We start from the raw sequence: 144,179 nt of genomic DNA, 5'->3' as shown, positions 1-144,179 counted from the left end.
ATAAGTTACTATGATTGCACATTGCACATTTAGACGGAGTCGTAACGAAAAACGTTTTACTCCTCATGTATGTGAAGGATGTAAGAAATAAAGTCAATTCAATTCAATTCAATAATGTCATTAAAGCAATCAAGGGTGGAGAGTAATTATTGTTATTAAAATCTTAATGTTATCCATATCACAATGTCAAATAGGGGAAGTGCAACTGACACACATAATTAGATTCTAGCATTAGGAAATTGTGCTGACCACAGTCTGGAATTGCAGAAAATGTTATAATTGTCCAAGTGTAGTTTTTGAAGATGTATTTTACAGTCTGCATTTTGTTGTTCCTTTGCAAACTTTTGAGATGCACTGAAAATGATAGTCATACTGTATAAAGAACATACTGTGAAATCCAAAGGCTTGATGCTTTATTTTTAACTCATTTCATTGATCTTGCTTTTGAGAGAGTGAATCTCTTAATGTCAACCTAAGATGCCTTAAGGTAGTACTCTTGCTCTGACCTCCTTCTGAAATGTGTGAGAAGTGGGTAATGATAGTGAAGACAACCCATCGCAATCTGTCACCTCTTCTCATATAATGTCCAATCGTAAATGACTCACAGACATGCACTGTATAGGTCGAATATGAAGAATAGATATTGGATGAGGAAGAGGTAATTCAAACTACAGGGAGTTCATTACACAACACAGAAGCTTGAATTATTTTATAAAACAAGAGAATTGTGAACGGTTCCCTTGGCCCAAGATTTTTTTATATGTTGCAGATGACATACTTGCTACATGTCAAATGTATATGTCAAAAATGTTCAGAGACTAAGTTATTCATCTGGGTACCTCTCACCTCTTCTCTTCTTCTCAGATGCCCATCACCTCCCTCTAGTCCCCATCCTCCTCCACTTCCTTCCATGGTGCACTCTCCTCTCCTATTGGATTCCTTCTTTACCTGTTTACCTCTTCCACCTATCTCTTTCAGTTTCTTACTTCATCTCCTCTCCACCAGTAACACACCTTTCCCCTCAACTGGTTTCACCAAGCACCAGTCAGTTTGTATTCCTTCTCTTCCCCCACCCCCCTCCCTTCTTATTCTGCCTTCTGCACCCTTCCTTTCTAGTCCTAATGAAGGTTCTCTATCGGAAACTTCATAGATGCTGGTTCTCTCACACAAGAACGATGAAGCTTGATCTTTTAGTCTACCTTCCCATGGCCCTTGCACTTGATTTGTCTACTTGTGATGCATTTACTCTGAACCACGATGCTCTATTCAGTATTCTGTCTTTTTTGTTGCACTACCTCTGTGCACTGATGTATGGAATGACCTATCTGGATGGCCCATAAACAAAAGTTTTTTTTAAATTTTATCTCAGTACTTGTAACAATGATAAACCAACTACCCCTTAACAATAACTAAGTATAATGGAGGAGGAATTCCGACATGCCTTCCTTGACCTCTCAAATCGCTCTGTCCATCAACTGAAAGAGATTATGGAGGAACCTTCTCAAATTTGGTAACCTCAAGTCACAATCTGATACAGGAGGAACAAACTATGTGTGGCGCTGTCTATTTATAAAGTCATGATAAACTATTGTACACGAACTCAGTTGTTAATTTCCCTAAGAACACAATGTTCTGTGTTTGAGCATCATTCAAAGAGGACCTCAGTCTTGCTGTAGGGTTTAGAACCTTGCATGCCTCAATGACCTGGAGAGCTATTTTGTCTAGAGTCAGTGCCTTTTCTTTCAGCTCTTGGTCGCGTCACCTATGCCAAACACATTAAAGGGTACATGCCAGACTGAGAGTGGTCCACTAGTCCTCCAGCTTTGGGGTTTCAGCTCAGGGCTAACAACCCTGACTATTAAAACAAAATTGTTACAGGAACAGTAATGAATAATCCTTCTATATCTGTGTGTGACTGTATAGACAGGCAGAGATGGAAGACCTTCATTACTGTCCTAAACGCCAGCGGTATAACGGGTAGTAGGTAAAGAATGACCATCTTTCTACAGGGCCTTTACTCATTTTTTTCCCCTGTGTTAGGCCAGATAAGCTTGCACAAATGGGCAACACAGTGTTGCAGCAATCGAAATAATGTCTCGCAGCTCTTTCGGCTCAGGGTCAGTCCTAACATTCGGAACTGTTCGTGCAGATCTTGCACTTTGTCCCTGTAATTGTATGAGTTTCCTCCAGGTGCTCTGATTTCCTCCTGCATCTCAAAAATGGCTGGGTTGATTGATTAATTGTAAATTGTCCCTAGGGTGTAGATGACAATGATAACATAGAAAGAGTTGGAAAGAATAAAATGGCATTAGCTCAGAGAGCTGCATGACTTTATAACTGTAAATGAACCTACCTTAACAAGAAGAAATCATGTCTCTTCATTTATACTCAAATCCATTTCTGAGCATTATTAACACACTTGTCCATTTTGCAGTGATCTCTTTATAGCAGTCTTCTACACTCACACAGACGATTTTAGTGCTCTCTAACCTGAGAATACTAAAGATAATTATCATGCTGTTGGGTTGACTGGAGTAGCAAGTCCAACACAGGTTTAAATCATCCTAGTCTATGCAATTCGGCTACTCAAAGACTTACTCAACCACTTAATTATCAAAGTGGTATCAATTCACACCCCATCCTAAAAATACTAGGTTTGATAGAGCAGTGGCACCTTCTGCAATGTCATGACAGTCTGGTGACAAAACAAAACACCATGCACTATGGTATATGGTTTCAAGCTACATCCTTCAAGTGTGCTTTCTGCCACTCTTAAGGGCATCAGTAATGAGGAGAAAAAGGACAACAGCCATGGAACCTCCTCAAGTGAAAGTGTGAAGGGAAATGAAGATTAATGAGGTTCCACGCAAACACAGCAAGTGGATATGAATGGAATCAAAGGCTTAGTGCAGGAAATGGCACAAAAATGTATCTTTCTGTGGAATAACTCTTCCCTGAATTCTTTTGTCCCGTGTCCTGAAGAAAGAGAAGTGATATTCACATCAGCTGGAACATTGACACCATGGAGGTCCTACCCCTAAAATGCTTCAGAGCATGAGTGAGCCGCTAGTGCGTTCTTACCTGTTGTAATAACGTATTTTCCTGCTCAGTGCTGACGGAAAATCACTGTAATCGTCATTCATGTTGCTCAGTGTAAAGCTACAAATATCATGTGCCTTGAACAGAAGAAAAATACCCGGCCCCACGAGCTTGACCTACCATTCCAGTTCCTCAGTTTCAATATCTCTAAGGATCTAACCTGGACCCAGCATATCGATGCAGCTACAAGGAATGCGCCACACTGGCTATATTTCATTTGGAGTCTGAGGAGATTTGGTATGTCACCAGAGACACTCACAAACTTCTACAGATGTATCGTGGAGAGCATTCTAACTGGCTGCATCACCGCCTGGTATGGGGGTCAGCGTGGAGGCTACCGCGAGGATCAAAATAAGCTGCAGAGAGTTGTAAACTTAGTCAGCTCCCCCATGGGTACTAGCCTCCATGCTATCCAGGACGTCTTCAAGGAGTGATGCCTCAGAAAGGTGGCACCCATCATCAAGGGCCGTCAGCACCCAGGTTATCACTTGTTCTCATCAGGGAGGAGGCAAAGAAACCTGAAGACACACACTCGGTGATTCAGAAGCAGCTTCTTCTCCTCGGCCATCCGATCTCCGAATGGACATCGAAACCATGAACGCTACCTCACTACTTCTTCATTTCTATTTTCACACTACGTATTTAACTATTTAATATACATATACTTACTGTAATTCACATTTTTTTCTATTACTATGTACTGCAATGTACTGCTGCCATAAAGACAACAGGTTTCATGACATATGCTGGTGATATTGAACCTGACTCTGATCCTGATCATGGTTAATCTATGTTGCCCTCAACTCCTCCTCTGTGCCAGTTCCCCATAGCCCTAAATTCCCTGATCTTTAAAAAATATTTTTATATTATATAAAGGCAGGAGGAGAAGATGGCAGCGTGACGCGTGGGCTCAGCTCTCCGGTGAAAATGATATTGTTTCTGTTAAATAGGGGCCGTGGACAATCCTGACTTGATGGAGACAGACATGAAAGCACAGAGGAACGTCTGGAGAAATTTCTGAAACACCGGTTCGCTACCGCTCTTACTGGGCGATCGAGAATCTTCCGGAGGGAAGGCCCCAAACTCCCCGGCTTTGCCTGCTGCTGGCGACCGAGGTTGAGGTTGAATCGTTCGGATAGAGATGGTGCTCTACATGACTTTACTGTGCCATGGACTGTTCTTCATCAAGTTATGGTATTGTTGCACTGTTGTAACTATATGTTAAAATTGTGTGGTTTTTGTTAGTTTTTTCAGTCTTGGTCTGTCCTGTGTTTTTGTGATATCACACCGGAGGAATATTGTATCATTTCTTAATGCATGCATTACTAAATGACAATAAAAGAGGACTGCATATCCTCATAATCTAATCTAAATATTTCTAATGATCCATTCCTCACAATCATCAGGAGTAGAGAATTCAAGAAATTCACCGCCATCTGCAAAAAGAGTATTCCGTGTACCTCAGAGTTTTAAATGATCAGCCCCTTATCTTGAAGCAATATCATATTATTTGAGCAGTTCTCACTAATGAAAACTTACTTTGCTCTCTCTCTCTCTTTCTGATTCACAGAACACATGCACTCAACTTCTTTGTGATAAGTGAGTGTGTTTTATTTTCTTTGTTATAACATTCTCACCTAGAATAATGGAGTATTCTGTACCTTAAACTGGTTTCTACTGATTATATACCAAAGCTAACACATCACAAACTTCTAATTGCCCACTCACTCACACGATGCTCCAAATGAAGTGTAGCTTCATGATAACAAAATGTCCTCACACTCATAATACTTTCATTGACAGGCATTTGGATGTCCATCTGTCTACTTTTTCCTTTTTATTTTTGCACTACTTATTTAATTCAGCACAACGAGTCTGCTCCGCTAGCTCATCATGGCTGATTGCGGATCATACACCAGCCCTGTCACCATATCCCTCGATGACCAATCAGGGATCTATCAACTTCAGCTTTAAATTTACCTGCAGACTTGGCCTCCACGACAGCCTGTGCAGGGCATTCCACAGATTCACCAGCCTTTGGCTAAAAAAATAAATTCTCCTTACTTCTGTTCTAGAAGGTCACCCCTCAAATTTGAGGCTGTACCCTCTAGTTCTGGATACCCCTACCAGAGGGAACATCCTCTCCACATCTACCTTATCCAGGCCTTCAACATTTGGTAGGTTTCAATGAGATACCCCTGCATTCTTCTAAGTTCCAGTGAGTACAGGCCTAAAGCTTCCAAACACTCTTCATATGTTAATCCTTTCATTCCTGAAATCATCCTTATGAGCCTCCTCTGGACTCTCTTCAATGACAATAAATCTTTTCTGAGATAAGGGACCCAAAGCTGTTGGCAATATTCCAAGTGCGGCTTGACTAGTGCTTCAACATTATCTCCTTGTTTTTATATTCTACAGTATTCCCCTTCAAATGAATGCCAACATGGCAGCTGTATTCTTTACCACAGACTTAACCTGCGAATTAACCTTCTGGGAGTCTTGCACAAGGACTTCTGAGTCCCTTTGCTACTCCGATGTTTGAATTTTCTCCCCATTTAGATAATAGTCTGCACTATTGTTCCTTTTACTAAAATGCATTATGTACATTTCCCAACCCTGTATTCCAGCTGTCACTCTTTGCCCATTCTTCCAATTTGTCTAAGTCCTGCTGCAATCACATTGCTTCCTCAGCACTATCTACCCAACCATCTATCTTTGTATCACACACAAACTTTGCCACAGAGTCATTAATTCCACTATCTAAACGATTGACAAACAATGTGTAAAGTAGTGGTCTCAACACTAAGCCCTGAGGAACACCACTAGTCACTGGCAGCCAACCAGAAAAGGCTCCTTTTATTTCCACTCACTGCCTCCTGCATAACAGACATTCCTCTGTCCATGCCAGTATATTTCCTGTAATACCATTGGATTTTATCATGTTAATGCCTTCAAAAATCTAAGTAAATTACATCCATTGCCTCTACTTCGTCCACCTTGCTTGTTACTTCCTTGAAGAATTCTAACAGATTTGTCAGGCAAGAATTCCCTGTACAGAAACCATGCTGACTTTGACTTACTTTATCATTAGTCTCCAAATACCTCAAAACCTCGTCCTTAAAAATTGACTCCAACACTTTCCCAACCACTGAGGTTAGGCTAACTGGCCTATAATTTCCTCCTTTTTTGTCTTCCTCCCTTTCATAAAGAACGGAGTGACGTTTGCAGTTTTCCAGTCCTTCGGGACCATGCCAAAATCAAGTGGTTCTTGAAAGATCATGACCAATGCATCTGTTATCTCTTCAGCAACCTGTTTCAGAACTCTGGGATGTAGGCCATCTGGTCCAGGTGACTTATTCAGCTTAAGACCTTTCAGTTTACCTACGCAAACAACAGGAATTCTGCAGATGCTGGAAATTCAAGCAACGCACATCAAAGTTGCTGGTGAACGCAGCAGGCCAGGCAGCATCTCTAGGAAGAGGTACAGTCGACATTTCAGGCCGAGACCTTTCGTCAGTTTACCTAGCACTTTTTCCTTTGTAATAGCAATGGCACTCACTCCTGCTCCCTGACACTCACGGGCATCTGGCATACAGCTAGTGTCTTTCACAGTAAAGACTGAAGCAAAGTACTTGTTAAGTTCATCTGCCATTTCTTTATCCCCCATTACTACCTCACCAGCATCATTTTCCAGTGGTCCAATATCAACTCTCACCTCCCTTTTAATCCTTATGTAACTGAAAAGAACTTTTAGTATCCTGCTTTATATTATCGGCTAGTTTGCCCTCATATTTCACCTTTTCCCTTCTTATAGCTTTTTTAGTTGCCCAATCAACCAAATTCCCACTCACTTTTGCTACCTTATATCCCCTTTCCTCGGCTTTTATGCAATCCTTAACTTCTCTTGTCAGCCACGGTTGCCTAACCTACTGTTTGAGAACTTCTTTTTCTGTGGGACATTACTATCCTGCGCTTTGTGAACTATTCCCACAAAACATCAGGAACCTGACGTCATCCCCGCCAGTATCTCCTTTCAATCCACCTGGGCAAGCTCCTCTCTCATGCACCTGTAATTCCCAATATTCTATAGTGATACTGATACATGTGACTTGGGCTTCTCCCTCTCAACTTGCAGTATGAATTCAGTCATATTATGATCACTGCTTCGTAAGGGTCGCTTTATGTTAAACTGACTAATAAGATCTGGGTTATTACACAACACCCAATTAAGATAGCCTTTCCCTGAGTAGGTTCAAGCACAAGCTGCTCTAAAAAGTCATCTCATAGGCATTCAACAAATTCTGTCTCTTGTGATCTGACATCAACCTGATTTTCCCAATCTCTTTGCATATTGAAGCCCCCCGCCCCATTACGATGGTGTCATTGCCCTTATTACATGCCCTTTCCATCTCCTTTTGCAAACTCAAATCCAAATCTTGGCTATTATTTGGAGGCCTATATATGATTCCCATAATGATTCTTTTCACCCTTGCGATTTCTTAACTCCACCCACAAAGATTCATCATTCTCTGACTCCATGTCACGTCTTTTTAAAGACGTAATTCCATCTCTTACCAATAGAGCCACCACTGCCTTAACCTTCCTGCCTGTACTTTTGGTAGAAAGTATATCCTTTGATGTTAAACTCCCAACTATGACCTTCTTTCAGCCATGACTCAGTGATGCCCGCAACGTCGTACCAACCAATCTCGAATTGCACCATGAGTTTGCCCACGTTATTCCCAATGCTACGTGCATTAAAATACAACACTGCAGGCCTGCATTCTTTGCCTTTATGAATTTTTCCTTTGTGGTAAAACTTAACTCTTTGCTCTGTCTGCGGTTGTACCCAGTCATTGGCTTGTCTTTCCTTATAGTCATGTTACATATTACATCATCTACTCGTAAACCTGTTGGCTCATCCTCAGCTTGATTCCCATACCCCTGGCATATTAGTTTAAATTTAAATTTAAGGAAAATAAATTCAAGGAAGGCATGGTAATGGACCTTGAATGAAGTGCAGAGTTAACTCATCATTTGGCATTCATCCTTCCACACCAGCCAAAGTATTAACTCATTTTACAGATTACGGTTCAAGATTGCATTACTGAAGATGCATGACTGCTTACTGATAAATCATAAGACAAGAGATTCGATAAGAAGTGTTACTAACACTGACATAAAAATTACGCCTAACACAGGCATGAGGTTGGATCATTCCAAGAACTGAGCCGATTTGGTGAGATTGAAAATGGCTTTGGTCTGGATGGCCTGGGTATGTCCTGCACCTGGATCCAGTTCCTGGAGTGTGGCACTACTAGGTACTGGGACAATTTAAACGTTGGCCCAGAGAGACTGGAAGCCCAAGGTTCAGGTACGGAGGCGAGGGTCGGGCGGATTTCGCTTGCTCTCCCATGAATATTTGTTCCATTCTCCACAATGCAGAGGATGTGAACCGATCCAGCTGCTGAGCATTTCTGTCCCGATGGTGTGTTGAATCAGGTCTGAGGCTAAGCTTGGGCCTACTCTGGCTGATCTGGGACCAATCTGGTTTGAGATGCTGTTGGCTTGCTTCTATTGTTTGCATGATGTTTTTTTTCCTCTCTGTTTCTCTGCGCATTGGTCTTTGGTCTTTTTTATTTCGTTATTTGGGTTTCTTGCTTTGTGGTTGCCTGTAAGCAGATAAATTTCAAGATTGATAATTTATACGTTCTTTGATAATATGAGGGGTGATTGATAAGTTCGTGACCTAAGGTAGAAGGAGTCCATATTAGAAAACCTAGCACATTCATTTTTCAACACAGTCCCCTCCTACATGTACGCACTTAGTCCAGCGGTCATGGAGCATACGGATCTTGGACCTCCAGAAAGTGTCCACAGATGGGTGATTGATAAGTTTGTGGCCTAAGGTAGAAGGAGATAAGTTATTAACTTCAAACTTTCTACATAATCACTTAAAGAGGTGACCTGCATGTGCATGTAACAAGAGCTGTATAACTCATCTCCTTCTACCTTAGGCCACAAATTTATCAATCACCCCTGCTGTGGGCACTTTCTGGAAGTCCAAGATCCGTATGCTCCATGACCGCTGGACTAAGTGTGTAAACGTAGGAGGGGACTGCGTTGAAAAATAAATGTGCTAGGGTTTCTTCTACCTAGGCCACGAACTTATCAATCACCCCTCGTAAATGTCCTTTGAATCTTGAAAGTTCTTTAATAATTGATCAAACATTTTTGAATGGAATGTGCATTCATGTATTAAATTGTTGACCCAGGATATTCCAAGAGGAATCATGATTTTCAAGTAAAACTTTTATAGCTGGTGCACCATGTATATCAGCAATTTCAGTGCAATGGTTCTTATAGAAGGAAGTGATTTCCCTGATGGATTACCATAGGTTGGATAGGCTAATCCCTCTCCTGAATGCCACTTGGCTGTATTTCATATGTTGGATAGGTTGATCCATCTTTAAGCTGTCCTTGTGTCTCTTGTTACCCACTATAAAATTACTTCCTAGTAGCAAGTTCTTCATGTCTTTGAAATTTGCTCATCAGACCACACTGAATATTATATAGCCTAGCTATCATATTGGTATATTCACCATCTATGCTTGGCATGCCAACTCTTAACAATTTTGGTATTATCTTCAATTTTCTTCTTAGTCCACTGAAGTGAAAAGGATGCAATTTCATCTGAAGTCCTTAATAAGTCCTGATGAAGGGTCTTGACTGAAACGTCAACTATCCAATCCATAGATGCTGCCTGACCTGCTGAGTTCCTCCAGCTTATTATCACATTAATAAGCAGCTCGGGTTTCATGGTTTCATTGGGCTCATCAAAACATTCATGTTCCAGAACACTAAAATGCCACTTCCAACCAAAATAAAAGAATGTTAACATTAATCACAGTGTTTTATTTTACTTTGTTTTCTGACCTAGATTAAAACAGAAGCTGTTAATTATATGATAATTACTAAGCAGATCGTCAAAGGAGAAGCTTGGCATCCATTCATCTCTTTGTTCATTTTGCCTTAGAGCCCACCAGCTCCGCTAACTTCCCTCCATTTCACTTTTCCTTTACCTTTTTCTTTCTCTCCCAGATCCTGCAACACAGAACCCCAGCCCCCCATTATTGTGAATAATACATAAGCAATTAAGCCGATATGCAAGGGGAGGACAGGATCTCCAGGCTTTGATCAGTACTCGCTACAAATAGTTAGAAATTCCACAAGCACTTCTCAACCACAAGTGTGTTGGGCATTCTTTTGTAGTGCAGTAAACCGGAAAGGAAAACAGAGGTCTGTAAAATTTACTAGCAAGAGGCATGTTTGAATTTACATTGCCTATAAAAGGTTTTCTACTGACATAATGAAGATCGGTGATGCAAACACATGTAAAACTGAATCACTAATCAAAGCACGAGCATTTCCATTTTGGCCTTAGGTTATAACTAATCTGCAGATGTGTTGTATGTTTTGATTGTATTCAGAATGTAACAAGTCCCTTCCATTCAATGAAAGACAAAGATTTTGTACACCAAACAGTAGCGATCTTTCAAGTTTGAAATACAGCCACTTAATTTAGCAGGCGTATGATTCCCCTGCCATTTAACAGTGGTAGTTAAAGTATAAAAAACACTGAATGCAGCTTATGAAAACTTAATTAAATCTTGCCTGATGTGATAATCCAAAAATTTAATAAGGAAGTATAAACATTGTGATGATCTTCCCACCAATGTGTGGCTTGTCTTTTCCCTCAGCACAAGTAACGGCTCTGGAGTTTCCGAATTTGAAATATAGTAACAGCAGGAAATTTGCTAAAACATTTTAAAATAGTCACAGAGTCATCTATGAAGAAGATTTTCATGACGAGCACCTATGCTTCATCCGCCAGGAAAAGCGTGATCTCCCGGTAGCCAGTCATTTCAATTCTACATTCCACGTCAGCCCATGGCCTCCTCTACTGCTATAATGAGGCCACACTCAGCTAGGAGGTGTAACATCTTATATCTCTTCTGGGTAGCCACCAATCTGATGGATGAACGTTGATTTCTCAAATTTCTGGTCATTGCACCCCCCCCCTCACCATTCCCCATTCTTGTTTCCTTCTCTCACCTTTTTCCTTACCTGCCCATCATTCCCCACCCACCCCCCACTCTTGGTGCTCCTCCTCCTTCCCTTTCCTCTATGGTCTTCTACCCTCTATCATATTCCCCCTCCTCCAGCCCTTTATCTCTTTCATCAATCAACTTGCCGGCTCTTTACTTCACATCCTCCCGCTCTCCTGGTTTTATTTATCACCCTCCACCTTGTACTTCTTCCTCCCCTTCCTCCATCTTCTTACTCTGAACTGTCATCTTTTTTCTCAGACCAGATGAAGGGTCTCAGCCTAAAACGTTGACTGTTTATTCCTTTCCAAGAAATTAAGGTCTATGGGGAACTAAGCTGGAAGAGGAGTTGAAGGCAGCATACTGTAGATCAGCCACAATCATACTAAATGACAGAGTACTCTACTCCTGCTCCACTGTTGTTGTTTCACAAGTAACTGAGAGGTAACAGATCTACATGAATCATTGGAGAGGTCAGAAAGAGAGAAAGCCTAAAATTAAACAGCAAAGAGAAGGGACACAGGAGACTACACATGCTGGATTCTGGAACAGTATCTACGGAGGGAAGAAAATTATTGGCACTTCCAGTCAAAACCCTGAATCCTGATGTTAGGGTGTTGACAATTTATATAACTCCCCCCTGCCCCACCCCACCTTCTCAGAGGCTGAATTCCTCTGGGAGATTGTTTGTTGCTTTGGATCAGAGAGCTACTCCAACTTTGAACACAAGAAAGCTTAGAGAGGGAGACAACTCAGTGGATAAACAAAATAGCAAACAGAAAATAAACTATCGTTTCAGAAGAAGGTCAGTGCAGTGTATTCCTCTAAAGTTCAGGATGTTCTATAATAATGTTCATATTTGTGGTTGGGTTATTACAATATACTGACTCTGAGAGAATGTTAAAACAGTGCACTGCACTTATCCTTCCTGTGGTAAGTTTCTTAGATCATCAGCAGTGTCTTCAGCCAAGTTCCGTCCAGCTAGTTCTGAGTGCAGTCAGCCACAGGATCATATTAGTAAGTAGCCCATTGATGGGGATGTATTGCCAGAATAAGGAGCCAAATGCTTGTTAGAAAACTGTCAACGTTACATTCTGACAACACAAAGATGATATTACTTCATGGGTAGACACTTGATTTTGTTATTTCAGTTTTATAAACCTACCATGAAGAAATGTCATGGTGTGTTACATATTGAGCATTCTATAGAGCAGCTCTAACTACGAACAAGGATTGGTTCTGAAGCAAATCAATCATTCACAAACAAAACGTGGCTACTTAATTAGTTTCAAAACAATAAATATGCTGTATAGATTAAGGTAATCTTCAGTATTTTTTAATCATAATCATACATTGAATTTGATCCTGGTACAAATTTTGAAACTGCTAAAAAATTAATAGCAGAATGTTGTATATCATGTGCAGAACAGGAAAGGGTGTTCTTAGCCCCACAGCTCCTTGCCAGTTTAAATGGTCCAAACATGTCACCCTCTACCCTATCTCAATATACTAACTACTGAGCTAACAACTACTTATCATAAGGAAATGAACCTATATTATTTATTTATTTTCAGGACATGTTAATTGCAGGCCCTGCCAGCAGTTATTGGCCTTCCTCAATTGTCCTTTATGATTAGTGTTCTCCATCTGGTGAAAGTTCTCACACAATCCTCTTGGGTAGGACATTCCATTTTCAATAAAGAAGAGCCAGTGTTATAACTCCAAATTGAATCAAACTGACTTTATTTCTTACGTCCTTCACATACATGAGGAGTAAAAATCTTTATGTTACATCGCCATCTGAATGTGCCATGTGCAATCATAGTAATTTATAATAAATAGAACAGTCAATGTAATATAGAGTACACTCAAATAAGTGTGAGTTCATCAGTCTGATGGCCTAGCGGAAGAAGCTGTCCCAGAGCCTATTCGTCCTGGCTTTTATCCTGCAGTACAGCTTCCCGGATGGTAGTAACTGGAATAGAATGTGGTGGGGATGACTTGCGTCCCCAGTGATCCTACAGGCCCTTTTTACACACCTGTCCTTGTAAATGTCCTGAATCATAGGAAGTTCACAACTACAGATGCGCTGGGCTGTCTGCAGCACTCTCTGTGGAGTCCTGCGATTAAGGGAGGTACAGTTCCCATACCAGGCAGTGATGCAGCCAGTCAGGATGCTCTCAATTGTGCCCCTGTAGAAAGTTCTTAGGAATTGGGGGGCCATACCAAACTTCTTCAACTGTCTGAGGTGAAAGAGACGCTGTTGTGCCATTTCCACCACACAGCCGGTGTGTACAGATCACGTGAGATCCTTGGTGATGTGTATGCCAAGGAACCTAAAGCTGTTCACCCTCTCAACCCCAGATCCATTGATGTCAATAGAGGTTAGCCTATCTCCATTCCTCCTGTAGTCCACAACTAGCTTCTTTGTTTTTGCGACATTGAGGGAGAGGTTGTTTTCTTGACACCATTGTGTCAGGGTGATGGCTTCTTCTCTGTAGGCTGCTGCATTATTATTTGAAATTAGAACAATCAGTGCAGTGTCATCAGCAAATTTAATTAGCCGATTGGAGCTGTGGGTAGCGACACAGTCATGAGTATACAGAGTGTAAAGAGGGCGGGGGGGGTAGGACACAGCCCTGAGGGGTACCTGTGTTGAGGGTCAGAGGGGCAGAGGTGAGGGAGCCCACTCTTACCACCTGCTGGTGATCTGACAGGAAGACCACGATCCAGCTACACAATGCAGGGTAAAGGCCGAGGTCTCTGAGCTTTTTGTTGAGCCTGGAGGGAATTATGGTGTTGAATGTTGAACTGTCGTCCAAGAACAGCATTCTCTCATAAGCATCCCTCTTCTCCAGGTGTGTAAGAACGGTGTGTAGAGCTGTGGCTACTGCATCATCTGTTGATCGGTTGTGTCGGTAGGTGAATTGTAGGGGGTCCAGTGTGGGTGGTAGCAAGCTGCAGATGTAGTCCTTGACCAGCCTCTCAAATCATTTGCTTGTTATTGAGGTGAGTGTGACAGGACGCCAATCGTTCAGACACATTACCTTCGTCTTTTTAGGTACAGGAACAATGATGGATATTTTGAAGCAGGAGGGCACTCTACACTGGGAGAGGGAGAGATTAAAAATGTCTGCAAAGACGTCTTGCCAGTTGTGCCGCACACATCCTGACTACCCGCCTGGGATGCCGTCCAGTCCCGAAGCCTTGCGACTGTCCACTCATTGGAAACACCTGCGTACGTCAGCCTCAGAGATGGCCAAGGTGCAGGAGGCATCTGCAGCTATCCTCAGGGGCTCGTCAGCGTTGGCAACATCGAATTGAGCGTAATCGACCTGCACCGGGACCATAGCGATTGTTAGAGATAGTTAGAGATTGTCTGAGGTTAGGTTACAGATCTGTGACAGGAATTTTACTTAATACATACCAGCCCGTGCTTGAGTACTGATTAGGTTTTGCTGAATGCAGGTATAGATTGCTGAAGAGTTGTGAATGAAAATGAACATCGTCAGTGAATATCCCTACTTCTGACAAACATATAGATGTAGTGGCTTTCCTCCTACTGCAGTTAATGAGGCACTCGTTCACCTTTTCTCCGTTTTGCTGAATCCTGATCATACTCCCCTCCCACCAGAGAGAGCAGCAATAAAATTCCTTGGCCCTCACCTTGCCTCCCATCAATTTCCACACCCAGCACACCATCCTTCATCACTTCCAGCAACTGCAATGAGTTCCCAACACATGCCGCACACTTCCCCTTTCCTCTCCCTTCTGCTTTCCGCAGGACCAGCCTAAGCTCCCGGATGTACGTCATTTCTATGTTCCTCCCCTTTCTCAAACGATTCCTTCTGCCCTCAGCCTGCTGCACTGTCAGGGAGAGGCTAGGCATAAACTAGATAAACTGAGACTTCATGTTCCACCTGTGTAGTCTACAACTTAATGGTATTTTCAAATTTCAGGTAAACACACCTTTATTCTCCTTCCTGTCTCCATTTGATCTTTCCTCCAACCACCTGCACCACCACCAGCCCCTGCCATCCAGTTTTGTTCCCTTCCCATACCTAATTAAATTTGCCCATCATCCCATCCTTACCTAATTTTACCTCTCAGATTCCAACTTTTGCATCCTCTCGTGTCTCTACTCATCAACTTCCAGTCTCTGATGGTTCCTCCCCACCTTAACCCCTCCTGGCATTGGGCTCTGTCTGCCTTCTTTTCTCTTTCTCATTATCTATCTCTCCCTATCCTCTACCAACTACTGTCTCCCAACTCCATTTCTCTCCCTCATGCACCTAGAGGGGGAATTGACAGGTTAAATCCTGGAAGCCTCCCAACATCAAAAAGAACCTTTAGTGGAAAGTGATCATAATATGAATGAGTTCACCCTGAAATTTGGGAAGGAGAAGTTAAGGTCAGATGTATCGGTATTACAGTGGAGAAAAGGAAATTCCAGAGGCATGAAAGAGGAATTGGCCAGAATTGATTGGAAAAGAACACTGGCAGTGATGATGATTGAGCAGCGATGGCTGGAATTTCTGGAAGCAATTTGGAAGGCACAGAATGTATACATCCCAAACAGGAAGAATTATTCTAAAGGCAAGATGGCACAACCATGGCTAATAAGAGAAGTCAAAGACAACATAGAAGTGAAAGAGAGGGCATTTAACAGAGCAAAAATTCATGTGAAGTTATAGGATACGGAAGCTCTTAAAAACAAACAAAACACAACTAAAAAGTCACTAAGAAGGAAAAGATAAAACACGAAAGTAAGCAAGCCAATAATATTAAAGAGGTTACCAAAAGCTTCTTCAGATACATAAAGTTTAAAAGAGAGACGAGAGTTGATCGTGGACAGCTGGGAAGCAATGCTGCAGAGGTAGTAATGAGGGACAAGGAAATGGTGGATGAACTGAATAAGTTTTTTGCATAGGTCTTCTTTGTGGAAGTGACTAGCAGTATGATGGAAGCTCGAGAGTGTCAGGGGTCAGAAGTGTGTGAAGTTGCTGTCACAAGGGAGAAAGTTCTTGGGAAACTGAAAGGTCTGAAGGTAAGTAATTCATCTGGACCAGATGGGGTACACCACAGGGTTCTGAAAGAAGTGGCTGAAGAGATCGTGGAAGCATTAGTAATAATCTTTCAAAAATCATCAGATTCTGAAATAGTTGCAGAAAACTGAAAAATTGCAACTGTCACTCTATAAGAAGGGAGGGAGAAAGAAGAAAGGAAATTTTAGGCCAGTTAGTCTGACCTCAGTGGTTGCGAAGATGTTGGAGTCGATTGTTAAGGATGTGGTTTCAGGGTACTTGGAGGCACATGATAAAATAGGCCGATGTCAACATGATTTCCTCAAGGGAAGATCCAGCCTAACAAATCTGTTGGAATTCTTTGAATAACTAACAAACAGGGTAGACAAAGGAGAATAAGTTGATGTTGTGTACTTGGATTTTCAGAAGGTGCCACAAATGAGGCTGCTTAACAAGTCAAGAGCCCCAGTATTACAGGAAAGATTCTAGCATGGATAAGGCAGTAGTTGATTGACAGGAGGCAAAGAGTGGGAATAAAGGGAGCCTTTTCTGGAGGGCTGCAGGTGACTGGTGGTGTTCCACAAGTCTGTGACGGGACCACTTCTTTTTACTTGTGTTAGTGACTTGGGTGATGAAATTGATGGCTTTGTTGCAAAGTTTATCGATGATATGGAGATAAGTGGAGGAGGAGGCAGGAGAGAAAATTCAAAAATATCAGGTGCAAAGAGACTTGGGAACCCCTGTGCAGGATCCTCTGAAGGTTAATTTGAAGACTTAGTCTGTGGTGAGGAAGGCAAATGTGATGTTAGCATTCATTTCAAGAGGACTGGAATATAAAATCAAGGATATAATATTGATGATTCATAAAGCACTTGTGAGTCGTCACTTGGAGTATTGTGATCAGTTTAGGGCCCCTTATCTTAGAAAGCATGTTCACAAAAATGATTTCAGCATTGAACAGCTTGTCCTTTAAAGGGTGTTTGATGGTTCTAGGCTTGTATTCACCAGAATTCAGAAGAATGAGAGACAACCTAATAGTGTTACGTACCCCACGGGTATCTTGCGACTGTCTTATGACCATGATGTAATGGTTTTGTGATGGTGGGGTGATGTAATTTTCCCACCAATGTGAGGTCACATGACAACATGTTCATAACAGGTATATAAAGGGAAAACCTGTTGTGACGCAGTTAGTTTCAGTCGAGTTGTTTGCTTCGTTAGTTACTCCATTATGCTGCGTATTCGTCTCATGACACAGATTCATTTTAAAGTGGAGTTTTATTTTCTATTGTGAGGTAAAATCGTTGTGCCGGCAGTTTCACCAATCGCTGCCAGCTTTGTTGGTGTATTTTTGATTTACCTTTACAGTAGTATTGGAGAGTGAAGACCTTACTAAAGGATGGGAACCTGAAGAATCGGAATAAAGTTGGAGTCGTTCGGCGGTTTAATGAAGGATCGACCTTATTGAGGATTTGTTCAGAAAAGTGACCTGTATCTGAGATAACTCCTGCAAGAGCAGGGAAGTTTGTCCAGTCTTCACTCTCTAGGAAAAGGTCAGTTCCTTTAAGCCTTTTTATTTCCTTCGTTGTGAATCCTTTGGAGAATCAGCAGTAACGTCATGTCTTCGAAGAAATCCGTTTCCAGAGAAGTCTCTCCGTATTGACTGTGTAAATCACTTGGACTTTCGAACTTATCATTTTAGGACTGTGTTCAAATTTACCACTTTAAGAACTGTTTTTGAATTTACCCTTTTAAGAACTGTTCCAGAGTTGCCGTAGAGCAGTTAACTTCCGGTTAAGTTAGTGATTTGAATACTTTTCGTTGTTGTTGAGCAGAGTTTAATAAATGTTTATGTTTGTTTTAAAACCCTGACTCATTTCTATATTCATTGTTGCTAATGCCGTAACAATAGAAACCTACTGAATGTTGAAAGGCCTTTATAGAGTGAATGTGAAGAGGATGGGAGAGTCTAGGATCAGAGGACATAGCCTCAGAATAGAGGGGCCTCCTTTTAGAATAGAGATGAGAAGGGATTTCTTTAGCCAGAGAGCAGTGAATCCATGGAATTCATTGCCACAGGCAGCTGTGGAGGCCAAACCTGTACAAATATTTAAGGCAGAGGTTTATAGATTCTTGAATGGTCAGGGCATGAAGGGATACAGGGAGAAGGCAGGAGATTGGGGCTGAGAGGAAAGAATGGATCAGCCATGATAAAATGGCGGAGCAGACTCGATGGGCCAAATGGCCTAATTCTGTTTCTGTACCTTATGGTCTTATAGTCTTATCAACCTTGCCAATCTGAAGTCAGGGTATTAGGACGTAAGGGACATCGTTTCATGAAAAAGGGGTCATCTGTTTATTAAAAAAATTCCTCTCTCAGGGCTTGTAATTCTTTGGAATTCTCAGTTCCATTGAAATATGCAAATGTAGTCATTAGATGTCCTCCAGACAAAAATGAACAAATGTTTGAAACACAATGGGGTTAAATGGGTGTTGGGGTACTGGGACCAAGATTGGATTGGCAACAATCCTATTGAATGGCAAAAGAGGGGCCAATTGGGCAATTCATTTTGCTGCTTCCTGCACTATAGTAATAGATGTGGATGACTGGTCTTTTCTGATGGGATTGGAGGTTAAGCAGTTAAGAAGTTGCAACTAGAAATTATCAGAACTAATTTTCCTCCAAGCTCCAACCTACTCTTTATCCCTTCTGTATTTCAAGTCACCAACAAAGTTGAAGTAGAAAAGTTTTTTTTTATAAAAGCTGATGATATTCAGTCACAGATGTGTTTACAGATAAACTGTAAATGACAAACAAACTGCTAAAAGGCAGCGATTGAAAACATTTCATTTTCCTCAAAGGAATTCCCTTAGATAGAACTAGCTGTTGTTTTATATGTAAGCTTATTTTCTTTAAGATTGGTTAGTGACATGTTTTCAAACTAAGCAATCCAGTTCTCAGTATGAATACATTAATTGGCATAATATTGAGAATTCCTTGAACTCGTATTGAATTGCTAGGATTTATAAATAAAAATAGGGAGTGGGTTGATGTGCTGATGATTCTCATACTTATGATTTTGCTACTTCAGAAAACCATTGTGATATATTATGCAGACAATTGGCTTCTCGTGGATGAATCACCAGTCCTAATTATGCGCTCTAACTCAAAAGTTGATGGCTAATGTTATTTGCTTACAATGGAAAGCCCACACCATCCATATTAGAATGGTCAACATCCACAGGAATACATAAAGAATGACATTAATAAGCAATTAGGATTTAATAGACTTGCAAATTCCGTACTGTAGGTAACCAGCCACATACACTTGCAAATGAAAAATCCAACTGTCACAGATGTTACTTTTGTAATAGGCGTCATTATATGATGATACACTATTGTTCATTTCAATGCAAGGGAGAAAATGTAAATGTTCAGTTATGAAATATATGCCTGGGAATTAGGTGGCATAATACCATGAATTTTTTGTGTGTCACAATTCAATTTCAATGAAAAATACTAGATGTATATTTGAAAGTCTGCGGATGTATCTCAGGTTTCATAATGTCAGTGATTTTTTTTCCTCTCTGGAGTCTCCATGACACATAAAGTGCCAAGTATGTATGCAGTAGTACAATATTGGCGCCTAATGGCGACTCCCTTGCTGGCATCTTCAGAAACAGTTCTATTTCTATCTTTAATATTTTTATTTTTCCCTTTCAGGGTTCTTTTGAAGACCCTGACCTGGAGTTACATGCTGACTTTGGTTCTTTGTGGGAATGGGGTCTCATGACTGACCGCTATTCGATATACCAAGGACGCAGACTAAAAGACTAGCGTGCCTTCAGGGTTATGGATTTCATGGCTCTGGAGGCGGGTGGACTCGAGGTCGGTGCCTCCGCAGGAATCGGTGTGTCGTGGGAGATGGAAGATCGAAAGCAGCCAGCTGGCTGCTGGCTATCTGCCCAGAGATCTGAGTTCTTTGGGCACAGAGCTCAGAAAAAACGATACTAAGAACTTTTAATTCAGCGAGCTGTTTGTTATGTCTCCCCTTTCACTGTGAAAAGGAGACAAATCTTTTGCCCTTATTAGGGAGAGAGAGAGAGAGAGCCTGTGGTGTGTCAAATTACCAGGTGAACGTGTTGGGGTACTGCAAGTCTGTGTCTTTATTGATGCTTTGTAGCATGCTTGAGTGCTCAGTGGGGGGTGCGCCAATGCTTGTTTGCTGGTGGGGGAGGGGTTCGTTGCTTTTCTGCTGCTTATGCATTGGTGGGAGGAACTGGGGGGGGCTTTGGGGTTCTAACATTTAACTGTCATCCATTCTTTGAGGGCACTCCTCTGTTTTTGTGGATGTTTACGAAGAAAAAGAATTTCAGGATGTATATTGTGCACATTTCTCAGACATTAAATGTACCTTTGAAACCTTTGAGTAGTGTCTCTTGTGTCAATTAGACTTGGGCTATTAGAATAATAGCATGCTTAGGTCAAACTATTCCTTCTCATCTACTCTTTCATTCAATAAGAACATAGCTGCTGATCCTTGGCTATTTTTCTGCCTGATCTTCTTCTCGTGACTACCTTTACTCCAAAAATATACTTCAGCCTCAAATATACTTCCAGACTCAGCATCCACAGATCTCCAGATTAAAACTCCAAAGGTTCCCAACGCTCTGGGAGAAGTTGCTCTGTTCCCCTGAATTCCCAATTGTGTTCACCTGGCCCTTGTGTGAGTTTCTTCAGAGGAAAGTTATAACTTAGTACTGTGAACCTGACTGAGGTATTCCTCATTTAAATTGATAAGCTGGCCCCCATTACGCTCTTAAAGACATTCCCTGAGTTTGCAAACTTTGTTGACATGAACCAAAACCTGCGTCACATGACCACCAACTCAATTGATCACTGAATAGGAACCTTGATTGCCAAATTTGTTGTTGTTGTTTCATATGGCAGGTGTTTATCTCGTTACACTTCTAATTGTTTTTTCTCAAGCCACCCCTCTAACCCTTGGCCGCATCGATGGACCGTGGCAAAGCCGCCTCAGATCTTGGTGAGAGGGCATGTTTGACCAGATGGAGGATGCCCTGGGTCGGGGCACCAGAGGGTTAAGCTGGGGTTTGTCAGGGGTCCCATCGGCGTAGTGTTTGCACTGTTTTGGCATGTTGACTTCTGAGTCTACTGGCGGCTGTCCAGTTTGTTTCTGGTAGCTGTAGTAAAGCCCAGGAGGAGCGAGGTGGGATCGTTGATCAGATCTCTGCCGGGAGGCATGTTGGTGTGCCAGTATTGGCGCCATTCAGTGTGCTCATCATAGAAGTCAAGGTTCTTCAAGTTGCAGTAAGATTTTCAGGATTTCAGTCAGAGAGCTGGAGGAACATTATCTATAAGTATACGAACTGGAATATTGTTGAGCATATTTTGGATACGCATTGTACAATGTTGCCGAAGCTGTTATGCTACTTCAGGGATGTTATTCCACTCATTGTTGGGAGCCATTGGACAGGGGTGGATTTTAGGCTCCTGAGATTATTCTTGTAGAAGTATGGAGCTGTGTATTGATGATGTTTGTGTGAGCACTTCTCTCCCAGGTGGGTGTGCAATATTTGGTGACTGAGAAACATAGTGCTAAGCTAGAACACATCTTTTCCTTCCACCCCCCCCCCCCAAGATTTCTGCTTTCCGCAGGGATCATTCCGTACATGACTCCCTTGTCCATTCGTCCCTCCCCACTGATTTCCCTCCTGGCACTTATCATTGCAAGCGAAACAAGTGCTACACCTACACCTTCGCTCTAACTACCATTCAGGGCTTTAAACAGTCCTTCCAGGTGAGGCGACACTTCACCTGTGAGTCCGTTGAGGTCATATACTGTGTTTGCTGCTCCCGGTGTGGCCTCTTGTGTATTGGTGAGACCTGATGTAGCTTGGGAGAACACTTCGCCGAGCATCTACGTTCCGTCCGCCAGAATAAGCAGGATCTCCCAGTACCCACCCATTTTAATTCTACTTCCCAGTCCCATTCCAATATGTCCATCCATGGCCTCCTCCACTGCCAGAATAAGGCCACACTTAGGTTGGAGAAACAATACCTTATATTCCATTTGGGTAGCCTCCAACCTGATGACGTGAAGTTTGCTTTCTCAAACTTCTAGTAATGTTCCCCACCCCTTTCACCAGTTCCCATCCCCTTTTCCCTCTCATGTTATCTCCTTGCCCACCCATCTCCTCCCTCTGGTGGTCTTCCTCCCACACCCCTTTTTTCTTTCTTCCATGGCCTTCTGTCTCTTTTCACCAATCAAGCTTCCTAGCACTTTGCTTCATCCCTCCCCCTCCAAGTTTCACTTATCACCTGGTGTATCTCTCTCCCCTCTCTCCACCTTTTTAATCTACTCCTCAGCTTTTTTCCTTCCAGTCCTGCTGAAGGATTTCGGCCTAAAATGTCGACTGTATCTTCTTTCCATAGCTGCTGTTTGGCCTGCTGAGATCCTCCAGCATTTTGTGTATGGTGCTAGGCTAGCTATTCATAGGACTGACTGGTTAGCACCCCATTTGGTTCCTGCTATCTTCCTGATCATGGCACTCATCTTAGTTTCTTTGCAACATTTTGAAGGTGGATTTTGTATGAGAGAGTTCGATCTAGTGTGACTCCTAAGTACCTTGGATCGCTGGGTGGCTGTGTGTCATTTAGTTTGGTGTGAAGTTTAAGTCTGGTTAGTTGGTTGTGCAGATGAAATATGGAAGTCACTGTTTTGTTGACATTCATAATTAGGTCCACTTTGAGAAGCAGTTGGACAGGGAGTTGGTAACTTGGATAAGATTTTTCCAATGGATTTGACATCGTTTGATTGGAAGGCTATGGCCCAGGTATCAGCGTGTCCAAGTTTAGCAGATTTGGTTTCAGGGAGATAACTGAGGTTCAGATTGAACAAGGTTGGAGTCAGAACTGACCCTTGGAGGATGCCATTGTAGAATTTCATAATGCGACTGGTGTCACTTCCTAGGAAGGTGAAGAAAGAATGGGCATCTGCCATTCTGTGGAGGAGACGTAGGATCTTTTTACATGGGATGATTCAGGCTAGTTTTAACATTAAACTTAAACCCCGAAAATGAAGCCAAGCCTTTGCCAATTCCCAGCAGCTGACTCCTATCCATGGATTATCCCATGATATCCTTTACAATCATTAAGTTTTCCATCAGCCTTCGGACTCTCTCCTTCATGACTCATGATTTGATGAATATGGAAGCTCGAAAGTCGATCAGAATTCTGGAAGTTGAGGTTGGCCTGAGACCTGTGTCAATGAGAGTGCAGTGGGGAAATTGAAGGCCCGGTGCCTGCAGTTCATGAGTCCACTGGAGGCTGGAGGCCAAACATAGTCTGTCCCAGAGGCTGGAGGACTGTCTGTATGCAGGCGTGGATCAGTGAACCCTTGGCAAGGCATGAGGTCCTGATGGTGTACCTGGTCAGGTATTGATAACCTATACCGACCAACTGGCTGGAGTATTCAAAGACATCTTCAACCTGTCATTCTGCAGTCTGATGTTCCTATCTATTTCAAAAAGGCAGCAATCAAACCAGTGCCCAAGAAGAGAAGGGTGAGTTGGCTCAATGATATTCACCTGGCAGCGCTCACCTGTACTGCAATGAAGTGATTTTTGAGGTTGCTTATAGTTAGAATTAACTGCTGCCTGAGCAAAGACCTGGATGTGCTGCTACTTGCTGCAACAGGTCTACAGCAGATACAGCTTCACTGGCTCTGCACTCTGCTTTGGAGTATCTGTTTATCGATTACAGCTGGACAATCAACACCATCATCCCTTCAGTATTAATGAACAAGGTTCACAACCTGGGCCTCTGTACCTCCCTCTGAAATGGGATTCTCGACTTCCTTATTGGGAGATCACAGACAGTGCAGATTGGTAATAACATCTCCTCCTCACTGACAATCAACACAGTCACGCCTCAGGGATGCATGCTTGGTATATTGCTCTACCCTCTCTACACTCATGATGGGGTTGTTAAGTGCAACTCAAACGGCATCTATAAATTTGCAGATAACACCACTGTGGTTGGTAAAATGGCGATGAGGAGAGTTTGCATAGTTGAGCACTGTCACCATAGTACCACACTCAAGGTTTGCAAGACAAAGAAAATGACTGCGGACTTCAAGAAGGGAAAGTCAGGGAATATGCACCAGTCCTCAGTGAGGGGTCAGCAGCGGAAAGAGAGAGAAGCGTCAAGTTCCTGGGTGTCAGCATCTCAGAGGATCTATCCTGGGCCCAACAGATTGATACAATCACGAAGAGGGCATGCTAGCAGTTCCACTTCATTAGAAGTCCAAGAAGATTTGGAACATCACAAAAGATTCTTGCAAACTCCTATAGATGCACAGTGGAGAACATTTTGAATGGTTGAATTTATGGTCTGGTGGGGAGGCTCCAATGTACAGGATTGCAGGAGGCTGAAGAGGGTTACTGTCTCTGCCAGCTCCATCAGGAGCACAACCACTCCCAGCCTCAAGGATAACTTCAAGAGTTGATGTCTGAAGAAGGCAACACCCATTGCTGAGAACCCTCACCATCTGGGCCAGGCCCTCTTCTCATGGTTACCATCAGAGAGCAAGTACAGGACCCTGAAGAGCCGCACTCAGTGACTTACAAATAGATTATTTCCTTCTGAAGTAAGATTTCTGAACTGTCCACAAAACCATTAATACTTCCTCATTATTCCTTAATTTTGCAATGTTTATTTATTTATTTCATAATTTATTGTAATTTTCATGTCTTTACAAATGTGCAAAGCAACAAATTTCATATCATCTAAGTCAGTGATAATAAATCAGATTCTGATTCTCAATAACAGAAAATTCTGGCAAAACTCAACAGATCACACAGGACCTATGGAAAGAGAGACTCGCTGAAACACTGACTGTTTCTCCTTCCGTAGGTGCTGCTTGACCTGCTGTGTTTTTCTGGCATTTTTCCTTTGTTATTTCAGATATTTGTCATTGGGCCTTTATTTAAAACCATTAGTTACTTGCAGGTGTATTCGGGATCTATTTAGAGTCATGCTTGGTGTAGATAACCATGGTGAACTTCAGAGCTACAGTTGTGCTGGAGAATTCAGACTATTTTGCAGATGAAGCCAATTTCCCTCGAACAGGACTGGTTCCACAGAGCCCCTACCCAAACAGCACTGAAGGAAAGCGATCAAAACTAAGGGCTTTCTTGCAGTAAAGTCCAAAGCAGAAGGGCTTAGACTGGAATATTCTTAATATCACAAACTTCCAGGCCCCATGTTCTCAACTCTACCTGTTTGAAAAGCAATGATTTCCAAAAGATGTGATTGTACACGTTTGTCACTGGATTATTGGTCTATGGTGTCCTGCACATACGCTCTGGACTATCCCCAATAATAGCAGTTAATACATACAAAATGCCACAGCTTGAAGACCATTGTTGTATGCAGGGTGTCACAAATGGGAATTCCTGCCTTCCTTGAGCAGAGAGCAGAGGGTAATCCAGCTGTGCGGATTGACCCAGTCTCTGAGCTTCCCAAAAGTTCAGCAGATGATAGATTCCTCAGCACCTTGAACAATTATTCTGTCAGCAGTGACCTCCCTTTAGGGCCTGAAATATCATAGGTTAGTCTCACACTAGACCGGATAAATCCGTAACAGAAGCTTTTTCTCTTCATTTTGACCATCCGTCCACACTGAAACGGTGTTTTCCTCCCCTGAAAACAGAGCTTTTCTAAAACACTGTCCAGTGTGTGTAAATCTGAAACTGCCGGTTGGGCGGTGTAGTGTGTACAGAGTAACTGGAGCTTTTTAAAAACGCTGTCATGACGTGCCGGAGCAGATGGTGGCGACAGCACGGCATTTCATTGTTTTCTTGAACGCAACCTCCAACACCACAACAACAATGGTGGACAGCTTCATGAGTGTGTTGTTTACTTTATTGTCTATGTTAATAGCTTGTTTGGAGTTAAACTTAGCTATCTACCATGTACAGGCAGCATATCTACGTACAAAAAGACGTCTTTTGTATTCACAGTCGTTGTGCAATGGATCGCTTGTTTTCTGTAGATGTGTCCTGCACTTGCCCAGTAGGAGGATATTCGCCCAAATACCTGTTTTAATGTGGATGGAGGTATTTTCAAAAGCGCCTAGTGTGGACGCCTATCGTTTTTACGAGAAACCAGCGTTTTCAAAACTACCTGGTCTAGTGTGGACGTAGCCCCAGACAATGTGCAGGGGTCTGGAAAACATTCTTTCTATTGTACACTGATGCAAAAAGTTTTGCAATTGGCTCCTTGCTGTGCACAATTCTTCTCATGAGGTGCACACATGAAAATTGTTCACTAGGATAAATGGACCAGGACCCCAGACATCAACAATTTTTATGTATGTTACCAGGGCAGTGTTCAATCCTGAACATATATTAGGATTTTGAAGGGCAACCCAATAGAGGGCCATGAAAGGCATAGACAGGGTGAAAACACATTGTCTTTTTCCCAGGTAGGGGTTGCTAAAACATGAGGGCATAGGTTTAAGATCAGAGGTGAGATATTTAAAAGAGACTTGAGGGCAGCCTCATCACTCAAAGGGCAGTATGTATTTGGAATGAGATTCCAAAAATGGTTGAGGCGGACACAGTAGCAACATTTAAAAACCTTGAAGGAGAGGTTTAGAAGTTTATGAGCCAAACACAGACAGATGTGATTTGCTTGATGGGCAATGCACTGAGCATGGACAAGATGAGCAAAAGGGCCTTTTCCCATTCTCTATGGCCCAATTTCAGTTCTTCCCATATAATTTTATATGTCATTTACAGTGCTTTATTACAGGAAATGTGTGAATAAATTTATTATTTTGTCAAGGAAAGGCACCAGTTTTATTTTCTACCTGTAAACTGAAACATCATATGCTTGGGAATAAATGTGGAAACAGTTAAGAAAGGCCTTGAAGCAGCTCCATCTATTACAACACTACACACATAGTGAGGAGGTATTTAGGGTGGTTAATAGACCAGACTGTGATCCTCTTCTGATGATTCCACAGAGAACCATGGGCTATTTGCAGTTTACTGATCATCAGAAACTTTACAAGCAGTTTAAAAGAAGGAGAAGATGGCGTCGCGACACAGCTTGCGTGGCCATTCCAGTGAATGATATCTGTAATCTGTCAAGTAGGGTGCCGTACACAATCCTGATTTGATGGAGACAGACGTGAGAGAACCGAGGAACAGCTGGAGATACTTCTAAAATGCCTTTTTCGCTGCCGCTGTTACTGTGTGATCCAGAATCTCCAGAGGGGAAGGCCCTGAGTCCTCGGCTTTGCTTGTTGCTCGGCGGCCGGGACGGGGTCGAAGCGCTCGACAGAGAAAGTGCTCAGTGCTCGGTGTCAAAGGGCAGGTCGGAGGCTCGAAGTTTTCGGACGGACTCAGAATCAGCTGCTTCCAATGCATCGACAGTTGTCGGTGCCTGGAGGTTTATGGCAGAAAGAGTTTCTCCCTTCTGCCGCCTGCTATAGGGGACTATTGGGAGTGAATCGGAACTTTGAGGCTTTTTTTACTGTTCCCATGGTCTGCTCTTTATCAGATTATGGTATTGCTTTGCACTGCTGTATCTATATGTTATAATTATGTGGTCTTGTCAGTGTTAGTCTTTGGTTTGTCTTGTTTTTTTTGTGATATCACTCTGGAGGAGCATTGTATCATTTCTTAATGCATGCACGCATTTCTAAACGACAATAAACGAGGACTGAGTGTCCTCATAATCTAATTTAATCGAAAAAAGTCTTTGACAGAAATGCACTGCCTAAAGGTTACCAGGACATTATCAGCTGGAACCTCAGGATCCTTTACCTAGGGTTTAGTTGCCATGCAGTCAACAATCTTCTTTGTGACAGAGCTGTGACCATGACCTCAAACCTGATTGGGGGCACTAAAACTAAGTGTGATTGTATGAAGAGTGAGGTCTTTGAACTAGGTGATCATGTTCTATCCTAGTAACATCAATCTAGTTAAGGATTAAACTTGAAGTCCTTCAATCAGGCCATCAGAAGTGAAACAAGGTTGGCTAGATGGAGGCAGAGTTGTGGTAGATTCCACTGCATTGCTAATCCTGTGATTTTTAATTTACCTGAGATCAGGCATGTCGAGACTATCTGTCCAAGCGGAATGAAGGCTGAATTTAAGTGATGGCATTGGGCCTGACCCCATTGTAACTCTGGGCTTAATCTGCAACCTAAACATTTCTTCAATTCCACATCTTCAGTCAATATTCAGTTCAGTACTCAGCCCTAGTGTTTGTGAAATTGAATAGAAATTCATTAAGAGCTGACTTGCACCAATTCTGCCTCTAGTCTATTGATGGTGACGGTGGGTGGGACTCAATGCCAGGACACATTAAAGTCTCTCGGGCTTTGTGTTTCAGTTGATCATGGCCTTCTTTGGCTGCTGCAGCAATGGAGACAGCTCACACTTCACAGGCACCATGGATTCAACAGCATGAGTCACTCCCAGAAAAAATCTGTTCCCCCTACTTTTAAGGGACTTAACTTTAAGGACCCAGAATTCTTTTCCTTAATTCTGAAAAGAAGAACCATGCCATGCTGTGGAAAGTCGGATGGGTCTGGTGAGAAATTCAACTTCAACATCGCAGCACTAGAAACTTCCTGGTGTAAAATGTCCCAGACTATCTGTGGCATGGTTCTTCAACCTTATTCATGTGAAAAATAATGGTTCTTGTCTACCCATAACAGACCATGCAATTAAGGGGCCAAACATTACATTCTTTGATGCAAATCTATTGAAAATCTGCAAAAACAGGAAGTGGTGGAGAGTAGTGTAGGTCTGCAGCATCTGTGGAGAGTAAAACAGAGCTAATGCTTCAGGTTGGTGACTTATCCAAATGTATCAGGTTTCACCTATCTAGAACATTAGCTCTGCTTCATTTCCACAAATGTTGCCTGACTTGCTGAGTACTTCTACTGGGGAAGGCATGATCTATACAAAAGGGATGGGTTACACCAGAACCCGAGGGGGACCAATATCCTTGTGGGCAGGTTTGCAAGAACTGATGGGGAGGATTTAAATGAATTTGGCAGGGGGATAGGGACCTTTGTGATAGGGCTGAGGATGGGGCAGTAGGTATACAAGCAGAGTCAGTGTGCTATGAGTTTGTCAGGAAGGACAGGCAGATGATAGGGCAAAATTGCAGTCAGTGGAATAAGTTGTAGTGTAACTGGTGGACAAAATCAAACAGGGTGATGAATATAGGACTAAAGGTGTTTTATTTGAATGCATGCAGTATTCAGAATGAGGTGGATGATCTTGTAGCACAGTTAGAGATTGGCAGGTAGAATGTTGTGGGCATCACCGAGTTGTGGTTGAAGAAAGATTGGGAGCTTAACATTCAAGGATACATATTATATCAAAAAGACAAACAGGTAGGCAGACGGGGGGTGGGGTGACTCAAATGGTAAAAAATTACATCAAATCCTTAGAAATAGATTACATAGAATTGGAAGATGTCGATTCCTCAAAGACAGAGTTAAGAAACTGCAAAGCTAAAATGACCCTAATGGGAGTTATATACAGGCCTCCAATCAGTAGCCAGGATGTGGGATACAAATGACACTGGGAGATAGGAAAGCCACGTTAAAAAGACAATATTACGATAGTCATGAGAATTCCAATATTCAGGTAGATTGAGAAAATCAGGTTCGTGCTGGATCCCCAGAGAGAAAAATTTGTAGAATGCTTATGAGATGGATTTTTAGAGCAGATTGTAGTGGAGCCCACTAGGAAAAAGGCTATTTTGGATGGGTGCTATGTAATGAACCAAAGTTGCTTAGGGAGAGTAAGGTAAAGAAACCCTTTGGAGACACCAATCATAATATGATAGAATTCACTTTGCAGTTTGAGAGGGAGTAGCTAAGGTGAAATATATCAATGTTACATTGTGAAAAAGGAAACTATAGAGGCATGAGAGAGGAGTTGGAAGGGAACACTAGCAGGGATGACAGCAAAGCATGAATGACTGGAGTTTCCGGGAGCAATTTGGCAGGCACTGGATAGATACATCCCAAAAAAGAAGTATTCTCAAGGCAGGATGGCGCAAATATGGCTGACAAAGTAAGTCAAAGCCAATATAAAAGCAAAAGAGAGGTCATATAATAGAGCAAAAATTAGTGGAAAGTAAGAGGATTGGGAAACTTTTAAAAAACAATAGAAGACAACCAAAGATAAAATACAAACAACAGGAATTCTGCAGACGCTGAAAGTTCAAGCAACACACATCAAAGTTGCTGGTGAATGCAGCAGGCCAGGCAGCATCTCTAGGAAGAGATGCAGTCGGACGTTTCAGGCCGAGACCCTTCGTCAGGACTAACTGAAAGAAGAGCTTAAACGCAAACAACAGGAATTCTGCAGATGCTGGAAATTCAAGCAGCATACATCAAAGTTGCTGGTGAACGCAGCAGGCCAAGCAGCATCTATAGGAAGAGGTGCAGTCGACGTTTCAGGCCGAGACCCTGACGAGGTCCTGACGAAGGGTCTCGGCCTGAAACGTCGACTGCACCTCTTCCTATGAAAGAAGAGCTTCCCATTTTCAAATTTCTTACTAGCTCTTCCTTCAGTTAGTCCTGACAAAGGGTCTCGGCCTGAAACATCGACTGCACCTCTTCCTAGAGATGCTGCCTGGCCTGCTGCGTTCACCAGCAACTTTGATGTGTAAAGATAAAATAAGAAAGTAAGTTAATGAATAATATCAAAGAGGAGACAAAATGTTTTTTCAGATATATAAAATGTAAAAGAGAGGCGAGAATAGATATTGGACCACTAGAAAATGGTGGTGGAAAAGGACGATGGAGAGGTAGTAATGGGGGGGCCAAGGAAATAGCAGATGAACTGAATAAGTATTTTGCATCAGTCTTCACTGTGGAAAACACTAATACTATGCCAGAAGTTTGAGAGTGTCAGGGAGCAGAATTGAGTGCAGTTCCAATTACTAGGGAGAAGGTACTTGGGATGCTGAAAGGTCTGAAGTCAGATAAGTCACCTGGACAAGACGGACTACACCCTAGGATTCTGAAAGAGGTAGATGAAAAGATTGTTGAAGCATTAGTAATGATCTTTCCAAGAATAAATAGATTCTGGCATAGCCTTGGGGGACTAGAAAATTGCAAATATCACTCCTCTCTTCAAGAAGGGAGACAAGCAGAAGAAAGGACATTATAGGGCCAGTTAGCCTGGCCTCAGTGGTTGGGCAGATGTTGGAGACGATTGTTAAGGACAAGGTTTCAGGGTACTTGGAGACACATGATACAATTGGCCAAGGTCAGCATAGTTTCCTTAAGGGGAAATCTTGCCTGACAAATCTGTTAAATTCCTTGAGGGAGTAACACGCAGGCTAGGCAAAGGAGATTCAATGGATGTTTTGTACTTTGATTTTCAGAAGGCCCTTGACAAGGTGCCTTTCACGAGACTGCTTAGCAAGATAAGAGCCCATGGTATTACAGGAAAGATACCAGCCTGGATAGAGCATTGGCTGTTTGGCAGGAGGCAAAGTGTGGGAATAAAGGGAGCCTTTTCTTATTGGCAACTGGTGATTAACTAGTGTTCCACTGGGATCAGTATTGGGAGTGGTTCTTTTTACATTGTATATCAGTGATTTAGATAATAGAATTGATAGCTTTGTGGCCAAGTTTGTGGACAATATAAGTAAGGGGCAGGTATGAGGAAGTAGAGAGGCTGCAGAGGGTCCTAGAAAGATTAAGAGAATGAGCAAAGAAGTGGCAGATGGAATACAATGTCGGGAAGCGTATTTTCATGTACTTTGGTAGAAGGAATAAAAGCACAGACTATTTTTGAAACAGGAAGATAATCCAGAAATCCAAGCTGCAAAGGGATTTTGCAGTCCTTGTGCAGAATTCCCTGAAGGATAACATGCTGGTTGAGTCAGTGGAAGGGAACTGCAATGTTGCCATTCCTTTTGAGAGGACCAGAAAATAGAAACAAGGATGTAATGCTGAGGCTTTACAAGGCACTGGTGTGGCCTTCGCTTGAGGTATTATGAGCAGTTTTGGGTGCCTTTTCTAAGAAAGGAAGTGCTGATACTAGAGAAGGTTCAAAGGAGGTTCATAAAAATGATTCCAAGAATGAAAAGGTTATCATATGAGGAGCGTTTGATGGCTCTGGGCCTGTACTCACTGGAATTTAGAAGAATGAGGGGGATCACACTGAAACCTATCAGATGTTGAAAAGTCCAGGCAGAGTGGATGTGGAGAGGATGTTTCCTATAATGGGGGTGTCCGGGACCAGAGGACGCAGCCTCAGAATATAGGGACATCCATTTAGCTCAGAGATGAGGAGGAATTTCTTTAGCCAGACGGTGGTGAATCCGTGGAATTCATTGCCACAGGTGGCTGTGGAGACCAGGTCATTGGGTGTATTTAAGGTGGAGGTTGATAGGGTTTTCATTAGTCAGAGCATGAAAAGTTACAGGGAGAAGGCAAGAGATTGGGATTGAGAGGGAGATGAATCTGCCTTGATGAAATGGTAGAGTAGACTAATCTTGTTGTCTTATCTCTGTCATTTACTGTTTTTACTGCATTCATTATTTAAACTCAAGTACCATCTCAAATGCTTTGCTCCAGAGGTTACAGTCACTCTCAGCTCCTGGAATTAGTTTATTGTTGCTGTTGATGTTGTGAAGAGTTTGTAGCTCATTGTGATATTAGGGAAATCCCTCAAAGACAGAAATCACTCCTGCCACAGGGGAATGTGGTTATGGTCTACCAGCAGGGTTCCTCAAAGTCAGGTTTTCATAGACTGCATTAATGCAGTATGCCTCCTTACAGTGCCCTCCCTGGAACATTTCACCAGAAGCACCTATCTTTCACTCTGGAGGATCTTTAGCTAATCAAAATCCCTCTTAAACTCTGAAAATATGCCCTACTTCCTTTACCCAGTGTTGCTATAAACATTCTTCACCACTATCACTCATTACCACATGGAAACATGCTATTTTGCATTGGACTTAATGGCCAACATCTCAGATTGCAGCTGTAAGGCTAAGTGTTAGCAACAATGAGATCTCCAGTGGATGAATAGAGCTGTGTATGTTTATTCTCATGTTGTGGCATTGAACAGGGAATTGAAAATCTTGTGATTTAAGGTTATATTTATTGTGGGACTTCTGCTGGGATCCCAAACAGTGCTGTTATAATGGATTAACAGTCACAAAATAATTTCTGAACTGTAACGTCTAATAGAGAAGGCAAGGTCATTACAGTTACAACATCTAGTGATCTAAATAAGATTATTATGTCTTCTCTAATATCAACCACTTTCCAAAAAGACCACTAAGTCAGTAGATGACATATGGTAATACAAATCAAAACTTGCTTTATTTCATGATATGGAGATCATATAGAAGTAGAATTTCATTTAATGTCAAGATTTCCATTAATCCCATGGATGATATTCAAGCGAGGAACCCTGGAGCACATCTTCAGCGACTGCGCAAGGGCACTTGGTGAGGGACGGTACAGGTGGAGGCATGATCAGGTCCTGAAGACCATCGCTGAAGCCGTCAGTGCAGGAGTTGAGTGGGTGAAGCGGTCCCGACCCTCCAAGCAGACCATTGCCTTTGTCAGAGCTGGGGAGCAGCCAACACCCGCCAAAAGAACATCTGCAGGCATTCTGACCTCTGCAAGGGACTGGCAGCTGTTGGTGGACCTCGAACGGCAGCTGAAGTTCCCCAACCATATCGCAGCCACCAACCTGTGACCAGACATTGTCCTAGTGTCTGAGTCTACTAAGCAAGTGGTGCTGCTGGAGCTGACAGTCCCATGGGAAGATAGCTTGGAAGAGGCCTTTGAAAGGAAGCTCTCCAAGTACGCAAGACTGGTCAGCAACTGTCAGCAGGCTGGATGGAGAGCGAGGTGTCTCCCAGTGGAGGTTGGTTGTAGGGGATTCATAGCCCGTTCCTTAGCTAGAGCCTTCAGCAATTTGAGCATCGAGGGAGAGGGGAAGAAGAGAGCCAACCGCAGTACCACCGATGCGGCTGAGAGGGCCTTAAGATGGCTGTGGCTCAAAAGAGGGGGGGCCATGGAGTCATAAGTAGCTAGCCATCTGGACACAAGCTGGGGTCTGATCAGCCCCGGCTGGGTCACCTGGAGGAGGGGGTATGATGTTGAAAGACCTGAAACACCCGATGATTCCAGGAACATCACTGAAGATGTGTCCAGAAGCATCAGTAGATGTATGTACACAGAGGTAAATTTGGACAAGTCTTTTCATCATTGTTTATTATGCAGATTACCAATGCTGCTCCTCCTAGAGATTGACAGTGAAAGTTGGGCATCATAGGCTCCACTTGAATCGATGATTATTTTCCAGTTAAATACCTATCATACAGACCATGGGTGCACACACATAATGTTGGAGGAACTCAGCAGGTCAGTCAGCATCTATAGAGAAGAGTAAACAATTGACGTTTCAGGCTGAGACCCTTCTTCAGGACTGAGAGGGATGTGGGGTATGGGGGGAGATGCCCAAATTAAAAGGTGGGGGGAGGGGAAAGAGGCTAGCTGGAAGGTGATAGATGAAGCCAGGTGGGTGGGAAGGTCAAACGCTGGAGAAGAAACAATCTGAGAGGAGAGGAGAGTGTATCAGAGGAGAAAGGGAAGGAGGAGCAAACAAGAGTGAATCTGCAGGTGCTGGAAATCCAAGCAACACACACAAAATGCAGGAGGAACTCAGCAGGCCAGGCAGATTTATGGACAAAAGTACAGTCGACGTTTCGGGAAAGAGAAGGAGACCTGGGGGGGGGACTAATATGCAGGTGGGAAGAAGTGAAAGGTCAGAGAGGAGATTAGAAGGGTGGAGGAAGGGCAGGGGGTGGAGTTTTATTCACTGGAAGGAAAAATCAATATTCATACCATCAGGTTGGAAGTACCCAGATGGAATCTAAGATGTTGCTCCTCCACCCTGATGGTGGCCTCATCTTGGCAGAAGAGGAGGCTATGGATCGACACATTGGAACGGGAATAGGAATGGGAATAAAAATGTTTGGCCACCGGGACTTCCTGCTTGTGGCAGATGGTGCGGAGATGCTATCTATTTCTATTTATGTCTGGTCCGGTGTGAACTATTAATCTTTGCCCCTCCCTTTTTCAAATTAAGCAATAATACAGAAGCAGAGACTGTGAGGGGCTCAGCACTCCATTAAATGCTTTTCTTCAACCCTCCCATAGCAACAACCAGCTCAGGAACTGCTGCCCATGACAGACACTCTGGAGAACAAGTTGGGGAAGGGGATATTTTGCACAAATTGTCTTACAGTACCTCACACAAGTGTGAAAGGACGCTGGCAGGGGAATGGGGCTGCACAGGTAGAAACTCGCTAAAGGTAAATTTGCACTGCTGGCCTGCTACAGAGCATATTGATTATGTTACTAACACACTATTTACGCAAAAAGAGCTGTTCTTACATGAAGCAGTGAGAATTTAATACTGCAGTCTAATCATAGTGGCATTGACTTGATGGAAGAGCTTCATTTTTTCCCCTCTCATTTGATAGCACCCTAATTCCCCTAGCAATCTGTGATGCAACACCTTTGGCAGTTCCAAATCTGAGATATTCCCAATGACACCAAATATAGATAGAATAAAATGCTCCAGAGTAGACTATATTTGTCTACAACTCTCATTGGAATTAATCAGCCACTCTGGGAAGGCAGTATGGTGTCTTGATATAGCTTGTCTGTCAAGGCCAAATGACTTTGGTAATGTAGTATGAATCACAGGCACAGGAGCAGGCTATCAGAATTGAGAACTGATTGACTGGCTCGATATACTTTTCAGAACGTGTGTGGCAGGCCTTAACTGTGAAAACGGATTTACTAATCCAGTCAGGAAATGAAGGTAAGATCCTGCTTTCAGTATTAAATGAGACTGGTACTAATTATGTATTTATCATTAGGCTGTTGATAGGCCCTCCTTTAAAAAAAGCCTGAAAGCACTAGAGTGTTGGCAACTACACAGTATAAAGCAACAACCCAGGCATATAGGAACATCAAACGTATCTATCCCGATACATTTGTCAGACCTATCAACTGACACAATAATGTTAAGTTTGGATTCTGCTGTTTATTACAACATACAGATAAAATAGGCTAAACATAATTTCAAAATGCATGTGCCTCACTGAAGCCCATTGCATATCCAGAGAATCTATAACACTTTCCTTCATACAGTGAAACAGCTTCCAAAAATACAGTTAAATTATCCCCTGATTGAATTGCCATGTAACAGAAAGTAGCATTATTCAGGACAAAACACCTTCCAGTTGAGCTTTGCTCTTTTGGCTCACAAGAACATTTAAAATTGTTATTTTTTATTGCCTTGTAAAGCTACAGCTTTTGCACATTTTCCTTACCAGGCTATGAACATCTCCCTGTATTAACTCATGAAGCACTTCAGTAAGTAATGTGTGTGTAAATACATATTTTACTACACATATAGACTTAGTAATTCAAATGAGAAACTTTCTATATTTCTCTATGTAAAAAGAATGTTTGATAAGAAATACACCCAATTAAACAATGGGATATTCATATGTAAGAAGTCCATTATGGAAAGCTTGAGGCCTTCCTGGCTTCAGTTCGATGGTTCTGACATTAGGTGATCCAATACTGTGGAATACCTTGGAATAGATTGCTGAGCCTCTGGCGATGATCTTTGCATCATCAGTGAGGATGGGAGAGGTTCCGGAGGATTGGAGGGCTGCGGATGTCGTTCCCTTATTCAAGAAAGGGAGTGTAGACAGCCCAGGAAATTACAGACCAGTGAGTCTTAGTTCAGTAGTTGGTAAGTTGATGGAGAAGATCCTGAGAGGCAAGATTTATAAACATTTGGAGAGGCATAATATGATTAGGAATGTCAGCATGGCTTTGTCAAATGCAGGTGGTGCCTTACAAGCCTGACTGAATTTTTTGAGGATGTGACTAAACACATTGATGAAGGCAGAGCAGTAGATGTAGTGTATACGGATTTCAGCAAAGCATTTGATAAAGTACCCCATGCAAGGCTTATTGAGAAAGTAAGAAGGCATGGAATCCAAGGGGACATTACTTTGTGGATCCAGAGCTGGTTTGCCCACAAAAGGCAAAGAGTGGCTGTAGGCGGGTCATATTCTACATGGAGGTTGGTGACCAGTGGAGTGCCTCCGGGATCTGTTCTGGGACCCCCTACTCTTTGTGATTTTTATAAATGACCTGGATAAGGAAGTGGAGGGATGGGTTAGTAAGTTTGCTGATGATACAAAGGTTCGAGGTGTTGTGGATAGTGTGGAAGGCTGTCAGAGGTTACAATGGGACATTGATAGAATACAAAACTGGGCTGAGAAGTAGCAGATGGAGTTCAACCCAGGTAAGTGTGAGGTGGTTCATTTTGGTAAGTCAAATATGATGGCAGAATATAGTATTAATGGTACGATCTTGGCAGTGTGGAGGATCAGAGGGATCTTGGGGTCCGAATCCATAGGACACTCAAAGCTACTGTGCAGGTTGACTCTGTAGTTAAGAAGGCATATAGTGTATTGGACTTCATTAATCATGGGATTGAGTTTAAGAGCTGAGAGGTAATGTTGCTGCTCTACAGGACCCTGGTCAGACCCCACTTGGAGTATTGTGCTCAGTTCTGGTCGCCTCACTACAGGAAGGATGTGGAAACCATAGAAAGGGGCAGAGGAAATTTACAAGGATGTTGCCTGGATTGGGGAGCATGCCTTATGAGAACAGGTTGAGTGAACTCGGCCTTTTCTCCTTGGAGGGACGGAGGATGAGAGGTGACCTAATAGAGATGTACAAGATGATGAGAGGCATTGAACATGTGGATAGTCAGAGGCTTTTTCCCAGGGCTGAAATGGCTAGCACAAGAGGGCACAGTTTTAAGGTGCTTAGAAGTAGGTACAGAGGAGATATCAGGGGTAAGTTTTTTACCCAGAGAGTGGTGAGTGCGTGGAATGGGCTGCCGGCGGCGGTGGTGGAGGCGGATACAATAGGGTCTTTTAAGAGACTCCTGGATAGGCACATGGAGCTTAGAAAAATAGAGGGCTATCGGTAATCCTAGATAATTTCTAAGGTAAGGAAATGTTCAGCACAGCTTTGTGGGCCGAAGGGCTTGTATTGTGCTGTAGGTTTTCTATGTCTCTATAAGTTTGCCTTGATTGGTGGGTCACACTTTAAGTACGTTCTTTGATGTCACTCTGACTCTCAGTTAGCTGTTCCTGTTCCAATACTGGACCAGGCTAAGTCAAACTCATTTAACTGAAGCCTGAGAGGCCTCCGTTCTTCCAACATGGACTTCCCATTGAATGCCATCACCTTCTACAAAGTGAAACCATCAACATACGTGACAAGGTTTCGCTTCCAGATGAGCTCAACGCTTTCTATGCTTGCTTTGATCAACGAAATCCCACAGCTCCCGATGACCCTATAATTTCAGTTACTGAGGCTGGTGTGGGAGCTTCTTTCAGGAGTGTGAATTCATGGAAAGCATCCAGCCCAGATGGGGCACCTGGCCGAGTACTAATGTCCTGTGCTGATCAACTGGCTGGAGTGTTCACTGATATCTTTAACCTCTTGTGGTCTGAGGTACCCACCTGTTTCAAGCAGTCTTCAATTATGCCGGTGCTTAAGAAGAATCTGCCTCAATGATTATCATCCAGTCGCACTCACATCCACTGTGATAAAATGCTTTGGGAGTTTGGTGATGAAACGTATCAACTCCTGCAGGAGAATCGACTTGGATCCCTTTAACTTGCCTTCAAGTGTAATAGGTCCACAGCAGATGCCATTTCATTGTCTCTTCAGTCAACCCTGGAATATCTGGACAGTGAAACTGCATATATCAGAATGTTTTTTCACTGGCTACAGATTGGTATTCAATAGTATCATCCCCTTAAAACCAATCAATAAGCTTCAAGACCTTGGCCCCAATACCTCCTTGTGCCACTGGTTCCTCGACTTCCTCACTTGCGGACCCCAGTCGGTACGGATTGGCAACAACATCTCCTCCACAATTACCATCAGCACAGGGGCACCACAGTGCTGTGAGCTTAGACACCTTCTCTACTCACTTTATACTTGTGACTGTAAGGCTAAGCACAACTCCAATGCCATATTAACATTTGCAGACAACACCACTGTCGTTGGCCAAAACAAAGGTGATGAGGAGGAGGTTGAAAATCTGGCTGAGTGGAGCCACAATAACAACCTTTCACTCAATGTCAGCAAGACCAAGGAACTGAGTATTAACTACAGGTGGAGCAAGCTGGCTGTCCATGAGCCAGTCTTCTTTGGAGGATCAGAGGTGGAGAGGGTCAGAAACTAAATTCATCATTGTTATAATTGCAGAGTATCTGTGCTGTGCCCAGCACATAAGTTCAATTATGAAGAAAGCAAGGCAGCGCCTCTTCTTTTTTAGATTCAGCATGTCATTTGAAATTTTGAGAAACGCCTATAGATATGTGGTGGAGAGTATATCAACTGGATACAACATGGGCTGGTGTGGAACAACTATGTCCTTAAATGGAAAAGCTTACAAAAAGAAATGGATACAGCCCAGTCCATCTTGGATAAAGCCCTTCCCACCATCGAGCATATCTACAGTTCATCGACAGCTGTCAGAGGAAAGCAGTATCAATCATCAAAGACCTGCGCCATCCAGGCCAATGCTCTCTTCTTGCTGCTACCACGAGGAAGGAAACACAGGCGCCTCAAAATCCACACCGCCAGCTTCAGGAATAGTTATTACCCCTGAATCACAGGGGATAACTTCACTCAATTTCACTTATCCCCTCACACAATGATTCCTTAAACTATGGACTCATTTTCAAAGCCTCTTCATCTCACCTTCTTGATATTTATTGCTTTTTTATTTATTATTATTTTTCTCTTTTTATATTTGCAGAGTTTGTTTGTATTTTCATATTGGTGTTTGTCTTGCTGGATGTAGTCTTTCATGGATTCAATTGCATTTCTTTGTATTTACTGTCAATGCCCGCAAGGAAATGAATCTCAGGGTTACATATGGTGATATATATGTACTTCGATAATAAAATGACTTTGAACTTTGAAACTTCTACTTATGATGCATATTATTTGATACTGAAGTGCTTCATAGTTTAATATAGGGCTACCAAACTTCCATCACTGGTCCAGAGACACATGGCATGTGCAGACTTTACCGCTACTTGCTCACATGTCCAGCTTCTCCATCCTTCAATATTCCACTGCAGGTTTATGTGTGTATTTTCCAGTGTGTCACCTCTACATTTGCAGGCCCATTGTGGGAGTACCTAACACATAAATGGCATGTGTTCTCTGTGCAGCAACCATTCTCAGTGTCTTTGCCAATGCAGAAGAATTTCTTGCTTAATGCGGATTTTGATGAACTGTATTAATTTTGCACTATCTGCCAGACAATAGATATAAAAAAATTGCACAAAACTGTACCAGGTAAATTTGCACCCACTTAACTGAAGCAAAGCAAGCGTCAATTACTTTGAATGGATTGCTTCGATGTGAGCCCATTGTACTACATGAACAAATTTCTTGTCCATTATATCTTGTAAGATCTGCTTATAACATTGAGAAATATACAAAAATTCTCAATAGATTTTTTTGTGATTCAATAGATTTGCTCTGCCAGTATAATATTCTCTGAATATCCTTTTTTCCTAGACATGAATGTGGAATTTCTTTTTAAAAGGACGCATTAACTGGGAAATAGAGTTTGAAAGCAGCATCTACTTTGTTTCTGAGGCTAGTTGTACCAATTGATATTTTGAAGGAAAAACGTCCTCAACTTTCAAATTAGTGGTGGAAATTCTTATTAGCCTCATTAGCATTTCTGTGTAATAAATATGTAAATTATGAGTTCACACAGGAGATTCAATTTTGTCCTCTCATTTCTTATTAGTTGTAAATGGGCTCTGACTCTGTCAGATAATTGGAACACTGCATACCAATAAGGCATTTCCTTGCACTTCTCTATTATCAGCTTAAGTGGAATGGGCAAGGCTGTTAGAGTTGAGATGTAAAAGTTATTACCTAGTTAAGTGAAAACCTTATGAATAATTGTATTGCTTTTGTTTGTTACAATCTACAGTAGGTGAAGAAATTTCTCAAAATATTTTAGCAATTCTAATATTTAATAAGTGTTCTTTTATTTCTATGTAACATCAGGAATTTTAACTGTTATTTGAAATATTTGGGTTTGTGCACTCAAACTGCACCTGTTTTGTCATTATTAAGGGTGGGATGATGATAATGGCCTTAATCATAGCTCAATGACTATACTGATTGCTCTGTTGACCACCATAGCTCAGAAGCTGAAGAAAAATCATAAATTCATCCTTTGGATAAAAGTTAAATTCATCCATTGGACTGAATCAGTTAATATTTAAAAAATATATCAGCTTCTTTTTAATAAATGCCAGGAGAGGAGATGACAAATGCCTTTCATATCCTAAACAAACAAAACAAGTAAACGTTTGCATTATGTACCCTCAGCAATGGGGGAGTTAAAGATTTCACTGGGCTCTTGGTGTCTGGACCTACCATGTCTTGTACCTACCTTCATCACAATATTAGAATGGACAATATTTAAGTGATTTGGCAAGTGCCTGAAACATGTTTTAATGAGGGCTCAAACACATGCTTCATAGTTCCATCTTTCAAAGTACCAACATGAGTCTAGAGTACATGTTCATGTTTTGATCAGATTTGCTGGCTTCTTAGCAGCAGCCATTAACTAGACTACCGGAGAATGCCAATCAATCAGGCTCTCAACTTCTACTGATGGAGATTCAAAAGAATAAAGAATGTCTTTCTGGGGTCCATAGTAATAGAGCAGAGGGCTATGCTCACTTTATTCTCAGACATAACCTGATAATGGCTGTAAGCATGAGCACTGGCTGAATCTGGTCTATTGCAACGTGAACAGTCTCTGGACACTCGATTGGTTCCTATCACCTGCCTGAATCTTCAACTATGTGCCAAGGTCAGTGTCACTTTCAGCATAAATCTACTGTCTCAAGATCCTGGATACATGAGCTATAATATACCTGCAAATGGACCAAGGCACATTTCTTCTGCCATTTAAATTACTGTACAGGCACCCATTTCCAAATTTATCAAAACTGTCCATATCTCAGAAAAGAGCATTGTGATTTAGACACGGAGACCTGAAGGAACAAATGTAAATTTTTGTAGAGGAAGGAATATAAGATTTTTTTCCCCTGAATTATAAATTGGTGAGTGTACTCTCTCATGATAGACTAATATGCTGTGCTAAATAGAACGTAATGAGAATGAATGAGAGCTCCAGACCTGGTGATAAATACACTCTGCAGTTTTATGACCTTAGATATAAATACCATTTCTGTTATGAATGGTCAAGTTTAACAGATATAGATTACAATATATTGTGAGGTCACTTTGGTCAAAAGGGAGAAATCGTGCAACGCACACAAAATGCTGGCGGTATTCAGCAGGCCAGGCAGGATCTATGGAAAAAGTACAGTCGATGTTTCAGGCTGAGACTCTTCAGCAGGACTGGAAAATAAAAGATGAGGAGTAGGTTTAAAAGGTGAGGGAGGGGGAAAGAGAAACACAATGCAATAGGCAAAACAGGAGGGGCGGGCCTCCAACCTGATGGCATGAACATCGATTTCTCAAGCTTCCAGTAATGCTCCCCACCTTCATCATTCCCCATCCCCTTTTCCATCTCTCACCTTATCTCCTTGTCTGCCCATCACCTCCCTCTGGTGTTCCTTCCCCCTTTTCTTTCTTCCATGGCCTTCTGTCCTCTCGAATCAGACTCCGCCCTTCTCCAGCCCTTTATCTCTTTCATCAATTTCCCAGCTCTTTTCTTCACCCCTTCCCCTCCCAGTTTCACGTGTCACCTTGTGTTTCTCTCTCCCTCCCCCAACCTTTTAAACCTACTCCTCACCTTTTTCTCTCCAGTCCTGCCGAAGGGTCTTGGCCCCCAGTATCGACTGTACTTTTCTCCATAGGTGCTGCCTGGCCTGCTGAGTTCCTCCAGCATTTTGTGTGTGTTGCTTGGATTTCCAGCATCTGCAGATTTTCTCTTGTTTGTGATTAAATTGTGCTATCCTGACAGTCAGAATTTGCCACACAATTTTGGTCCTAATTGGCAATGTGGCCTTGCCTGATGGTCTCATTCAAAACATCAACATTCTGGGGAAATATTCAGAAAACATGCTCAAACCCACACCAGAGCCATGGAAACAAAATCCAGGCTGCTAGTCTAATGGAGGACTGATAAGAATGCAGCACTGTTGGAAACCCTGAATAGAAAATTACATACTAAATGGAGACACTAGCTGCTCTCTCACCTGAAACTGTTTGAAAAAAAAAGAACATGGGCTTTGCTCTGGAAAGTTGCCGAATGGTTATTTTTCAATCAACTTTAAAACAGGCTTTCTAGCCATTGCTGTTTGTGGATCCTTGCTGGGTGCAAATTGGTTGGCATGTTTCTCATGTTAGAACAAAGTCTGCTCTCCAGAAATACTTAATCAGCAATAAAACATTGAATTACCAGAATCCAGGCCTGTCTTTCAATATTGATTTCATACCACATGCTGATTGCCAGCAAAATGAAAGTAAATGTTAGGGTTCTCTTTGAAGCCCTTGGGTCTGACTTTCAAACTCAAATTTGATTTATGTTAATGAAACTTCTCAGAGAAATAATTGCCTGTGATGCTTCAGCTTAAGCAAGAACTATGGCAAAGAAAACATCACATAAAAGCGAATCCTTTCAATCTAATCTGACTCAGTAACATCAAAGATGTTAGGGGAAAATATTGTATTATCTGACTGTCTTTTCAGTATGAAGTTTCTAATACAAATTTTAGAAAGCCAATGCTCGTTGAAACTTTCAACAAGGCACCATCTCTGTGACAATCAGAATCAGGTTTAACCTCACTGTCATAAGTCGTGAAATTGTCTTTGTGGCAGCAGTACAATACAATACATAATAACAGAGAAAAATACATAAGTTACAGTAATATATATATGTAAAATAGTTAAATTAAATAAGGAGTACAAAAATAAAAATAAAGAAGTAGTGAGTTATCATGAGCTCAATGTCCATTCAGAAATTGGATGGCAGAGGTGAAGAAGCTGTTCCTAAATTGTAGAGTGTGTGCCTTCAGGCTCCTGTATTTCCTTCCTGATGGTAGCAGTGAGAAGAGGGCACTCGTAGTGATGGGAGTCATTAATGATGGACGCCACCTTTTTCAGGCACCGCCCCTTGAAGATGTCCTGGATACTGCAGAGACTAGTGCCCATGATGGAGATCTCTCACACTCTCATGAGTGCTTCTGACAATATTGAATTGTTTTAATCATGAGTATGGCAGGGTTTTGAACATCATTGTGTTTTAATTCTGGGCTTTCAGAAGGTTATATCTGATAGGCAGAAACTGATAAGGTAATAACCCTTTTTACACCATATTTACTCCATTCATTTCCCTTTCTTGAGAGACATTTTAGTCAGATTCTGGCTCAGGGAAAACACTCATGTATACTTTCAGCAAACAACCTTTTGAAATGGCTATCACTGCTTAAATATCTTCATTGAAGTGACTTGAAATTTTCTTCTCTTATCTGACAACATCCTGCTGTAGAAGCAGCACCCCAGTGGGTGGTAGTCCTAGGTCATTTAACTTTTGTTGTTGGTGTATTTGCCCTTTCTATCATGCTGCCTATCACTGTGTGGCATAATTAGGCAAACCTTCTTAGCTAGTAAACCAGAAAGCTGTTGATGACTGCCTGTAGTGATTTTGTAATAACGTAAAAGGCAGAACAAAAGTACTGCATGCAAAATGCCATACAATCTTATTGACAATAATGTCTCTTCCATAAAACAACATATTTCTGCTTCTGTGATTTCCTACCCATTCATTACATTTTAATACCTCAGAGCTAACGTTTTATATATTTGCTCCAACCCCTGACTTTTGTACTCGATACAATTTCTGTTGATTTACACAGTTCAAACGTGTGCATTTACACACAGTGGCCACTTTTTTTAGGTATAGGAATCCAGTTTGGTCTTTGGCTGTCCATCCACTTCAAGTTTCAAAGTGTTGTATGTTTGGAAGTGCTCTTCTGCACACCTCTGTGGTAATGGGTGGTTTTGAATTACTGCTACTTTCCTGTCAACTTGAATCAGTCTGGCTATTCTCCTTTAATCTCTCTCATTACCCTAGGACTACTGCTCACTTGATGTTTTTTGTTTCTTACTCTGTTCTCTGTAAACTCCAGAGACTGCTGTGTATGAAAATCCCAGGAGATCAGCTGTTTCTAAGATACTCAAACAACCCCGTCTGGCACCGATATTCATTCCACAATTAAAGTCACTTAGATCACTTTTATTCCCATTCTGATGTTTGTTCTGAACACCATCTGAGCCTCTTGACCATGTCTGTGTGCTCTTATACATTGAGTTGTTGTGACATGATTGGCTGATCAGATACTTGCATTAACAATTAGCTGTGCAGTTGTACCTACTAAAGTGGCCACTGAGTGTATCTCTCTTTTGTTTTGCTGTAATGGTTCTGTTAGTAGTAAAACTTCAGATTTCCACAGAGCCTCCATTCTGTTTTTATCTATTATTCACAAATAAAACAGAGCAAAGAAACGATACTGGTCCAAGCACCGCAATGTGTAATTAAAAAAAGTTTCTCTGAGTATAGCATGATACCATTCACCATATAACTCGTGCTTGATCTCTTGTGGCAGCGCTTAATCAATATTGGCCTAGGATGAACTACCACTGAGCACTCTCAGGGTAGTGATACTTTTTTTAATGTAGTGTTGATAATTGTCCTGATCCTCTGATCTTTACTGATTTGGCTGTTTGGAGTCAGAGGGTAGAGGTCGAAGGGACTTATTCGAGCTGGAGGTCTATGATTAGTGATGTTCCACAGGGGTTTGTACAAGGACCTCCTTATTTGTGATGTATATAAATGATCTGAATGAAATGCAGATGGGTGGGTTAGAAAATCTGCTGATGATATGAAAATTGGTGGTGTTGTGGATGGTGTAGAAGACTGGCAAAGAATATAACAGGATATAGCTTATTTGTGGATATGGGCAAAGAAGTGGCAGATGGAGTTTAACCCAGCCAAATGTGAGGTATTGCACCATGGTAGGTCAAACGTAAAGAGACAGTACCTTGTTAAGGGTAAGATCCTTAACAGTGTTGAGGAGCAGATGAAACTTAGGGTCCAAGTTCATAGCTCCCTGAACATGGCTACATAGGTTGATAGGCATATAGTATTGTTGCCTTTATTAGACGAGGCATTGAGTTCAAAAGTCAGGAGGTGATGTTGCAGCTTTATGGAACTCTAGTTAGGCTGCGTCTGGAGTATTGCATACATTTCTAGTCACCCCACTATAGGAAGGATGTCAAGGCTTTGGAGAGGCTACAGATGGGGTTTGTCAGGACGTTGCCTAGATTAGAGAGCATGTACTATAACGAGAGGTTAGATAAATTTGGGTTCTTTTCTCTGGAGCAACAGAAGCCAAGGGGAGATCTGATAGAGGTTTATAAGATCATGAGGAGCATAGATAGAGCAGACAGACAGTATTGTTTTACAAGGTTGAAATGTCTAATGCCAAAGGGCATATACTTAACGTGAGAGTGGATAATTTCAAAGGAGGTGTGAGGCGCAAGTATTTTTTTTTAAATACAAGGTGGTGGGTGCCTGGAATACACTGCCTGGGGTGCTGGTAGAAGCAGAAACATTAGAGACTTTGAAGAGTTGTTTTGATAGGCACATGAATGTGAGGAATAAGGAAGGATATGGGCATCATGCAGGCAGGGGGTTTAGCTTAGTTGGCCATCTGATTACTAATTTAATTGTCTGGCACAATATTGTGGGTCGAAGGTCTTGTTCCTGTGCTCTACTGCTCTATGTTCTATGCTCTATAACACTCTGGTCAAAAGGCCTGTTATCCCACAATTCCCTCAAGGCAAGGCCTCAATTTCCAACCAGTCAATCACTCATTTACCACAGCCCCAATCTCAAATGTGAGTCCCATACTCTCATGTTTGGGTGTTCAGTAAGGATCAGTGAAGACTCAAGTCAAGTCACTTTTTATTGTCATTTCAATCATAACTGCTGGTACAGTACACAGTAAAAACTAGACAACATTTTTCAGGACCATGGTGCTACGTGAAACAATACAAAAACTACACTGAACTACATAAAACAACACAAAAATTACGCTAGACTACAGACCTACCCAGGACTGCATAAAGTGCACAAAACAGTGCAGGCATTACAATAAATAATAAAGAAGACAATAAGCACAGTAGAGGGCAGTAGGTTGGTGTCAGTCCAGGCTCTGGGTATTGAGGAGTCTGATGGCTTGGGGAAGAAACTGTTACATAGTCTGGTCATGAGAGCCAGAATACTTCTGTGCCTTTTGCCAGATGGCAGGAGGGAGAAGAGTTTGTATGAGGCGTGCGTGGGGTTTTTCATAATGCTGTTTGTTTGGCGGATGCAGGTGTGGTGTATATGTCCGTAATGGCGGGAAGAGAGACCCCAATGATCTTCTCAGCTGACCTCACTATCCGCTGCAGGGTCTTGCGATCCGAGATGGTGCAATTTCCGAACCAGGCCGTGATGCAGCTGCTCAGGATGTTCTCAATACAACCTCTGTAGAATGTGGTGAGGATGGGGGGGTGGGAGATGGATTTTTCTCAGCCTTCACAGAAAATAGAGATGCTGCTGGGCTTTCTTTGCTGTGGAGCTGGTGTTGAGGGACCAGGTGAGATCCTCCGCCAGGTGAACACCAAGAAATTTGGTACTCGTAACGATCTCTACAGAGGAGTCATCGATGTTCAGTGGAGACTGGTCGCTCCATGTCCTCCAGAAGTCAACAACCATCTCTTTTGTTTTTTTCACATTCAGAGACAGGTTGTTGGCTCTGCACCAGTCTGTTAGCCGCTGCACCTACTCTCTGTATTCCGAGTCATCGTCCTTGCTGATGAGACCCACCACGGTCGTGTCATTGGTGAACTTAATGCTGTGGCTCGAGCTATGTGTTGCAGCACAGTCGTGGGTCAGCAGAGTGAACAGCAGTGGACTGAGCACACAGCCCTGGGGGGCCCCTGTGCTCAGTCTGATGGTGTTGGAGATGCAGCTTCCAATCCGGACTGACTGAGGTCTCCCAGTCAGGAAGTCTAGGATCTAGTTGCAGAGGGAGGTGTTCAGGCCCAGTAGGCTCAGCTTTCCAATCAGTTTCTGAGGATTGATTGTGTTGAATGTTGAACTGAAGTCTATGAACAGCATTCGAACGTACATGTCTTTTTTGTCCAGGTGGGTTCGGGCCAGTTGGAGGGTGATGGCAATGGTGTCATCTGTTGAATGATTGGGACGGTATGCGAACTGCAGAGGGTCCATTGAGGGGGTCAGCAGGGTCTTGATGTGCCCCAAGACGAGCCTCTCGAAACACTTCATGATGATGGATGTGAGTGCAACAGGACGGTAGTCGTTGAGGCAGGACACTGAAGACTTCTTCGGCACGGGGACTATGGTGATGACCTTGAAGCACGTAGTAACGACGGTGCTGCTCAAGAAGATGTTGAAGATGTCAGTGAGAATCTCTGCTAGCTGGTCTGTACATCCTCTAAGCACTCTGCCAGGAATATTGTCTGGTCCAGCAACCTTCTGTGGGTTGACCCTGCACAGGGTTCTCCTCACATCGGTCACGGTAAGACACAGTACCTGGTCATTTGGAGGAGGGGTGGTATTCCTCGCCGCTGCATCATTTTCCGCCTCAAAACGGGTGTAGAAGTTGTTCAACGCATCTGGGAGGGAGGCATCACCAGCACAGGCAGGTGGTGTTGTCCTGTAGTTGGTGATGTCCTGAATGCTCTTCCACATGCACCGCGTGTCGCCGCTGTCCTGGAAGTGCTGTGGATTCGCTGGGCGTGTGCATGCTTTGCCTCTCTGATGGCCCGGGACAGTTTGGCCCTCGCTTTTGTTAGGGTTGTCTTGTCGCCTGCTCTGAAGGCAGAGTCACGGGTCCTCAGCAGCGCACACACCTCCGTGGTCAAACATTTTTCTTTCTCAGCAACCTATAAGAAGAATAATGTGGGCTGCCTTAATGACTATCGCCCGGTAGCACCCACATCAACAGTGATGAAATGCTTTGAGAGGTTGGTCATGACTAGACTGAACTCCTGCCTCAGACCCATTGCAATTTGCCTATAGTCACAGTAGATCAGCAGCAGACACAATCTCCGTGGCTCTTCACACAGCTTTAGACCACCTAGACAACACAAACACCTACGTCAGGATGCTGTTCATCAACTATAGCTCAGCATTTAATACCATCATTCCCACAATCCTGATTGAGAAGTTACAGAACTTGGGCCTCTGTATCTCCCTCTGTAATTGGATCCTCGACTTCCTAACCGGAAGACCACAGTCTGTGTGGATTGGTGATAACATATCCTCCTCGCTGACAATCAACACTGGTGCACCTCAGGGGTGTGTGCTTAGCCCACTGCTCTGCTCTCTATATACACATGACTGTGTGTCTAGGCATAGCTCGAATACCATCTACAAATTTGCTGACAATACAGCCATTGTTGGTAGAATCTCAGGTGGTAACGAGAGGGAGTATAGGAGTGAGAGATGCCAACTAGTGGAATAGTGCAACAACAACCTGGCACTCAACGTCAGTAAGACAAAAGAGCTGACTGCGGACTTCAAGAAGGGAAAGATGAAGGAACACATACCAATCCTCATAGAGGGATCAGAAGTGGAGAGAGTGAGTAGCTTCAAGTTTCTGGGTGTACAGATCTCTGAGGATCTAACCTGGTCCCAACACATTGATGTAGTCAAAAAGAAGGCAAAACATTGGCTATACTTTATTAGGAGTTTGAAGCCATTTGGCATGTCAACAAATACACTAATTGTTGTACCATAGAGAGCATTCTGACAGGCTGCATCACTGTCTGGTATCGAGGGACTACTGCACAGGACCAAAAGAAGCGCAGAAGATTGTAAATCTAGTCAGCTCCATCTTGGGCACTAGCCTAAAAAGTACCAGGACATCTTTGGGGGCCGGTATCTCAGAAAGGCAGTGTCCATTATTAAAGACCTCCAGCACCCAGGGTATGCCCTTTACTCACTGTTACCATCAGGTAGGAGGTACAGAAGCCTGAAGGCACACACTCAGCGATTCAGGAACAGCTTCTTCCCCTCTACCATCCGATTCCTAAAGGGATATTGAATCTTTGTACACTACCTCACTTTTTTAATATACAGTATTTCTGTTTTTGCGCAGTTTAATAATCTATTCAATATACGTAATTGATTTACTTGTTTATTTATTATTATGTTTTATTTTATTTATTTTTATTCTTTCTCTGCTAGATTATATATTGCATTGAACTGCTGCTGCTAAGTTAACAATTTCACGTCACATGCCGGTGATAATAAACCTGATTCTGATTCTGATTCTATTCATATCCTCAAGTTTTCTCCTCGGATCATTTGGAACAGACCTTCATTCCAGTAAATTGAAGCAGACTTTCAGAAAAACGTAAACCTGCAACCGTATTTTGCAGTAGGACGATACACCTGAGTAATACTCAGTCATTCTGCTGTCTTGCCCAGCCAGCACAGTTGCTTACGTTGATGAAAGGTTCCAGGCTTCAGCATGTAAATAACATATCAGCCAGGCAGTTTATGTTTATAAGAATTTCCAGCAATAGCAAGTTAATTTATTCAAACAGTATTTTTCTCTTGATCTCTAATTTTTAAGGATTTGCAGAGTTTTTTTATAATTGCTCTCAAAATTCATTGCGAAAATTTAGCAATCCAGGTGCCGGTTTAAAGGTGTGGATGCAGATCCGCACCCTTTGATCCAGAAAAGATACACTTGAACAGCTTAGTCTTTGCATGTAATAAATTGTTATAAGAGATTTTAAAGATGTTAATTTTTAAAACTGTGCTTCCCTTCTGCCACTATTTTCTCTTTCTTTCTAATCTATTCTTTCTTTATTTCACTTGACTTGATTCTACTTTATTCTCCTTTGTTTCCAAGTCCTTTAATCTTGTACAAACGCAGATTAAATATATAGCCAGTAAGGACTGCTAGTGACTAAGGACTCAAATTAACTCTTGCCTTCTGTCCATTCGTTGCTCCGACTCTTTTTCTCAATCTTTCTCACCACGGTTTTGCATCTCACTTACCATAAACTTCTCATGGTCGTGGAGCTAATTTTCAGAACAAATGGTAAAGTTTTAATCTATCATGACCACACTTTAGATCAACAGTCACCCAACGCTAGGTAGCTGTGTTGCAGTACAGACATTGTTTGTCTTTATGTATGCACACCATGTGGGCTGAGGATTAAGTGATTTTCCCCTCATTTACTGAAGCAACGATAGACTTTGCGCTCAACATTCTCCAAGATCAAGTTCCTCTGCCAACAATAGAGGTCCAGGTGAAAACCTGTGAAGCATCGACCACTTTCCTTAGTCTTGGAGCCATCGCTCTATAAAGAAAGATGTCAATGATGAAATTCTCCTTTACCGTCAATGCAGCAACACATTCTGTGGTAATTAGTGAAAAGGAATTTAAAAATCAAAAGCCTCTGGTGTGCCACATTACAGTAATCCCCACCCTCCCAAAGAGGCATGGATAGCTCCAGCACACATTATTTCAAGGCACAGGAAAAAAAAATTCATTGAGGGAATAAGGGAACCAACGTTTACATCTTCTCTCTGGCCTACATCTCCAGAATTAAAACCATTATTAGTTGGTTGGTTACCTACATTGTTTAAGTGCCTAACACCAGTCTTTGGGAAAAGTATGCTCCCTTCTGAGTTCTGACATAGGAAAATTGCTTGGTGACGGACAAAGATTCAAGGATTAGAAACATAGAAACATAGAAAACCTACAACACAATACAGGCCCTTCGGCCCACAAAGCTTTGCTAACCATGTCCTTACCTTGGAAATTACCCAGGGTTACCCATAGCCCTCTATTTTTCTAAGTTCCATGTACCTCTCCAGGACTCCCTTTAAAGACCCTATTGTATCCACCTTCACCACCATCGCCGGCAGCCCATTCCATGCACTCACCACTCTCTGTGTAAAAAACTTACCCTGACATCTCCTTTGTACCTACTTCCAAGCACCTTAAAACTGTGCCCTCTTGTGCTAGCCATTTCAGTCCTGGGAAAAAGCCTCTGACTATCCGCACGATCAACGCCTCTCATCATCTTATACACCTCTATCACGTCACCTCTCATCCTCCGTAGCTCCAGGGAAAAAAGGCCGATTCTCATAAGGCATGCTCCCCAATCCAAGCAATATCCTTGTAAAGATTCTTGAAGAAGGGAAACCCTTGTATTGACTCCAGGCAAACTTGATCCGTGACTGCTCAAGGTGGGGAAGAAGCATTCGGCATGCTATTGACTAGTTTGCTCAATCTTTGCTCATAAGACATGTTCTCTAATCCAGTCAGCACCCTGGTAAATGCCTGCACCTTCTCTAAAGTTTTCAAGGTTTGGAGGCACTTGGAGTCTAACGATAAATTAAGTCAAAATCAGCATGATTTTTGTAATGGAAAATCTTCCCTGAGAAATCTATTAGAGTAGCAAGTAGGATGGACAAAGAGAGGTAGTGGATGTCATTTACTCGAATTTTCAGAAGGCATTTGATAAGGTGCCACACGTGTAGCTGCTTATTAAGATAAAATCCCATGGCAGCACGGGAAAGATACTGGCACGGAAGGGGGACCTTTCCTGGCTGGCTGCCAATGACTAGTGGTGTTCTTCAGGGGTCAGAATTGGGACCACTGCTTTTCATACTGCTTGTCAATGACTTAGATAATGGAATTGATGGTTTTGTGGCAAAGTTTGCGGATGATACAAAGATAGGTGGAGGGGTAGGTAGTGCTGAGGAAGAAATGTGATTGCAGTAGGACTTAGACAAGTTAGAAGAATGTGCAGAAAAGTGGCAGATAGAATACAGTGTTGAGAAATGTATGATAATACATTTTGGTAAAAGGAACAATAGTGCAGACTATTATCTAAATGGGGAGAAGGTTCAAACATCAAAGGTGCGGAGGGACTTAGGAGTCCTCGTACAAGACCCTCTGAAGGTTAATTCACAGGTTGAGTCTGTGGTAAAGAAGGCAAAAGCAATGTTGGCATTTAGTTCAAAGGGAATAGAATATAAAAGCAAGGAGATAATACTAAATCTTTATAAGACACTAGTCAGGCGGCACTTGGAGTATTATCAACACTTTTGGGCCCCATATCTCAGAAAGGATGTGTTGTTATCAGAGGGAGTCCAGAGGATGTTCACAAGGATTATTCCAGGAATGAAAGGGTTAACATATGAGGAGCATCTGGCAGCTTTTGGTCTGTACTCACTGCCATTTAGAAGAATGTGGGGTAATCTCATTGAAACCTATCAAATGTTGAAAGAACTACATAAGGTGAATGTGGAGAGGATGTTTCCTGTGGTGGGGGTATTCAGAACTAGAGGGCACAGCCCCAAATCTGAGGGGAAACCCTTTAGAACAGAGATAAGGAAGAATATTTTTAGCCAGAGAGTAGTAAATCTGTGGAATGCTTTGCCACAGAGTGTGGTGGAGCCCAAGTCCCATGCATATATTCAAGGCGGAAGTTGATTGTTTCCTAATTTGTCAGGGCATTAAAGGAGATGGTGAGAAGGCAGGTGTACAGGGTAGAGTAGGATCCGGGATCAGCCGTTATGGAATGGCAGAGCAGACTCGATGGGCTGAATGGCCTAATTCTGTTCCTATGTCTTATGATCTTGTGGTCTTAAATCCTTCCCATAATGAAGCAACCAGAAGTGAACCAGAGTTTTATAGATCTGCAGTATTACCTCGGGGTCTTGAACTCAATCATTGGAGAGGGTCTGGAGGAGGTTCACAAGAAAATTCCCAGGAATAAAAGGATTGACATGCAGTACGATATGATGAGCTCTGGGCCTGTACTCACTGGAGTTTAAGAATTGGCGGGGGAGGTTCTCACTGAAGCCTATTAAATACTGAATGGCCTAGAAAGAGTGAATGTGGAAAGAATGTTTCCTATGGTGAGGGAAGGTAGGGCCAGAGGGCACAGCCTCAGAACTGAGGGATCCTCATTTAGCATAGAGATGAGGAAAAATTTCTTTAGCCAGAGGTAGCTGAATCTGTTGAATTCTTTGCCACAGACAGCTGTGCAGACTAAGTCATTGGGCATATTTAAGGCAGAGATTGATAGGTTCTTGATTAATCAGATCATCGACGGTTATGGGGAGAAGGCAGGAGGTTGAGGTTGAGAGGGTTAATACATCAGCCACGAGGGAATGGCCTAATTCTGCTCCGACGTCTTATGGTCAATCAACCAACTAATGAAGGTCAGCACACTATTTGCGTTGTTAAAAGCTTACAAATTTACGCAGCAACTCTGAGGGATCTATGGACATAACCCCAAAATCCTTCACCTTCTCCACACAGTTAAGAATCCTGCCAGTAACCTTGCACTTTGCTTTCAAATTTGACCTTCCAAAGTGTATCACCACATTTTTCTGGATTGAACCCCATCTGCCACTTCTCAACCCAGCTCTGCATCCTATCAATGTCCCTTTGTAACCTATGACAACCTTCTACACAATCCAAAGCACAGCCAGCCCTCAGGTCATCTGCAGATTTACTAACTTTCCCTTCCACTTTCTCATCTAAGTCATTTATAAAAATTACAAAGAGCAGGGGTACTAGAACAGATCTCTGCAGAGCACCACTAATCATGGACCTCCAGGTAGAATATGTTCCATCTACTACTACCCTCTGCCTTCAGTGAGTATACAGAACTCGTATCAACTCAGCTACGTTTCCTTGGATTCCATGCCAGTTGAGTTTCTGAATGAGCCTAAATGGTGATCTTTATTGAGTGGCTTACTAAAATCTATATACACATCTACTGGTCTACCTTCTTCAAACTCAGGCACATCAGGAACCCCTCACAAAGCTATGCTGAGTATCCCTAATTGGACAATCCTTCCCCAAATGTTTGTAGTTCTTGTCTCTAAGAATCTTTTTCAATAGTTTGTCCACCACTGATGTAAGACTGAGTGGTCTATAATTTCCAAGACTATCTTTGTTACCATTATTGAACAAAGGAATAATATTTCCCATTCTCCAAACCTGTCATACCACTCCTGCAGCCAGTGTGGACACAAATATCATTACCAACGATGCTGCAATTTCTCCTCTTATTTGTCGTAATAACCTGGAGTATATCTTGTCAGGCCTTGGAGACTTATCTCTCCTAATCTTCTTCAAAATGTCCTGTTCTATACTGACATCACATTTGTCAAGGTCACCCTCATAGGTAAATATTGAAGCAAAGTATTCGTTGAGGACCTTCCCTACCTCTTCTGACTCTAGACAGAAGTTTTCTCTTTTACCCTCAATCAGTCCTATCCTCACTCTAGTTGTTTTGATCTTTATGTAGTTTAAAATACCCTTATGGTTTTCCTTAATCCTACTCAGGTAGGACTTCTGACGCATTCTAGCACTTCTAAGTCTCTTCTGAACCTTCTTCCTGATTACCCTATAACTTGCAAGAGTGTTCTCTTATCTTTGCTTCCTAAACTTTAGAAATACTTCCCCTTCATCTTAACTAAATATATATCATATCTCTTGTCAACCATAGTTCCTTCACTCCACCATCTTTACCCTGCATCAAAGGATAAACCTATCCAGAATCCCACGCAAATGCTCCCTAAACAACCTTCACATTTCTGTTGTACATTTGTTTCTGAGAACATCTACTTAAACCTACCTTCTTTTTATTAACCTTTGCTAATTGCCTAATTACTTAATCAATTTGAAATTGAGCATAAATTCCCAACAAGCATCACTTTTTGCATCTCCCTCTTCTTGCAACAAGTGACAGCTCCCACTAGCTGAAACTGATCAATAATGAACCACTTGAAACTTCATGACATAGAAGGCTTCATGCAGAGTCCTGGAAACTGGGGTTAGTATAAGTAGAATCTTAATAGCAATTAAGAACGGAGAGACAAAATGCCCTTTTTCTGCACTAAATGCCTTTATGAATATAAAGCAGTAGTATTGGAGGTAGAAGTAAAGGTAATAGAATTACCAGCTCACTGTCATCAGAAATATTTTTTAAACTTAATAGTGAAGGGAAAGAAAAGAACTGGAGAAACCATTCATCCCCTTGAATCATTTCTTCCAATAAATTAGAAAAAGTAGACTCTGTATTTCAACTCCACTTGTCAATTTGGTTTGTCTTTAAAAACATCCATTAATTTCAGAAACCATAGACTGAATTTAATCCAGTCATGATAGTTCATTAACGAAGAAAGTGTCAATCTTCAACTGCACATTTTGTTCCAACGTCTTCTTTAAATTGTGTATATTTAGAGTTACTGCACCGTGCTCTGGATTCCTCCACCAAGAAAATAGTTCTCTCCATTAATTCTGTCAACATCTTAATCGTTTTAAAAGTTTTAGTTAGATCATTCCATTAACCTTCTTTTTGCATGGGAATATAAATTCAATCCACACATTCTATCTTCATGATTTATTTCTGTGAAGCTGAGCATAATACTGGTGACTCTGTGCTGCATCATCCGCCAGTCTAATTTTTCTCTGTGTCACAAAAATTTGCAGCAATGCTACAAATAGGATTTAGCCAGTGTGTTACATAACTAACAAAACTTTAAGTTCCAGTCTCCTTAAGATAACGGGTAACTGGTGTGAGCCTTCCAAATTATGTTTGTTCCTGTCCACTAGCACCCACTCTTCAATTGTTGCTCTCCAACGATATCTCGTAATAACCAGGAATGAATTGTTTATTCCTGGTTTGTTTCCCTACTCAATATTTAAAACAGATACTTATTTAGAACTATGAAGAGCTGAATTTAGAAGAATAAAGTCGGAGTCAAACAGCACAGAAGCAGGCCCTGCATCCTTTCATGTCTATGTTGACTATTGAGTACCTTTCAGTACTGATTCCATTTTTCAGTATTTGTCCGATTGCCACCACGTAGGCAATTTAACTATTTGTCTAGAGATTTCTTAGATGTTGTGAGGTCTCTGACTCCTCAGGCAGTGTGTTCCCAATTCCAACCACTCTAACGTTGTTAAAAAGAGCGTTTTGTGTTGTTCTGTCGAGCATTCTGGGCACCTGAATGTGTGGTGATAGTTATGGGCTGCCCCCAGCCATCCTTAAGTGTGTTGACACAATGTGCTATCTGTTGTGATGTACATGTGATAGATAAATCTGAATCTGAACCATCCTCTGGTTTTCCTCAGGAACCCTAGAACTTCTTATAGTTCTGACATCTCTGCTGCAGGGAAATATTTCTCACAATCTAATCTTATCTATACCTCTCATTACTGCTTATATCTTAGTTAAGATCCCCACCTCCACCACCCTTTGCTTTGCTATTTACAAGGGTTTAAAGTGGAATACTAAAACACCTTTCCTTCCAATCCACAGTATTTAGCTTTAATAAAATGTTGGTACTGTATATTTTACATCCATTTTGCTTTGCTCATGATATTTTACAAGACAATCAGCTTGACAAATCCCAAATGATTTTCTTTCAGCTTCTCTATCTCTTGGGGCATAAGGACTTATTTCTGTGCATCAGAATGAGCATCACAAGTTACGTGTCTGTGCAGCTGCTGGTAATGGAAAATTAGTCATCACATCCCATCAATGCACGAAAGTGTGGATGTTTATCACGATAAGGTGTGTGGATGTTCATTAAACAGCTTTATGATCAAAATGTACCATGAAGTATCTCTATTCAGGCAAAATACACATTCTAATTTTAGAATTTTAATCCGTTCTTTGTTCCCAACTTAATATTGCAGACGAGTAAAGCAAAATATACAAATGCAAATGTAGAACGTTGAAACACCACATTTATGGTACTGCTGCTGTATCAGAGCAGTAAGTTTATTTTAATGAGCAGCATAAAATAAAACGCTTTGTCAAAAGTTTGGTCACTGAGAGATCCACACATTTCAGGTTAGTAAACTTAACCAACCATAGCTCACTAGGGTCTTGCTTTTCAAGAAGAAATGCTCTGAAGTACACTGGATCATCACAGAGCTTTTGAGCCACAAGTTACTGGGAATTTGTAAATAATGAGACACATTAAGATGTTGCATTCACATCACTCCTCCAGCCCACATTTCCACTTTTTCCACAACCCAGTTGACCTTCTAACTCTCCAGAAGTGAAGGAAATTTCCTACCCATCCCCAATCCATATGTTCCCTGTTCTTTCCTTGTTTCTCCCTGTTGGAAAATTTCTTTGCCACCACTCAGAGAAGTGTCAGGAAAATTCAACCCAAGGACTGCCTGCCTTGTTTGCGAATTATTCTCATGTATAATATCAGGTTAAAGATGTTCAATGGTCTGGTGACCTGAGGTCAGTCCTGTGTAGAGCTTGCACGTTCTTCCTGTGGCCATGTGGGGTTCCTCCAAGTGCTCAGGGATTCTTCAACATCCCAAAGACATTTGGATTGGTAGGTGTAGCGCTATGTGTAGGTAGAGGGCAGAATCAGGAAGACCTGGTGAGAATGAAAAGGGATCAGTGTAGAACTGCTGCAAAATGGCTTTCATTTGAGTTGGCGCATGTTTGGTGGATATGATTCAATCACTGTGAAGAGCTACTTTTAGCCTACCATAAACAGGTTGGAATCCTTTGACCAAACGTTCATAGACCATCTCACAGATGCAGCTCATCCAGATTTTAAAATAAATAAGTGCCAAAATCAAAACCATTTAAGTCTGTGCCCTATCCCGAGACATATTGCTACAAACACCAAATATCTCAAGTGTGCTCTTATGTTTTGTGACTCCAGAAACTAAACAAAAGGAAAACACAGGAGCTGGGAAATGGGTCTACTTAGTCCTACTTCCCTTTTCTTCAGTGAAGTGCACATATGATGTAGTGGCATCATAACGTATGCCATTCGTGTACTTCTTACTTATAAATTGTCATGGATTATATAAACAATAAATAATGCTTAATCAAGCAGTATATTTACAATATTAATCAAATATTATTGAATTATTAAATGCACTACACTCCTCCCTGCTTACCAAAAACTCCAACTCAATAGAGAGTGCATCTCAACTATATACACAGTATACTATATATTACAACTACTATATACAGATATCCACAGTATAGTAAATTTTAAATTACCTCATTCAGACCTAAATATTTCTTAGTCTTGTGGTATAAGGTTTTTCCTGACAAGGAGGGATCACTCTGCCTGTCAGGTGAGACTTGTGGCTGTGAAACAATCTCAGGGTTCTGGGGCCTTCTCTGTGGTGGTTGCAGGAGTTGACTCTGAGACTGCAGGAAGTGGTTCTGACAGCTCTGGACGCCTTTCTTCTCTAACAGCTGACTCTGCTCTTCTTAACGGATTGATGTGTCACCTTCAGATGACATCAGACACATTCTCCATTATGTTGGAGAATGGTCCAGTTCTGTCCTTAGTCTTTCTAACTACTCACTTTCAATCACCTCTGTAGTCCTTCACTAAGACTACTTGTCCAGGAGTGAAACATCAAACCTCCTTGTTTGAGGAGCCCTCAATTTGTTTGTCCTGCATACTCCTTCTGAGATTGGGTTTGAGAATATCCAAGTGTGAACGCAAGGAACGACCCAGGAACAGCATAGCTGGTGAGTTGTTGGTTATAGAATGTGCTGCATTGTGAAATGTAGGGAGGAAATTGGTGAACTTCTGATTCAGTGTTAGTGTAGTGTATTCTGCCGAGGTTGCTCACATTGCATTCTTTAATCTCCGGACAAACCTTACCACCAAACCACTTGTAGCTGGATGGTATGGTGTAGGTGTAATATGTCTTATTGCATTCACTTTTAGGAATGACTGAAACTGTTCCACAACAGACTGTGGTTCATTGTCACTGACTAAGTGCTCTGAAACACTAGGCCTTGAGAAGATCCTTCTCGATACATCAACAGTGTGCGAGGCTGTAGCAGAAGCTAGTCGGCCACTTTGTAGCTCCATCCACTACTACCAAGAAATTTGTGCCCATGAATGTTCCAGAAAAGTATAAATGAATCTTCTGCCAAGGCAATGTAGACCATTCCCAGGACTGCTGTTGGCATCTTCTGGACATGTTGGCATTCTGAACAGTGCAAGCCAAGTTGCTCAATCTGCCGATCTACCCCAAGCCACCAGACAAAGCTTCAAACCAACACTTTCATTTTGACCATGCCTAGATGTACAGCATGTACTACAACTCCACCAACACTCCAACACTTTAACGCTCAGCTTTGTTGGTACTCTCAATCACCCCATAAGGCAATCTCTGTCAAGGGCAAGTTCATCTTGGCACTGGTAAAAATAGGGGAACAGGAATTTCTGCAGCACATTCCAACCATATTGAATTGCCATGTAGACCTGAGACAGTATGGGAACTTCTCTGGTTTCCCTTTGGATCATCTCTGCCATAATCTGGAGACTTTCAGTCTGCATCTGGGAGAATGTGTCAAGAGGAGTGCCTCTTCTGCAAGCTTTTCAGGTATTTCCTTTTCCAATGGTAAAAAGGACAATCCATCAGCATTTTTATGATCAGTAATCCTCTTGAATTCGATCTTGTAATTGAGTCCTCCAAGAAACCAAACCCATCTCTATGTTCAGTCTGCTGTTGTTAGTGGAACACCTTTCTGTGGACTGAAATTGGACACCAGCGTTTGACAATCAGTAATGAGGATAAACTCTCTTCCATACAGGTACTGGTTGAAACATTTTACACCCCAAACCAAACTTGAGACCTCTCTGTCAATCGGTGCGTAATTGTTCTCTGCAGTGGTAAGGGAACATGATGCAAAGGCTGTGGGGCGTTCACTTTCTTCACTCATAACATGTGACAAGACTGCACCTATACCATAAGGTGAGGTGTCACAAGCAAGCTTCACAGGACGATGTGGATCACAATGTGTGAGTAGAGTGTCTGACATCATCACTTCCTTTGTCTTTTGGAAAGTGACCTCACACTGCTTTGTCCATTGTCATTTCTTCCCAATCAAGGCGTGGAGAATAGTAATTTAGGCAGGAACTATTTGTAGTAATTGATGAATCCTAAAAGGAACAGCAACCATGACACCTCATTTGGCCTTGGGGCATCCACCACTGCTTGACTTTTCCTAGCATACTTGTGTATTCCTTGTGAGTCAATGGTGTGACCACAGTAAGTGATCTTTGGTTTAAAGAATTTACACTTGTTGCATTGTGCTCTGAGCCCCTAATACCCTAATCTTTTTAACATTGTCTTGAGATTTTGGAGATGTTCCCTGTCATCCTCACTGGTACAGTAATGTCATCCAGCAAATACTGAGTGCCTAGGCACCTTGTCCGTAGCTTTCAGCCAGAGTGCAGGTGCAGATGCTACTCCAAAAATGAAGCAATAAAATTTTATAGCGATAAAGCCCTTTGTGAGTGTTTTTGATGAGAAACACTTTGGACACTTTTATCTCCATCTGTAGGTAAGCCTCAGCTAAGTGCACTTTGCTGAGGTTTTTCCTTCTAGAAAGGTTTGCAAAGACATCTTCTATCCTGGGAAGAGAGTATTAATCTACTTTCAGTACTGGGTTAATGGAGAGCTTAAAATCACCACAGATCCTGACAGGCCCATCCTTTCTGGCTGCTGGGACCACCGGCATTGCCCATGGGTTCCATTCAACCTTGGAAAGGATTCCTTTACCCTCCATGCGATTTGTCTCACCAGCTACTTAATCATGAGTAGTATAAGGCTCCGGATGGCATTTTTCATTTCATGCTATTTTACCCTTGATATATCTGAGTTTTCCAATGTCATTCTCGAACATTGCTTTCTTGAGCATTCTTGAACATCATCCGGTACCTTTCTTAATTCACTTTCTGCTGACTATTGCGTGTGGTGTGATATGACAATGGTAGATAGGTCTCCCATAAAATTAAGGCATTAGAACATACAACATTTTTGACACAAACAGGCCATTCGGCCCGACAAAGCTTGCAAAATTGTAGTTGTCTCAGCCAATTATGGCCCCACAATACTAGTCTTCCTGCTTTTTACCACACACAAACACAATGTGGCTTGATGGTTGTATTTCACTGTTACAAATGTCACTCCCACAGGAGTTATCTTTTTGTCAGTATAAGTTCTTAGCTGGATATCTACTGGCTTCATTTCAGTATCTTCAAAATGTCACTCAAACACATTTTGTGCAATAACTGAAACAGCTGAGCCAGTGTCTAATTCCATTTTAATTAATCTGCCGTTCATTTGTGGTGTAAATCATATTGCTCGTCTCTTGTTAGTTTTCACATCTTAATCTCAAGGCTAGTCATTCCTGTGTCACTCTCAGCAGTATCAGATATTTCATTATCAGCTGCTCTGTTTGAAACTGCAGCTTGATTTTTTTTTATCTTTTTATCTTTCCATTGCAGCCCACTTATAAAATTACCCAACATGCTCAACATGCTCTTTGCATGTGTCCTATTTTTTTTTTTGCATTTTCTCCCAAGTTTTGCTTTTAAACCTGCATTGGTCTGGTGTATGTGAGCCGTTGTCACAATGGTAACACAATTTGCTTGACAGGCAGCTTTCTGTTTCGACATTTTTGTTCATGCTCAGTCTAATTTCTGACTACAACTCAATTCCAGCTCTGGCTGCTGTTTCCATTGATAAGGGTAATTTCAACTGTTTTTTTAAATGTGAGTGGTGCTTCAGTTAGGAGTTGACTTTAAATGAATTCCTATAAGATTCTAAAAACTAAATGATCTCTCAGTGCATCATTAAGCCCACCACTTAACTGAAAATGCTCAGACAATTTCTTCACTTTAGGCATATAAACTGAAATAGACTACCCATCCTTTTGATTCCATTTATGAAACCTAAAGCATTCTGCACCTTCCTGCATTACTTTCATGATATCAGCAAAGCTCATTTCTCCTAGGTTTGTTGGGGCACTCAAACATCTAAGCACACTGTATCCTTTTCCATCTGTTGCATTCAGCAAAATTGGCACTCGTTTCTCATTAGTTATATCATTTGTTTCAAAATACTGCTCAATTTGTTCAGAATACATCATCCAGTTTTCTGGTGTGCAATCAAATACATCTATCTTTCTGACATAGACAGCCATTTCTGCCTTTTATTCATTAATTATTATTATCACTCAGTACTGACTGTTTATGAACACATGAATTTATCCATTTTCTGCCTATTTTTATCTTGAACATCTCTCTCCCTTTCCAAAGAAAAAAATTGTTGTGCTGTTTCTTAAGCTTGAGTGTCTCTCTTGCCCTCTTCCAAAGAAAACAAGTGTGCTATGCTTAAACAGGTAGGTAGGTGTCTCTCGTTTGTTTTAAAACTTCCTCGTTGCCACTCTTATAAAAACATAGAAACGTATAGAAACATAGAAAACCTACAGCACAATACAGGCCCTTTGGCCCACAAAATTGTGCCGAACATGGCCCTACTTCAGAAATTACTAGGGTTACCCATAGCCCTCTATTTTTCTAAGCTCCATGCATCTATCCAAAAGCCTCTTAAAAGACCCTATCATATCCACCTCCACCGCCATTGCCGGCAGCCCATTCCACGCACACATCACTCTGCGTAAAAAAAGCTTACCTCCGACATCTCCTCTGTACCTACTCCCAAGCACCTTAAACCTGTGTCCTCTTGTGGCAGCCATTTCAGCCCCGGAAAAAAGCCTCTGACTATCCACATGATCAATGCCTCTCATCATCTTATACACCTCTATCAGGTCACCTCTCATCCTCTGTCATCCAAGGAGAAAAGGTCAAGTTCACTCAACTATTTTTTCTTCTTCTGAGCATGCCTTATGAGGAGAATAGGTTGAGTGATGTTTTATAATTCCAGAAACTAATCAAAAGAAAAACTATGTGAGCAGGGAACAGGTCCACTTAGTTTTACTTTTCTTTCCTACAGGGACGAGCATACATATGATGTGGTGGCATTGTGACATATGTATGTCATTTATGTATTTCTTAAATATAACCTGTAATGAATTATGTAAACAAAGAATGCCTAATTAAACAATATACTGTATTTACAATATTACTCAAATAATTACTGAAATATTAACTTCTCCACATATGCCAATTGAGCTATTTTATACATTGCTATGAGGATTGAAGTTAAAGAATTCAGAGAATATGAGCCAAATACTGTATATAGGCTTTCAGAGCATGCCTCTTATCGTGATTAAATTGAATTGTGAAATGTAGGATATAAAGTGAAGAGTAATCTAGTTAATGCTTCCAAGTGTCACTGTCAATTACATTAAAACCTGCTCTTCTTCATTCTTCAAGGGAACTTGAAGTACAAACAAGTACCTTTTTTGTTAGTCACCTTGTAGCTCAGCCAACATGATGACTTCTATCTTTGTACAAAAGAGTCTTCTCTCCTCATATGACATTGCTGACAGAATAGTTTAGCAGAAGTCTTTGTCATCCCTTTGCACATTAAATATGCAATCGTGTAACTTGTGTGTATTGAGTGCAGCTTCAGAAATTCATGGAATACTGCAGTTTATCATTGCGCTGGGGAGATTTTCCCTATGGCAGACCTAAGGCAACAGTGGTGAGGAAGTGATGCACTGGCAAATCTACACAAATGACTCAAACTATATTACATACAGATGTAGCGGCAATCAAATTCATATGCTGAGAGTCAAACAATTTGCAAAGTAACTAAGGGAAAAAGAATATTAATGGTTCAAAACAAGCATCTTCCTGATTTCAAACATTGCATCTAAACAGTTTTGGTTTGCTGTTTGAAGCCTGACATAAAAGAGCAATAGTGTTAAAAAAAACAACTCTCTTCTAATAATGCAGTGGAATGTGTGACTTAATCCACAGATGCTGAATATTTCCAATATGCTCCAGTTTTATTTCCAATTTATTGTCGAGTAAAGGCTTTATGCTCTGATATGTTTTATTTTAAAATGACTTAGCCCTTAAAATTATGAATGAAAATGAAATACAATGTAAATGTTGTAAATCTGAATAAAAGCAGTAAATGCTGGAAGAACTCAGCAGGTCAGGCAGTATCTGTGTAAAGAGAAACTGTGAAATTTTCAGATCCCAAATGCTTTGTCAGAACAGCGTTTCCACGAGATTTTCAAAGTTATTCAGTCCTTTTCTGTAACTTCAATAAATCGCCATACTACAGACCAATAGCCTATCGTGGAATGTTTTATAATAATAATAATAGGCATCCGTTAGTCTCGTGAGACCATGGATTTGCGCCTTGCAAGGTTTCCAGGGCGCAGGCCTGGGCAAGGAAGATCGGCAGGTGCCCATGCTGCAAGTCTCTCCTCTCTACGCCACCGATGTTGTCCAAGGGAAGGGCACTAGGGCCGATACAGCTTGGCACCGGTGTTGCGCAGAGCAATGTGTGCTTAAGTGCCTTGCTCAAGGACACAACACGTTGCCTCAGCTGAGGCTCAAACGATCGACCTTTAGATCACTAGACCGACGCCTTAACCACTTGGCCATGCACCAATGGAATGTTTTATACTGTATCTCAATTCACCCATGCCTAGCTTATATTGCCCTTGCACTGTTCTCTGAAGTACAGTAATCTCTCATGTCCTTCCTCTTTGCCCTTTTACCCAACTCACCCAGTAAAATTCAGCAATTGCAGTTGGCTGAACATTATTGATTTGCTGGATATTTATTACATGCCTGTTCCACTCTCTCAACCTACTCCCATCACTACTCATATTTGAGTTCAAACTTGCCCTTTAGATTGTAGAAAAATGGGAGGTATTCCCTTTTTTATTACAGTTATTCTTGTATACTCTGGTTATTGGTAGGATTTTTATTTAAGCCTGCGCAATGGATGTAAGGATAACGCAGCCAGAGACGTTTGTCTAGGGCAGAGGTTCCCAACCTTTTTAATGCCATGGACCCCAACCATTAACCGAGGGGTCTGTAGACCCTAGGTTGGGAACCCCTGGTATAGTGTAATCTTTAAGCTAAGCTTGTAAAACATTAGCTCCACTAATGCTATTAACAGACTTCAGTTTTAAAAGGCAGTATATAGAGTTTCCAATTTTAACCTTCGAAGATGCACTTGTGATCCAGATTTTTGAGAATGGTTTTTATAGTTAAATCATAACAATATTGTCCAATAAGGATTTTTCTCACATTATAGAACAGAGCAGTAAATCCTCCTGGGTCACGGCTGTAAAAATGCAACCTTATATTTTATGTATCCAAGCGTCCTGTTGCTGTGATTTAATTTGCAGAAATTATAATGCCGTGCTTGCAGAAATGCACGAGAACAAATTCTCTCACTCAGAAAATCTCCAATTTCTGCTGCAGAAAATTAGAATCACTTATACATTGACGTTTTAATTGTACTTTCATCACTTGTACGCAATGGCACACAGCGGGTAAGCTCCTAGCAAGGATCTACTCTTTGCAGTCTAGTTACTCCAATCCCTGTTGCTTGTGTCATCCAGGTTAATTAAACTTAAAGACGTAATGTTAGAAAGCTCCACCTATGGAGGGATGAAAATGAGATTTACCTAATTATGAGAAAAGAGAACTTGGAAAAAAAAGTCATGTAAGAAGACGTGACTGATGCAGGCATGGACAAGCAATAGAAACGCAATAAACTATAGAAATTAACTCAAGGTAAAAACTGTTAGAAGTGAAATAAGTAGTTAGTATCTCTACCTTACTTATCGGAATTCTTCAGGGTGAAACCCCTGGAGGAGAGATGATATTAATAAAAGATTTATTGAAGATACATTTATAACGAGCCCCAGCTATAGTGAGATGGTGTCAGCAGAGTGTAGTGTCCAAGATCTCTACCGTGTAACCTGGGAATTAGTTCTGTTAATTCATTACCAAGGGATTTGGTCAGGTTTTTTGTTGTGTAGATGTTGTGAAACAATTTTCTGTAGATGACCCACTATTTCATCCAATGAACCGAGAAACAAGGTGGCAAGCAACCCAAAATCAAAGAACCAGTGTGGGAACGAAATGTTTCAAGACGCAGAGGATTTAATATAATTGGATGTATAAGTTTATTTCTCATTCAAAGGATCTGAATTTGATTTTCTGGAAGAACTGATTATTTTGCAAGAACTTTGATAAGTGACTGAATGAGATTTGCTTTGTTTATAAGTTGTGATATTGGAGATATGTCATGAAAGGAGTTAGGATTTTTATATATACGTATATATTTTTTTAGAGTATTGAATTTGAACTTGTAGACATACTGACCTGAAACAGAAACTGAGGTTAACCATAATTCTTAAAGATGGGAATTTAATTAGTTTCCTGACTAACTAGGGATAAATGAAAAAAACAAATTTTAGTCTATAAACTTTTAAATAGGGAATAACACTAGATCTCATTAGTTAGAGAACTTGGAGTAATAAAGCTTATTCTAATAAATCTCACTGATTCTAACTTAAAAGGAATTCATTTTTTGTTTGAGATCTGAAACCTAAACAGATGGTAGGAATTTTGAATTGCTCTTACTCATGTAAATATTTTGTATATATTGCTATTATTTATAAACAAACTTGCCTCTAAAAGTATATGTTTTCTAAGCACTGCCTCCTTTCGATACCCAGAGATTCTGCTGGCCCATTAGTATCTAGTGTAGTACTATGTAGTTTGATTTTCTCATAAAGTACGCAGCGTCCAGTCACATGAGATAAGACAAGCACTATATGTATGTTACACTTGTGTCACTCCCAGACGCCCTGAACATCTGGTCTCCAGTCTTCCCAGGTCTGACATCTGCTCGAGAGTACGATCTTCCCTGGTCTATGGTCTGTCCTGGGTTATGATCATCCTTGGATTATTATCTGCCCTCTCCACTATGGTCCAATTTTCACAAATCCTTCTAATCCTAGAGCATCTCTCCTTAACACCTCCCATTTCAAGTACTATCACTTTCCTGGAAACTTTGAATGCTGTACCTCCAATTCAGTAAAATCCCAGACTTCCAACGCTAATTCAGTCTTCCTGTAAATACTACCTTGAACTGCACATCTTGTATTTCAGTATATTAAAATAGTGTGGAGAGTTAGTAAAATATGTCATGAAATATACATTAATTAATGGCCTGATGAAGGGACTTGACCCTAAATATTGACTGTACTCTTTTCCATAAGTGCTGCCTGCCCTGCTGAGTTCTTCCAGCATTTTGTGTGCATTGTGTGGATTTCTGCAGATCTGCAGATTTTCCCTAGTTCATCAATTAATTGCCACTTGTTTATGGTTTTCCAAAATAAAGGAATATTGCAGAAAGCGATCCCAAAAGATAAGAAAAATCTAAAAAAAAGCATGTAATTAATACATAAATTATTTGCCTTAATGTTGTGTTGTACCTAGAGTAACACATATGTTCTCATAAGTAAGATGCCTTCAATTTTTCATGAGAAAAGTTGTGGAATTTCTTATGATAGTATACATTATGTTGTTAAAAAATAATCTTGCACTATCTGCACTTTCTGTCCACAAACCTTCCATTATATTGTCAGAATTTATGAGTCATGCTTTGTGTCAATTTCATTTTCAAAATCGCTAGTTCAATATATATAATCAGAAATGTTTTGAAATTTCTGTTGACATTTTATACAATATTAAAAGCCTATCTTTTTGCCTTGGATGGATTGTCATCTTCCAACTACTGACAATGCTGGGTAATGTGTTCCAGATCCTGTAATGGTATTGGATTCCCTTTCCACAAAGCCCTAAACTCAAAAGAAAATTTTAAGCTCTTTCCGATATAGATATCTATGGGTACCCTCACTAATAGGGAGGTTGTATTGTATTCACCTACTCTTCAAGGACTAGTTACTTCTCTATCTAGCCTCTGGGGTGAGGTCTAGCTGTCAATACCCACTGTTTGTGCGGTGGGCACACCTCTCTAGCAAGGAGGAGATGCCTCCGGCTAGCAAAGTAGTTTAAACAGTGTATTTTATTTTTAATGATACGCATTTAAATTTAGACAATTAGTTCTTAATACTCATAGAGGATTTCTGAATTAAAATAGATTTCTGAATGGCAAAAGATTTGCAAACTACAAAGGTTTTCCATACACCGGTAATATTCTTATGAACTAATAGAACATGCCAGTGAGTTGCAGGCAAGTGAGCCATCTATCGCAGAACCCAAAGGCTGAGGAATGAATTCTGTTTTTTCTTTCTTTCACCCCGTCTTTGTGCCATTGTCCTTATCATTCCTAACAATCCCCGGTGCTTTCTAATATTTATCCTGTTTTGCTACTAGATGCCATTGATGTTTTCCAGATACCTTTGACAGGTCAAAATAATTCATATAGATGGTCTAAAAGCTTCTGGGGACAAATGATGCAAATAACAGATGTAGTTGCCTGGTTTAATGGAGGCCAATTAACATAGCCCCATTGTCTTACATTTGCCTAATACAGACATGAAGTCTCATTCTTACTTGATTTTGAAAACCACATCTCTTAGCAGCCAGCCAGCACACCCCCTCCTCCCCCTGCCTCCCCACTGTGGACGAGTAGCCTGTCCTCTCTTACGCAGGTTGCAAAGCTGTGCTTTGAACTTGAAACCAATTGTTTCTTGCAAATGATATTAGGAACTGAAGTCTGGTTCTTGTTTACAACAAGAAGCTGAGCAAGGAATATTTGTTTGAGGTTGAACTTTCTCACAAACAACTCTGACCCTTTGGAAAGGCCATGCTGCTGTAGCAGAAAGCAGCATTTAGCAATGCGCCTCTCAGGTCCTGGAAAGTAAATATCCGTCAGTACCCAAGTATTGCATTTAACCCAGACTTATTTTTACTAGAGTTCTTGCTTTTCAGTGTTATTTTTCTCTGCAATTTTTCTACAAGGTTGTTTTTCTGGTTTTCTCTTCTCTATCAAGTTCCCTTCTCTTGCATTTTCCCAGGCTCATTCTGTTTCTTTACAACAGGAATCATTTCACTCACCCTCTTCTTCATAACGCCTCTACGCTGCCTTCCTAAGGATCATTGCCTGAAATTTTTCATTCACCGCAATGCTCCATCATTGAAGGAGTACTTTCTGCAAATACTATGTTCCGAGTTTGACTTGATCCCATCTAGTTCAGGAAAGTCAATTAAGATGGAGAGAGCAATATAATTCAAATTTTTTTTTATTTTACCAAATCCTAACCAGCACCGTAAAATTATATGCATACACACACTGCAAATAATATGTAAGATGATGTTACAGTTGGTATGATGAAAATATTACAAACAGTTACACTCTGAAATGATGTACCTTACACCACTTTAATCCTTAACTCTATCTCCCGGTATCTCTCCCTCCACACAGATGCTCAATCATTTTCATAACTGCCTTGCAAGCTATCCTTTAAATACTACTTGTTCTTTACAATGCTGCCTGGCCTGCTGAATTCCACCAGCATTTTGTGTGTGTTGCTTGTTCTTTACAATACAGTTACAACACAGGCTACCACTGTCTATGTCCCCTCCTTGCCCTGTACCTAGCATCCACATCTCCACATACCAACTGTTATTTTCCTGATCTTCACCTCTCCCAGCCCCCACCTTCCACCAACTCCCCAGTCATCATGGACTCACCTTCACTACTGAGCAGGTGAGGAGGCCTCTGGAGAAACTCAGACACAGCAAAACATTGGGACCAGATGGTGTGAACCCCAAGATCCTGAAGGAGTGTGCTGAGCAGATATGTGGAGTTTTCCAGCGCTTTCTCACTCTGAGTCTAAGACTGGAAAAGGTCCCAACTGTATGAAACATCATGTGTGGTCCTAGTACCCGAGGAGGGCTATCAAAAGACTTGAATGACTACTGTCCAGTGGTCCCGACATTATACATCATGAAGACTCTAGAGAGGCTGGTCCTGGCTCACCTCTAACCCCCAGTCAAATCAGCCTTGATCCCCTGCAGTCTGCCTACCAGGAGCACATTGGAGTCGACAATGTTGTCATCTACCTGCTGAGTAGAGTCTACTCCCATTTGTAGAAGCAGGACAAGACTGTGAGGATCATGTTTTCTGATTTCTCAAGTGCCTTCAATACCATGTAGTCCTCATTTTTGAGGGAAAAGCTCCATTCAATGCAGGTTGGTACTTCCATAGTATCCTGGATAATGGATTGCCAGACTGGCAGACCACAGTTTGTGCGGATTCACAGCTGTGTGTCAGACATGGCTGTAAGGAGCTCTGGAACCCCACAGGGGACTGTACAGGTGCCCTTTCTGTCTACCCTGTATACCTCGGACTGAGTCATGTCACCTGCAGACATTCTCTGATGACTCAGCAATAATTGGGTGTATAAAGGGAGGACAGGAACATGAATACAGGACCCTGGTGAAGGATTTTGTCAAATGGTGCAAGCTGAATCATCTGTAGCTCAACAGCAACAAGATGAAATAGATGATGAAAGACTTAAGGAAGACTAAGCCTGCACTGCTCCCTGTTACTCAGGATGATGAGGATGTGGATGTGATGAAGATCTACAAATACTTGGGGTGCACCTGGATGACAGACTTGAGTGTAGTACCAACACACGGGCTGTGTACAAGAAAAGCCAGAGTCACCTCTACTTCCTGAGCAGACAGAGGTCCTTTGGAATTATGCGGGCCTCTCCTTCACATGCTCTATCAGTCTGTTGTCGCCAGCACAATCTTCCATGCAGTGGTGTGCTGGGGCAATTGCATCAACACGAGTGATGCCAACAGGCTCAATAAACTGATTAGAAAGGCTGGTTCTGTTACAGGAGTCAAACCAGACACACTGGAGGCTGTGGTAGAACAAAGGACCCAATGGAAAACCCTGGCAATCTGGACAATATTTCTCACCCTCTACATGCCACCTTGGCTAAACAGAGGGTCACTTCTAGCAATTGACTAAGACAACTGCACTACTCCAAAGAGCGCTTATATGAAGTCATTCTTACCCTCGGCCATTAGACTCTATAATGAGTCAATCTATATCCAGGGAAGTGATGACCTTCCTCTCAGACTGTTTGAGGTAATTTATTTTTTATTCTTTCTTTCTTCTCTTCTAATATGTGTATATCTGTACACTTATAATGCTACTGTGACACTGTAATTTCCTTTGCGATCAATAAAGTATCTATCTATCTACTGATCTATTTAATTTGTGAAATCTTCCATTTTAATTGTTCAATCCTATTGACCTGATATAGCAAAGGATAGAATGTTGAGGCTTTACAAAGCATGGATGAGACTTCTTTTTGGAAATTTTGAGCAGTTTTAGGCCCTTTATCCAGGAAAGAATGTGCTGACATTGGAGAGGGTTCCAAGGAGGTTCACAAAAATGATTCCAAGATTGAAAGACTTACCATATGAGGAGTGTTTGATGGCTCTAGACCTCTACTCATTGGAATTCAGAAGAATGAGGGGGGTGACCTCATTGAAATCTATCAAATCTTGAAAGGCCTCTATAGAGTGGAGGTGGAGAGAATGTTTCCCATGGTGGGGGAGTCCAAGGCCAGAGGACACAGCCTCAAAATAGAGGGATATCCTTTTGGAACAGAGATGAGGAGGAACTTCTTTAGCCAGAGAGTGGTGAATCTGCGGAATTTGTTGCCACGGGCTGCTGTGGAGGGCGTCACTGACTATATATAAGACAGGGGTTGATAGATTCTTGATTGGTCGGGGCATGAAGGGATATGGGGAGAAGGCAGGAGATTGGGGCTGAGAAGGAAATAGATCAGTCATGAAGATAGGTCAAATGGCCTAATATGCTCCTATATCTTATGTTCTTATGAGAAAGCTATTTGTAGTGTTACGCAGCTCAGAAATGGGCCCATTGGCCCTTAGCATTTGTTCCAGTGATCTTGCCTATCTATACCAACTGCCTGTCACAACAGATACGGCAATTGCGCTCATGAATATGCATGTATCAGCTAATTATTATTTTATTGTGACAGTATTTAACTCCATTCATTCCATCCTAGTATTTGTCGAGACTTGGACACAGCAATGCTTCACTGCCTGTTTGCATTCTACCTTGCCTGAGAAATTGGACTGTCGCCTCAACTGACTCTGAAGACTAGCAGTATACGTTTTATTCTTAGTTGTTCTTTTTAGCTGCAATGTAGCCTTCGTTTTCCATTTGAGAGTTTTAGTTAACGCCCTGTTTGGCCTAGTGTTTATTGTTTTCTTTTCACTTTAACACTGTTTGCATTAAAATCTGTGAACTAGCGACCTGCTTCAGTGTCTATCACTCCGCACTTGGGTCATATCCGAACCACGGTGACACTGCCCGCCTTGCCTGCATTAATTCCACATCTATAATTGTTCATTCAAGTCCCTGTCCAACGCCTCTTAAATGTAGTTACTGATCCTGCCTCTACCACCTCCTTTGGCAGCTGTTTCTAGATAGCACTTACTCTGTGTGAGATATTTACCCCTCAGATCTTCTTTACGCTTACTCCTCCTGACCTTAAGTCTTTTGCTCCCTGCTTTGGACAGCCTGACTAAGAGAAACAGTCACTGACTGCTTATCAATGTTTCTCATAATTATATTTCAATATTTCAAAGAAAAATTTCAAGTAATTTTTATTGTCATAAAAACAAATACATTTATCCACAGGTGCAGTGATAATCCCACTTGCAATATCATTACAAGCAGACAACATAATAGAAACAGCATTTACAAAAAAACAATATCATCAACTATACATCATGTACCCATGATATATTGGGCTGAGTCCTCTACCTTTGTGCATTCCACAAGTCAAAGATTAGCTCTTTAGTTTTAATGACATTGAGCAAGAGGTTCCTGTTAAGGCCTGGCCCAGTCAGGTATTTGTATTGTTCCTGCACGCTGACTCATCACTATCTGTGATTTGTCCAACAACAGCGAAGTTGACAGTGAATTTATATACGCCATTGTAGCTGTGCTTAGCCATGCTGTCATGCGTGTATAGAGATTTGATCGTAGACATTGAGGTAGACCACACTTTTCTTGGGCACTAGGTACAATAGATACTTTTTTTTGAAGCAGGTGGAAACCTCAGACCACAGAAAAGAGGGCTTGAATATGTCCGTAAATACTCCCACCCGCTGGTCCACCATACCTTTAATACTCTGCCAGGACCACCCCGCTAGATCAGACACCTTCTGTGGATTCACAATCTCGAAGGATACCCGGACATCAACCTCAGAGACTGAGATTACAGGGTCATCCTGAGATATGGGGGTCAGTTCTCATCTTAACTTGCTCCATGGAAAGACAGACCTAGCGTATCCAATCTCTCATTGTAACTAAAGCCCACCAGTCCAGCTGATGCTTTCAGGAAGGGAAAAATGCAGTTACCTGCATCTAAAGTTGTTAACATATATTTCCCATGATATTTACACTTGCAACCATTTCTTCAGGACAGGGCTTGCCAGAGCTGGAGTTACCTTGTTATTTTTATGATGGTTCATTACTTTGATGTTCTGGTCATTTAACAGGGGTTTGGAAGAAGTCTTTGCATAAACAAAAACTTCAGGATCTCCTTTCCAGCTTACAAGCAGCGCTGACATAGCAACACACATAAAAATTGCTGGTGAACACAGCAGGCCAGGCAGCATCTATAGGAAGAGGTACAGTCGATGTTTCGGGCCGAGACCCTTCATCCTGACGAAACATCGGAAACGTCCCGAAACGTCGACTGTACCTCCTCCTATAGATGCTGTCTGGCCTGGTGCGTTCACCAGCAACTTTTATGTGTGTTGTTTGAAATTCCAGCATCTGCAGATTTCCTCGTGTTTCCGCTGATATAGAATGTTTTATAATATGAGGATAGAAAATGCAAACAACTTTTCTCATCAGTTTTAGTTTACTGTGAGTCATGTAATCTTGACGAAGGTACCTGACTATTATTGGATCCCACTACCTGCCTAAGTCCAACCAGCCATTTTTTTTACTATCTTCTTTTCATCTGTTTGTTTTGTCTTGCAACCATGCGCAGTCATCTGATGGTTATCAAAGTAACATAATGATGTATTTTAAGCACAATAATTTTTCAGAAGGGAGCTATTATTAAACAAGGGTAAAGCATAGACCCCTGCAAATCTCGACTCAACCTCGCTCTCTTTCTCTCTGTCATCATATTTCATTCCTTCCTCACCCTCTAGATTTCCTCTTGTGTACTTACCCAACACTATTAAACCTACTTTGTACATTAGGATCAAAAAATTGAAAAATGTTAGAATGTGAGCTGGTGTTTTGTGTAACTGGGAGTCAGTATGTTTTCTAATGTCTTCTGGTTTTCCCTGTGCTCCACTGGTGCCTACAGCATCACATTTAAAAGAGATTTTGAAATATATTAAGTGCAGGAGCCCACTTTGCAAATTCCTCATTCTCACTGAAAGTAATGAAGTGGGATTATATTTTTTTCCCCACATGAAAGCAGAAATATTTGTATTAGATGAACTGTAGATGATGATATGAATTTAGAATTGATGTACATTTCAATCCTATATCCACAATGAGAGGTACTTTCACAGCAACCATACTAAGTTAACTGGGATCATTTTCTCAAAGCTGGTTACGGAGCTCCTTGCACTAGTGTTCTTGGCATCTTGTTACTGTATGACAGCTATGATTACATACTATTGTCAGTAGCTGCTTAGACTGCATTGTCTTCATGTGCTATTATGAAATCAATGCTGAATTAAATAAAATTTTAATCTTGGAGTGATAAGTCTGAAATTACTCTCATTGGCCAGCTTATTAGGTACCTCCTGTATCAAATACAGTGGCCGCTGAGTCTTTGTTTTTTTGTCTTCTCCTGCTGCAGCCCATTATTTCAAGGTTCAACATGTTGTGCATTCAGAGATGCTCTTCTGCACACCACTGTTATAAAGCGTGGCTATTTGAGAAATTGTCACCTTCCTGTCAGCTGTAACCAGTCTGGCCATTCTCCTCTGACCTCTCTCATTAACAAGGAGTTTTCGCCCACAGAACTGTTGCTTATTGGATTTTTTTTTTGTTTCTCTCACCATTCTCTGTAAACTCTGAGACTGTTCTGCATAAAAATCCCAGGAGATTAGCAGTTTCTAAGATACTCAAACCACCCCATCTGGCACCAACATTCATTTCACAGTTAAAGTCACTTAGATCACATTTCTTTCCCATTCTGATGTTTGGTCTGAACAACAACTGAACCTTTTGACCATGTCTGCATGCTTTTATCCACTGAGTTGCACACACATGACTGCCAATTAGATATTTAATTTATTTATTTATTTTATTTCCTTACTGAGTTACAGCATTAGAGTAGCCCAGCAATCCCTGATCTAACCCAAGACTAATCACGGGATAATTTACCATGACCAACCTCTGGGTGGAAACCAAAATTCCCGGAGGAAATCCACACAGTCACAGGGAGAATGTACAAACTCCTTTCGGACATCAGTGGGAATTGAACCCGGATCGCTGGTACTGTAGAGCAGTGTGCTAACCACTACGCTACCACATTAATGAACAAGTTTAATTATTTATTTTATTTAGAGATACAATGCGGAACAGGCCCTTCAGCCCTTCAGACCATGCCACTAGCAACCCACTGATAACCCTAACCAACTAGCAACCCACCGATTAACCCTCGCCAACTATCAATCCACCGATTAACCCTACCCAACTAGCAACCATGCCACTAGCAACCCACTGATAACTCCAACCAACTAGCAACCCACCGATTAACCCTAACCAACTAGCAACCCACCGATTAACCCTCGCCAACTAGCAACCCACCAATTAACGCTACCCAACTAGCAACCATGCCACTAGCAACCCACTGGTTAACCCTACCCAACTAGCAACAATGCCACTAGCAATCCACTGGTTAACCCTAGCCAACTAGCTACCAAGTCACTAGCAACCTACTGATTAACCCTAGCCATCTAGCAACCATGCCACTAGCAACCTACTGATTAATCCTAGCCAACTAGCATCCCACCGATTAACCCTAGCCAACTAGCAACCATGTCACGAGCAACCTACTGATTAACCCTAGCCAACTAACATCCATGCCACTAGCAGCCCACCGATTAACCCTAGCCAGCTAGCAACCCACCGATTAACCCTCTTTGGACTGTGGGTGGAAACTGGAGCACCTGGAGGAAACCCACTTGTTCCATGGAAAGAACATACAAACTCCTTACAGATGACGAACTCCAAAGTCCCAAGCAATAATAGTGTCACACTAACCCCTACACTACCATGATGCCCCAGCTGTAGAAGTGAACCTAATAAAGTGGTCACTGAGTGAACGTTGCATGCTTTATTAAGCTCTTAATGACTGGATTGATGCTGGGAACTTAGAAAAATAATCAAGCGTATGAATTAGAAGAGCCAACAACATTGCAGATCTGAAAAACAAAACTCAAAAATGACAGGAGAGGCAAAATTCAGTGAAATAATCAGCATTAAGATCGAGAGGGGCACAGCTTCAACTGGGCATCCGTGAAAGTCATGGCACAAACAAACATGCAAGAGAATTCCTAGAAGCATGGTTTTCCATGAACAATTCTGTACACAGACACCTAGACCTCAATCCTATTTATGAGCCAATGCATGCAAAACTCCAGACCACAACACACAAACTTGCCACAAAACCTATCAACAATGAGACTTCCTCCGTAAATCACAACTGAGTTTCCACAATGATGACTAATCAGCTGCTTGATAGCATATAAAAGCCAAGGTTTCAGAGGACACCACAAATAACAGCGTACTGGTGATGTCTCTTCCCCAGTTCTAGGTAAATAGCCCCACTGCCTTGTGGGCAGCCTCGGGAGAGGTGAAGGCTACGGGAGTAAACCCAGACTGGAAATCCAGAATGGAGCCCCTAAGGTGGCTGGGCGTCATTGAACATCCTTCCAGCAGCTCCTCCAAGCTGGTGCCAAATGTATTGCTTCACTTTCCTTTGGACTCCACCACTGAGGCTGAGGAGAGGGACCTTGACATCTGGGCACCCCGGGGTCTCTATACTTCCTGCCCAGGTTTGTACCCTGTAAAGGTCACTCCAGTGCCAAATGACTCGATTGTCCTTCGATTCAGATGGATGCCATCATCATCATCATCAATGATGTCTTCAGTACGGTGATGAAACGTTTGCAAATAAATTGCCAAGATCAGAGAACAACTCAACCCAGTCAATCATCAACCTGTTGAGCCTTCAGGCTTCCTCTAAATGCAATCCATATGTTGCAAACAACATAGTTCGAAATAAGCAATTAGTTTTATTTACTCCCAATTTATTGAGGGTGCTGCAAAACCATGTTTATGTATTGTTTGTATGCACTGAGAGCATGGCAAGGAATCTTTTTCTTCTGCAATACTGCTGAGCAAAGGGAAATAAGATTGTTACCCAGCAGCGACTAAAATGTACTTTAATATGTCTCATACGAGGGATAAACTATGCACAGGAACATATCCTTCGGCCTATCTAGTCCATGCCGACCTGTTTTCCTGCCTAGTCCCACCTTCCTGCACCCAGACCATGTCCCTCTATGCCCGTCTCATCCATACACCTATCCACCATTGAATCTGCATCCACCACTTTCACTGTCAGCGCCTTCCCTCACTACCCTCTGAGTGAAGAACGTCCACACAGGTTCCCATGAAACATTTCACCCTTCAACCTTTAGTCCTAGCCTCACATAACCTCAGAGAAAAAAGCCAACATGTACTGTATTTCCCCTAAACATGAGAAATTCTGCTGCTGAAAATCCAAAGCAACACCCACAAAATGCTGGAGGAATTCAGCAGGTCACCCAGCATCTATGGAAATGAACACGTAGTCAATGTTTCAGGCTGAGACTCTTCTTCGGGACTGGAAAGGAAGGGGGAGGTTGCCAGAATCAGAAACCTGTCACACACAAAGCCATTTTGATTATCACTAATCAGGCCCTATATATCCAACTACATATATATCCTCTCCCTTAGAGTACCTTCCAATAATTTGCACACGACTGATGTCAGGCTCACTGGGCTATAATTTCCTGACTTATTTTTACAGCCTGTCTTGAACAACAGAACAGCAGTTGCTATCCTCCAGTCATCCAGCATTTAAAATATTTCTGCCAGGGCCCCTGCAGACTCTGCACTATCCTCCCGCAAAGTCCCAGGAGACACCTCGTCAGGTTTTAGGGATTTATGCACCCTAATTTATCTCAAGACAGCGTGCACCAAACCTTTTATAATCTGGATATTGTCCACGACCTCACTACTCTTTTCCCTCAGTTTCTTTGACCTTCTGTCTCCCAAGTAAATACAGATATTCATTTAAGATCTCCTTATCTCTTTTTTCCTCAATGTATGGATGACCATGCTGATCTTCAAGAGGACCAATTTTGTCTCTTATCTTTTGGTTTCTGTTTTTGCATGTAGGCTTAGCAGTTACTTTGCCCACAGCCACTCAACTTGCTTACTTGTCACACTGGTTCCCACCACTCCTACAACTTTTAGTTTAAGCCACAGAGTAGCATCAACAAAGCTTCCAAAAAGGATATTGGACCCTCCAGTTCAGTTGCAAATTATTTCAATTATACAGGTCCCAGCTTTCCTGGAAGAGAACCCAATGATCCAAAAATCTGAAGATCTCCCTCTTGCACCCTCCCTTACCCACATGTTCAACCTCATTATCTTCCTATTCCAGGCCTCACTAACAGGTGGCATGGGTAGTAATCCTGAGATCATCAACCAGAAGGTCTGTCCTTCACCTTAGCACCTAACTTCCTGAACTCCCTTTGCAGGACCTTCCGCTTATGACATTGGTACTGGTGTGGACCATGACATCTGGCTGCTCATCCACTGCCTTTAGAATGCTAGGGACTCAATCCTACACGTCGCTGACCCTTTCTTAGTGTGATTTGTTCATGTCCACCTTATCCTGTTTTTAGTTTCTATGATAGGAATAGTTAAGCAGAATAATTTGCAATTGATGCAATCATAGCATTCTAGTGACTGTTCTGGATAATGCAAACTTCTGCCACAGTTCAGCAATAAAGTTGTTAGAGGTGATGGATTAATTCTATAGAGATCTGCTGTAATAGAGCACGATCCAGCTGGAAATATTCTTTTACACTTAGGCAAGTAAGCAGCGATTATTTCAGCATTCATTTATTGAAGCTTGTTGACAGTGGGCACTTGCTGAACTGTATCAAGCCCCAGTTAATGTCATTTACTGTCTGGTCAGTGGTGGTCCCTTTATCAAATGCATTATGTAAGTCCATGTTACTTCGTCTAACCTGAAAAGACATTTGGCCAATCAGGAACCTGATAATCAGGTAGTAATCAGCAAAGCAATACCATCAGTTCATCTCACCTGCCTCCTTATTTCCCTCTTGTCCTCCAAATTATTTGCTCTCATGATCTAGAGAAGGTAAAATTTGCTGGACATTTTCTACATGCAAGGAGACAGTACAGTGTTATGGGCAAGACCTTAACAGTGTTGCTGAGCAGAAATATCTTGGGGTCCAAGTTCATAGCTCCATGAAAGTGGCTGCACAGGTCGGTAGGGTGGATAAGAAGGTTTATGAAATGCTTACTTTTATTAATAGAAGCTTTGAGTTCAAAAGTCAAAAGATTATGCTGCAACTTCATAGAACTCTGGTTTGGCCACATCTAGAGTATTGAACACAGTTCTATTGGGAACTGTAGGGAGGATTTTGAGACTTTAGAGAGGGTGCATAATTTGTCTAACAGGATGCTGCCTGGTTTAGAGGCATGTGTGAATATGAAAGGCTGGACAAACTTGAGTGGTTTTCTCTGGAGCGACTGAGGTGGAGGGGAGTTCTGATAGAAATTTATAAGATTATGAGAGGCATGGATAGAGTAGACAAGGAATATCTTTCTTGCAGGGTAGAAATGTCTAATATCAGAAGGCATACATGGAAGGTGAGGGGGATAGGTTCAAAGGGGATGTGGTGGATAAGTTTTCTTTTACTCAGAATGTGGTGGATGCCTGCAATGTGTTGCCTGGTATGGTGGTAGAGGCAATTGCATTAGAGGCTTTTAAGAGATGATTAAATAGGCACATGGATATGAGGAAGATGGAGGGATGTGGACATTATGCAGGTGGGAGGGATTAGTTTTTGGTAGATTTTTAATGTATTTTTAGCTGGTTCAGCATAACATTGTGGGCCGAAGGGCCTGCTCCTGTGCTGTACTGTTCAATGTTGTATAACCTATAATGAAGACATAGCTTGGGAGCAGAGGGTGTAACGTTTGGCTCCATTCAGAGATAGATTGGTTTCAAAATAATTTTGAATGCTCCAATATTGCATGACAGTGAGCAGAGCAACTTGTGCAGAGAAGCAGAGTGCAAGACTAATTTTTATCAGTTGTTGATATTTTGGAGTTTAATGATTCAGTTAACATGGTTTCTTAATATTGTAAGACTGAACAAGGTTGCTGCAAAAGGAAACACTTCATGCCTGCACCATATAGAGACCTCATCAGCTATCTGCACGCTGGGTAATAATTGATTTTCCCTGGCTACTGCAATTGTTTGTTTTTACTACACTTAATGTTTCTAAAATCCTCAGGAAGTGATGCAATAGTTGAAGGTTTTAGATTTGACCTTGAAGCTTCTGTACTAACCAACTGTCAGGCCTGCTCAGGCAGATACCTTCCAGTCTCCATCCGGCTAACAGAAATCACCTGCCACTCCCTTCCAACGCATGACGTGCAGCCTATTTAAACCCAGTTCTCATCCACAAACCTTGTTCACCCATTGAACCGCTATCTTCAATCAGCTTCTATGAGTCTTCAGTTACTTTGTTGCCTGAGGTTCTGTCTCATTTTGTGGCCCATTGTGTTTTGCTATTTTCGCAGTCTATTATCAAAGTTATCATTCATCGCTGACTTGTCTCTGCTGCTCTGCTTTTGTGTCAGGTTTCCTCTACATTTCCTGACACAAATTGTCCCAAAAGTATACATTCACCCAGGTGGTGTACAAAGTGAGCAGTGGACACCCATATGCAAGTTCATGTACTGTCTGCTTTGCTTTAATGTGAACATGAAAGCTAACACAAAGTTGACATTCCATGGCAAGTTATATATCAAATAAGAAACTAAGCAGGTCGGGCATCATCAGTGGAAACAATGAGTCAACGTTTCAGACTGGAACCCTTCGACAACCCTTCGTTCCGGCCTGAAACATCGACTCATCGTTTCCACTGATGCTGCCCGACCTGCTGAGCTCCTCCAGTGTGCTGTGAGTGTTGCTTTGATCCCAGCATTTGCAGATTATTTTGTGTTTATATATCAAATAATATGTTTCTAAATTAAAGAAATAGGACATTCAGCACTTCAAATCAATGCAAGATCCCAGAACATTTCTATTAATCCCATTCCCTCACTTATTTCCTTCTAACTTTCTCTCAATTAGTTATCTAGTCTCCTTCTGTCTAGCTATATTGGAGATAATCTACAATCGCCAATTAATCTAATAGCCAACAAGTCTTTAGTCTCTGAGGGAAAGCAGGGCACCCGTAGGAAACATGTGTATCCACAAGGAGAAGTGACAACTCCACACAGACAGCATAGGAGGTCAGGATTGAATCTGTGTCATTGGAGCTGTGAAATACGCAGCACTGGTAGCATTGCTTGTATTGACATAGAGTCATACAGTATGGAAACAGACCCTTCTGCTCAAATGGTCCAGCTGGACAAGATTCCCATCTAAGATAATTCGATATGTAAGTATTTGGCCCATATCCATCTAAACCTTTCCTATCCATGCATGTAGCTTCCAAAGACTATTTAAATATTGTTCATGTTTCTCCCTCAACCACTTCCTCTTGCAGCTTATTCCATGTACTGATCATGCTCTGGGTGGAAAAAGTCTTCCCTTGGCTTCCTAGTAAATCTCTCCACTCTGCCTTAAACCTCTACCTCCAGCTTTTGATTCAGCAATACTGGAAAAAAAGACCGCACATTCCTCCTATTTATGCCTTCTTTTTTATACACCATGATAAGCTCACCCCTCATTCTCCATAAGTTGAGTCCCAGCAGCATCCTCATAAATCTTCTCTGCACTCTTTTCAGCTTAATGGCATATTTCCCACAGCAGGGTCACCAAAGCTGAACACAATGTTCCAAATGCAGCCTGATCAACGTCTTGTAGAACTGCAACGTAACATCCCAACTTCTACACTCAATGCTTTGTCTGATAAAGGCCAGTGTGACAAAAGTCTTGCTCACAATGCTGTCTACTTGTGATCCCAACTTGAAGGAACCATGTACATGTACTCTTAGGTGCTTTGCTCTAGAAAACTTCCCAGGTCCTACCATTTAGTGTGGAAGTCCTACCCCATTTGTCTTCCCAAAATGCAACACTTTGAACTTATCTTAATTAAACTCCATTTGCTATTCCTTGGCCCCTCTTCCCCAACTGATCAAGATCCAGCTGAAAATCCTGATAACCATTTTCGCTGTCAATGAAACCACCACTGTGCTAACATAATGCAAATTAACATCAAACAATCACAAATTGGCCACTTTCCTTGTGGATTTGCTTGTTCTGGTGCTCCTTTGGAGTTTCACTGTCTACTACATCCCTTCATCCACTTTTCTGGTAATATTCTCGAAAAACATCCACGACTTACCACACACAAAGCCGTGCTGACTATTGGTAATCACTCCCTGTCTAACCAAATTCTCATATATCCAGTCCCTTATATATCCAATAACTTTCCCACTACCGATGTCTGGCTCACTGGCCTATAATCTCCTGGTTTATTTTTAGAACCTTTCTTAAACAGCATAACAATATGGGCTATCCTCCAATCCTCTGTCACATTTCCTGTCAGTAAGGATGATTTAAATATCTCTGCTAGAGCCCCTGCAATTTCTGTACTTGCTTCCCACATGGTCTAAAGGAACACTTTGTCAGGCCCTGGGGATTTATCCACCCTAATTTGCCTCAAGATAGCAAACATCTCCTCCTCTGTAATCGGTATAGAGTCCATGACCTCGCTGTTGCTTTGTCTCACTTCTCTCGATTCTGTTTTCTGTCTCCCAAGTAAATGCAGATGCAAAAAATCAATTTAAGATATTTCCCATTTCTTTTGGCTCCGCACGTAGATTACCATTCTGATCTTCCAGAGGACCAATTTTGACCGTTGCAATCCTTTTGTTCTTAACACAGTTGTAGAAGCCCATAGGATTCTCCTTTACCTTCTCCGCAAGAGAAACTTCATGTCTTCTTTTAGCTCTCCTGGTTTTTTTCTGAGGTGTTCTCTTGCATTTCCTAATACTTCTCAAGTGCTTCATTTGTTCCTACCTGCCTATACCTGTTATACATCACCTTTTTTTCTTAACCAGAACCTCAACATCTCTTGAAAACCAAGGTTCTCTGAACCTGTTATTCTTGCCTTCTGTTCTGACAGGCACAATCAAGTTATGTATGATCAAATGTTTCCTTTAAGGCCTCCCACATACCAAGGACATCCTTGCTAGAAAACAGCCTGTCCCAATTCATGCTTGCTAGATCCTTTCTGATAACACCAAAATTGACATTTCTCCAATTTTTGATCTCAACACGAGGATCAGACCTATCTTTTTCCATATTTACTTTGAAACTAATAGCATTATGACCACTAGATGCCAAATGTTTCCCTACAGAAACTTCTGTCACCTGCCCTGTCTCATTTCCTAATAGGAGATCAAGTATTGCACACTCTCTCATTTGGTCTTCCATGCACTGATCAAGGAAACTTTCCAGAACACATTTGACAAGCTCTATCCCACCTAGTTCTTTCATAGAATCGGAGTCCCAGTCAATATGTGGAAAGTTAAAATCACCCTACTATCACAACATTATATTTCTTGCAACAGTCTGTGATATCTCTACACATTTGTTCCTCTAAATCATACAGACTGTTGGGTGGTCTATAATATAGCCCTATTAATGTGGTCATACAGTACCTATAAAAAGTATACACCACCTTTGTAAGTTTTCATGTTTTATTGTTTTACAGCATTAAATCACAGTTGATTTAATTTGGCTTTTTTGACACTAACCAACAGAAACAGACTCTTTCGTGTCAAAGTGAAAACAGTTCTCTGCCAAGTGTATTTAGTATTCAGTAGATGCACCTTCGGCAATAATTACAGCCTTAACTCTGTGTGAGTAGGTCTCTATCAGCTTTGCACATCTGGATACTGAATTTTTCTCCATTCTTCTTTACAAAATCCCTCAAGCTCTGTCAGATTGCATGGGGATTGTGAGTGAACATTCCTTTTAAAATCCAGCCACAAATTCTCGATAGGATTGAGGTCTGGACTCTGACTTGACCACTCCAGGACATTAACTTTGTTGTTTTTAAGCCATTTCTGTGTAGTTTTGGCTTTAGGCTTGGAGTTATTATCATGCTGGAAAACAAATCTTCTCAGTTCTCTTTCAGACTGCAATGGGCTTTCCTCTAGGATTTCCCTGTATTTTGCTGCATTCATTTTACTCTCTACCTTCACAAGCCTTCCAGGGCCCATTGCAGGGAAGTATCCCCACAGCATGATGCAGGCAACACTATGCTTTCCAATAGGAATAGTGCGTTTCTGATGATGTGATTACACCAAGCATAGTGTTTAGTCTTGTGGTAAACCATGTATATATGTTGTAACTCGGTTGCCTGTCTGGACACACCCCTCTGCTGACTGCCCCTGTGGCTCCTCCCACAGAGTCCTGTATAAAGGTGTACGCCTTGCCCCTCCCCCTCAGTCCGGGGCAACACTCACTGTGGAGGTCGTATTGTACAGTGAATAAAAGCCTTTCAGTATTTTACCAAACCTCAGTCTTTTGGAGTAATTGAAGGTGCTTCAATTTTATTCGCTGTACATTTGAAAACATGGAACAGGCCCTGAGACCAGAAAAATTGGACCTCGATCCGCAAATGCCTGACGCTGGAAACACTTTTGAACTCTGGCTGGCCTGCTTCGAAGCGTATGTAGAGGAGATTAAAGCGACCGACCCCGTAGCGAAGCGCAGAGTTCTACTCTCCAGGGTCAGTCCACGGGTTTATTCGCTGATCAGAGACCAGCCGAACTACGACGGCGCGATGAACGCACTCAAAAGACAATACCTGCGGCCGATAAACAGCGTCTATGCTCGGCATCGCTTAGCGACACGGCAACAACGGTCCGGGGAATCGAGTGCTGAGTTTGTCCGGGCCCTACAGACACTCGTGCGGGCCTGCAATTGCCAGGAGCTGACGGCGGCGCAGCATGCAGAACTCCTAGTGAGAGACGCCTTCGTTACGGGGACCAGGTCAGTGTACGTGCACCAGCGGCTGCTGGGAAAAGCCGATCTTACCCTAAGTTCGGCGATCGAGCTGGCTGATACGTTGGAGGCCGCTCTGCATAACTCCGAGGCTCTCCAGGCACACGATCCCCTGATGGCCTCGTGGGCGCCGCAGACCCCGCAACCCGCTGGCGAATCGACCTCGGCTGCAGCCAGTCATGAGTCCGCGAAGTGCTACTTCTGCGGATTGGAGAAGCACCCCCGGAAACGCTGTTCGGCCCGACAAGCTACCTGTTCTAGCTGCGGAAAGAAGGGCCACTTCGCCAAGGTCTGTAAGTCAAAACCGCGAGCGGGATCGAGCAGCGCCGCGTGTGAGTCGTGGGGGTCACCATCTTCCCTGCACACTGCCACCACGTGCGAGACATGGGGGCAGCCATCTTGGTCAGCGCCACCTCCCACCGCCTACGACCAACGGGTGCTCACGGGCCACCCCACCACGCCGGACCAAGACAGCGACCCCACCCTGGCTTCCGTGACCCTCGACCAAAGCGCTCCCCACCAGCTCGCAAGGTCAATGATGGACATCCTGGTGGAGGGGCACAGGACAAGCTGCCTGTTTGACACAGGCAGCACGGAGAGTTTTATCCACCCGGCCATGGTGCAGCATTGTGGATTCATGATACGGCCGGTAAGTGAGAGGGTCACCATGGCCTCTGGGTCGCATACAACAGACATCCGGGGGGGTTGTGTAGCGACGCTAGTGGTGCAGGGCACAGAATATCGGGACTTTAAGTTACTTGTCTTGCCTCAACTGTGTGCCCCTGTGCTGTTGGGGTTGGACTTCCAGAGTCACCTGAAAAGCGTGACAATGAAGTATGATGGGCCCCTCCCGCCAATTACTGTCATAAATCCCCTGTTTTGTAGAGATACGTCACATACCCCGCTACTGACCACACACACACAGACACCGACCCGCGCATCCCACCCAACATCATGCCAACTGCCGCACTACCGACACCACTTGTGGCCTCTCCACCCTCAGGATCCCTCCCCCACCGCTGTTCGCCAACCTGACCCCCGACTGTAAACCCGTGGCAACTAAAAGCAGGAGGTACAGCGTGGGGGACAGAGCCTTCATTAAGTCGGAGGTGCAGCGGCTGCTCAGGGAGGGGGTCACTGAGGCAAGCACAGGTCCTTGGAGGGCGCAGGTGGTGGTTGTTCAGAACGGGGAGAAGAATAGGATGGTCGTGGACTATAGCCAGACCATCAACAGGTTCACGCAGCTCGACGCGTACCCTCTACCCCGCATCGCGGATATGGTCAATCAGATAGCACAGTGCAAGGTGTACTCGACCATAGACCTAAAATCTGCTTACCATCAGCTCCCCATCCGCCGGAAGGACCGCCCTTACACTGCCTTGGAGGCGGACGGCAGGCTTTATCAATTCCTGTGCCTCCCCTTTGGCGTCATGAATGGTGTATCTGTCTTCCAGAGGGCAATGGACCAGATGGTGGACCAGTGCCAACTGAAGGCCACGTTCCCATATCTGGATAACATCACCATCTGCGGTCACGACCAGCAGGATCACGACAACAACCTCCAAAAATTTCTCCAAGCGGCCAAATCTTTCAACCTCACCTATAACAAGGACAAGTGTGTATTTGGGACCACCTGACTTGCTATCCGTGGGTGTATCGTGGAGAATGGAGTCATTGGCCCTGACCCCGACCGTATGCGCCCCCTGTTGGAACTTCCTCTTCCCAACACCATCAGAGCCCTCAAAAGGTGCCTGGGCTTCTTTTCATATTACACCCAATGGGTCTCTAACTATGCAGACAAGGCCCACCCCCTGGTCAAGTCCACCACATTCCCCCTCTCTGCCGAGGCCCACACGGCCTTCAACCGCATAAAAGGGGACATTGCCAAAGCAGCAATGCATGCGGTGGATGAGGCCATTCCCTTCCAAGTAGAGAGTGATGCCTCCGACTTTGCGCTGGCTGCTACCCTCAACCAGGCAGGAAGACCAGTGGCGTTCTTCTCCCGTACCCTTCAAGACCCTGAAATTCGGCACTCTGTGGTAGAGAAAGAGGCCCAGGCCATAGTGGAAGCTATAAGGCACTGGAGGCACTATCTTGCCGGCAAAAGGTTCACCCTGCTAACTGACCAGCGCTCAGTCACGTTCATGTTTAATAATCAACAGCGGAGCAAAATCAAAAATGATAAAATTCTGAGGTGGAGAATCGAACTCTCCACCTAAAACCATGACATCATGTACAGGCCTGGGTAGCTCAACGAGCCCTCCGATGCCCTATCCTGGGGAACATGCGCCAGCGCGCAGATCGACCGGCTATACGTCCTACATGTAGACCTTTGCCACCCGGGAGTCACCCGTCTTTTCCACTTTGTGAAAGCCCGGCACCTGCCTTACTCCCTTGAGGAGATCAGGATGATGACCAGGGACTGCCAAGTCTGCGCAGAGTGCAAACCGCACTTCTACCGACCCGAAAAGGCACCACTCATCAAGGCCACCCACCCCTTTGAGCGACTGAGTGTTGACTTTAAGGGCCTCCTTCCCTCCACCGACCGCAATGTGTACTTTCTTAACGTAATTGACGAGTACTCACGGTTCCCCTTCGCCATCCCCTGCCCCGACACCACTACCACGTCAGTTATAAAAGCCCCGTGCAAGCTCTTCACTCTGTTCGGATACCCATGCTATATCCACAGTGACAGAGGGTCCTCGTTTATGAGTGACGAGCTGCGCCAATATCTACCGGCTAGGGGAATTGCAACCAGTAGGACCACGAGCTATAATCCCCGGGGGAATGGACAGGTAGAGAAGGAGAATGGCACGGTGTGGAAAGCCACACTCTTAGCCCTCAGGTCAAAGGGACTGCCGGTCTCCCGCTGGCAGGAGGTCCTTCCCGAGGCACTCCACTCCATCCGCTCCCTGTTATGCACAGCCACCAATGCCACCCCTCATGAGCAGCTCTTTTCATTTCCCAGAAAATCGACCACTGGAACCACCCTACCAACTTGGCTGACGTCCCCGGGGCCAGTGCTGCTTCGGAAACATGCGAGGAGCAATAAATACTCCCCGATGGTCGAGAGGGTTCACTTACTTCATGCGAACCCCCAGTATGCCTACGTGGTTTTACCTGATGGGCAGGAGGACATGGTCTCCATCCGCGACCTGGCGCCCGCAGGAGCTCCGGGCCCCTACCCTGAACACTCCGTGGTGACTATTGACCCTGTACCCACCACTGTATGTACCTACGAGACACCGTGCACCCCAAACCCTATACAGACACCACACGACACTCCCATACTGGGCGCGACGCACACGCACGAGGGATTACCGACGCCTAACGTGCTGGCACCTGAAGTCAGGCCGGAGCCAGCACAACCGCCATCGCCGGTGCTACGTAGATCACAGCGACAGACTCGACCGCCTGATAGACTTAACCTGTAAATATACTTCTTGTAAATATTGTCAGTCACTTCACCCCGTGGGACTCTTTTTAAAAAAGGAGGGGTGAATGTGGTAAACCATGTATATATGTTGTAACTCGGTTACCTGTCTGGACACACCCCTCTGCTGACTGCCCCTGTGGCTCCTCCCACAGAGTCCTGTATAAAGGTGTTCGCCTTGCCCCTCCCCCTCAGTCCGAGGGCAGACACTCACTGTGGAGGTCGTATTGTACAGCGAATAAAAGCCTTTCAGTATTTTACCAAACCTCAGTCTTTTGGAGTAATTGAAGGTGCTTCAAGTCTGAAGGCCAAAAAGCTCAGTTTTGATTTCATCAGACCTTCCTCCAGCTAACTTCAGAGACTCCCACATGCCCTCTGGCAATTCTAGTTGCGAATTCTCTTTGCTACTCTCCCAGAAACCTGCAACTGATGAACCACCTGGGCAACAGTTGTCGTATATGTAGTCATCGCCACTTTAGCCACTGAAGCTTGTAACTCCTCCAGAGTTACATAGAAACATAGAAAACCTACAACACAATACAGGCCTTTTGGCCCACAAACTGTGCCGAACATGTCCTTACCTTCGAACTACCTGGGCTTACCCAAAGCCCTCTATTTTTCTAAGCTCCATGTACCTATCCAGGAGTCTCTTAAAAGACCCTATCGTTTCTGCCACCACCACTGTCGCCGGCAGCTCATTCCATGCACTCACCACTCTCTGTGTAAAACTTACCCATGACATCCCTGTACCTACTTCCAAACACCTTAAAATTATGCCCTCTCATGCTAGCCATTTCAGCCCTGGAAAAAAGCCTCTGACTATCCTCACGATCAATGCCTCTCATCATCTTATACACCTCTATCAGGTCACCTCTCATCCTCCGTCGCTCCAAGGAAAAAAGGCCAAGTTCACTCAACCTATTCTCATAAGGCATGCTCCTCAATCCAGGCAACATCCTTGTAAACAACACAAATCAAAGTTGCTGGTGAACGCAGCAGGCCAGGCAGCATCTCTAGGAAGAGGTACAGTCTCATGAAGGGTTAGTCCTGACGAAGGGTCTTGACCAGAAACGTCGACTGTACCTCTTCCTAGAGATGCTGCCTGGCCTGCTGCGTTCACCAGCAACTTTGATGTGTGTTGCTTGAATTTCCAGCCTCTGCAGAATTCCTTGCGTTAACATCCTTGTAAATCTCCTCTGCACCCTTTCTATAAATTCCATGTCCATCCTGTAGTGAGGCGAACAGAATTGAGCACAGTACTCCAAGTGGGGTCTGACCAGGGTCCTGTATAGTTGTCACAGGTCTCTTGGTGGCCTCCCTCACTAGTCCCCTTCTTGCACGGTCACTCAGTTTTTGAGGATGACCTGCTCTGGGCAGATATACAGCTGTGCCATATTCTTTCCATTTCTTGATGATTGACTTAACTGTACTCCAAGGTATATTCAGTGACTTGGAAATTTTCTTGTATCCATCTCCTGACTTGTGCTTTCAATAACCTTTTCGTTGAGTTACTTGGAGAGTTTTTTTTTTGTCTTCATGGTGTAGTTTTTGCCAGGATACTGACTGAACAGCAGTTGGACCTTCCAGATACAGGTGTATTTTTACTACGATCAATTGAAACTCCTTGATGGCATACAGGTCGCCAAACACAGATCTCCATTTAACTAACTATGTGACTTCTAAAACCAATTGGCTGCACCCATGATGATTTGGTGTGTCACATTTACTTTCCCACAAAGGAGTCTTTCTCTGTCAGTGTCAAAAAAGCCAAATTATATCTACTGTTATTCAATATTGTAAAATAATAAAACATGAAAAATTCCAAGAGGTGGGGGGAGGGTGATGGTGAATACTTTTTATAGACACTGTACCTTTCTTTTTCCTCAGTTCCACATATAGTGCCTCAGAAACAAATTCTCCGGTCTGACCAGACTGAGCTCTGCCGTGACATTTTCTCTGACTAGTAATGCCATGCCTTCCCCTTTAACCACTCCTGCTACATCAAGTCAAAACCAACAGAACCCTGGAATATTGAGCTGCGAGTCTTGCCCCTCCTGCAACCAAATATCCCCAGTGGGTGTGATATCATAATTCCATGTGTTGATCCATGCCCTGAGCTCAGCTGTCTTTCCTGCAATTCTTCAACTGAAATATATGCAGCTCAGGACACTTGTCCCACCATGCTCAATCTTTTGCTTCCTGACTTTGTCTGAGGCTGTTTCCACAACCACTCCACCAGCTGCTCTGGCGCTCTGGTTCCCATTCCCCGAAAACTCTAGTTTAATGCTTGGATCATCAGTGTGGGTGTGCTGTGGAGAATGTGATGACTGTTAATGAATGTGAAGAATGAAAGAACTTTAGGCTGAGATTATCAGAGTCTGATGAAATGTTGACAGTGTTTTAAGTGTGGATGGTGGAGTGGATGCTGGAAGTCTTTTGTGCTGTGGAATAAGATAAGACCATTAGATATAGGAGCAGAATTATGCCATTTGGCCCATCGAATTTGACCCGTCATTTCATCATGGCAGATCTAATTTTCCTCTCAGCCCAATCTACCTTCTCCCGGTATCCTTTCATGCCCTGACCAATCAAGAAGCTATCAACCTCTGCCTTAAGTATACATGGAGAATTGGCCTCCACAACTGCCTGTGGCAATGAATTCCAGTGAATCGTTGAACTTCAGTAGTCCAGCCTCAATCTTGATACCTCTGGTTAAGTTGGCACCAAACTGCGATTTCTGTCAAAGTTATGGCTCTGACTTTGTTGATTTTTTTTTTAATTGATGGAGATGGTTTTGGGAACAGAGAGGGGAGTTGGGAGTCAGATTAGAGTTTATAGACAGAGATGGGGGAAGTTAGAGGTCAGGGTTGGTAAATGAAGAGTATGGGCAGAAGTTCGAGTCCATATCAAAATGATCCATGGTCAAATATTAGTGACATAGGTTCCTGGGATCAGAGGTCCATGCAAGTCTGGGCGTAGAGGCCCGAAGGTCAAACCCAGCCAAGTCAAGCTGAAGGTCGAATACAGAGGTAGAGGCTCAATGGAATCACAAGGGTTTTAACAAGCTACAAGGGCCCAGGTCATCAGGGTCGGACGTCCGTAAAAGTGTGTAAGTCGAGGCCCAAAAGTCAAACTCATGATTGGTGTCCTGGGATGAAATCTGATCTTGTAGGTCCAATGTCCGTGAGTCTGAGAATCCATGGTCAAGGACAGGAGGCCTGGAAGGGTCTGTCCTATGGATGGACGTCCTGTCCTGGGTATGTGAGTGGGTGAGTGGAGGGTTTTAGGAACTGTGTAGGGTGTAGGGTGTTGTTGTTACTGCTTGCGTTGTTCTGTGAAACATTGTGGGAATACTATGTTGGCATGAAACACATGCAGGCTGCCCTCCAGCCCATCCTTGGGTGTGATGGTTGTTATCACAAAGGAATCATTTCTCTTTATGTTTTGATAAATATATCTGAATCTGAAACCGTATCTGCCTCTTGACATTGAACCTCTATGTCTTGTAGCTCTCTCTCCTTTTGAACTCTCCTTTGGAGGGCCTCCTGGTCCTTTTGAAGAGAGAATATCTTCCAACCCCAGCCCATGACATTTCTGCAGTTACCTCCTCTACCTGGGTGTCCAGTGCAGTATCCTGGAGTGACTCAGATCTTCCATTTTCCTTTGCTGTGCTAACATCTGAATTTCTTGAGGGTCTAAATGAGGCCAGAATTTGCTGCACCTGCACCACACCTTCTTAAGAGACACTCATTACATTGGCCTTCCGGTTGTACGTTCCAGACAAATCATCAGGATGAATATTACTCACTGGATGCTATCATCATGCCAGCAAGCAGGCAGCACATTCTTTGGTGCCTGCACGGGCTCAAATGCATCAGTTACACACTGTGATGACAACTCCCGCTATCAAGAACTGTCCAGTTTACCCCCCATTCTTCAGGACATACTATTGCTAGAATATATTGAACATTACTTAACATAGAGGGCTATGCGGTAGGGAAATTCCTGGCAGTTTTTAGAGTAGGTTACCTGGTCGGCACAACGTTGTGGGCTGGAAGGCCAGTAATGTGGTGTAGATTTCTATGTTTAATCCTTGCAAGATTTTACCAAAAATTGGTATGCTTCAATTAGCACTGATAAGTTTGGAAACAACCTGTGATGTGCGATTAGTTGAACTCCAGCTGCACTGTCACCATCAATCTCATATATTGAACTTTACTCACCTGCAATCTGCCCTTGAAGACTGTTCCTCTTGAAGAGTCTTTGACACAGCAATAAATATTACAGACTCACTGTGACTTCTGTTTCCACAGCTGAAGACAATAGTGATCGACATAGCGAGTTTTGGCTAAACTGATTAAAGTTCCATCGTTGAAAATATATTTATTGTGATGGTATTGGGTTTGCCGACTGCTAAGTTTGAAACTCAAACAAAGATCCTCAGCCCTATCGGATATATACTCTCACTTAAGGGAGATTATACTGTCATACTCAGTTTTCTTCCCGTTTATTCTCCACGGCGAGCTTCAGCTGCCAAAACCCACTACTTGAGTGGTGGGTCCCTCCTCCCTACCAAGGAGAAGATGCTTCCAGCTAACAAAGTAGTTTAAAACACAATTAATTTATTGACAGTGATACATTCTTAAAACACATTTAAAACTCACTGAGGAATTCTATCTTAAACACTTATTTTCCAATTATAAACAGGTCCTAAAACACAAACCATTTCCTAAACTCGAAGTATTTCCAAAACACAGACACTGTCCCTATAATTTAAAAAAGACATACAATGATGCGGATGAGCAAGTCGCCTGTCTTAGAAATCGGAACTAGAGGAATGGATTCTATTCTCCCCATCTTCCTATCATTCTTCTTGATGTATATCAACTACTCCCTATAAGTCTGAACTGCTCTCTACACTTATACCCTTTTTCTACCACTTGGTTATCTTGTGTTCAGTATGACTCAAACCATACCCGCTTGCCATGTAATGTTGCAATTCATATTTTTGCTTTGAATTTCCTCTCAGGGTAATTTTTTTCTGTAATGATGGGCTTTGTGGGAATTCTACTCATTGCAACAACACTGCTGTGAATTCAACTCTTGGTTTTCTTGGCAGGCTTTAATCACTATTATATCTTGGGCTACTGGCACATCCCTTTTGTATAAAAGGAGACTCCTACTATAAAACATAAACACGATGAAGTCTGCAGATGCTGAAAAAATCCAAAACAACATACGCAAAATGCTGGAGGAACTCAGCAGGTCAGAATCTATGGAAACGAATAGGCAGTCGACATTTCGGGCTGAGACCCTTCTTCAGGACTGAGAAGGTAGGGGGAAGATGCCAGAATAAAAAGGTGTGGGGAGATGAAAGAGTCTAGCTGGAAGGTTATAGGTGAAGCTGGATGGGAGGTAAAGGTCAAGGGCTGGAGAAGAAGGAATCTGATAGGAGAGGAGACCATAGGAGAAAAGGAAGGAGGAGGGGACACAGGAGGAAATAATAGGCAGATGAGAAGAGGTAAAAGGTTGGAAAAAGAGAGAAGGGGGAAGAGGCGAGAAATTACTGGACTTTAGAGAAATCTATATTCATGCCATCAGGTTGGGGACTACCCAGACAGAGTATGAGATTTTGCATCTCCATCCTGAGGATGGCCTCGGTATAGCAGTCGAGGAGGCCATGGGACTGGAAAGTCAAATTGAAATGGGTGGCCGCCGGCCTTTGTGGTAGATGGAACAAAGGCGCTCGATGAACTGGCCCCCATGAATATGGGGTCTCATCGATCTGGATGAGGCCATACCGGCAGCACCAGACAGAGTAGACGATCCCAACAGATTTACAGGTGAACTGCCTCACTTGTAAGGGCTGTTTGGGGCCCTGAATGGTGGCAAGGAAGGAGGTATAGGGGCAGGTGTAGCACTTGTCCCGCTTGCAGGGTTAAGTGCCTGGAGGGAGATCGGTCGGGGGGGGGGGATGCAAATGAGTGGACAAGGGAGTCACATAGAGAGCAATCCCCGTGAAAAGTGGAGATAGTGGATAGGGAGAGGACGTGCTTAATGGTAGGGTCCCATTGTAGATGGTGGACGTTGCAGAGAAGGATGTACTGGATACAGAGGTTTGTGGGGTTGTAGGTAAGGACAAGGGAACCCTACCCTAGTTATGGCAGTGGGAAGATAGAGTGAGTGCAGTTGTCCGGAAAGTAGGAGGAGATGTGGGTGAGGGCAGCATTGATGGTAGTGTAAGAAAAACATGCTCTTTGAAGAAGGAGGATAGCTCAGATGTTTTGGAATGGAAAGATCTATCGTGACAACAGATGCGATGGAGACAGATGAACTGAGAAATGGGAATAGCATTTTCACAAGTGACAGGGTGAAAAGAGGCATAAATCTACTGATGACTCAGCAGATTTATAAAAGATATCAGTAGATATCTTTATAAATGATATCATTAGACTTTAGTTAATGTGAAGCTATGAAAATCAGTTACACCACGTTATTCTGAAGGCTAGAGTGGAAGGTAACTTTTGGTGAATGGTTTTAACACTTTTCTAAAGGGTGCATGTGAATATTTTTACATAATAATAACATAATTGGTTGGAGGTGTCATGATCCGATCCATGAAATCCCCATTCCGGTTCACAGTCCGGTCTGTGGAATAAGGACTCCGATCTTCCAGCAGTCCCTTGTTTTGGTTGAGTTAATCATAGGCACCTGATTCCCATCTTGGGGCTCGGAATATAAGTAGCCTTGGGGACGACTGTGGGCTGCTGGTTTGTCTTGTCAAGATCCCCTGGGAGCAACCTGCTGATGGAAGGCTGTAGTGGCTACTTGCCATCTTTAGGCCGCATTAGAGAACCATTGCCTCATGGAGCCTTGCTGTCAGTAGTCGGAGCTGTCTTTGCAGTATGGATTCGGCTGTTTCCCGGGCCAGCTGAGTGGCTGCCACCCACTTTGAACTAGGTAAGGATCAGACTGTTTTCATAGCCAGCTGAGGTTGCTGGCCGAACTGTGACTCGGAGCAACCCCGATGTAGAGATGGAACCGTCTATCGTTCTTCGGTTTTTGTCTCTTCTCGTCCTCGCCTCCGTGCGGTAAGTCAGGCCATTCTGCCGTTGCCCTGCGGGGGGATCTGTCTTGTCTTGTCTTGTCTTTGCCTCTGTTGGGTAAGTCTGGCTGTTCTGCCATTACCCGATGGATGGTCCTGTCCCACCTTGGTGTGGAGAAGAAGTTGAGTCCCAGCTTGTCTAAGTATAAGTCCCGGCTCTATATTTATGTACTGTCCTGTCTCATGTTGGTGTCATGTTAAAGATGAGTCCCAGCTTTTTGAAGGATAAGCCCCGGCTCTATGTTGATGTACAGTTCCCAGTCTGTCTCTGAGCTCCAACTTCCGAGTTATCAGCCTCCACATTCCAAGACTCAAGATCCCCCAGCCTGTCTCCAAGCTGAATCCTCGACACCCAGCCTGTCTCCAAGCTGAAGCCTCGACGCCCAGCCTGCCTCCAAGCCGAAGCCTCAACCAAGACCCCAGCCTCAAGCCTCAAGACCTAGACCCCAGACACGTCCTGTCCTGTAGTCATGTCATGTCCTTGCCTGGTTCTGGGGCCCAAGCCCGAGGCATGACCCAGGTTCTGGGTCCTTGTCCAGTCTCTGGCTCGGAACCCAAGCCCAGGCTCCTAGTGCATAGTTTCTTGTCCAGGTTCCCTGTCTTGTCCGTGTCCTAGCCCAAGTCTGCATTCTTGTCCCTGCTCCTTGTCTGTATCCTGTCACGTCCCTACTCTAGACAGGTCCCATTCCTTGTACTTCAGTGTCTGTGTCTTGCATTTGGGTCCGTTACCAGCGTGCCCACTGTGACAGGAGGAGGCAGTATTGGCCCTTCAAGTCCCCAATTTCAAGAAAACTTTCTGCATCTTTGTAGTAAATTGCCTATCTGTTGATCTGAGACAATGATCCCCAATTCTAGATATTTCAACCAAGGGAAGCAGCCTCCGTCGTCAAGCCTGTTGAGCCCTACATGAATTTTATATTCTTCAGTGTGATCTTCTTCTATTCTTCCGAATTCAAAGGCATACAGATTTAGTCTCATCTCATACTGAGACTGAACAAAACTGGTGAGTCTTTGCTGCAGTTCTTTGATGGTGAAAACATCTGTTTTTTCAAGGATATGGAGACCAAAAAGCCACACAGACTACTTCAGGCACAGTCACATGGAGACCCTTTTACTTCTCCAGAACAATATACTATTTGCCTTTCTAATCACTTGCTGCACTTGCTGGTTAGCTTTCAATGACTTGTTTACAAGGATACTTATTTCCTTTTGAATATCTACATTATCCAGTCTCTCAAGATTTATTATTACTCTGCTTTAATGTGTTATGCACCAACGTGGATAACTTCATAGTTTTCACATTACATTATATCTGCTTGTGTATATTACCTTGAAGCATCTTCATATATGTTTCCTACTCACAATCCTACCTGGTTTCGTATCATCAATCTGTAATTATGATATTTGGTGCCTTCAGCCAAATTCTTGGCATAAGTTCTTAGTATTGATCCCTACAGTATCTTATAAATCACAGCCTGCCAGCTGAGAAAGATCTGTTTATTCCCATTCTTTAATTTCTGCTTAGTAATCAGAGAACCAGGTTGAATATCATTGGCATATGTTGTGAAATTTGTTAACTTAGCGGCAGCTGTACAATGCAATACATCATAATATAGAAAAAAATAAGTAAATCAATTACAGTAAGTAGGCATATGCATAATAAATAGTTAAAGTAAAAATAGTTCAAAAGCAGAAATAATATAAAAAAGTGAATTAGTGTCCATGGGTTCAATGACCATTTAGAAATCAGATGGCAGAAGAGAAGAAGCTGTTCCTGAATCACTGAGTGTGTGTCTTTAGGCTTCCGTAACTCCTTCCTGACGGTAACAGTGAGAAGAGGACATATCCTGGGTAATCAGTAGTAATCATTCATAATCCTTGTCAGTATATTACCCTCAGCTCTGTGTGTTCTAACCTTGTTTACCAATCACGCTGTGTGGGACTTTATCAAGAGCCTTCCTAAAATCTAAATACATCACATTCGCTGGTCCTCCCTTATCTGTACTACCTGCCACATTTTAAAAGAATTCCAGTAGATTAGTCAAACATGATTTTCATTTCATAAATCCATGCCAACCTTACTCAATCTTTTCCCTATTATTAATGCTATTCAACAGGTTTCTCTTTTACTTCTATCTTAATTAGTTAGTTCCATCTCATGACTACTGCCTTGGGAATAGTGCCTGAACTGAGAGCTCACAAGATTTTTTTTTGAGTAGTAGTCAAACTATTTTCATTTTATCCAAAACTTCATTGTTTACTCAGACCTCCAAATGTCTTAATGTGGTCTTTGGATTTTGCTAACTGCACGCACCCATTTATCAGGTGGGTCCCTTTTGCCTGACTGAACTTACTATTAGTAGTGTCAAAGTAGGGATCATTGCAGATCGGCACACAAGGACTGGAACCATTTCTACTGACAGGAGAAGGGGCAAAGTGCCTTAAAACCATTCTCTGGGCAGTTGGGGCTTGTCAACCGTGATTGGCAGCTCATCTAGGAGAAGGAAAACTCTGATCTCAAACCTCCACTGCCTTGTGGATATACACACTCATGGGGAAGGCTTCGGGAGTAAAGCCTGCAGGAAAAATCTGGAGCTGGAGTCGCTAATGCAGTCCTACATTGAGTTCAATGCTGACTGGCAACTCCTGTGATGCTGCTGGTGCCAAACTGTATCGCTCTCTGCCGTTCCTTTGGGTTCATCAGATGCGTGGAGAGGGGGAGCTTGCTACATGGGCAACAGCTTGCTCTCCATATCGTACTGCCCAGGCTTGTGTATCTAGACAGCTAGGATGCAATATCCAGGGTCAACTCTGACCTATGGAGACCTCTGACTGACCAACCAGTAATGAAATGAAAATTTAACTTCCAATAATTGACTCAAAAATTAGTTGAAATATCAACAAAAAGTAAATGGGCAATATAAACAGGGGATACAATGTGAATCCGTCTCACTCCCAAATGAAGCACAGTAAGGAGAAGCAAGAGAAGGTCATTTGGTCTTGCAAGCTTGCTGTCTGGTTGATCATGACTGATCACTCATCTCTCTATCATGTTCATGCTCCTTGATGCCAAAAGATTCCAGGAATTGATTTCCCTCATTCTGAAGAAAATATTCAGCAGTTTGGACTTTGTTAATAGCCTGAGGAGGCATGAAAGGAAAAAACCCTGACAGCATTGAAGAAATATCCAGATGAGCATTTGGTGGAGAAGGCCATGTGCCAAATGTTGGAAAGAAGTTTAGTATTGTAGGGACTTAATGGTTGGCATGAATATGGTGACATATGCAGTATGACACTACATGACTCTTCACATGGAGTTTTGCTCCCCTTTCCATCACAGAATGAGTCATCGCCTTCATTATTAAACATGAAGCTCTCAAGGTGATTCTGTTTCCAATTACTAAGTCATTGTCGCCCAGAAACTTCTACTAACATTAAGTATGCTAAAGAGAATTCTTTCTGACAACGTGGAACGGGATAAATTTATTTTCTTAGTTTTCTCTTGCATGGTGATCAATTTAATTCTTCTTTTAAACTTGGCAGATGTTTGGAATCCATTTGACACTTAAGGAACGTATGAGTGCATTCTTTCACTATTGTACAGAGAGTTCCCCAATTAACTTTGCCACATTAGAAATAGATTTGCAGTCAAATTAAATAGTTGCAGGAGCTGAGATTAGGTAACTGCATTCTAAGGATCTCTGACAGATATGTTGTACTCTTGAATATTCCATTCTCTAGCATCACTTCCAGTAATTTGTCTTGCTCTGCTTTTCCTCTCAATGATCCAGCCATTCTAGTTTCCCCAGAAAAGTTAGGGCACTCGTATTTGAGGCATGGTCATTCACTGAAAGATCATCAAACTATTCCTTCTAGACAATTCAAGTCACAAAGAGAAGCACCAGAAATGTTTGCTATTGCACCATCAGTCAGAACGGATAACTTGACAAGTGGGATAAATTTTAATGTTCATTTAATACTTGAGTATGTCATTGCCCCACTTCACAGCACGATGCCAGCAGTCAACGGGCGTATAAAACAGTGGTGTTACTTAAAGTATCAGCATCGTAAGTGTGTGCACCATGAAACTCATTTTTGGGATTTATGAACCTAAAAATTTGGCCTGACTAAGCCAAAATTAAGCACCATCTGTGACTTGTAATTTCTTACTGATGCCTTGGAATTCTGAATAGCAGATTTGAATTGAAGGTTCTCGCCACATGTAGACTCAGATTCCTGCTGCCTGCTTCTTGCTTCTCTTCTATATGACAATGGCAGAAGGATCAGGTTTTGAATTCCTGGGGGATTTTGGTTCTTCCTGACTCCAACCCCTTCCATATCGTTGCCCCAACCCCTTGCCACATTTCCACCTGGCGAGTGCTTTTGTGGTCTGTACCTGTACCTGGTCATGAACCTTGTCAAAAGTACCGCACGTCCCTAACACAGGAATGTCATTGCGTTCAGGAGCTAATCCCGGTAACGAATGTGACTCGCTATATTTCCACCACTATAAAGCAGGAACCGAAAACCTGGACCACAGAATGTGGCCACTAAGGCAGACTGATGGCTAGAAATCTAAATCACCAATTGGGACAGTGGACAAGATGTATTTTCTTTAAAACAGCCATGCTGATCACAAGTTTGGGATCTTTTTGTTGACTATTCAACACATGGATGGGCACTAAGCAGCTCCTTGAAATGTTTCAGTGTTTAGTTTTCTGAACAACTTTTCTTTGCTCTCATTTAAACACTTCCAGCTCTAGGCAAATGTGGTGTAGCTACAAGTTTAACAGGAGTTATGTGTTGCAAAATATGGGAGAGCTTTGCTGATTGAATATCATGCTGGAACAAAAAAAAACTTTTTTCAGCTGAGGAATGCAACTTGATGTGTAGGTTCCTAACCTATTAGAACTTTGCTACTTAAATAGCAGCTAGAATGGCAATTAACTTGTAAGTTAGCAGCACCTCATTTAACAAAACTATAAAGTACACATCCTAAGGTTTTAAATGTGTTGTGAAGGGAACAAAAGCTTGAAATTTTGGCATGGTTATCAAAGACTGTTATAAATGTCTGCAGTACCTTGTTCAGGGCAATATCTGCACGTACCCTTTTCAAGTTTATATGGTATTAATGGAAGAGCTTGAGTCATTATTTAAACATCCTATTTTTTATGGTTTTCTCATTTTCACAGGACTAAAATAATTTCTGAAAGTACTGTAAAATTCTGATTTGTTTTTCTCTGATGAAGAGAAACTTTGGGGTAATTTTAGAAGGTGGTCAGTGTTGGTCAGTTCTTTGCATTAATTATCATTTGATACTTATTAGACTTTAAATGCTGAAGGAGAAGTGATGCTACAGATTGTTTTACTCCAAATCATATTAATCATCATCTGCTTGAAACTTCTGGGAGCTAAAAAGAAAATATTCTTCTGCCTTCCTATTACTGTCTGGAGAGTTTATTTTTTCCTCCTCCTTTTATTTCTAGCTTAATTACATAGGAACATCGAAATGCTACAGCGCAATATAGGCCCCTCACCTTACAAAGCTGTGCTGAACATATCCTTACCTTAGAAATTATCTAGGATATCACATAGCCCTCTATTTTTCTGAGCTCCATGTACCCTGTTCAGGAGTCTCTTAAAAGACCCTATTGTATCGTAGCTTTGAGAGCGCTATGGACTTGGACCCCTCTGATCCTTCACACTACCAAGAGTCTTACCATTAATACTATATTCTGTCATCATATCTGACCTACCAAAATGAACCACCTCACATTATCTGGCTTGAACTCCATCTGCCACTTCTCAGCCCAGTTTTGCATGCTATCAATGTCCCACTGTAACCTCTGACAGCCCTCCACACTATCTACAACACCTCCAACTTTTGTGTCATCAGCAAATTTACTAACCCATCCCTTCTCTTCTTCATCCAGGTCACTTATAAAAGTCACAAAGAGTAGGGGTCCCAGAACAGATCCCTGAGGCAGACCACTGGTGACCAACCTCCATGCAGAATATGACCTGTCTACACCCACTCTTTGCCTTCTGTGGACAAGCCAGTTCTAGATCCACAAAGCAATGTCCCCTTGGATCTCATGCCTCCTTACTTTCTCAATAAGCCTTGCATGGTGTACCTTATCAAATGCCTTGCTGAAATCCATATGCACTACAGCTACTACTCTACCTTCATCAATATGTTTAGTCACATCCCCAAAAAATTCAATCAGGGTCATAATGCATGACCTGCTTTTGACAAAGCCATGCTGACTATTCCTAATCATATTATGCTTCTCCAAATGTTCATAAATCCTGCCTCTCAGGATCTTCTCCATCAACTTACCAACAACTGAAGTAAGACTCACTGCTCTATAATTTCTTGGGCTATCTCTACTCCCTTTCTTAAATAAGGGAACAACATTTGAAACCCTCCAATCCTCCGGAATCTCTCCCGTCCCCAAGAATGATGCAAAGATCATTGCCAGAGGCTCAGCAATTTCCTCCCTCACCTCCCACAGTAGCCTGGGGTACATCTCATCAGATCCCGGTGACTTAACCAACTTGATGCTTTCTAAAAGCTCCAACACTTCCTCTTTCTTAAAATCTACATGCTCAAGATTTTCAATCTGCTGTAAGTCATCCCTACAATCGCCAAGATCCTTTTCCATAGTGAATACTGAAGTAAAGTATTCATTCAGTACCTCTGCTGTCTCCTCCAGTTCAAACCACACTTTTCCACTGTCACACTTGAGTGGTCCTATTCTCTCACATCTTATCCTCTTGCTCTTCACATACTTGTAGAATGTCTTGGGGTTTTCCTTAATCCTGTCCGCCAAGGCCTTCTCATGGCCCCTTCTGGCTCTCCTAAATTCTTTCTTAAGCTCTTTCCTGCTAGCCTTATAATCTTCTAGATCTCTATCATTACCTAGTTTTTTGAACCTTTCGTAAGCTCTTCTTTTCTTCTTGACTAGATTTACAACAGTCTTTGTACAGCACAGTTCCTGTACCCTACTATCCTTTACCTGCCTCATTGGAACATACCTATACAGAACTCCATGCAAGTATCCCCTGAACATTTGCCACATTTCTTCTGTACATTTTCCTGAGATCACCTGTTCCCAATTTATGCTCCCAATTTTCTGCCTGATAGCCTCATAATTCCCCTTACTCCAATTAGACGCTTTCCTAACTTGTCTGTTCCTATCACTCTCCAATGCTATGGTAAAGGATCCATCTCCAAAATGCTCTCCCACTGAGAGATCTGACACCTGTCCAGGTTCATTTCCCAATACCAGATCAAGTACAGTCTCTCTTCTTGTAGGCTTATCTACATATTGCGTCAAGAAACCTTCTTGAGCACACCTAACAAACTCCACCCCATCTAAACCCCTCGCTCTAGGGACATGCCAATCGATATTTGGGAAATTAAGATCTCCCACCACGACAACCCTGTTATTATTACACCTTTCCAGAATCTGTCTCCTTATCTGCTCCTCGATGTCCCTGTCACTATTGGGTGATCTATGCACCTGTAAAAGGTGCATCCAGCTTCAGCTCCTGACAAACCAAGTTAGGGAACTGGAGCTGGAGCTGGATCAACTTCGGATCATTTATGAGGCAGAGGCAGAAATAAACAGGAGTTACAGGGAGATAGTCACCCCTAAGAGTCAGGAGACAGGTAGCTGGGTGACTGTCAGGAGAGGGAAGAGGAATAGACAGAATGAATAGAGCACCCTTGTGGCTGTTCCCACCAATAATAAGTATATCATTTTGGATACTGTTGATGGGGGCGACCTACCAGGGAGAAGTTACAGTAGTTGCATCTCTGGCACCGAGACGGGACCCTCAGCTCAGAAGGGAAGAATGGAAAAGAAGACAGCAGTAGTGATAGGGGATTCGATAGTTAGGGGGACAGATAAGAGATTCTGTGGAAGAGATCGAGAATCCCAGATGGTCTGCTGCCTCCCTGGTGCCAAGGTCCATGATATCTCAGATTGAGTTCTCAGTATTCTCAAGAGGGAGGGTGAGCAGCCGGATATCATGGTCCATGTAGGGACCAATGGCGTGGGTAGGAAGAGCGAGGAGGTCCTGAAAGTTGAGTTTAGGGAGTTAGGCGTCAAGTTAAAGGACAGGACCTCCAGGATAGCAATCTCAGGATTACTACCAGTGCCACGTGCAGGCGGGTTTAGAAATAGTAAGATAGCGCAGATCAACACGTGGCTGAAGACATGGTGCAGGAGGGAGGGCTTCAGATTTATAGATAATTGGGCAGTTTTCCAGGGAAGGTGGGACCTGTTCCAGCAGGATGGTTTACACCTGAACTGGAGGGGGCAAATATTCTTGCAGGGAGGTTTGCTAGAGAGGCTCCAGTGGATTTAAACTAGATACAAGTGGAGAGGGGAACCAGAGTGTAGGAACAGATGTAGGGGAGAAGGAAGGAAAAGAAGATAGTAAAGATAGTGATAAACAGAGAGTAAGAGGTAGAAAATTCCTCAAATGCATTTATTTTATTTTAATGCTAGGAGCATTATAAGAAAGGTGGATGAGCTTAGAGCATGGATTGATATCTGGAAGTATGATGTGGTAGCTATTAGTGAAACATGGCTACAGAAGGGGTGCGATTGGCAACTAAATATTCGTGGAATTCATTGCATCAGGTGTGATAGAATCGGAGGGACAAGAGTGGGAGGTGTTGTATTGCTTGTCAGAGAAAATATCACAGTGGTGCTCTGCAAGGATAGATTACAGGGCTCGTCTAATTAGAGGACGCAGCACGCGCAGCTCTCCGGTAAAATGATATCGTATCTGTTAAATAGGGGCCGTGGACAATTCTGATTTGATGGAGACAGACATGAAAGCATAGAGGAACATCTGGAGAAATTTCTGAAATGCCAGTTCGCTGCCGCTGTTACTGCACAATCGAGAATCTTCCGGAGGGAAGGCCCCAAAATCCCCGGCTTTGCCTGCTGCTGGCGAGCGAGGCTGAGATCGAAGCGTTCGGATAGAGATGGTGCTCGGTACTTGGTGTCGGAGGGCTGATCGGAGGGTCAAAGTTTTTGGACGACTCAGAGTTGGACTGAGGTCGGGCATGGCAGGGAGAGTTTTCTTCCTTCTCCCGTCTGCATGAGATGTGGGACATTCGAGAGACTTTGAACTTTTTTACTATGCCATGGCCTGTTCTTCATCAAGTTATGGTATTGTTGCACTGTTGTAACTATATGTTATAATTATGTGGTTTTTGTTAGTTTTTCAGTCTTGGTCTGTCCTGTGTTTCTGTGATATCACACCAGAGGAATATTGTATCATCTCTTAATGCATGCTTTAATAAATGACAATAAAAGAGGACTGTGTGTCCTCATTATCTAATCTAATCTAATCTAGAGGCTATTTGGGTGGAATTGAGGAATGGGAAAGATGTAGTAATACTTATAGGGGTGTATTATAGACCACCTAATGGGGAGCGAGAATTGGAGGAGCAAATTTGTAAAGAGATAGCAGATATTTGTAGTATGCACAGGGTTGTGATTGTGGGAGATTTTAATTTTCCACACATAGACTGGGAAGCGCATACTGTAAAAGGGCTGGATGGTTTGGAGTTTGTAAAATGTGTGCAGGATAGCTTTTTGCGGCAATACATAGAGGTACCAACTAGAGAAGGGGCAGTGTTCGATCTCCTGTTGGGGAATTAGATAGGTCAGGTGATGGAGGTATGTGTTGGGGAGCACTTCGGGTCCAGTGATCACAATGCCATTAGTTTCAATATAATTATGGAAAAGGATAGGTCTGGATCCAGGGTAGAGATTTTTTATTGGACAGAGGCTAACTTTAAGGAGATGCGAAAGGATTTAGAAGGAGTAGATCGGGACAATTTGTTTTATGGGAAGGGGATGTAATACAGAAATGGAGGTCATTTAAAGGTGAAATTTTGAGGGTACAGAATCTTTGTTCCTGTTAAGTTGAAAGAAAAGATTAAAAGTTTGAGAGAGCCATGGTTTTCAAGGGATATTGGAAACTTGGTTCGGAAAAAGAGAGATATCTACAATAAATATAGGCAGTATGGAGTAAATGAGGTGCTCGAGGAATATAAAGAATGGAAAAAGAATCTTAAGAATGAAATTAGAAAAGCTAAGAGAAGATATGAGGTTGCCTTGGCAAGTAAGGTGAAAATAAATCCAAAGGGTTTCTACAGTTATATTAACAGCAAAAGGATAGTGAGTGATAAGATTGGTTCCTTAGAGAATCAGAGTGCACAGCTAAATGTGGAGCCAAAAGAGATGGGAGAGATTTTGAACAATTTCTTTTCATCGGTATTCACTAAGGAGAAGGATATTGAATTGTGTAAGGTAAAGGAAACAGGTAGGGAAGTTATGGAAACTATGATGATTAAAGAAGAGGACGTATTGGTGCTTTTAAGGAATCTAAAAGTGGATAAGTCCCCAGGTCCTGACAGGATATTCCTTAGGACCTTGAGGGAAGTTGGTGTAGAAATAGCAGGGGCTCTGACAGAAATATTTCAAATATCATTAAAAACAGGGATGGTGCCGGAGGATTGGTATATTGCTCATGTTGTTCCATTGATTAAAAAGGGTTCTAAGAGTAAACCTAGCAATTATCGGCCTGTGAGTTTGACGTCAGTGGTGGGTAAATTGATGGAAATTATTCTTAGAGATGGTATATATAATTATCTGGATAGACAGGATCTGATTAGGATCAGTCAACATGGATTTGTGCGTGGAAGGTCATGTTTGACAAATCTTATTGAATTTTTTGAAGAAGTTACCAGAAAAGTTGACAAGGGTAAAGCAGTGGATGTTGTCTATATGGACTTCAGTAAGGCCTTTGACAAAGTCCCACACGGAAGGTTACTTAGGAAGGTTCAATCATTAGGTATTAATATTGAAGTAGTAAAATGGATTCAGCAGTGGTTGGATGGGAGATGCCAGAGAGCAGTGATGCATAGTTCCCTGAAGGTGGAATCTCATGTGAATAGGGTAGTGAAGAAAGCTTTTGGTATGCTGGCCTTTATAAATCAGAGCACTGAGTATAGGAGTTGGGATGTAATGTTAAAATTGTACAAGGCATTGGTAAGGCCAAATTTGGAGTATTGTGTACAGTTCTGGTCACCAAATTATAGGAAAGATGTCAACAAAATAGAGAGAGTACAGAGAAGATTCACCAGAATGTTACCTCGGTTCCAGCACCTAAGTTACAGAGAAAGGTTGAACAAGTTGAGTCTTTATTCCTTGGAGCATAAAAGGTTGAGGGGGGATTTGATAGAGCTATTTAAAATTATCAGGGGGATAGACAGAGTTGATGTGAATAGGCCTTTTCCATTGAGAGTGGGGGAGATTCAAACAAGAGGACATGAGTTGAGAGTTAGGGGGCAAAAGTTTAGGGGTAACATGAGGGGGAACTTCTTTACTCACAGAGTGGTCACTATGTGGAACGAGCTTCCAGCAGAAGTGGTAGAGGCAGGTTCGATATTGTCATTTAATGTTAAATTGGACAGCTATATGGACAGGAAAGGAATGGAGGGTTAAGGGTTGAGTGCAAGTCAGTTGGACTAGGTGAGAGTAAGCGTTCAGCATGGACTGGAAGGGCCTGTTTCTGGCCTGTTTCCGTGCTGTAATTGTTATATGTTATATGTTATATGGTTATATAAAGTTACTGACCCCTTCCTGTTTCTAACTTCCACCCACAGAGACTCCATAGAGAATCTCTCCATGTCTTCCTCCTTTTCTGCGGCCGTGACACTATCTCTGATCAACAGTGCCATGCCCCCACCTCTTTTGCCTCCCTCTCTGTCCTTGCTGAAACATCTAAAGTCTGACATTCAAAGTAACCATTCCTGCCCCCGAACCATCCAAGTCTCTGTAATGGCTGCAACTTCATAGCTCCAAGTATTGATCCATGCTCTAAGCTCATACACTTTGTTCATAATACTCCTTGCATTAAAATCAACACATCACAAACCATCGGTCCGAGCTCATCCCTTCTCTATCACCTGCCTATCCTCCCTCTTGCACTATCTCCAAGCTTTCTCTATTTTTCATTACATTTTTTTTCCTTTTGATTCTTCCAAATGAAGGGAAAGCAATATATTAATTGCATTTGCTATATTGCATTATTTTGATTTCCATTACCACAGTGCATTAGGGTATGTTGTTGCAATATTACAACTCTAGTGCAAGATGATTGCAAAATTTGCACTCAGCTTGTATGTTCTGCTCAGGTGTCTCCTCTTGACCTACCTTCAAACTAAGTGGTACTTGAAAAAAGTTTTGTTTACATTGTATAGCTGCATACAATCCGAAACAGTTTCACTGGTGGGTCTAGCGCAGTCATTCCCAGACATTTTTGGGTTACCGGCCACTTTGCTCCCAGAACACATCCTCGGCACCACCCTCTCCTTTTCCAGCCATTACATAAAAACTATAAAGAATTTGGATTTATGATGCATACAGAAAGAAAATAGGAACTTCAAATCGGTGAAAATAATTGCAAAGGTTATTCAAATCTATTTAAAGCTGCAAAGAAAAGTATTTCTTTATTTAATTGCAGCGCAAACAATTTTCAACAACAATTTTAGAGTGTACATTAGCTGTCCAACTGTTCACTACTTCATGGTTTTTCACATTTCAATGAGATGGATGGGCTTGGTGCATGATATCAGCTTCTCAGCATTGGGCTGAATATCACTCGGGAGTCTCAAGTTCCCACGCTCAGTAATTTGCAGTCTGCTTCATTGCTTTGAAAGAACGTGGGTGACTGCACTGAAACCACGCTCCCCAAGTATGATGTTGCAAAGGCCAAAAAAGAACATCTTGACCTTTTTCCACAGTGCAGGATAATATTCAGAGATTTCAAGACTATCAAAGTCCTGATATGATATTTTGAACCTCGGCTTCAGCTCAAAGACTCTTTGCAGCGAGATCAGTTCTTCCTCCATCCTTCCAGTTAATTCCTCATTTCAAATGTTCAGGAATGGATTTATTACCCAATCTGGAGTTTGGATTGAAAGAAGATCCTGAAATCTCTCTGACATGATTTTATGCAGCTCACCTCGGTGGGCACAGTATATTTGAAGATCATCATCTGGTATTCTTCCTTTCTCTTCCCACTCAGAGAGGCTCAGTTATTGGAAAATGTTGTGACAGCCAATGTTGCATTTAGAAAGGGTTGACATGGGCAGAATTGTGAAAAAGGTTGATTTGACTTTATAAGATTTACATCATTTTCTTGCAAGTGAAGATTGATTTCATTAAATTTTGTGAATAATTCTGACAATTAAGCAATGTCAAGCCTAATATTCTTAAGTTGATTACTGAATGAAGCATTCGAGTCTTCAAAGAATTTTATCAGTTTCAAAAAGCGCATGAAAATGTCTCAGGCAGTTTCCTTTTGAGTTCTATGTGCAACAGCAAGCGTTCAAATTGTTCTCAATACAAAGCTCTCGAAAAAGTCAAGAATTTGGAACAGGGGACTCGATTTTATTTACTGCTGTGATAACAGCATTTAATGATTTGTACAGCCAATCACTTTGGTGTTTTGCAACAAGGTATTGTCTGTGAATTGCACAGTGAATGGTAAATATGCTAGGTACAGATTTTTTCAAGAAACTAATAACCCCACGATATTGTCCTGTCATTGATGCTGCTCCATCTGTTGCACAAGCAAGAATGTTGGTGAGTGGAATGTCCTTCTCTTTGAAAAATTGCTTAACAACCCAAATTCGGTGGTGCACAAGTGGAACAGGTCAAAAGCTTAAAACTCCTCGGGATCAATATCACAAATGACCTGACTTGCTCCCACCAAACAGAGTCCACTGCCGAGGCCCACCAGTGTCTTTACTTCCTGAGAAAGCTAAAGAAATTTGGCCTGTTCCCTAAAACACTCACCATAGAAAGCATTCTTCTAGGGTGCATCACAACCTGGTATGGAAGTTGTCCTGTCCAAGACCGGAAGAATCTGCAGAAGATCGTGAACACAGACCAGCACATCACACAAACCAATCTTCCATCCTTGGACTCACTTTACATCGCATGCTGTGAGAGCAGTGCTACCAAGATAATCAAGGACACAACCCACCCAGCCAACACAATTTTCATCTCTTCCCTCCAGGAGAAGGCTCAGGAGCTTGAAGACTCGTACGGCTAGATTTGGGAACAGCTTCTTTCCAACTGTGATAAGACTGCTGAACGGATCCTGACCCGGATCTGGGCCGTACCCTCCAAATATCCGGACCTGCCTCTCGGTTTTTTTTGCACTACTTTACTTTCCCTTTTCTATTTTCTATTTGTGATTTATAATTGAAATTTGTAATATTTACTATCGATTTGTACTCCAGGGAACGTGAAGCACAGAATCAAATATCGCTGTGATGATTGTACACTCTAGTATCAATTGTTTGGCGACAATAAAGTAAAGTAAATACTAATTCCCTCCTCATATCTGCTTCTAGTCCCCGAACAACTCTTGAAGCAAGCTTTCATCTTTTATGAAGCAAACATAATCAAGAAGCAAAGATTTATTGCTTGGAAAAGTTGACTCATCCAACTGCAGAGCAAATTCTGTTGTCCTAGGTATGTTGCACGTCGTAGCTTCCACATTCTCAGATATTTCATCCTCTTCTCTCTGAACAGAGTTATCTCTTTAAATATTTAAATCACTTTAAATATTTAGGCTGGTGACTTATGCAAAACTGTACTCAGAACCTCATTTACTGCTGGCAGAATCAGTTCTTCTACAATTGTATGGGGCTTTCCAGATCTAGCAATGAACAATGAGACGTTGTATGAAGGATGCAACCCATCACTGTTTTGTTGTGAAGTGCTGGCAAATATGTTGTGAAGTATAGACTCTCTTCAGGCTTCCAGCTGTGTACAGGCAACAAGTTTAACTGACGTTTTGATGACAAACTCTGCTATCTTCATCAGGGATGATGCCTGGGCATGTCTTATTGGTGGTATTCATATCCCTATCATCTGTCCTTCCTGATTACTGGAATGATTGCCAGGATCTTGAAGAAATACCGAATTAATACCACCCACAAGCCCATAAAGAAGCTCAAATCACAGCTTCTGTGGCTCAAAGATGACCTGGGACTCAGGATGGCTGGCATTTACAGGATTCCCTATGAATATAGAGCAGTGTATATTGGCCAGATGGTATGCACAGTGGAAACCCGCATCAAGGAGCACAGGAGGTGTATCTGTTTGGGTTACCCAGAGAAATCGGTGGTGGTAGCAGAACATTGCATTCGCAATGGCCATAGGATTGACTTCGACACCACAAAACTACTGCGCTGAGCCAATTGCTTTTGGGATCACCTGGTAAAAGAAGCCATTGAAATAAATCTAGAGGAAAAGAATTTTAACAAGAACGAAGGTCTTGTTCTAAGAACTGGAATTCAATTGTAAACAAGGTGGGACGGCAGAAACCTGATTGGATGAGGACTAACATATCAGGTGGGACAGATGATGGGAGTTTAAACACCACCAGACCAGACATCCCAGGCATCAACCCTGATGAAGAAGCCAGAGCTTGTCATGGAATCATTGGTGAAAGTCGATACTACCTGTACCCGGCTGGAAGTGCATGTTCGCCGGGAAAGCACTAGATCCTTTTTCAAGGTGTGAAGTGTTTTTCCGTTTCTTAAAGTTTTGACAAAGTGACTGAAAATAAACCAAGTTCTTGTTTGCTTTATCAAAGTGTATTCTCTTCAAATGTTCAAGGAGCCTGGATAGTTTCATTGCATCATTTAAAAAAACTTCTTCACACACCAGACACACTAGCTGCTGTTGGATGCTTGGTACTGGTATAAATCCATATTTCAGATACTCTACACTTCTGTTTTGTTTGGACCACTTTTGCCATTTTGTTATGAATTAATGACCGCAGTCAATCACCTGTTGTTTAAGTCCAACCTCAAGTGCTGCGGTTAATAAACGGGAAAGTAATGACTTCATCATAGCTCTGATGAAACCTGACTCTCTCCCTGTAGGTTCATAAAGAAGGTCAACAATATCTTGATTGGGCTGTGGGCCAGAGAAATGCGGTCAAGACCATTCAAAAGGGCAGATTCTGAACTGTATTCCATTGAACACCATACCCTAACTCATAGGAGTGTGTCACTCCTTGAATAGTGGATGGGAATTGTACTAGCTAACAGCATATTACAGTAGTAAATGGCAATAATGTGTCCAGAAATAACAAAACTTCATTTCTCATGATATCCCCAAATACAGAAGTGACATTTCTTTTCAACAACCATAGCACGCTTTCAGCAAAGTCTAAGATAACAGTGCATCAGCAGGAGATGAGGTGATTACATGATCATTGTAATTAATTATGTCACTGAGAATCAAATACTTATAATAAGTAATTCATTTCTTAAACTAAGCCTATAATCCCTCAGCTGTTCATTTGCTACCAAGTGGCCACCCACGACCCTCTTTACCTTTATTACTTCCATAGAAACTTCCACTGCCCCCGGGTAGGGGGAAGGAGGGCATATCACTTACCCTGGGAACCATTGGTTGGTCTACAGTTACACAAGGTTTGTCCAAGTAGGGTTGGCAGATTTCTTTGCTGAAATGACATTAGTGAACCAAGTGTCTTGGTCACCAACACTAATATTTTCTTTTATTTGGAATTGTACTGTTATAGAGGGATTTAGTCCAGCTACGGTTGGAGGAGGTGTGTCCAGCAACATCTCCTTTCAGATTGCATGGATCAGTAGGAGCAGGAGCTGGGCTCAATGGGGAACATAAAGGTGGCAGAGGGTGTTATAGACTGGACTATCATCTCATCCAAATTCAACCAGAGAGAAGGGTGACCACCAGGAGAGGGAGGCACGTGGCTCTTCCTTCTTAACACATTTATTATTTTGGTTACTGTTAGGGGGTTTGGCCTCTCAGGGGAAATCAACAGCAACAGCTGGATCAAAGGCACGATGCTTCAGTGGGAAGGGACGAAGTGTTAGTGCATTCAATTAACTTTATAGACAGGGGCACAGATGGGTTTCTCTGTTGCAATGAGCAAGACTCAAGGGTGTCTTAGAGTAGGGACAGGATGTTTGAAACAGTGAAGGTAAGCATCCAGATGTCATAGTCCGGTATAAATGACATAGGCAGGAAGAGAGATAAGGACCTTCAAATGGAATTCAGGGAGTAAGGCAGGACCAATAGGGTCGTAATCTCAAGATTACTCATGTGCTATGTACTTCAAGGTGGGACCTGTACAGGCATGGTGGTTTACTTGAAGTGGCATGAATATCCTCAAAGGACGATTTGCTAGTACTGCTTGGGAATGCTCAAATGAATGTGGGGAGTGTGAACCGGAGCAGTACGTCGGTGGGTGGAAGGATTAAGGAGAGGATAATGATTTCTTCAAGTAAGTCTAATAGAAAGGATAGGCAGGGCCATGCTAATGAACACAGAGGGACTGAAGGTCTGGTGTGTATGTATTTCAGCACAAGGTACGTAATGAGTAAGTCAAATGAGTTTAGAGCCTGGATTAGTACATTAGTACATAGTATAGTGTTCTAGCAATTACAGAAACTTGGTTGAGAGTGGAGATGGACTGGCAACCAATGTTCCAGGGTTTAGTTGTTTCAGATATTGATAGTATAGAATGGAAAAGAGTTGGGGAGGTGCATTACTGAGAATGAGAGAGTGTCATAGCTGCTCTTAGAAAGGTAATCTTAGAGGGCTCATCAGTGAGACGATGTGGGTAATGCTCTTGAAAGGTGAAAAGTATTTATACGATTAAATAATAGGGTTTCCAATAGCCAACATGATTTAGGAGAACAGCAAATCATGGAAAGTTGTAGAAACCACAGGGTAGTTACACTGAATGATTTTAACCCCAAACATTGACAGCAACTTCTTTAGTGTCAGGAGCTTAGCAAAGGAATAATTTATTTTGTGCATACAGAAGGGATTCTTGAAGCTTGATGGAGATAAACTGCTATGTTTCATACCTCCAAAACATAAAACGAACTAATTGGAAGAGTAACAAGGGAGTGCAAAGTGAGGGTCTAATTTTGTGTTTAATTTAAACAAAGAATATACGTATCATATGGTATTGTATGCAATACACATATTTTTACATATAACCTGCAATGAATTATTTAAACAAATAGAGAATGCTTACTCAAACAATATATTTACAATAGTACTCAAATACTACTGAAATATTAAGTACACAACACTCCTCCCTGCTTAACTATAAACTCCAACTCAATAGAGAGTGCATCTCAACTATATACACAGTATGCTATATAATACAACTACTATATACAGACATTCACAGCATAGTAAATTTAACTTGTCCCATTCAGGCCTAACAATTTAATCACTGTGGAGGATTTCTTACTCTTGTGGGACATGACCTTTCCTGATAAGACAAGGGAAATCACCCCACTTGGCAGGTGAGATTTGTGGATGTGAAACAATCTCGGGTTCTGGGACCTCCTCCGGAGTGGTTGTCGGAGTTGACTCTGGGACTGCAGGAGGTGGTTTTGACAGCTCTGGACACCTTTCACCTCCTTCCCAAGGCCTTTCTCTCTGGATCTACTTTGATACTTACTTCTCTCTTAGTCCCAGATTCTATCCCTCTCTTTATCCAGCTCTTCTCCAATCTCACATTCCTCTGTCGTTCATGCATTTATCTTTCTCGCGCACATTCTTTCTCTTTGTCTCTTCTCTCATTTTCAACTTCTTGTCTTTCTTCTTCATAATATATGCATCTTGATCTTGGGAAGATGCACTTAGTTCACTGGAGTATTCTCTTATTAATCCTTTGATCTCTTCCTTTATGATTTGAACTCACCTAATGGTTTCCTTATCCACAACGTCATCTATTGAATCTTTTGCTTTCATATCTCCATTGACTGCTTTCTTTTTGTCCTTCCATTCATCCAGCTTGGCTTTGGTATTTGCATCTACTTTTATAAGCGGCTTTTTATTGCCCACTTGAAGTTCATAAAATAATCTTAGTGCAGGCAGAAAAATTTCTGGTCTTTATACTCAAAAGCTGAATGCTTGCAACTTTCCAAGAGTTCGTTGAACTCTCTTCCAGCTTAAATCCAAGCCATATTTCACAAGTAACTGTCTGATTAACATATCAGTAGTTTTCTCAGACATGTTGTCGACAGAAACTGTTGTAGTTAGACAATTGTTTTTGTCATTTCCGCAATTCGTATGAACAGCCTGGTCCGTCCTTGTCCAACATGCTTTCCAATCAGAGGCACAAAAGTTGACACTAACAACTGTTTGCCCTCTGTTGGGCAATGGTTCATGGTGTACAGCATGGAGACAGTTGTGGCGTCATCCACTACCTTTCTTAATTCGTCTTCAGTTGACTCTATTGCAAGGGAGGTGGCATGCAAAGGAAGTTGCACTGATGATGTTGCCTAGCTGGGTAATGAAATGTCTGCAAGCTAACAAACCACTCGACAACAATTACAATGTAAATCTTAATACAATATGGCTTACGCCAGAAGTGAACGGTAAATCAATTAAAATGGAATTAGACACTGGCTCGGCTATTTCATTCCACAAAATGAGCTTGAATGGCATTTCAAAGATACTAAACTGAAGTCTGCGAATACCCAGCTAAGAGTTTATACTGGAGAAAAGATGACTCCTGTGGGAATAACATTTGTACCAGTGAAATACAACAACCAACAAGCCATATTGGGCTTGCATGTGGTAAACACAGGAGGATGTGAGTGACTGAGACAACTACAGCTTGATTGGAAATCCATCCACCATTTACATGCCAAAGCCCTTGCAACATTGTAAATTGTAAGGCTACTCAATCCCGTGTCACTCTCATCATAATCAGGATTTTCATCAACATTGTGCAGATCAGCGCTATTTTTGAAATTGCAACTTGACTTTTTATTTTTTCCTCTTCCCCATATAGTGCATTTATATTTGTCTGCACAACATGCTTTTTGTATGTGTTCTAGTTTGTTGTATTTTCTGCAAGTTTTCACCTTTAAATCTGCATTGGTCTAGTCTATGTGAGGCCCTGCCACAATGGTAATACAATTTCTTTGGCTAGGCCAGTTTCAATTTCAACAATGCAATTTTGATCACACTCACTTCTATTCCTGACTGCAACTTAATTGAGTCTCTGTCTGCTGTTTCCATTAATACAACGATTTCAACCGCTCTTTTAACTGTATGTTGTGCTTTGGTTAGGAGCTGTTTTTGAATGCTTTCTTGTAAGGTTCCACAAACTAATTGGTCACTCAATATATATTAAGACCATCACTGCATAGACAATGCACAGAAAACTTCTTCAATTCAGGCACACAAGCTGAAATGAACATCACTTTTTTTGATTCCTCTTATGAAACCTAAAACATTCTGCAATCAGCAATGGTTTTGGTTCTAAGAATTGCAGCCTTACTTCACAATTCATTTTGGCTGGTTTGTTTGGAGCAGTCAAACATCTAAGCAACATCTAAGCAAACTGTATGTCTTTAAATCCAATCAACTTAGCAAACTTTGCACTGGCTTTTCATTGGCTGTTTCATTTATTTCAAAATACTGCTCAATCTGCTCAGTATACATGAGCCAGTTATCTGTTGTGCAATGGAACACATCTAACTTACCGAAGTTTCTGCTTTTTTGCAAATTTATTATTATTATCATCATCTGGTATTCACTGCTTATGAACTCATGAATTCTTCAGTTTTCTGCCTTTTTTAAACTTGATTGCCTTTTCTTTTGTGAAGAAAACATGCTACCCACGGAAAGAAAAAAAAATGCTGTGCTTCAACAGGTATGTAGTCATTTTGAGTTCATTTTAAAAATACCTCATCACCACTGTTATGCTTTGTAACTCTAATACATAACAACAAATTAGTAGAAAGATAATGGAGTTTGAAATGAGAGTCTAGCTTCATGTTTACTTGAAGCGAGACATGCACATATCATATGGTAGCAATTCATGTATTTTTACGTATATCCCAATGTGAATTATTTAAACAAATAAAGAATGCATACCCAAGCAATGTACTTACAATATACTCAAATATTACTGAAATGTTAAATACACAAGATAAACCACCTAAGGAAAGGGACTTACTATGCTTTGGAGTGGGAAATGAGCTTGGTAGGGTATTTGAAGATGCAGTGCGAAAGCATTTTGGGAACATAGTCATAGTCATACTTTATTGATCCCGGGGGAAATTGGTTTTCGTTACAGTTGCACCATAAATAATAAATAGTAATAAAACTATAAATAGTTAAATAGTAATATGTAAATTATGCCAGTAAAATTATGAAGTAAGTCCAGGACCTGCCTATTGGCTCAGGGTGTCTGACCCTCCAAGGGAGGAGTTGTAAAGTTTGATGGCCACAGGCAAGAATGACTTCTATGACGCTCAGTGTTGCATCTCGGTGGAATGAGTCTCTGGCTGAATGTACTCCTGTGCCCACCCAGTACATTATGTAGTGGATGGGAGACATTGACCAAGATGGCATGCAACTTAGACACCATCCTCTTTTCAGACACCACCGTCAGAGAGCCCAGTTCCATCCCCACAACATCACTGGCCTTACGAATGAGTTTGTTGATTCTGTTGGTGTCTGCTACCCTCAGCCTGCTGCCCCAGCACACAACAGCAAACATGATAGCACTGGCCACCACAGACTCGTAGAACATCCTCTGCATCGTCCGGCAGATGTTAAAGGACCTCAGTCTCCTCAGGAAATAGAGATGACTCTGACCCTTCTTGTAGACAGCCTCAATGTTCTTTGACCAGTCCAGTTTATTGTCAATTCATATCTCCAGGTATTTGTAGTCCTCCACCATGTCCACACTGACCCCCTGGATGGAAATAGGGGTCACCAGTACCTTAGCTCTCCTCAGGTCTACCAACAGCTCCTTAGTCTTTTTCACATTAAGCTGCAGATAATTCTGCTCACACCATGTGACAAAGTTTCCTACCGTAGCCCTGCACTCAGCCTCATCTCCCTTGCTGATGCATCCAACTATGGCAGAGTCATCCGAAAACTTCTGAAGATGACAAGACTCTGTGCAGTAGTTGAAGTCCGAGGTGTAAATGGTGAGAAAGGGAGATAAGACAGTCCCCTGTGGAGCCCCAGTGCTGCTGATCACTCTGTCGGACACACAGTGTTGCAAGCACACGTATTGTGGTCTGCCAGTCAGGTAATCAAGAATCCATGACACCAGGGAAGCATCCACCTGCATCGCTGTCAGCTTCTCCCCCAGCAGAGCAGGGCGGATGGTGTTGAATGCACTGGAGAAGTCAAAAAACATGACCCTCACAGTGCTCACTGGCTTGTCCAGGTGGGCGTAGACACGGTTCAGCAGGTAGACGATGGCATCCTCAACTCCTAGTTGGGGCTGGTAGGCGAACTGGAGGGGATCTAAGGGTGGCCTGACCATAGGCTGGAGCAGCTCCAGAACAAGTCTCTCCAGGGTCTTTATGATGTGGGAGGTCAATGCCACCAGTCTGTAGTCATTATAATTCCATCACTTTCAAGACGGTTACAGATAAGAATAAAACTATTCCATGAGTGAAAGTGATAAATTGGGGAAAGGCTAATTTAAAAAGTACTAGGCAGAAAATGAAGAAATTAGATTGAAAAGCTGTTTGAGGATGAATCTATCAGACATGCAGGGACCTTTTAAGAGACAGAGATTAGTTTATGGCCATGTTCATGTGAAAACAAAGGACAAGGATAGCAAAGATCAGAAACCTTGTTGTCAAGAAGTATTGTAAATTTAATAAAAAGAGAAAGGAAGCATATATAAGTTTTAAGAAGCTGTAATTGAACTAGAACCTAGAAGAATATAAAGGAAACTAGAAAGGATTTTAAAAGGTATTCAGGAAGGCTAAATGTGGTCATGAATTGTCCATAGCAAGTAGGATTAACCCAAGGGATTTTATGCATGAATTGAAATTAAGAGATAAGCTAGGGAAAGGTAGGTCTGCTCCAGAGCAAGGGAGGAACTCTATGCTTGGAGCCAGATGAAGTGGATGAGGTCCTAAAAAGTACTTTGTATTACAGATGCAGAATATTACTGAGAAGGACACAGGCGATGGTGGGATCAGGGAAGTATATATTGATATTCCAAACTATGTTAGTATTAAGAATGAGACAGAGTTGGGTCTCCTGAAAAATATTAAGGCAGAAAGATTGTTAGATCTTGATGGAATCAATGACAGGCTACAGAGAGAGGTAAGGGAAAAGTCTGTAGGGACTTAACAGAGATCTTTAGTCACAGATGAGGTCCAAGAAGCCTAGAGAGCAGCCAATGTTGTTTGCTTGTTTAAGAAGAACAACAGGGACAAATCAGGAAATTATAGAACAGTGAGCCTTACATTAGTGATAAGGAAATTATTGGGGAAGGTTTTTAGAAATAGGAATTACTCACCTTTGGAAAAGCATGGACTTAATGGAGAAAGGCAGCTTGACTTTGAGTGAGGAAGTTTCTGTCTCGCAAATTTGATTGAGCTGATATAATTGATGAGGACAGGGCAGTAGATATTGTCCAATTGGACTTCTGCATAGTACTGTAGATGCTGTATTAACAGCGACCAGAAAACTTTAGTGATTAACATCTGGACTGAGTTTTCAGAGGTGGTCTTTACTAGTATTCTGTTCGACAAGGAATGGTTCTTTGCACATCATATGCATATGCATATGCAGGGTAATTCTCACAGGTGTTAAAATCTCTAAGGAAGAGTCTTGTCAAAGTTAAATATAGGAAGAAGCTAACATCATTATCCTAGCTTTGGAAATTGCATTTGGGATTAAGTTAAGATCCATAGTTTGGAAGGAGTCATCAATTGCTTCCTAATTTATGCTGCTAAATATCAAATGATCTAGTCTCTTTGATCTACCACTAATGGAATGGTGTATTCTTCCATTAATTAATGCTCCTGTCTGGTAACCTGGAGCCTTAACAAGAACAGATTTACAATCAACCCAAGAGAAGTGAATCACTCATGTAGAACTGAGAGTTCTCATCAGGAGAAAGTGAGTCTTGAAATTGGATCTATTTGCACATATTAGTACTGGTAGGCTGGTCCAGAAGTTTAAGATGTATGGGATCCATAATGACTTGGCTGTTTTGATTCTGAATTCACTTGGCAATAGAAGACAGAGGGTGGTGGAGGATGGGAATTATTCTGGCTGGAGGTCCGTGGTTAGAAAATTGCAGATACAGTTTAATCCAGCTGAATGTGAGGTGCTACACATTGGGAGATCAAATGCAATGTAGGCTATTAATGGCAAAACATTTAACAGTGTTGATATACAGAAGGATCTTGGGGTCCAAGTCCCTCCCTGAGAGTAACAACACCTACCTCCCTCAGTGTTCACAGGCTTGTGTGTATACTAATCTAAGTAAGCGTTCAGTGTTAGGTATACAAAGTAACTAGGAAGACTGCTTATATGTCAGATTTCATTGTAAGGTGATATGAGTACAGGAGAAAGTATGTCTCAATGCAGTTGTAAAGGACCTTACATGGCCAAGTGGTTAAGGCACTGAACTAGCGACCTAAAGGTCGCGAGTTCGAACCCCAGCTGAGGCAATGCGTTGTGTCCTTGAGCAAGGCACTTAATCACACACTGCTCTTCGACAACACTGGTGACAAGCTGTATGGGTCCTAATGCCCTTCCCTTGGATAACATTGGTGTCGTGAAGAGGGGAGACTTGCAGCATGGGCAACTGTTGGTCTTCCATACAACCTTGCTCAGGCCTGCGCCCTGGAGAGTGAAGACTTTCCAGGCGCAGATCCATGATCTTGCAAGACTAACGGATGCCTTTACTTACTTTACTTAGACCCTACCTGGACTTTGGTGTGCCTTGGTTGCAGTTTGCCTTCTCCAAATCCATCACTCTTCAGATAATGGAATCTACATTCCTGATGGACCTTTCAACAATGCGTGCTCTTTGTGCAAATCAGTTCTCAGTTGCATGCTAAAATCACTGATCTTTTTATCGCCCTACGCCATGTGGTGACCTGAGACACCGAGTAATGGTGTTAATCAAACCAGGTCATCAAGTGGGTTAATATCTTCCAGAGAACATCTTCAAGGCAGTCCTAACAGCAAAATAATTCCATGGTAAAACTTCTGACTAATGATACAAGCAGGAGAATAGTGGTCACTAAACAACCACCAAGCCAGAGCAGCAGGGTAGCACCAAGAGCACAATCGTAACGGAAAAATATAAATGGTCTTGCAGGACGAAAATCCCCTCTCCCCTCTCCATTCTTTGTGCTAAACTGGTGACATGCACATCGAACTCTGAAATTGATTCTGAAATTCAGTTCCATTGAAACCAATGAAGTCTCAGGAGCAAGGCAAATGCCCTTGTTACAGTGCTTTCAATTTCTACATTGTTACCAATATAGGGAAAATCATTTCTAAAATAACAAGCACCATCACTGCATCCATGACAAGCAGGATTTCCCAGTGGCCAAACATTTTAATTCCAATCCCATTTCACATTCTTACATGGCAGTTTACCACTTCCTCTACTGCCAAGATGAGGCCACTGCCAGATTAGAAGAGCAGCACCTCATATTCCGCCTGGGTAACCTCCAACCTAGTGGTATAAACATTGATTTCTCTAACATCTGGTAATTTCTCCTCCTCGCCACTTCTCTCTTCTTCCATTCCCCTTTCCGGCTCCCCTATCATCTCTTCTCTTCTCCTTACCTGCCTATCACCTCCCTCCATTGCCCCTCCCCTTTCCCAATGACCACTCTCTTCTCTTGTCAGATTCTTTCTTCTTCAGCACTTTACCTTTTCCACCTCCCAGATTCTCATTTCGTAACCCCCTCCCCCGCCTACCTACCTTCCCCTTCACTTGGCTTCACCTATCACCCTCTTTCACCTCCCCCCATCTTCTTACTTTGGCTTCTTCCTCCTTCCTTTCCAGTACAGAGGAAGGGTCTCGGCCCCAAACATCAACTCCTTTTTTTCCTTATTGTTGATTCTGCCTGACATGTTGAGTTCGGTATTTTGTGTGTTTTATTCTAAAATTTGGACCATTCTTCTCATTAAAGAACATACTGTGAAACTGAACTTGTTCACGCTTTCACTTTTGAAACTGATTTGAACTTCCTCGGGTCAGGATTGATTAGGGAAAAGTGTTTTTGGTAGAGCATTGTGACTTTAAGAAACAGCACTAACATCAATGCATGTATTTTTCTCATAGAATATAGAACAAAATCTGCCCCTCGTCCTTCAAAATAAAGCAGCTGCGATCCCTGTCTGTCCAAAAAAAGTGGCATCTGAGAAACAGCAAATGTATCTTGTCAGGATAGCATGAACAGAGATATGACATTGCCCAAGGCTCCTCTGGATAAAGGACCCAGCTACTTATGGTATTGCTTCTTATATTATGTGTTCAAATTTGCACTAAATGGCAGTGAATCTTTCCCACTTTCAATCGCACTCTCTGCAGTGTTCTGTAGTTTATAGTCGCATGAGGGGAAAAATAAGATTTCAAACACTAATCTCTGAGACAGGACATTCTGTTTGAAGATTGAAAATGACCTCTGATTTCAAATCAATTTCTTCAGATAGTTTTTAGTTTTACTTTGAATCCAAAAATTCTATTCCTTTTTAAAATATTGAACAAAATATGAGTTGCCAGAGATTTGAAGTAAGGCAGAAATTGCTGGGAAAATTCAGCAGATTATTCAGCATCCATGAAAAAAGAAATGGCTGGAATACTGTTTTGAGAGCTGGGAAAGAATGTGTTAAGGAGTCAGTGGCAGTTCTATGCCCTGTCAGTGTGTTGCAGATTTCCCTGGCTACACCCAGGAGTGCCTCAGTAAAGAACAGAAAGGCCTTTGGACATGGCTGTAACAAAACCTTTTCTATGCTCATGAACATACCATTGAGTTCAAGGTTCTTCTATAACGAGTTGAGAGGTTTTATATCTGGCCCATTAGCTTTAAACGTTAACAGTCTGCTTTTAATTTTAATTAATATAACTGTTTAATTATACTTTGTATGATAGTGTATTTATATTTTATGTTTTATTAAAGATCTTTATAATCTAAGGATTATGCTATACAGTATATTGTCATTACTGATGAATACCTCCATATTGAAAGAATGTGTAGAATTAAAGATAATAACCATTGAATTATAAACTGTTAACTGGCCCTCAGGGTATTTTAAAGGTGAACCTTAGTTTCTGTCACTCCCGCATTGCTCATTAGACTTTGAGAGTGAACCAGCTACAAAAGTTAAATGCAACATTAAGAATAATGAGAGCGGGCTTTGTAAGGTGTCAGGCAGAATCCAATGAGATCTAACCCATTAATACTTTCTTTCTCCAGAAATCTAAAATAAAAACTATGTTATAAGAATGGTTTGTGTTAATATGACTGAACTAGGATTAATACAAGATAGGTAAGGCTTGCTAAGATGAATAGACCCAAATATTAGCAAAAGAATGAGGAACTGTAATGATGGAAGGAACACAGTCAGAATGATTTCCCTGAATAAAAACAGACATGGGAGACTTCATTGAATGAACACAGACATTGCGATTTCCCTGAATGAACACAGACATGGTAATTTCCCTGAATAAATGCAGACATGGGGATTTCCTTGAATGAACACCGACAGGGGATTTCCCAGAATGAACACAGACATGGTGATTTCCCTGAATGAACAGATACATTGGGATTTCCCTGAAGGAAAACAGACGCGGTGACTTCTTTAAATGGACACAGACAATGGTGATTTCCCTGAATGAACACAAATATGGAGATTTCCCAGATTGAACACAGACATGGGGATTTCCCTGAATAAACACAGACATTAAGATTTCCCAGAATGTAAATAGACACTGTGATTTCCCTAAATGAACACAAACATGGTGAAATCCCTGAATGAACACAGACATGGAGATTTCCATGAATGAACACAGACTTCGTGAGCTCCCTGAATGAACACAGACTTCGTGAGTTCCCTGAATGAACACAGCCATGGTAATTTCCCTGAATAAACAGAGACATAGAGATTTCCGTGAATGAACACAGACATGGGGATTAACCTGACTGTATACAGACAGGGAAATCTGCCTGAATGTACAAAGACAGGGAGATTTCTCTGAATGAACACAAACAGGGGAATTTCCCTAAATGAACACAGACATGGGGATTTACCTGAATGTACACAGACATGCCAATTTCCGTGAATGAACACAGACATGAATTATTTCCCTGAATAAATACTGGTATGTGGATTTCCCTGAATGAACACAGACTTGGGGATTTCCCTGAATGAACACAGACACGGTGATTTCCCTGAATGAACACCGAAATGGGGATTTAACTGATTGACCACAGACAGGGGTATTTCCCTGAATGTACACAGACATGACGATTTCGGTGAATGAACACAGACACGAATGATTTTCCTGAATAAACACAGGCATGGGGATTTCCCTAAATGAACACAGACGTGGGGATTAATCTGAATGAACACAGGCAGGGAAATTTGCCTGAATGAACACAGACAGGGAGATTTCCCTGAATGAACACATACATTGGGATTTCCCTGAATGAAAACAGACATGGGGATTTTTTGAATGAACACAAACATGGGGTTTCCCTGAATGAACACAGACATGGAGATCTCACTGAATGTACACAGACATGACGATTTCTGTGAATGATCACAGACATGGGGATTTTCCTGAACGAATAGTGACATGGTGATTTCCCTGAATAAACACATACATTAAGATTTCCCAAAATGAAAACAGACACGGTGATTTCCCTAAATGAGTGCAGACATGGGGATTTCCCTGGATGAACACAGACATGGTGATTTCCGTGAATGAACACAGGCATCGGGATTTCCCTGAATAAACACAGACATGGTGATTTCCCTAAATGAACACAGAGAGGGAGATTTCTGTGAATGAACACAGATGCCGTGATTTCCCTGAATGAACACAGACATGATAATATCCCTGAATGAATACAGACATGGTGATATCTGTGAATGAACACAGACATGGAGATTTCTCTGAATGAACACAGACATGGGGATTTTCCTGAATGAACACAGACTCGGTGATTTCCCTGAATGAACACAGACACGGTGATTTCCCTGAATGAACACAGACACGGTGATTTCCCTGAATGAACACAGACACAGTGATTTCCCTGAATGGACATAGACATGGTGATTTCTGTGAATGAACGCAGACATGGAGATTTCTCTGAATGAACACAGACTTGGGGATTTCCCTGAATGAACACAGACTCGATGATTTTCCTGAATGAACACAGACTCGGTGATTTCCCTGAATGAACACAGACTCGATGATTTCCCTGAATAAACACAGACATGGGGATTTCCCTGAATGTACACAAACATGGTTTCCCTGAAGAAACACAAGCATGGTGATTTCCCTGAATGAACACAGACATGGGGATTTTCCTGAATGAACACAGACATGGTGATTTCCCTGAATGAACACAGACATGGGGATTTTCCTGAATGAACACAGACATGGAGAGTTCTCTGAATGAACACAGACTCGGTGATTTCCCTGAATGTACACAGACATTGAACGTTGAACCTTATAGCACAACGGAGATCCTTCAGCCACGATTGTGTGCCAAGTTTTTAATCTACTGTAGGATCAGTATCAGAATCAGGTTTAATCTCATTGGCATATGTCTTTAATTTGTTGTCTTTGCAGCAACAGTATAGTTCAATACATAATAATCGAGAAAAAATTAAATAAGTAGTGCAAAAGTAAAAAAAAATTAAAAAGTAGTGAGGTAGTGTTCATGGGTTCAATGTCCATTTAGAAATTGGATTGCAGAGTGGAAGAAGCTGTTGCTGAATCATTCAGTGTGTGTCTTCTGGCTCCTGTAGCTCCTTCCTGATGGTAGCAATGAGAAGAGCGCATGTCCTGGGTGATGGGGGCCCTCAATGATGGAAGCTGCCTTTCTGAGGCATCGCTCCTTGATGATGTCCTGGATACTACAGATATAATCTAACCCTTCCTCCCCTCCCATAATCCCTTCATACATGTGCTATCTGAGAACCTCTTAAGTACCCCTACCTCAACCTATCATCCCTGACAGCCCTTTTCATGCGCCTGCTCTCTCTGTGTAAAAAAAACTATATCTCTCTATACATTCCCCCAATCAACTAAATATTATGCCCCCCTCATATTAGCCATTTCCACTGTGGGAAAAAGTCTCTAGCTGTCCAGTCAATCTATGCCTTTTATCATCTTGTACACCTCTACCAAGTCGCCTCTCATCCTCCTTTACTCCAAAAAGAAAAGCCCTAATGAAGCCATCACTAACCTTACAATTTACTGATAGTCCACATACCTCAACGGGGATAGCATGTTATCGGTAATGAACAGAAGCTAAAACCAGCCTGTACCCCTTAGGTGGAAGGGAAGCAGGTGCTGACCTGAAGTCTGATCTGTGCGTGCAATGTTTCTGAGACAGTGCTGGAAGCCGGAAAAGAGAAGGGATTCAATTTATCTTTATTCACCCATAAGGCCTTCGGACTTGCTTAGGAGAAGATAATCCTGGGGACGGAGCCAAGAGTGCAGCCCCAAAGCAATGAATGCAATTTTGAAAGAGGATTAGTGACCTTCAATTAGAGGCAGAGATCAAAGGATGCACCTTCGAATGCTCTACCCAGTCTATTGTGTTATTAGCTGCGGTTTAAATCACCATTTCTCCACTATTCACTTAGCAAAAACTGGTCTCAGTCAGTGCTCTGACGTAATTCACCTCACCATCACACACATAGCATTGATACATTAAAAGCAGAAAACGTTAGAAATTTTCATTAAGTCATAATAGATCATAACATTGAAATGGCTTTATTCATTAGCCCAACATCCGTGAAGAGGAAACCAGAGTGACAAGGATGTGAGGTTATGGCACGAGCACCAAGAGACAGAGACACTGAAGCCGATCAACAGTTCACTGATTTTTAATATGAACTGCGCAGAAATTAAGAAAAAACTATAAACGCTAGACCAACAGGGCCATTAACTAGAACTTTCAAACTAAAGCTAATGCCGATACAGTGGCTCGGCTGTAAAACTGAAAAACCACCAGTTTTGCTTTGCTCTGCCTTTGGTCAGGTCTCGACCAGACTGAAACGAGAGGAAGGGAGTTGAACACCACCACAATGAAACACTGATTGCAAAGCAAGTGCATACCCATGAGCGAGGTTGCGGAACCTGTTCTGACAGTACGCAGAGCCGGCAGCAGAGTCGGGGTTGCGACAGCCACCATCCCATCCCCTGGCTGGATCATCATTGATGCTGGAAGGCGCAATCTATATGAGACCTTGTTGATAGCCTTCTCCACTACAAATTGTCACATGTAGCGTGGGGTCAACATGTGGCTCTTGATGCTCAAGGGGAGAATCCTAGAAGCCAGCCAGACTTTCTCCCCTGGCTTGAGAGGCCTCACCTGTTGGTGGAGCTGATCAGCCTGCCGGGCATGTTGTGTCCGAATGAGCAGCAGAGAAGCCTTGGCCTGTCTCCACATGTGCTTGCAGCTTTGGACCAACTGTTCAGCAGCAAGAACTCCCGCATAAATATCTTGGTGAGGGAAGAATGGTGGCTGGAATCTCTTCTGGCATTCAAAGGAGGGCATGTCAGTGGAGGACAATTGGATGTTATTGTGGGCAGACTCTGCCTAAACCAGTTGGGCATTCCAGGATGTGGGTCTGGAAGAAACAAACCAGCCTAGGCTTGTCTCCAGCTCCTGATTAACTATCTTGGTCTGGCTATTAGTTTGGAAACCAGATAAAAGTTTGGCTGTGGCTCCCAAAAGAGAATAGGAAGTCTTCCAAAAATGAGATGTGAACTGTTGTCCTCAATCGGACACAATGTCCTGATGGAAGCTGTGCAGCTTGAAAACATGCTGACACATGAGGATGAACCAAATGCACAAAAGCAAACTCAAGCAACATGTCCTCGAGCAGATTGTTGATCAGAGCCTGAAAACCGGCAGGACCATTGGCCAGAGCAGAGAGCAGTGAAGTGCACAGCCTTGGAGAATTGGACTACGACCACCAAAATGTGGTGTTTCCTTCAGATGGGGAGAGACCAATGATGAAATCCACTGAGAAGTGGGACCAGGGTGGTGAGGCTCAGGCAGTGGAGAGAGCAGTTCCACAGGGCACTGATGTGACATCTTGTTCTGGGCACTGTAGGTTAGGCAGACATGAAGTTGTGGATGTCCTGGGACATGGATGGCCATCAGATTACTCTTTTAATAAATTCAGGGTCCATTAATTTTCTGAATGTCCAACCAGAGTGGAGGGATAACACTATTCCAATACTCTAGGTGTATCTTGGCAGAGAAAAGCAGTTGGTTGGGAGGTGCCCTGCCTGGGGATGTGTCTGACCGGGGCAGCAATGCACAAGCGAGGAAGGATAGGCTCTGGACTGGTGTTGTCCTCAGACATGTTGAACTGCTGGGAGAGAGCATCAGCCCTGGTGTTCTTGCTGAGGCAAGAGCGAAATTAAATCAGATGAAGAAGAGAGCCCAGCAGGCTTGACGGGAATTGAGTCTCTTGGTGTCGTGAACGTGGAGAAGTTCATGTGTATACTATCCATACCAAAAAGGGGTGCTCTGCCTCCTCCAGATAGTGTCAAAATGCTTTCAGGGCCTTCCAGACAGCCAGAGGTTCTCAGTTCTCAACACTGTAGTTACACTCAGCAGAAACAGGTGACAGGTAAGACAGGCACGGGGGCACAGAAAAGCAGCAGGAGAGTACAGCTCCAATGCTGACGTCTTTGACTCTTTGACTGGAGATGTTTTGGCCAACTCTGTGACAGCCTGAACTTTACTCAAGTCCTTGAACACTGGAAGTAGTGAGGATCTAGCCCAAAATCGACTGCTCTTCTTTGTGGAACTCGCGCTACTCTGGCTTAGCTTAAAGGATATTCTCAATCAGCAGTCTGAACCCCTCCGGACATGCTGGATGTGTCCCTGGTAAGAATGAGAATGGATCAGGATGTTATCCAAATATACAAAAGCAAACTCTTCAGCATGTCCCTGAGCACATAGTTGACCAGGGACTAAAAATCAGCAGGAGCATTGGCCAGAGCAAAGGGGAGCAAGAGGTATTCATAATGGCCAGAGGCTGACTTCTAATCACCCGTTCTCAGATACGAACCATTATGTAGGTCTATCTTGGAAAATATGGCTGCTCCCTGAAGATGTTCAAATGAGGAAGCAAGCGGGAGAAGAGAGTAATGGTTCTTCACTGTGATGTTGTTGAGGGGCCAATGACCAAAGCAGGAATGGAGCTTGCCATCCTTCTCACTCACAGAAAAGAGTCCCACCCCATCTGGTGAGGTTGATGGACGGATAAACCCTAAGGCCAATGCCTCCTTGATGTATTCTTCCATAGGCACCATTGCAAGGAAAAGGCCCAGTCCTTGGAATGACTAGAACAAGGTAAGAGGCCAATGGTGCAGTTATTCAGCTGGTGTGCAGGCAGAGAGGTGGCCTCCTTTTTACTGAAGGCCTCAAGAAGGTCAGCATATTCGGCTGGTATCCCAAACGGGTCCACACTAGCAGATGTCACAGGAGCGGGATTGCAGACAGTGGCTTGAGCTGGACTTAGACAAGTAAACAGGGATGCCAAACCCCACTCTTGGAGCACCTTTAGGGACCAATCAGTTCGTGGGTTGGGTCAAGATAACCGGAGACGGCCAACCACCAGCGGCAGTTCAGGTGGATCAGATAGAAAGAAAGCTGTTCCCTATGGTTGCCTTATAGCACAAGTTGGAGGAGCTCTGCGGAAAGGTGGATGTTGCTGGTGTCCAGAGGCCAACCGGCTAGAGTCTTGTCATCGATATTAGAAACATAGAAAACCTACAGCACAATACAGACCCTTCAGCCTACAAAGCTGTGCCAAACATGTCCTTACTTTAGAGATTACCAAGGGTTACCCCTAGCCCTCTATTTTTCTGAGCTCCATGTACCTGCCCAGGAATCAAAAGACCCTATCGTTTCTACCTCTACCATCATCGCCGGCAGCCCATTCCATGCACTCATCACTCTCTGTGTAGAAAACTTACCCCGATATCTCCTCTGTACCTACTTCAAAACACCTTAAAACTGTGCCCTCCTGTGTTAGCCATTTCAGCCCTGGGAAAAAGCTTCTGGCTATCCACACGATCAATGCCTCTCATCACCTTATACACCTCTATCAGGTCACCTCTCAACCTCCATCGCTTCAAGGAAAAAAGGCCGAGTTCACTTAACCTATTCTCGTAAGGCATGCTCCCCATTCCAGGCAACATTCTTGTAAATCTCCTCTGCACCCTTTCTATGGTTTCCACATACTTCCTTTAGTGAGACAGCCAGAACTGAGTACAGTACTCCAAGTGGGGTCTGACCAGGGTCGTATAATATCTGCAACATTACCTCTCGGCTCTTAAACTCAATCCCATGATTGATGAAGGCCAATGCACCGTACACTTTCTTAACAACAGAGTCAACCTGCACAGCAGATTTGAGAGTCCTATGGACTCAGACCCCAAGATCCCTCTGATCCTCCACACTGCCAAGAGTCTTACCATTAATACTATATTCTGCTATCATATTTGACCTACCAAAATGAACAACCTCACACTTATCTGGGATGAACTCCATCTGCCACTTCTCAGCCCAGTTTTGCATCTTATCAATGTCCCACTGTAACTTCTGACAGCCCCCTACACTACCCACAACACCTCCAACCTTTGTGTCACCGGCAAGTTTACTAACCCATCCCTCCACTTCTTCATCTAGGTCATTTATAAAAATCGCGAAGAGTAAGGGTCCCAGAACAGATCCCTGAGGCACACCACTGGTGACCGACCTCCATGCTGAATATGACCTGTTTACAACCACTCTTTGCCTTCTGTGGGCAAGCCAGTTCTGGATCCACAAAGCAATGTCCCCTTGGATCACATAACTCTTAACTTTCTCAATAAGCCTTGCATGGGGTACATTGTCAAATGCCTTGCTGAAATCCATATACACCACATCTACTGCTCTGCCTTCATCAATGTGTTTTGTCATATCTTCAAAAAATTCAATCAGATTCATAACGCACGACCTGGCTTTGACAAAGCCATGCTGACTATTCGTAATCATATTATGCCTCTCCAAATGTTCATAATACCTGCCTTTTAGGATCTTCTCCATCAACTTACCAACCACTGAAGTAAGACTCACTGGTCTATAATTTCCTGGGCTACCTCTACACCATTTCTTGATTAAGGGAACAACATCCGCAGCCCTCCAACCCTCCAGAACTTCTCCTGTCCCCATTGATGATGCAAAGGTCATCGTCAGAGGCACGGCAGTCTCCTCCCTTGCCTCCCACAGTAGCCTGGGGTACATCCCGTCCGGTCCCAGTGACTTATCCAACTTGATGTTTTCCAAAATCTCCGGCACATCCTCTTTCCTAATATCTATATGTTCAAACTTTTCAGTCCACTGTAAGTCATTCCTACAATAGTCAAGATCCTTTTTTGTAGTGATTATTGAAGCAAAGTACTCATTAAGTATCTCTGTTATCTCCTCCAGTTTCATACGCAGTTTTCCACTGTCACACTTGATTGGTCCTATTCACTCACATCTTATCCTCTTGCTCTTCACGTAATCGTAAGATGCCTTGGCATTTTTCTTAATCCTGTCCGCCAAGGCCTTTTTAATGGCCCCTTCTTGCTCTCTTAATTTCTTTTTTAAGCTCCTTCCTGCTAGCTTTATAATCTCCTAGATCTCTATCATTACCTAGTTTTTTGAACCTTTCGTAAGCTCTTCTTTTCTTGTTGACTAGATTTACAACAACCTTTGCACACCATGGTTCCTGTACCCTATCATCATTTCCCTGTCTCATTTGAACGCACCCATGCAGAACTCCACGCAAATATCTCCGGAACATTTGCCACATTTCTTCCATACATTCCCTGAGAACATCTGTTCCAATTTATGCTTCCAAGTTCCTGCCTGATAGCCTCATATTTCTCCTTACTTCAATTAAACGCTTCCCTAACTTGTCTGTTCCTTTCCATCTCCAATGCTATGGAAAAGGAGATAGAATTGTGATCACTATCTCCAAAATGCTCTCCCACTGAGAGATCTGAAACCTGACCAGGTTCATTTCCCAATATCAGATCAAGTACAGCCTCTCCTCTTGTGGGCTTATCTACATATTGTGTCAATAAGCCTTCCTGAACACACCTAACAAACTTCACCCCATCTAAACCCCTCACTCTAGAGAAATGCCAATCAATATTTGGGAAATTAAAATCTCCCACCACAACAACCCGGTTATTATTACACCTTTCCAGAATGCATCTCCCTATCTGCTCCTTGATGTCCCTGTTACTACTGGGTGGTCTATAAAAAACACCTGGTAGAGTTATTGACCCCTTCCTGTTCCTATTTTCTGAGTTGGAACACTCCATTTTTGACCCAGGGAGACATCCATGAGTTTTCTGGCTGCCCAGAGTCAATAAATGCCTGGAACTCATGTGTCCGAGTCCGCCACAGCAAGGAAATTGGAAGCATTACACAGTAAGGGGAAGATGCTTTTGGATTAGATTAGATTCAACTTTATTGTCATTGTGACGATTAGATACAAAGCCAATGACATGCAGTTAGCATCTGACCATAAATGCAAAGAATAGTGTTATTTACAAAATAACTGTGAATAAAAAGTAAGTGCGACAGCACAGAAATATAGAAGTACTGAGACAGTACAGTATGGGTGCAATACTGCTTAGCGCTGTGATGTGAGGTTCAGCAGGGTCACATCCTCAGGGAAGAAGCTCTTCCTGTGCCTGCTGATGCAGGAGCAGAGGCTTCCGGGAGCGGGAGGAGAAGATGGCAGCGTGATACTCACGCGCAGCTCTCCGGTGAAAACGATATCATATCCGTTAAATAGGGGCCGTGGACAATCCTGATTTGATGGAGATAGACGTGAAAGCACAGAGGACCATCTGGAGAAATTTCTAAAACGCCGGTTCACTGCTGCTGTTACTGTGAGATCGAGAATCTTCCAGAGGGAAGGCCCCAAAATCCCCGGCTTTGCCTGATGCTGGCGACTGAGGCTGAGGTTGAATCGTTCGGATAGAGATGGTGCTCGGTACCTGGTGTCGGAGAGCTGATCAGAGCTCGAAGTTTTCGGACAACTCAGAGACGGACTGTGGTCGGGCATGGCAGGGAGAGTTTTCTTCCTTCTCCCGTCTGCGTGAGATGTGGGACATTCGAGAGACTTTGAACTTTTTTACTGTGCCATGGTCTGTTCTTCGTCAAGTTATGGTATTGTTGCACTGTTGTAACTATATGTTATAATTATGTGGTTTTGTTAGTTTTCAGTCTTGTTCTGTCCTGTGTTTTTGTGATATCACACCGGAGGAATATTGTATCATTTCTTAATGCATGCATTACTAAATGACAATAAAAGAGGACTGCGTGTCCTCATAATCTAATCTAATCTAATCCTGTAGTGCCTACTGGATTGGAGGAGAGTAAAACGTCCATGGTCAGGGTGAGATGCATCCCTGATTATGCTCTTTGCCCTGCCCAGGCAGCTTTCATGGTAGATGTTCTCAATGGTGGGCATTTGGGTGCTGATAATCCGCTGGGCAGTTTCCCCCACACACTGGAGTGCTTTGCGGTCCGATACGGGACAATTGCCATACCGCACTGAGATGCAGTTGGTGAGTATGCTCTCAATGGTACAGCGGTAAAAGTCCATCAGTATCCTGGGACAGAGGTGAGCTTTCTTGATATTCTGCAGGGATCAGGATGGAGGAGTTCAGAGACAAGGTGAGATCTTCGGAGATGTGGAACCAAGGAATTTGAAGCTTGATACACGCTCCACTACAGCTCCGTTGATGTAGATGAGGACATGAGTGTGGCTCCTAGCATGCCTGAAGTCCACAATGATCTTCTTGGTCTTCTGGGTGTTAAGGGCCAATTTTTTATTGGCACACCACACGGTGTGAACGGCCCGAAGAGAAATCTCCTTCCCACTGATGGGTATCCTTTTTTACTGGGCGCTTGGGACATGAAGCAAGAACCTGTCCTCCTGCATTGACCTCATTACTCCTGAGACAGATGCTTGCACCCCTCTTGCATGGGCTCCTCCGTGGACTGTGTACTGGGTGATGCGGGAGAGGATACGGACAAATGGTGATCTAAGGAGCATGTAGCTCGGGGCATTCTTTCCTTGCACCACTCAGCTGTCAACTTGTCAATTTGACTCAGTAGATTAATCAGGTCATCCAGGCGGTCCTGCTCGTCATGCAATGTGATCTCGTGTTGGACTCCTGTTTTCAGTCCCTGCTGGAAAGCAGTGATAAGAGAACTATCATTCTACCCTGTCTCCTCTACAAGCATGCAGAACTTTACTGCATAGCTTCTCCCTGTCCCTCTACCTTGGCACAGGTCCGAGAGTCTGTGGGCAGCCATTTAATCCTGTAATGGAACATCAAACACTCTTAAACTCAAGAACAAATTGCCAGAACAACTGGTCTGTGAGAGAACACGGTTCTCGTAGAGCATTGAACAGGCTGAGCAGGGGTCTTTCTACGAGATTCAACATGTATGCCCATTTGCATGCATCATCACTGAACTGACCAGGCTGGGCTTGGAGAGCCAACTCACACTGGGTAATAAAATCCTTGCGTCCATTGGGGTACATACCTGTAGAAGACAACTGGAGATTATTGTGGTGATCTCTGTCCAAACCAATTGGGAGCTCCAGGATGTGGGTTTGAAAGAGGCAAGGCACCACGGGGTTGTCTCCAACTCTTGGTTCACTCTCTTAGTCTGGCCATTGGATTAGGGGTGGAAACTAGGTGAGAGGCTCCTACAAGAGAGAAGAAAGCCTTCGAAAAGTGGGAAGTGAATTGTGGTCCACGATCAGACGTTATGTCTTGAGGGAAGCCGTGGAGCCTGAACACATGTTGAACCATGGCTGTGGCAGTCTCACAAGCTGATGGGAGCATGAGGAGGGCAATGAAGTAGGCAGCCTTGGAAAATTGATCCGCAACAACCAAAACGGTGGTGTTTCCATTAGACAGGGCAGTCCAGTGATGAACTCCACTGAGAGGTAGGACCAGGGGAGGTGGGGCACAGAGAGCAGATGTAGCAGACCTGCAGGATGCTGGCATGACATCTTGTTCTGAGCATAGGTGGGACAGGCAGATATGAAGTCGTTGGCATACTGGGACATAGAATGCCACCAAAATCTTCTCTTTATAAACTCCAACTCCATTGGATTCCCGGATTTCCAGCCAGACGAGAGGAGTGACTCCATTCCAACACTTTGGAACACATTGCCAAAATGTGGACAAACAGCCTTTTGGGAGGTCCCCCACCTGGTCCTGGATCCAACTGCTGGGCAGCCCTCACCTCCGTCTCTATTCCCCAGATCACTGGAGCAGCAATATGTGAGTGAGGAGGGATGGGCTGCGGATCAGCATTGTCTTCAGATCCATTGAACTGCCGGGAGAGAGCATTGCCCTTGGTATTCTTGCTGCCAGGATGATAGGTGAGGATGAAATTAAGCCAGGTGAAGAAGAGAGCCTACTCTTCCCTGCGCCACTCAGTTACCTGGACGTGAACTCGAAGAGCCAGATTGATCAGATCATCCAGACGATCCTGCTCATCATGGACAACCATCTCCTGCCGGATCCCTGTGTTCAGACCATGCTGGAAGGCAGTGATGAGCGATCTCTCATTCCATCCTGTCTCTACTGTCAGCACGTGGAATTTAACTGCATAGGTCCTCAGCCTTGGTCAGGTCCAGGAGTTAATGGACAGCCTCCTGACCCCATAGCTTCACCCAGAACGGGTTCAATCGCCTGTTGCTTGCTCCCTACCTGGCCTATGAATCTTAGGGCCAAGGTCAGCTGTTCTCTCTCTGCTGGGTCCATCTTGTGTGTGGTCGAGACATGCTGTCACGATGTTTGGGTATGGCCCAAGTACTGAGAGAGAGACACTGAAGCTAGTTGATAGCTCACAGACTTTAATTAGGGAAAAGAAAACAATAAATGCTAGGCCAAACAGCTCCGTGAACTAAAACTCTCAAATAGAAAACCAGCAGCCGGCATTATGGCTGAAAGGGAATATCTAAATATAAAACGAATACCGCTAGTCTTCAGCGTCAGTCGAATCGATAGTCCGCTTTCTCAGGCAAGGCTGAATGCAAGCTGGCAGTGTAACGTTGCTGTGCTTTGCTCAAGTCTTGACAGGTGCTACAACAAAAAGAAGGGAGTTAAATACTGGGATAATGAAATAATAACTAACTGACACGTGCATATTCACAAGCGTAATTGCTGAATCTGCTACGCTACCAAGTCTGTGGTTGTGACAATATTTGTCAGTCATAATACTTCTCTGGTATTTTTAATTTCATATGTTTTTCTGAGCATTCACTGCAAGGTGAGAAACCTAATGGTCACTCTAATGAAAAATTATGTTTAAACTTAGAGACAATGCACCTCAAAGCAAACCAGTTAATATTCATTCAGCAATGGGTATTGGTCTTGGCAATCTGCAGAATATTTTTTTGTAAAGAGTTGACATGGTTCAAAGGTTCATTTATTATCAAAGTATACAACTCTGAAATTTTTCTTCTGTCGATAGCCATGAAACCAAGAAAGAAACGAATGGTAGCACAATCAACAACCTCCATATCCCTCTTCTCTGCACAAAAAAAAGAACAAAAATGGAACCAACACATTGACTCCTAAATTCCCCTCTGCCGCACAAAAAAAAATGCCGAGAAAGATCAGGCAAAAAAAAGAATATAATAAACGGCAAGACTGAAAAAAGTCTATAGTACAAGTCCGTATCCAAAATGCAGAAAATCTGGAACATTCTCCGGGTACGGCAGCAGGCCTTTCACTCTCCGGCAGCAGAGTGATCCCACCAGTGATGAAAAGGCAGTCTCCCCTCTCCGTAGCAGACCGATCCCACCAGCGATCAAAAGGCAGTCTCCCCTCTCCGTAGCAGAGTGATCCCACCAGTGATCAAAAGGCAGTCTCCCCTCTCCATGGCAGTGTGATCCCACCAGTGATCAAAAGGCAGTCTCCCCTCTCCATACAGAGTGATCCCACCAGTGATCAAAAGGCAGTCTCCCCTCTCCATGGCAGTGTGATCCCACCAGTGATCAAAAGGCAATCTCCCCTCTCCATACAGAGTGATCCCACCAGCGATCAAAAGGCAGTCTCCCCTCTCAGTAGCAGTGTGATCCCACCAGTGATCAAAAGGCAGTCTCCTCTCTCCATACAGAGTGATCCCACCAGTGATCAAAAGGCAGTCTCCCCTCTCCATACAGAGTGATCCCACCAGTGATCAAAAGGCAGTCTCCCCTCTCCGTAGCAGACTGATCCCACCAGTGATCAAAAGGCAGTCTTCCCTCTCCGTAGCAGAGTGATCCCACCAGTGATCAAAAGGCAGTCTCCCCTCTCCATACAGAGTGATCCCACCAGTGATCAAAAGGCAGTCTTCCCTCTCCGTAGCAGAGTGATCCCACCAGTGATCAAAAGGCAGTCTCCCCTCTCCGTAGCAGAGTGATCCCACCAGTGATCAAAAGACAGTCTTCCCTCTCCGTAGCAGAGTGATCCCACCAGTGATCAAAAGGCAGTCTCCCCTCTCCGTAGCAGAGTGATCCCACCAGTGATCAAAAGGCAGTCTCCCCTCTCCATACAGAGTGATCCCACCAGTGATCAAAAGGCAGTCTCCCCTCTCAGTAGCAGTGTGATCCCACCAGTGATCAAAAGGCAGTCTCCCCTCTCCATACAGAGTGATCCCACCAGTGATCAAAAGGCAGTCTCCCCTCTCCATACAGAGTGATCCCACCAGTGATCAAAAGGCAGTCTCCCCTCTCCGTAGCAGACTGATCCCACCAGTGATCAAAAGGCAGTCTTCCCTCTCCGTAGCAGAGTGATCCCACCAGTGATCAAAAGGCAGTCTCCCCTCTCCGTAGCAGAGTGATCCCACCAGTGATCAAAAGGCAGTCTCCCCTCTCCATACAGAGTGATCCCACCAGTGATCAAAAGGCAGTCTCCCCTCTCCGTAGCAGACTGATCCCACCAGTGATCAAAAGGCAGTCTCCCCTCTCTGTAGCAGAGCGATCTCACCAGCGATCAAAAGGCAGGCAGCCAGCACTCACCGTGTGCATTCGCCTCGATGTTTCAGTCTCCACTATCACTTTAATCAATGATCATCGGCTTGCAACCTTCTCACCATGATGCTCGCGCACACTGCCTCCGCTTCCTGGAACCCTCTCGGAAACTGCAAAGTGCCGAGACGCTCAAACGATCTCCAAACCACAAATCACGGGCTCCAACAGTTCCAGAATCATATTCACAACAAAAATCAAATGTAAAAACACACAAAAGAAGTGAAATACATGGTTTTGTAATCCATCCAGGAGATGTCAATCAAAGGAGCATTTTACGCAGCCACAATCTTGACTGGAAGTTGCAGAAAAACAATCTGCTGGAGAAACTCAGCAGCATCTGTCGGGGGGAGTGTTGAAACTTGTCTTAACGCCATGTCTCCACTGCAAAAATCAGTCTTAGAGCTGCTAAAATATTGAGCTCCGCTGACGAATTCATCTAGACTTTTTTTGAAGGATGTGAAAAGTAGCCAACAAATTTCTAACTGACGTTCATAATTGCACATTCTGGAATACTGGATTTTCGAGAATCACATGAAAGAAGATTAAATCTAGAAGTTTCAATCAAAACTGAATGAAGGATAACACAATTGACTGTGAAAGCATTTGTTAACTCTTCCAAAATGCTGTGTAGATGCAGTCACATCTGAAAGTAATAAGATGGATGCAAGAATTAAAATGCAGATCTTGTATAGAACAATTTTGATTAGCATTTTTCAGAAAAGTTACCCAAACACCATTATAGTTCACACCACTAGAATATAATGTCTAACAGTAGGAAACAAATATTCTAGGGCACATTTATCTCCTTCAGGGAAAGAAAGATGCTGTACAGATCTTCTCTGCTTTATATATGATGCTAGTTCAACACAAAGCAATAACTCTTAAACGGGATGATAAAGTATTTCATTCAGATTCAGTTATGGGCAGGTAATAGGCGCTTGCCCTGCAGACTTGCGGCCAAGAAGCCCGGAGAAGGGGCGCAAGCCCCTGATCAACTCCATTTCTCACTGATCACACTGATTAAAACATTGAGGAAGATTGAAGTCATCGAGGATGAGAGCAGAGGGTGAGCGGGTGCTCAGTGGTGTCAGCCTGTAAGCGACCGGTTCCTCTTTTTCCCTCTCTCTTGCTGCTCCCGGAGGAAGGTGCCTTTTATTCTATCAGTCTCTGTGTTTCGCTCGAAGCTCCCGGAGGATGATGTCAGAGTCCAGAGTCTTTGCTGAGGCTTAGTCGACATGGTTTGTGGATTGGACCATATGGTTCATGTTGTGATGTTTTTCTAGTTTCTGGTTTTTCCTTTTTTCATTGGTATTTTGTCTGGTTTTGATCATGTCGTCGTGGCTCTGCGGCCTGCAGGCAACGAATGATGTGGTGCTGGATTGAAATGAACTGAATATTCCTGGACTATTTTGATGACCTGTGGTTTGATGTTTTATATTCTGTGTTTCTCGCTCTTTTTCTTGACATTTGTACTATTTGTTCTTTGCGTGTTGAGGGTTTGATGTTTTCCTTTGAAGGGGTTCTGGGGCTTTCTTTGTTTCGTGGCTGTCTGTGGGAAGATGAATATCAGGGTTGTATACTGCATATGCACTTTGATAATAAATGTACTTCAAATGATGTTAATTTCAGCCCTAGCACTTTCCTATTAGATATGATCTTCCCCCACCCTCTTCAAACACTCTTACTTCAGGATATGAAGTGTCATTCATCTTTAAGTTCTGGAAGAGCCAGAGTGGTTTTGATATAGTCTATAGCATAGATGCAGGAAATGGTTGTTGCCATGGTGTTGGGTCTAAGGTAGAACTCCAGCAGTAAGACAACCACATAAGATACTCAAAATCTCACCACACAGAACAGTGACTTGCAACAACACAATGTATTGATCAATTATCATAACACAACACTGTTTCTGTTTTATTGCAGTTAAAACCACAATTGCAGTTAAATTCCAATATCCACTTCTCATTGAGAGGATAACTTTACTTCAACAGTTATTCCTAAATAGGAAGAGCATTAAATATATGGCCAGTGGCTTCAGGTTACCTTTAGTCAGTTTTACCTGGTAATGAATGTGTTCTCAGCAACTAGAGTTCAATACTTGAATTCAATACCTGAATAAGGTAGACTCAGTAAAAAACATTCCTTTTTCAAGAGATCAAGGAAGAAAAATTGCAATTTTTAAATGCAAAAGACATTTTCCATTCTTGTGGTAAATCTACAATTTACTAGCTTATAAGTGGCGTACTTTAAGATTCTTGGAATGTCATTTCTGCTAGGCTATTAATAGTGTTTAAGCAGCTCATTGCTTGTTTAGCTGCTCTTTGCTAATTCAGTCCATAGTAGATCCCACGATCAGGCTGTATTTTTCTCGCACTCTATGTGGCAGTACAGCATGAGCACACAGGAAGCTGGGAGTACCAAGACCATTGCATCATGCAGTATTTCAGCATAGTGCCAGGTAAGTCGGAAGAAAAGAGCAAGTCCAACTGTGTCATATTTGCACGTGAGTGGTCTTGAGCCTCTGGGTCACACAATTATTCCCTGCAGATCCATAATTCTTCCCCAAAATTGCTGTAAAGGTATCAGAATCAGAATCAGGTTTAGTATCGCCGGCATATCTCGTGAAATTTGATGTCCTTGCAGCAGCAGTGTATGCAATACATAATAATAGAGAAAAAACCTGTGAATTATTTAAGTATATACATACTAAACAGTTAAATTAAATAATTAGTGCAAAAATAGAAATAAAAAAGAAGTAAGGTACCTTTCATGGGTTCAATGTCCATTCAAAAATCGGATGGCAGAGGGGAAGAAGCCATTCTTGAATCATTGAGTGTGTGCCTTCAGGCTTCTGTACCTCCTTCCTGATGGTAGCAATGAGAACAAGGCATGACTGGTGTGATGGGGGTCCTTAATGTTGGACATCGCCTTTTTGAGGCATTGCTCCTTGAAGATTATTATTATTATTATTGAGATACATTGCAGAATAGGCCCTTCTGGCCATTTGGGCCACACCACCCAGCAATCCCCCAACTTAATGCGAGCCTAATCACGGGACAATTTACAATGACCTACCAACCGACATGTCTTTAGACTGTGGGAGGAAACCCATGCAGTCACGAGGAGAAAGTATAAACTCCTTAAAGGCAGTGGCAGGAATTGAACCTTGGTTGCCTGTACCATGAAGTGTTGTGCTAACCACTTTGCTACCGTGTCAACCCATGCCTCACCAGATTTCCTGGATACTACGCACCAAATCAAAAAGATTGTGTTTCTGACTAATTCATCATAGAAAATATGAATTTGAAATGGTATTACCAAAGTCTGAGTACCCAGAATATAGTCCAGCTTCCTTTCTTTGAATGAAGGTATTAAAATTTTGGCATGAAAAGAAGTCTTAATTTCCATCTTGTTCCTGGCTCTTTAACATTTGCATTCCATGAAACCTAACACCAACTCACAATGTCCTAAAGTCACCGTTAAGTCCAGCTATAACATTTATTATTCTGCAAATGGCCTATGCTTGTGATTAAACTTTTTCACAGCAATAAAATATAATAACTATAACAGAGAAACATTATTAGCAGTTTAAGATCAGAGGTATAGCAGATGCAACAGAACAGGTAGGTACTGGGCTTTTCATTCTTACATTTGATAGCTGTGTTTACATCCTAGATTGGGGTCAAGTTTTCTTCTGATGACTGCCTATCAGAGTCCTACGTGATGTAAGTGTAGAAATCTCAATTCTGCTGATAGTGCACAGAATAACTAAGCCCAGTTTACAATGGATGTAGAATGCCACGCCTCAGTGCCCAGTGCTGATGCTAGTTATTCTGAAATGGAAAGAGCTCTGTTATTCAATACAGATGCAGTTTACTGCCATGAACACTAAAGTGAAAAAGATGTGTAGGTAAACTCACCATTCCTAATATTTAGCTTTTGTTCAAAGGATCATAAATCACACATAGCCTGACGGCATTTGTGTATTTTCCTAGATTTTGAGTTCAACACAATACTGGGAATTCAGATTGTGGACTTTTAACTCTGAAATTCTAAGGGAAATACATTATTACTCCAAAGGTTATTTCTGATCTTAGGATTAATCCATGAGGAAAACATATCTTTACTTGCAAGTTATAAATATATGTTAAACTACTTAGGAGAAACATTGATTAAAGAAAATGTGCTTACTAAACGTTTCTTTCTGAGAGATTTAAACATGAAACCTGACTTTTGATGACGGTTTCATGTTAGGAACTATTGATTTTTAAAATTCCTTAAGATCAATTCCATAAAGACATATTTCTTCTTTGTATCCAAAATCAAAATATTGTGAGTTATTAATTTATTCTCATGCATTGGACAGAAATCAGGGTCTCACTCTGAAAGGTTGACTGCCCATTTCTCTCCACAAATGCTCCTAAATGTAATGAGATCCTCCAGCATCTTGCTTGTTTCTCCTGTTTCCAGCATTTGCAGTCTCTTGTGTCTCCAGCACACAATGGATTCCTAATTTGCTAATTTAATTTCAGAATTAATTTCAAGAAAATCAAGGGGGTTCAGTTTGTTACAATAGTAAACTGGTTCCTGCCATTCTCTGTATATTTTTCTCTTGCCTTTGACCTTCCACTTGTTGGGGTTAAACTCCAATTGCTATTTCTCTGCTCAGTTTCCAACTAATGTATATCCAGCTGTATGTATCCTTTGGCAATCTTCCTCACTA

At 42.5% G+C, this 144,179-nt stretch overlaps 1 long non-coding RNA gene across 2 annotated transcripts; it reads left to right on the top strand.

Moving 5' to 3' along the window:
• The first annotated feature begins 35,962 nt into the window (after window positions 1-35,962).
• Window positions 35,963-124,169, top strand: LOC134357591 (uncharacterized). Of its 2 annotated transcripts, none has more exons than XR_010020665.1 (3): window positions 35,963-36,160; window positions 57,960-58,104; window positions 123,441-124,169. It is a non-coding gene; the product is annotated as an uncharacterized LOC134357591 (long non-coding RNA). The 2 variants fall into 2 exon arrangements; XR_010020666.1 differs by lacking the exon at window positions 123,441-124,169 and adding an exon at window positions 73,360-73,541.
• Window positions 124,170-144,179: the final 20,010 nt, after the last annotated feature.

The sequence above is a fragment of the Mobula hypostoma genome, chromosome 16 (assembly GCF_963921235.1).
Source record: "Mobula hypostoma chromosome 16, sMobHyp1.1, whole genome shotgun sequence".
Lineage (NCBI taxonomy): Eukaryota > Metazoa > Chordata > Chondrichthyes > Myliobatiformes > Myliobatidae > Mobula > Mobula hypostoma.
This window is presented reverse-complemented; position numbering and strand designations above follow the sequence as displayed.